We start from the raw sequence: 144179 nt of genomic DNA on the forward strand, positions 1-144179 counted from the left end.
TAAGTTATATTTATTTAAAGTAATTAAATAAAATTTATTTTTTTTCATAGACAGGAACGTTGCTGTCATCAAAATATTAAGTAAATTTTACTATCTACTATTATGAAATAAATAAATAGATTTTTTTTTTCTATTTTAAAATAGCTCTATGAAGTTATATTACTCAATATAATTACAGTTGAGGTCAAAAGTTTACATACCCCTTTCAGAATCTGCAAAATGTTTATTATTTTACCAAAATAAGAGGGATCATACAAAATGCATGTTATTGTTTATTTAGTGCTGACCTGAATAAGATATTTCACATAAAAGATGTTTACATATAGTCCACAAGAGAAAATAATAGTTGAATTTATAAAAATGACCCCGTTCAAAAGTTTACATCCCCTTGATTCTTAATACTGTGTTGTTACCCGAATGATCCACAGCTGTGTTTTTTTGTTTACTGAACAAATTCTTTGTTGGAAAGGGTTCAAATACACAAAAAATGCAGGAAAACCAAAGAATTTGTGGGAGCTGAAGGATTTTTCTGAAGAACAGCAGGCAGTTTAACTGTTCAGGATGAACAAGGGACTCTTGAACAACTATCAGTAAACAAAAAACACAGCTGTGGATCATTCGGGTAACAACACAGTATTAAGAATCAAGGAGATGTAAACTTTTGAACGGAGTCATTTTTATAAATTCAACTATTATTTTCTCTTGTGGACTATATGTAAACATCTTTTATGTGAAATATCTTATTCAGGTCAGCACTAAATAAACAATAACATGCATTTTATATGAGCCCTCTTATTTTGGTAAAATAATAAACATTTTGCAGATTCTGAAAGGGGGATGTAAACTTTTGACCTCAACTGTATGTAAATGTTGCCAATTTCCTTTTGATAAATGTTACCAAATAAATGTATTCATTTTCTCTATGCATTTAACATACGTTTATCACAAATCACACAACTAAAATACAATACAATTAAACAGTTTATTTTGTCAACATTAAACAACAATGAATCAGTCAAGTCCATGTGACTTGGTAAAATCTGGAAACAAGTTTTAAAAGGTGCCTTCAGTATTGTTTGAATCTCTAGACGAATGTGTGTGAAGTGCACCCCAACCTTTAAATGTCCTTAAACAAGGACAATCTGAGTACAAGCAGGGTTCTGACTGGCCTTGACTGGTGTGTAGATGTTTCAATCTATAATGCGTTAAGAGCTCTAAATGTTTTTATGTGCTGAACTTGCAATTTTTGCATGGCCATTTCATAACATAAGGAGGCCTACTGTTTCTTGTTGATGACACCAGTGTTGAAACCCGTCAATCTGTCCTCCTCCCTAAACCTCAACTGTCCACTGTATTGGCTCATCCTAAAAGTAAGATCACCCTGTAAATGAACAGGCACAATTTGTGAAAATAAAAAGATCTAAAACATTTAGCCACAATATTACATTATGCAGTGAAGAATAGGGAAAAATAACAACAGCAATAATATAACATGCAAATCTATGTATAGATTTCTACTTGCCTGAATGAGAGCATTAGACCAATCACTCCTTCTACATAGCCCTCAATTTACACTCCACTGGCTCATCCTGTAGCACATCCTGGGCCTGATATGTGATACCACCACTCACTGCTGTACTGTTCTGCTTCCTGTTGATAGGAACATATGTTTATAAGACTTTGTTTTTTTTTAACTAACAATTTACAGATGAACTTAAACTTGTCTGAGTAATAGAAATGACTTAACTGACAACACTGGGCTCGCAGGAGAGGCGTTCCATTTGGTAAAAACAATATGTACCAGGAAAATATGAAATGTAGCTTCATGAATGTGGCAACTTTACCCCAGGAAGCACCCCCACAGGTGTCATGTGATTTTTACAGAAAATATTAAACGCATCTGATACAGAGTGGGAAATCAACGGGAGCCTGGGCGAAAATGTCACCTCTGTTGGAGAGGGGAGTATAAGTTCAACAGGTGTAATTTTAACATTGTGGAAATTCTGCTCCCCTCTGGTAAACCCATCCTACTGAAGTCCAATGCTTCTGAGGACACAGCCCTAATAAGATGTGTCAGCAGCATAAATGTAGTGTGTCTGTCAGAAAATAATTGAGTAGGCACATACTGAATTCATGTGGCATTGTATTAAACTCTGGAATGAACTCATCAATCTTTATCTCTTTAAGCAACATGGCAGCTGTTTTTTTTTTTTTTTTTTTTACAGCAGCTGACCTCAAAGCAATTGTTACTGTTATCTCTACTGTAGGTTGATTAGTGAAAAAAAATCTGAAGAAAAACATCATAATGCTTTTTGTGCCCTAATGTGCTGGAAAATAGTGATGAGTTTAGAAAAAAATTTGAGGTTTCTTTACATCCTTGTCTTTTTATGAGTTAATCATCACTGATGTGACTAATAATTTGGTTTATTTCTGTTTTTTTTTTTTTTTAAGTAATGAAACATTGTCATGTAACTAAAATACAGCTTTCAAAAATGTGGGAGTAGGCCATCTACAGGCCTATTGTTAGACTGCAAACATTTAATTGCCTTGTATCTTAGACAATGTATTGAAATATATATTGTGTGATGAATGCTGTATAAAGCCTACTTTCATGAAAAAAAATTATATGTTATATGTGATTAAATATTAGTGTTTTTAACAACATTCATACGCAAGTGCAAAGGGAAGAGTAATACAGTACTTTACTAAGAAACACTGCATGAACTATTAAGAAATGTCAACAGCACAAACGTCTTGGGTGTGAAGTTCAGGCAGCAGGACATTCATGTCTATGTGAAATGAACACTTTTGCTTTTGCAACTGCAGCTTTATTCCTAACGCTGTCAAAGCCTCACCACTTTCCAAGTTGAATGGATCTGCCATTTTTTTATTTTTTTTTTGCATCCTTTATCCAAACTAATTCAATTTCTGTTTATTAATTTAAGTTTAGACAACGGCTATGGTAATCAGTGGAGCGTTCAAACTCAACTGTGTGATGCGCGTGCATGCGAAGGGGAGTATGTTTTGTCCGGGAGTCAGATTTCAGTATAACCTCCCACAACTTAGAAATAGTTTTCTAATGCATTTGTCCAATATAGTGTCACATTAGAAGAAAATACAAGCTTTGTATTTGTAGAGGAACCCGGCCTGTAGATAGTGCCTGACATACAGGAGGAGAAGCTTAGTATATCTCTGGCACTGAAGAAGTCACAGCATGAACACCAGAGCTTTATTCACTTCAATACCTGTGTCCATTTTCTCTTCCGCTAAGATATCAAAGTGCTGTTTTTTATGCACGTATTGTATTTATGAACATTTTGCTGTGGTGTTTGTGCACATTTTGTGATCGAAGTTGAGCAAAGATGCCTTTTCAAACAGTATTGCTAGAGTAGTTTTACTTTTTCTTCACTTGTGTTAGAGCTCAGGAATGTGGGAAAACCTGAATCAGATGTCCTAGAATACCCCTATAATTATCATAATGATTGTTCATGTACACTGAATAGTATTTTTATGAGCTCTCCAGCCAATTTAGATTGTTAATCATTCTGTTTCGTGTAATGGTGTTGCTCATGGAGATGACTTGACTTGTTAGACTTGATTATGGCACTTATAACATGTGGGTATTTTGAATATGGATTTCTATATGGGTCAATTATATTTAAACAAAAGCATTTGATTATTTTTATGACATCATTATGGTATGGATTGTAAAGGTTTTAGTATTTCTGAATTTAAGCTAACTGGATTTATTTTGTAATTCTTTCTGTTTTGATATTTCAATACTGATTCGGAAGACATCCTTATCCAGAGTGACTTACATTCATCTTATTTTATAAAACTGAGCACTTGAGGGTTAAGGGCGTTAATCAGGGGCCCAGCAGTGGCAGATTGGCAGTGCTGGGATTTGAACTCATGACCTTCTGATCAGAAGTCTTCAACCACTGAGCTACCACTGGAAAAGAGTTGAACTAGACCTCTACCTGTAAGCGTATTAGTTTCTCTGTAATCCTTTTTAGTATATTTTTTTGTCTATTTGTTTCTGTGTTTATTGCATATAAACAAGTTCGATGTTTAAACAAATTTGATGCGTTAACCAGATTTGATGTTAGCCACGAGTGAATAATTTGTCGGCCATGCTAGGTTAGCCAGCTGGTGGGACATCAGCAGGATAGCCAAGTGTGATTCATTTTAAAATATTCTTTACTTATTTCATCTAGTTTGGTTATAGCTGGGTAATCAAAGCTGTGTAAGCTGTTAGCTCCAATCTTTTCTTTTTTTTGCCTTCATGCTGTTTCAGGAGAGTTTAACTGTGAACTTGACCTCTAAGCTAAATCATGGATGCCGGTGGCATAATGCATTCCTGGATGTGACTGGATGCCAGAAATCTCTCTTGTGAAACGTGCTCTTCTCCATGTAGGACATCACATCGGCCATCTCTTTTATTTCTTATTATTGTGAGGAATTTCTTAGCTAGCACGTTTTCGCGAGTCTTCGCTGCATTAGCCAGTCAGCCATCTTGAGGAGTGAACACCAGTGCCATCTTAGCTATACATGTTCAGAGCAGAGAACTTTGGTTTAAATAGGACCAATTGATTAAAAAACATTTTTCTTTTTTTTATAGAGCTCAATACAACTACTACTCAGACTATTATATTTTATATCATCTTAAATGACCTTAAATGGTTCATTGCCTATACATAGTTTGAGCACCTGAGACATACAATGAATGTTTTCAAATCCTGAAGGTTCTAGTGCACAAATTGTGTCACGTTTGAAGGGTGTACTGTAACATGGTACTGTTATGGACTACTGTACTAAAGAATTTTATATTTGGTGAAAGAAATTGGTCCATCACCCTGTCCATTTTACTTATTCTAACTGAGTTAATTAATTGAACTACTGCAGAACCTAGTAGCCCCTCCATCTGTGTCAAGAAGTTAGAGCTAATCATAGTGCATAAGAAGAGACCACAGCTGCACACCTACTTTATATAGGCTAATATTAAAATGTTCTTGAAGGTGGGACCACCCTTTTATTTATGATGTGTCTCTATAGATTGGGGAAAACCTCTCAAAATCTGTGATTTAATTTCACATAGGCTGGCTGTATAGCTATAGCATTTTGGATAATTGTAACTGGTTCTTCACTGAAATTCTAGTTGGCTTACTGAAATTTTAAAAGCACTTGTAAAACACAGAATTATAAACATCTCTTTACTGTCAAATATTTTCTACAGCCAGTTGTGTTCAATTTTGTGATGTTCTGTTTTGTGTGATGTGTTTAGCTGCTGGATTCATTTGATATGTAATGTTAGGTATGATTCAGTGCATTCTGTGACAGCCGTTTTTTTAAAGAATAGATTGGCAACTTTCCTAAAATGTATGTTTTTTTAATCTGCAACATGCCCTTCCCCCTCTGCTGGATAAACCAGGTTCGAGGCTGTCAGTGAAAGTGATTCAGAAGCCATCAGACTCCATTTTGTGACGAGGAGAAAATACAAACTATTCAAGATTAAAAACACAGTGAGTATCTAAATCTAAAGCTATAAGCACACTGAAGTGACACTAGATGCAGAAGAGTTTTGTGGGTTTGTACTGAAGTTTTAATGTACACAGGTTGGTTTATGGCTTGATACTGTGACTATTTCCTGTAAGTGAACTCTGTGCTGATACAGGGTTTGATTTAACACACCGATGTTGGAGAGAAGTAAACGTGTGTCCTGCTGTAATCTGGAGAAGGAGACAAGACCTCCAACATGAGTGTGTCTGGAAAACAGGAATTAAAGAAAGACGAGAGGTGAGTTACTTTTCCATTTACCAGCAATAAATACACACCGTCTCATGGGAACAGATCTGTATCTCTAAACACTCACTAGTTAACAGAGGAACTAAACTTTGCTTTAAGATGTTTAATAAGATGTGAATATATCACTGATCTGATGTAAGAACAGTTTAGAGAAATCATTCACTGTATGAGGTATGAGGCGAGTCTCCTGTTTGAATAAGTGTGCAGACTGTAGCTGAATTAAAAAGATGGAGATATTGGTGTTTAATGATGAACACATTGTTTAACAGTGTTTTTAATATAATTATTAATAAATTATTAATCATTGTTTAACAGTTTAATTATAAATATAATTATTCCCTCCATCATTCTAAAACACTAGACTGTGCAGTGTTGCAGGTCTCGGACTGGCAGTGAGGAAAACTGCTTTAAAATTTCAGTTCAGCCTGCAGTCCCTGAGCTGGAGGGTCTGTGGTGCTACAGAAGAACATTTACACGTTGGAAATTAATGACTATATAACTATTTTATTCATTCATTCATTCATTCATTCATTTATTTCTAAATATGTTTGTGTTAGTTAGGAAATCCTGAAATGAGTGTATTGTGTTAAGAGAAGAGTGTTAAAGGTTCACTAAATGATTTTTACATCACCTAGAAATTTGCAGAATATGAGTTAAAAAAAAAGTTAAAAAAAAAAAACAATGGTCATGGCCTCAGCGTAAAAGTGTAAAAAAAAAAACTGTTTGGAAATCTGCCTTCCAGGTTAGAGGTTTTTGGCTGGGCCTCGTGTCAGTCATCATATAGACACTCCTAAATGTCCCTTCACTTCAACAAATCCAGTAGATAGGTTTTCATCACTCAGAGAGTCGAATAGAGAAGTGCTTTGGATTAACCACCTTGATATTGTAATGGTAGATAATGTTAGCTATGCTAACAATTCTAATAGCAATAGGTTTACCTGACAAATCACTGAGAACTCGTTACAAATAAGTGGTGGTGCATTAAGAGGACTCTTGACCATCCTCATAAATCACTATGAGAGGAATTTTGCTTATTTCTAGTATTATAACTTGGCATTCATGCTGCTTTTGGCTGTGTGAACAAAAGCTAAATGCTAAAATACTAATAAAAGCCACCTGGAGACACAAAGACATGAAGCTGTGAAGCTCACAAATGTAATAAGCAGAGTACCTGTGTAACATGATTAGATAATAATTCATTCAGCCATCCTGTATATAAACTAGCCTATAGCCATGCTAGTCACTGTTGTTAACAGTTAGTGAAAGTGGTTTAGCTATGAAAGAGAACCACAGATGTGCTCCAGCATTGTCCAGCATTGAGGCGTCGAGTGGAACAAAGTCGAAAAAGAAAAAGAAAAACGAGCGAGTCAGAGGAAGATTTTCACTTTATCACCTACTTCTGTATTAGAGCTGTGTGCTGGGTAAATTATAAAGCATAATTAATTAAAGTCAGTTGTTGTATAGAGAGAGAGCTCCATAGATCAGTTCCTTATTATTCTGCAGTGTCTTACATTTATGCTATGTATTATTATTCTTACTACTAATCTAGCCATGGGGGTCACAGTCCAGTGACTTCTGTGCCGGTCCCAAGCCCAGATAAATAGAGAGAGTTGCGTCAGGCAGGGCGTAAAACATTGCCAAATTTAATCATGCGAATCGTCAGTACTCTGAATTCCATACCGGATCGGTCGAGGCCCGGGTTAACAACGACCGCCATCGGTACCGGTGACCTACAGGGCTTCGGTGGAAATTGGGCTACTGTTGGTCGAAGAAGTAGAGGAGGGAGGAGAGTGAGTAGACAGAGAGAGAAGAGGAAAGGTAAGAGTGTAGGACTGAGAATAGGAACTCTGAATGTTGGTACTATGACAGGGAAAGGTAGAGAGCTGGCTGATATGATGGAGAGAAGGAAGGTGGATATACTGTGTATACAAGAGACCAGGTGGAAGGGTAGCAAGGCTCGTAGTATAGGAGCAGGATTCAAACTGTTTTATTATGGTGTGGATAGTAAGAGAAATGGGGTAGGTGTGTTCTTGAAGGAGGAGTTTGGGAGGAATGTTCTGGAGGTGAAGAGAGTGTCAGACAGGGTGATGAGTCTGAAGTTAGAGATTGAAGGGGTGATGTTGAATGTTGTTAGTGGTTATGCCCCACAGGTAGGTTGTGAGTCAGAGGAGAAAGATGACTTTGTAGGATGACTTTGATGGTCTGTAAGAAGAAGAGGTCAAAGATAGAGATAGAGAAGAAAACTAAGTGGTGGAAGCTGGAAAAGGAGGCATGTTGTGAGGACTTTAGACAGAAGTTGAGGCAGGCTCTGGGTGGTCAGGTGCTGCCAGATGACTGGGAAACTACAGCAGAAGTGATCAGGGTGACAGGAAGAAAGGTGCTGGGTGTGTCATCTGGAAGGAGGAAAGAAGATAAGGAGACTTGGTGGGAAGTTCAGGATAGTATCCAGAGGAAGAGGTCAGCCAAGAAGAAGTGGGACATGGACAGGACTGAAGAGAGTAGACAGGAATACTAGGAGTTACAGCGCAGAGTGAAGAGGGAGGTGTCTAAGGCCAAGCAGGAGGCATATGATGAGTTGTACACTAGGTTAGACACTAGAGAAGGACAGACGGACTTGTACAGGTTAGCTAGGCAGAGGGATCAAGATTCGAAGGATGTGCAGCAAGTTAGAGTTATTAAGGATAGAGATGGAAGGGTGCTCACAAGTGAATGGAGTGGACAGAGGAGATGGAAGGAGTACTTTGAAGAGCTGATGAATGAGGAAAATGGGAGGGAAAAAAGAGTAGAAGGGGTGACCTCTGTGGAACAGAAAGTAGTCAGGAAGGCTTTGAAGTGGATGAAAAGTGGGAAGGCAGTTGGTCCTGACGACATCCCGGAGAAGTAGTGTATTAGTGCCGATCTTTAAGAATAAGGGTGACATGCAGAGTTGCAGCAACTATAGGGGGATAAAGTTGATGAGCCATACAATGAAGCTATGGGAAAGAGGAGTGGAAGCTAGGTTAAGGAAAGTAGTGGAAATTTGTGAGCAGCAGTATGGCTTCATGCCCAGAAAGAGCACAACAGATGCAATTTTTGCTCTGCGAATTTTGATGGAGAAGTATAGGGATGGTCAGAGGGAGTTGGACTGTGTGTTTGTAGACTTGGAGAAAGCATATGACAGGGTGCCAAGAGAAGAGCTGTGGTACTGTATGAAGAAGTCGGGAGTAGCAGAGAAGTATGTGAGAGTGGGGCAGGACATGTATGAGAGGAGTAAGACAGTGGTGAGGTGTGCTGTAGGTCAGACAGAGGAGTTCAAAGTGGAGGTTGGACTGCATCAGGGATCGGCTCTGAGCCCCTTTCTGTTTGCTATGGTGATGGACCAGTTATCAGAGGAGGTCAGACAGGAGTCTACTTGCACAATGATGTTTGCGGATGACATTGTGATCTGTAGTGAGAGCAGGGAGCAGGTGGAGGAGAGACAAGAGTCAGAACTAGAGGCAGCAGAGCTGAAGATGTTGAGGTTCTCTTTGGGAGTGACAAGGTTGGACAGGATTAGGAACGAGTACATCAGAGGGACAGCTCATGTTGGACGTTTGGGGGACAAAGTTAGGGAGGCCAGATTAAGATGGTTTGGACATGTTCAGAAGAGGGAGAGTGAGTATACTGGTAGGAGAATGTTGGACATGGAGCTGCCAGGCAGGAGGCAAAGAAGAAGGCCAAAGAGGTATATTAAAAATGTTCTTAACTTACCTCATGCACCTTTATCTTTAACTTTGTATTTATTAGTGTGTGTTGTTCAGCTATGAATACATATAGTCCATATTACAGGATGTGTTTTGTTTGTTCGCAGACCACAAAAGAAGAAATCAAACATCATCAGGAATCAGTTGGAGTCTATATTAATGGTATGTGTGTGACTTATGATATTTTATCAATGTGCAGCAGCATTATGGGTAATCAGACAGTTGTAAATATGGTAATAGGCAGAGTTTTTTCTTTTCATAAAATAAAAGCATCTCTCACTGTGCAATATTATAATATTTAGATCTGTTTCTGTGTGTTTCTAACCAGGAGCTGGAACACAAAGTCATCACTCTGATAAAGAATGAGCTGAAGAGATATAAGAAGCTCCTGAGTCCAGATTACCCAGCATGCACTGAGACGGAGGTGGAGGATGAGGAGGATCTATACAGTGTCAGAGAGGGAGCGCTGAAGATCACACTGCACGTCCTGAAGAACATGAACCACACAGATCTCGCTAACACACTGCACAACAGTAAGAGCTCTGAATCATGACTTTATTCCATCAGGTTTACTTTAGAGAGAGGAAATTGTTTTAGATATTAACACTTTTAGTTTTAAGTTTGATTTTAGTATCATGTACATCTGGTGCTTTTCTGTTCTGTTCGTGGTCCAGCTTGTGGTTACTCTGTACAATGGTCCTGTTCCTTCAATAATATTTAGTACATGAATCAGGAATGAACAGCAGCATTTGAAAGAATTTTACATTTTATATTGTGTTCAGTGATTTTGCATTAAAACATGTTATTACTTTGTTTATTAGAGTCTGTGGCCTCTGTGTATCAGCCAAGGTTGAAATTCAACCTGAGAGAGAAGTTTAAAAGAATTAACGAAAGAATCTCACAGCATGGAAGCTCAGCACTTCTGAATGAGATCTACACAGAGCTCTACATCACAGAGAGTTGGAGTGGAGACGTCAATAATGAACATGAGGTGAGACAGATTGAGACAGTGTCCTGGAGATCATCAACACAGGACACATCCATCAAATGTAATGACCTCTTTAAAGACAAGTCCATCAGAACTGTGCTGACTAAAGGAGTTGCTGGAATTGGAAAAACAGTCTCTGTGCAGAAGTTCATTCTGGACTGGGCAGAAGGAAAAGCAAATCAGGACGTCTTCTTCATGTTTCCATTTCCCTTTAGAGAGCTGAATCTGATGAAGCAGCAAAACCTCAGTCTGATGAATCTTCTTCATCACTTTTTCCCAGAAATGAGAAAACTAAGATTAATAGACTGCGACTCCTACAAAGTGGTGTTGATCTTTGATGGTCTGGATGAGTGTCGACTTCCTCTAAATTTCCAGAGCAATAAGAGATTGTGTGATGTGACAGAGTCAGCCTCAGTGGATGTGCTGCTGACAAACCTCATCAAGGGGAATCTGCTTCCCTCTGCCCTCCTCTGGATAACCTCTCGACCAGGAGCAGCCAATCAGATCCCTCCTGAGTGTGTAGACCAGGTAACAGTGGTACGAGGCTTCAGTGATCCTCAGAAAGAGGAGTACTTCAGGAAGATGATCAGTGATCGGAGCCTGGTCAGTAAAATCATCACACACGTGAAGTCTTCAACAAGCCTCTACATCATGTGCCACGTCCCAGTCTTCTGCTGGATTTCAGCCACTGTTCTAGAGAGAATTTTGGGTGAAGCAGAGAGTGGAGAGATCCCAACGACTCTGACTCAAATGTTCACACACTTCTTGATCTTTCAGATCAAACACAAGGACCAAAAGTACCATCAGAAATGTGACCCTGATCCTCAGCAGACCAGAGAGAGTATCCTGGCACTGGGAAAACTGGCTTTCCAACAGCTGGAGAAAGGAAACCTGATCTTCTATGAGGAAGATCTGAGAGAGTGTGGCATTGATGTCAGAGAAGTGTCAGTGTACTCAGGAATGTGTACCCAAATCTTCAGAGAGGAGTTTGGGCTTCACCTGGGGAAGATGTTCAGCTTTGTACATCTGAGCGTTCAGGAGTTTCTGGCTGCTTTATACACATTTCTCTACTTCATCAGCAGAAATGTAACAGAACAACAAAGGACTGATCTGTCTGATCTTTTCACAAAGTCAAACATGTTTGATTTCCTCAGGAGTGCAGTGGACAAGGCCTTACAGAGTGAGAATGGACACCTGGACCTGTTCCTCCGCTTCCTTCTGGGTCTCTCACTGGAGTCCAATCAGACTCACTTACGAGGCTTAATGCCACAGACAGGAAGCAGCTCTCACAGCAAACAGGAAACAGTCAAGTACATCAAGGAGAAGATCAGGAAGAATCCATCTCCAGAGAAATCCATCAATCTATTCCATTGTCTGAATGAACTGAATGATCATTCTCTAGTGCAGGAAGTACAAAATTACCTGAACAGAGGAGGTTACAGACGTCTGAGTGGAATCAAAAAATCTCCTGCTCAGTGGTCAGCTCTGGTGTTTGTGTTACTGAACTCAGAACAGGAGCTGGATGAGTTTAATTTGAGGAAATATGACCCATCAGTTGAATGTCTTCAGAGGCTGCTGCCAGTGGTCAAAGCCTCCAGAAAAGCTGTGTGAGTATTTTTATTTATAAATTTATTACTGCATCTTTTGTTATTTTAATGTAACACCGACCTGCACTGTTTGGATTAATGCTTGTTAACAGTTACTCTAATCATCTTTAAACATCCTATGGTAGTGTTACAGAAGATTGTTTCACCTCTTCTTATATCACAAAATCTTATATCTTGATTTATAAAGTTTAGTCTAAAATGGATGAAAAAAGTATCTATACAAAATAACTTTTTGCATTCCTGATTTTTTTTTTATCTTTTCTCTTTTCTACTTATATGAAAGTTGAAGTATGACATTGAACAGAACTTTCCAAATAAAAACAAGAAAAACATAACACTGTCAAAATGGGAACAAGACATCAATAAAAAATTTAAAAAGTTAATATTAAAACACTGTTTTCTTTTAATTTCAGGGGTGCAATTAATGTTACCACCTCCTTTTTTAGGTACCAGTTCCTTAACTTTTATTTGGGCTAATTTCAGCTGAGTTTCACTCTGTCACACTCCTCCATGCTTGTTTTTGTTTTTGTTACAGCACACTGCTAGTAGCTCCTAGTGCCAACCTTAGTGACATAAATCAGCTGCTGAAAAGTAGCTTTTGTGACATTTGGCAATTGGTAATATAGGGGATATAGGAAAATATCTATCAATAGACATTATTCATTATTCTATTTCATTGTTCTATGATATGTATGTATGTTCACACATACCTTGTTCGGTTTGCACCGATCAAACTTTTAATTTAATACTTTAATCTTTTTAATTTGGATCTGTTTAGACGTATGTGAACACTGGACCTGTACTTAGGTCCACACCAAACAACAATCAGAGGTCTCAAGGTGACAGATTTGTAACTGTAAGAGCACAAAGAAAAACACACAACTGTTTTACTGTCTCTGTGAAATTCAACATATAACTCACTGTAAAGTACTAGTACGACTAGTACTGGCATGTTATTAACTGGTAGTGTACAGTTCTATAATTCTTTATTTTCTATAATAAAATGTACTATATCTGCAGTATTGGTTGTAGAAACATGTGTGAACACGTGAACACGTGTGTTATGTACATGACCTAATGGTCTTATGATAAATTGTCACTGAGAGATTGTGGAGTGCAGAAAGACGTCCCTGCTCCTGTAACTGTGCTGATGTGGCGTCCTGTCCTCTGATTTCTGTGTGTGAGAGAAACACACTGACATTTCTGTTACATGTTCAACTTTAGATGCATTATGGCTGTGTTTGTGTGTTGGAGATCAGTGTTCTGATATTTCATCATTTCTCTTCCAGGCTGTGGAAGTGTAATCTGACAGAGGAAAGCTGTAGAGTTCTGTCCTCAGTTCTCAGCTCAAACTCCTCCAGTCTGAGAGAACTGGACCTGAGTGACAATAAACTGCAGGATTCAGGAGTGAAGCTGCTCTCTGCTGGACTGGAGAATCCACACTGTACACTCGAAATACTGAGGTACACACGCACACACACACACACACATATTAAACTAGAGATACTAGTCTAGCAGCATCACTTTATCACTAAATATTACATGCAGAAATGATTTGTGTGTGTGAGAGAGAGACAGATATACAAGTATATATTCATTCTTTCTTTCTCTCTGACGCACACACGTGTCATTTTAACTGATTTTTTTTGTATCTGTAAATTTTAGGTCTTACATTTATAGATGTTTAAATGTTTCTAAAAAATAACTGAAATGTATTTATGAGAATCAGATTTACTTTCTAGATTAATCATATGAATAAATAAAAACTGTGAAACTATGAAAAATTCGGGCCTGTTGCAAAAGGAAAACATGTTTCATTCACAAATTATAACACATTTATTTATTTACTTACTTCCTTATTAATTTATTTATTTTAATTATATAACTTGATTCAACTTATTGCTGAACCAAACATCCTGTGGAACTTTCTGGAAAGCTTTCTTTCTAATCTAATTTGACTGATGTAATAACACGGGACCACCAGAAGGACGGAACACAGACACAGTGAGGCAGGAGTATGGGGAACATGCTTTTTATTTTATAAGTTGGTGCAGCAAGTAAGTGGGGGTGAAGGTGGAGGTGGCTGGTGAAGTGAGGTGAGGGCGTGGTCGTCCCAGAGCCAAGTGTGGGGAGCAGGCGGCAGCAGCATGGCGGCAGGATATAGACAGCATGGCGGTTGCTCTCACATGGGGCAGAGGTCACTGGGCAGAGGTTTGCTCTCTTCTTCCTCGCTGACGTCGGCCTCTATTTGAGATAGAGAAGCAGAGATTAGTGCACTGCATAGCCTCCCCTAATCTATCTTGAGAGTGGCCTTTTATACTCCTCTGTCTTCTGCTGGAGGTTAGATTGCAGCTGCTTTACTCATTAGTTGCCGGCCAAGTCGAGTTTCCTCGCTCTGCCTTGCAGCCACGTGTGCTCAGGCTGTCCAAAATGATGGGGGTGTTGAACCGGCGCTGTCCGTTCAACACCCTGCCGGCAGTCATGTGAGGAGCGCTGCGCTTCTTTTGCGCGTGGGTTGCCGGCCCATCGTCACAGTACCCCCACTCAGCTCCGAGCCTACTGCTGGCATGTGATGGGCCCAGAGGGAGAATCAACAGGAGAGCCCATCCACATTACTTTGAGTGGATTACTTTGCTGAGCCCCTGCTCGGTGTTGCACAGTGAAATTAAAGTCCTGCAAGGAGAGGAACTAACGTGTTGCCCTGGAATTGGTGTCTTTGGCCTTGGCCATCCACTGTTGGAGTACATGGTCAGTGACCAGGGTCAAGGGTCGGCCAGCCAGCTAGTATCTTAACTCTTCCACATCCCATTTGATGGCCAGGCCCTCCTTCTCAATGGCAGCACACTTCTCGTTAGCATGCTCCTCTCCTTCAAAGGTTCGTGACAGCACCTCTCTCAGTTCCATCTCCGACGTATCTGTGTGTCCCATGAAAGGGAGTTTGAAGTCGGGATTTCTCAGGACGGGAGAGCTTGTCAGGGCCTGTTTCAGCATCTTCAAGGTTTCTTAGATTTCCCGACTCCAGGGCACCTGGTCCGGCTGGCCTTTTCTAGTAAGCTCTGAGAGGGGAGACGCAATCGAGGAGAAGTTGGGCACAAAACAGCAATAATACCTGGCCAACCCCAGAAAGCACATACCTCTTTCTTTGTGGCTGGGTGTGGGTAGTCCCTGACAGCCTCCACCTTTTTCTTTTGCAGTTTCAGAAGACTCCTGCTGATGAGGTACCCCAGGTTCTGTGCCTCTGTGAATCCCAGATAGCATTTCTTAGGGTTGGCAGTCAGCTCGGATTTCCGAAGCTCACCCAGGACCTCCCTGAGATGGTGAAGGTGGTCGGACCAGGTGGAGGAGTGGATCACCTCATCATTGATATAATCGGCTGCGTATTGATGGTGGGGCCGCAGGACGATGTCCATTAGTCGTTGAAATGCAGCAGGAGCCCCATGCAGGCCAAAAGGGAGAACCCGATATTGACAGTGGCCGCCGGAGGTGGAGAATGCCATCTTCGGTTTAGCCTCTGGGCTAAGGGCCACCTGCCAGTACCCCTTTGTCAGATTGAGGGTAGAGATGAACCGGGTCCTCGCCAAACGCTCCACCAGGTTGTCAACCATAGGAAGGGGGTAGCTGTCAAATTCCAAAACCTGTTTGAGCTGCCTGAAGTCATTACATATCCAGATGCTTCCGTTGGGCTTGGGCACCACAACTATGGGGCTTGACCAGGGGCTGATGGACTCCTCGATGGCACCATCTCTAAGCATCCGGCTGACTTGCTCCTTGATTGCCTTACGGTGGGCCTCAGGGATGCAGTAGGGCTGCTGTCTGACCACAGCTCCCGGTGGGGTTTTAATGTTGTAGTCCAGCAGCTCTGACATCTCCTGGCTTTGGTCCGGGGTGAGCTCCTCTCCTCAGTGGACCAAGGTACACTCCGAAAGATCTGTAGAAAGACTCGCAAACGCAGACACCTCAAGGACAGGTTCAGTCCATTTTGTCATCAAATTGATATGATAAAGTTGGGTGTCGGCGCACTTACCTGGTTGCTGCAGGCAGTAGTTGACGGTGCTCACCTTTTCAAGGACTGTATAGGGGCCTTGCCAGTGAGCCAGAAATTTACAGGAGGCATTGGGAAGGAGGAGGAGGACCTGGTCTCCGGGCCATAATTCGCAGGGTTGGGCTGGTCTGTTGTAGGTTCTCCTCTGTTCTTGCTGAGCAGCCTCCATGTGCTCCCAGATGATGGGCGTCTCTCTGTTGAGCCGCTCTTGCATATCTTGGATGTGATTGATGAGGGAACGGTAGGGGGAGGGCTGCTCTTCTCATGCCTCCCGGGCCACGTCCAGCAGTCCTCGAGGTCTCCGTCCAAAGAGAAGTTCAAAGGGGTTGAACCCAGTGGAAGCCCGGGGTGTCTCTCGGACAGTGAAGAGGACGTAGAGGAGGAGAAGGTCCGAGTTCCTCCCCTCTTTGTCTACCACCCTCCTCCTCTTCAACGTTTGGTTGAACCCTTCCATCTGTCTGGGAGGTGGTAGACGGTCATCCTCAGGTGCTTCACCTGTAACAGCCGACACAGATCCACCATTAGTTTTACATAAAGGACGTAACTTGGTCGGTGAGGATGTCCTTGGGAATTCCAACCTGACTGAAGAGGAGGAGGAGCTCATGGGCGATGTTCCGGGAGGTGGTCTTCCAAAGTGGGACTGCTTCAGGGTATCAAGTGGCATAGTGCATGATGACAAGAATGTGGTTGTGGCCCTGGGCAGACTTCAGCAGTGGCCCCATGAGGCCAATGCCTATACTCTCGAAGGGAACACCGATAGTGGGTAGAGGAATGAGGGGTGCAGGAGCAGGCCTATAGGGGGTAGTTCTTTGACACTGGGGGCACTGCTGGCAGAACGCATAGACCTCAGGTGCATGAGGGCATAGTTTGGCTGCATGGAACCAGCAGCAGCTTGCAGGGCTGCCCTTGATGCCCTGTCTTGTAGTACATGAGGCCCCCCGTGTACCAGGAAGTGGGTTGCTGGGAGTCACTGCTCGGGATTCTGGGAGACTCTCTCAATGACCTGCACCTGGCTCCAACAGCGCTTCAGTCAGTCTTCCTCCTTCTGCTCCTGGCTGAAATTCCCCTCCCAGGTGACCTGGGAAAACACAGAGGTGACAGGGGTAGTGGTGATGGCGGTCTCATCTGCTGAGGTTGCCCTGGCATCTCCCTCGCTCTGGACCATGCAGGCCCCCTGGGCCCCCGGCCATGTTGTTCATCCCAGGAACATCCCTGGAACAAAGGCACGGGGAGTTCTGGCATGAGGCCCACAAGCAGCGGCCATTCCCTGGCTTTGTGTCTCATGCTGACTCAGGCCGCTAGTACCTCACGCAAGTCCCCATGCACACAGGTGACTGTCAGGGAGCCAGTGGTCTTGGGGGCGGACAGGAGGGAAGGCCGGGCCAAGGTGACGGTGCTCCCTGAGTCTAGGAGGGCCAAGACTGGCCTGCTGTTGACCCTGATGGGGATGGTCGGGAGGCTGGGAGGGGTGACTCTATGGAGCACACATCCTTGTCAGCACGTCGAGTGGTGGCGGGGTCCGGCGCGGTAGGCTTGGACTCGTCACTGATGGTTCCGTAGGCAGAGCGATTTTGGCTGGATCTCCCCTCCTCTTGGGAGTGCTGGTCGAAGGCATCTCTTCAGCGGAGGCCGGGAGAACTCTCTTCACTCGCCCCTGCCAATATCCAGGGTGGCTATCGCTCGCTCCTGTGTCTCCAGCATCTCTTGGAGATTGTGGGCACCCATCAGACCTACGACTTTCAGCTCTTGGGGGGCAAAGCCCTCAGGAACTGGTCCATGGCCACCTTCTCAATGACCTCGGCAGCAGAGAGGATCTCTGGCTGTAATTCCAGCAGTGGAACTCTGCCGCTACACTGGTTGGAGAGAGGCTGCAGCGTAGGAGGATCTCCTTCTTCACCAGGTCATACTGGGTAGCCTTATCAGGGGAAAGTGTGTGGTAGGCCAGCTGGACCTCCCCTATGAGGAAAGGAGTAAGGGAGTGGACCCAGTCCTCCTTGGGCCAGTTTTCATGCTGGGCAACTCACTCAAACGTGATTAGGTATGCCTCTATCTTTGCTGGTGAGCTTGGTAAGGAGGCACTGGGCCTCTCGGCAGGGGTTGGAGAGGGGGATTGCAGTGTCGGGCAGCCCTTTCCTCAGTTCCAGCAGCTCTTAGGTGGCAAACGGGAGGCCTCAGCCCAGCTCCTGGGTCACTGCCTCCTGCTGTAAATGGATTTGCAGGAACTGTTGGAATACATGGTCCATCTTGATGCCGGGGTCTTTGTTCATGCCCGCATTCTTCACCACTGTAACAACACGGGAACACAGAGAGCATGAGGCAGGAGGAAGGGGAACAAGCTCTTTATTTTATAAGTTGGTGCAGCAAGTAAGTGGGGGTGAAGGTGAAGGTGGCTGGTGAAGTGAGGTGAGGGCGTGGTCATCCCCGAGACGAGCGCAGGGAGCAGGCAGCAGCAGCATGGCAGCAAGACATAAAGAGCACGGCGGTTGCTCTCAAACAGGGCAGAGGTCACCGGGCAGAGGTTTGCCCTCATCTTCCTCGCTGACGTCGGCCTCTATGTGAGAGAAAGAAACAGAGATTAGTGCACTGCATAGCCTCCCCTAATCTATCTTGAGAGTGGCCTTTTATACTTGTCTTCTGCTGGAGGGTAGATTGCAGCCGCCGCACTCATTACTTGCCAGCCAAGTTGAGTTTCCTCGCTCCGTCTCGCAGTCACGTGTGCTCAGGCTGTCCAAAATGATGGGGGTGCTGAATCAGCTCTGTCTGTTCAGCACCCTGCCGGTGGTCATGTGAGGAGCGCTGCGCTTCTTTTGCGCGTGGGTTGCCGGCCCGCCATCACACTGAGTAAAAAAGCTAAATATGTTTCAGAACAGCAACTTCTTTCCCAAATCAAGAAACTGTTATTTACTATTGACAACAACAGCAACCTAATAATTTTTGATCAGATTTACTTTAGCTTTTGTGTTTGTTACATTCCAGAAGGATCAGAAAAGTTGACTGGACACACTATCAGAATATGTTATAAAGCTGGACATGGTACCAGTTAGATGAGGACAGATAACATCAGAGAAATTGGCCTATTGACTTCACTGTAAAGTACAACAAGTATTGGCATGTTAGCAGTGGCGGCTGGTGGTGATTAGATGGGATCAATATCTCAATAATTAAACCCTTAGGGTTGAACAATACATTTTATATATATATATATATATATATATATATATATATATATATATTGTACACTATGACTAGTATTGGCCTGTAAATGCGTTGATGTGGTGTCAGGCCCTCTGATTTCTGTGTGTGAGAGAAACACACAGACATTTCTGTTACATGTTAAATTTTAGTTGTATTATGGCTGTGTTTGTGTATTTGAGATCAGTGTTCTGATATTTCATCATTTCTCTTTCAGCCTGTGGAAGTGTAATCTGACAGAGGAAAGCTGTAGAGTTCTCTCCTCGGTTCTCAGCTCAAACTCCTCCAGTCTGAGAGAACTGGACCTGAGTCACAATAAACTGCAGGATTCAGGAGTGAAGCTGCTCTCTGCTGGACTGGAGAATCCACATTGTACACTGGAGAAACTGAGGTACATAAATGATTGTGTGTTTTTTATGTAGCTGTAAATTTTAGGATATGCTTTAAATGTTTGTAAGAAACTGAGATGTATTTGTGAAAATCAGATTTACTTTCTAGATTCTATATCATGAATAAATAAAAACTGTACTTATTACTTATTATAGCTAATTGTAATTATAGCTGTTTAGATCTTGTGTCTCTACCTCTATCCATCTCTTTCCCTTTCTCCCTGTCTCTGTCTCTTCTGTCCTCTCCTCCTCTCTTCTGTATGGTTCTGTCAGATAGCAAAAAATGAAGTGAGATTAAACACACTGTAATGAAGCAGTAAAGGACAGTGTTTAAATGTGTAAATGATCTCCAGCAGAACTTTCCCCAGAGCTGCTGAACACACTGTATGAAAAACTCTCTGCTAGAAAAAAAGAGACGTGTTTGTTCAGAGTGGCCTCTCTGTTATTATCTTGTTTCAGAAAGTTAAATAAATCGTTTCATATGAGCTGAGACACATGGATCTGTCCAAGAGCAGTCCAAGTTTATACACAGGCTGTTCATTTTATATTTTTATCCTGACATTAGAACCTTGTTTTCAGGTAGACAATTTATTTCCCAACTGATGGAAACACCTCATTTCACAATCAGATAAATAAATCAAACACTTCATCGTTTCTCTTCCAGGCTGTGTGAGTGTAATCTGACAGAGGAAAGCTGTAGAGTTCTGTCCTCAGTTCTCAGCTCAACCTCCTCCAGTCTGAGAGAACTGGACCTGAGTGACAATAAACTGCAGGATTCAGGAGTGAAGCTGCTCTCTGCTGGCCTGGAGACTCCACACTGTACACTGGAGATACTGAGGTACACACACACACACACACACACAGATTATCACTTTACCACCAAATGTTACATACAGAAATGATTGTGTGTTTTATGTAGCTATACATTTTAAAATATGATTTAAATGTTTGTAAGAAACTGAAATGTGTTTGTGAGGATCAGATTTACTTTCTAGATTAATCATATATCATGAATAAATAAAAATTATATTTATGAATTGTAATTATAGCTGTTTAGATCTTGTGTCTCTGCTAGAGGTGTAACACAATGCTATTATCTCTATCTGTTTAGTGCTCAAAATATTTGCAACTGTTTTCTTATTCAGGTTTAAACAGGAAGTGGGTGTGGTCTGTACCAAAGGGTTTTTCTTGTGAACCCTATCACTATGCACTGAAAAACAGTGAAAAAATCATTGCTGTTGAAAAAGAAAACATTTTTCATTCACAATTATAACACATTTATTTATTCATTCATTATTTATTTATTTATTAGCATTTGTTAATTATATAACTTTATTCAACTCCTGAACCAGATGTCCTGTGGAATTTTCTGGAAAGCTTTCTATTTCTTATCTAATGTTACTGAGTAAAAAAGCTAACTATGTTTTAAAACAACATTTTTCCCAAATCAAGAAACTGTTATTTACTGTTGACAACAACAGCCACCTAATAATATTTTATCAAAGTTACTTCAGCTTCTGTGTTTGTTACATTCCAGAAGGATCAGAAAAGTTCACTGGACACGCTATCAGAATTTGTTATCTCACACACAGAGAAATTTAATAAACATCCGGTTTTCACCTGTGGTAATTTATTATACTTGTAGTGATTTGACATATTTTCATAGTTGTGTGTGGGAGATGGAGAGTAAATGTACTGTATATAAAGATTTTGTGTAGTTCATGTTTTCAATGCTAAAACTGAGTGTGTTATGTGTGAGAAGGTTTTCTTTCTTGCAGGATGAGTTACTGCCGTATTACAGATGAAGGTTGTGCTGCTCTGGCTTCAGCTCTGAGGTCAAACTCCTCATCACACCTGAGAGAACTGAATCTGTACTATAATAATCCAGGAGAATCAGGAGTGAAGCTGCTCTCTGATCTACTGAAGGATCCACACTGTAAACTGGAGACATTACTGTTAGTTACTGACTTACTGCCTCTTTACTGTACTGTATTGTATGATATGAAATTATAAACATGCTGCTTCATGGATGATTAGGAATAAAGTAGGAACAGACAAATATCTTCTGTTTAATGCTTAAATAATATTCACTGTATGCTGCATAATATTGTCACTTTTACTGTGTGTTTGTATGTGATGGTGCTTATGCTGATGTTTGTTTACACTGATGCTCTTCTCTGTCTTTCAGAATTAAGTATTATAAACTCACCAGTACTGGCGTATGACAGAAGTCTCACCTCAAAGCTCTTTTCCAGGATAAAGCAGTTTTGGTGAAGCGTTAGAACCCGTCCCACATTTCCAGCAGTTTGGGAGCTGAATCATTCATATTCACATGTAGAAGTTCCATAACAATAACCGTGACTGATCACATCCTTTTATCCACTCAGCTACAAGTTACTTCAGGCTTTAATAACATATTTTACAATCCAAAGTCAAATCCTTCAGCATCTACACACAACACAGAGATATCATCACATCATCACACTGATTACACAAATACACATCCATGTGTTGTAGCTGTTTATAGCTTATTTTTAGCTTCATCAACATTTGTGTCTCCACTGATCACTGATTCACAGTTGTGATATTGATTTAAATTTTTTTTCCCTCTAAAAATGATTTTCAGACCTCTGTTCTTTGTTGTTAATCTGTTTTTAATGGTAACCATGGTAAGAGCTCTGTTTCTTTAGTTGTTGTTATGGTGATAAATTGACCTCACTTCTATCTGACCAGTTCCTTGGGTCCAGACCAGCAGGGTTCTTTTCCCAGACTTGAATAGTTTTTGCTGAACGATAAGTAGATATTTTCTGGTGAAAAGTACAGAATGGTTCCAGTGGTACCTTATTTCAGTTAAAAAAAATACACATTATCTGATTCAACATGAAAATATGTCTTGAGTTCAAAACGTCAGCTCACAATACTTACCATGACCTCACTTCCTGTACACATAACTACAATGAACACCTGAAGCTGAAGAATGTAGAAGCAGCTGAAATGTTATGATATCAGATTGTACTGATTTTTTCATCACAGAGAGTCTCATGAAGAACAGAAGCGTGAAATAAATCTCTGCCTTCCTTCCTGCTAATAATCATTATGATGATGTAAAGAGATTAATAATGTTCTTCTCTGGTGATCAGTTCATACCATGCCAGGATTCATTATTCTGTAATCTCACACCAGCTAATTACAGTAAACACGTATTTGAGTGTAAGTACGCTCTTGTGATAAAATAAGTGAAAGAGCTGAACTAGAAAGTAACATCTCTCACTGCATCTAGGTTTGACTATTTAAGATATTTAAAACTGTAACTGAAAAGCTTGCAAGTACATGCACTGTATGTATTCCTGTCATTTAATACAGTTTTGTATATATGCTGTATACACTCACTATCCACTTTATTAGGAACACTTGTACACAGTCATGCAGTATATTGGCAATTTATAACATCAAATATACAATATATAAGAAAATAAGCAAAAAATAAAGGTGTTTTTAATTTATTTATCCTCATGAGATGTTTACTGTGGGACAACAAGCCTCATTTCTGTTTATTAACATTGATAAGTTTATAAGTGAGAAATTCTCACTTTTATGAAAATGAATAGTGAAAATAAAAATAAAACTGCCTTTCAATTCATTCAAAATAATTTAAAGCATATAAATCAGCATAACCATATAAACTGATAGATTTCAAAAAGCTTAGTGAAGATGATGGCCTTGCTCATGATGAAAAACTGTTCTGAGGTTTTTATTTCTCATCCTGAAGAAGGAGCTGATCATCATTCATGCTGGACAGGTAGAACATACTGAAACTCCTGAGCTCCACACCTCAGTGTACTTTTAGCTAGTTACAGCCATGGTGAACAAAATTTCTTTCTCTGCTCTTCCTCAGTTTAACTCCAGATGGAGTCCAATGTCCTGCAATGTGATGATAAATACGTGTCTGATGGGAAGAACTGAACATTTCCTGGCCCTCTGATGAGGTGAGACACTCTTTCTCCTCTCACATGTTCAATATTTCAGCAGTAATGTTCTGAAGCATATCATCAGGTGGATGAAGTGTGTATGTGTGTGTTTGCAGTAATCCACATAAGCCAGCTGTTCCAACATCTGTCGCAGTGATACGATGCAGAAGGACGAGCTGATGGGAATTATCCAGGGGAAATGTCAGGAGTGTTTGCTACACGTGACTGAATCTGAGCGACACTATTCCTATTTCTTCTGGTTAATTATGGATCGCTTCTGTACTTGAAATGGAATAAGTGCTGGAGTTCGTTATGCTGTAAATAAACAAATCATCTTCTCAATTCAATAAACTTAAGTATCTGATTACAATAGCACTCAACCTTTTACTGCTCCATTCTGCTAGTGACTAAATCATACTTTGCTGAACAAGCTGCTCTGTTGTGTTGACTAATGAAGTAAAATTGGCCAAACTAATGAGAACTTGTTCAGCCAAAACTACCTCAGAACTCTCATTAGCATAGATAAGAAACATACTATGATCAGATGAAGCTAAAATTGAGTTCACTTTCACCGAGTTCACAAAAAAGAAAAGTGCTGTGGAAGCGGGGGCGTGGTCGAGCACCAGTTTGTGAATGGAGGGCGGAGCCGGAGAAGGTGAGCGGTAAGGAACGCACACCTGTGGGGAATTCTACTAACGAGTGCAGAAGGAGAGAGAGAGAGAGAGAGAGAGAGAGAGAGAGAGAGAGAGAGAGAGAGAGAGAGAGAGAGAGAGAGAGAGAGAATGAATTAACCAGCACAGAGCCGTGTGTGTAAATAAAATAGACCTCTGAAAGCGACAGTGAAACTGGAGAATAAAACCCCTGAGTCGTTCCTAATCCTGCTTCCTGCTTCCTCATTTCCGCCCAAACCCGTAAGGTTTGCTACAGTTAATAAACAGAAAATGAGGCTCAGTGTCCCACAGTAAACACTATGGAGTCTCAGGAGGATAAATAAATTAAAATTATATATATATATATATATATATATATATATATATATATATATATATATATATATATATATATATTTTTCTTTTTTTGCATATTTGCTTATATATTGTATATTTCATGTTACAAATTACCAATATACTGCATGACTGTGTGTACAGGTGTTCCTAATAAAGTGGACAGTGAGTGTATACAACATTTATACTAAACTGTATTAAATGACAGGAATGCATACAGTGCATGTACTTAAAGCTTTTCAGTTACAGTTTTTAAAAAATCTAAACATCCTAAACAGTCAAACTTTGACGAAGTGATAGACGTTGCTTACTTACACTCAAATACGTGTTTACTGTAATTAGCTGGTGTGAGATTACAGAATAATGAATCCTGGCATGGTGTGAACTGATCACCAGAGAAGAACATTATTAATCTCTTTACATCATCATAATGATTATTAGCAGGAAGGAAGGCAGAGTTTTATTTCACGCTTCTGTTCTTCATGAGACTCTCTGTGATGAAAAAATCAGTACAATCTGATATCATAACATTTCAGCTGCTTCTACATTCTTCAGCTTCAGTTGTTCATTGTAGTCATGTGTACAGGAAGTGATGTCATGCTCAGTTATGTGAGCTTACATTTTGAACTCAAAACATATTTTCATGTAGAATCAGATAATGTGTATGTTTTTGTACTGAAATAAGGTACCAGTGCTGGAACTGTTCTGTACTTTTTCACCAGAAAATATCTAGGTATTGTTCAGCAAAAACTATTCAAGTCTGGGAAAAGAACCCTGCTGGTCTGGACCCAAGGAACCAGTCAGATAGAAGTGAGGTCAATTTATCACTATAACAACAAATCAAGCAACCACCTGTTACCATGGTTACCATTAATCACAGATTAGCAAACAAAGAACAGAGGTCTGAAAATCATTTTAAGAGGAAAAAATATATATCAATATCACAACTGTGAATCAATCATCAGTGGAGAAACAAATGTCAGATAGAAATAAGGAGCTAAAAATAAGCTATAAACAGCTACAACACATGGATGTGTATTTGTGTAATCAGTGTGATGATGTGATGATATCTCTGTGTTGTGTGTAGATGCTGAAGGATTTGACTTTGGATTGTAAAATATGTTATTAAAGCCTGAAGTAACTTGTAGCTGAGTGGATAAAAGGATGTGATCAGTCACGGTTATTGTTATGGAACTTCTACATGTGAATATGAATGATTCAGCTCGCAAACTGCTGGAAATGTGGGACGGGTTCTAACGCTTCACCAAAACTGCTTTATCCTGGAAAAGAGCTTTGAGGTGAGACTCCTGTCATACGCCAGTCCTGGTGAGTTTATCATACTTTATGCTTAAAGAGAGAGAAGAGCATCAGTGTAAACAAACAAGATCAGTATAAACACACACACACACACACACACACACACACACAAACTGTCAATGTTATATAGTACACAGTGAATATTATTCAAAATCATACAGTACAGTAAAGAGACATTAGGTCAGTAACTCACTGTAGTTTCTTCAGGTTACAGTGTGGATCCTTCAGTAGATCAGTGAGCAGCTTCACTCCTGATTCTCCTGGATTATTATAGTACAGATTCAGTTCTCTCAGGTGTGATGAGGAGTTTGACCTCAGAGCTGAAGCCAGAGCAGCACAACCTTCATCTGTAATACGGCAGTAACTCATCCTGCAAGAAAGAAAACCTTCTCACACTTAACACACTCAGTTTTAGCATTGAAAACATGAACTACACAAAATCTTTATATACAGTACATTTACTCTCCATCTCACACACAAACCAATGGAAATATATCTGATCACTACTATTACAGTTACTACAAAAACTAGATATTGCTGCATTTAATAAAATTGTGTATGTGCGTGTGTGTATTAAAACTCTGTGCCCCCTCTCTCTCTCTCTTTCTGTGTGTGTGTGTGTGTGTGTGTGTGTGTGTGCCACAGTGTCTCCAGTGTACAGTCTGGATTCTCCAGTCCAGCAGAGAGCAGCTTCATTCCTGAATCCTGCAGTTTATTGTGACTCAGGTCCAGTTCTCTCAGACTGGAGGAGTTTGAGCTGAGAACTGAGGACAGAACTCTACAGCTTTCCTCTGTCAGATTACACTCACACAGCCTGGAAGAGAAATAATGAAAAATCAGAACACTGATCTCAAACAGTGCATTTTATTACAGATAATAAAGGATTATAGAACTGTACACTACGAGTTAATAACATGCCAATACTAGTTGTACTTTACAGTTAGTTATACAGTGAGTTACAATGAGTGTTGAATTTCACAAAGATGGTAAAAGAGTTGGTGTGTTGTTCTCTTTGCTCATACAGTGACAAATCAGTCACCACGAGACCTCCGATTTTACAAAGACACTGGATCAGGTGTTTGGTGTGGACCCGAGTACAGGTGGAGTCACATACGTCCAAACTGATCCAAACTAAAGAGAAAGTTTGATCTGTCCAAACCAAACAAATTTAGGTGTGAAAGCATCCTTATTCTCTCTCATGTGTCCCTCAGTGCAGACAGGGCTGTATGATATGGTGATACATATTGTAGGATGAGAAAATAGAATAATGAATAATGTCTACTGAAAGATCTTTCCTGTATCCTCTGTATCAGCAATGCCGTAAAAGCCAGTTCATGGCAGCTGATTTAATTCACCAAGGTTAGGGATAGGAGCTACTAGTGGTGTGCTGTTACAAAAATAAGGCTCCTGAGTGGCACAACAGAAAAGCTTTCATCCTATTTTCCAGAAATCGTGAGTTCAAATCCCAACGATGCCACAGCCATCATTGGTCTGGAGTCCCAGTGAGCAAGTGAGTCCATTCTCTCAGGGAGGGAGGGGTGGCATACTCTCTCTCCCCTATCAATCACAGTGATACTAACTGATCATGGGCGTCTGTGAGCATGAGCAGTTTGAAAAGATGCAGTTGGCGTAAGACTGAACTGTAGGGTGGGAATCAGCCATAACTAAATTAGGGAGAAAATTGAAAAAAAACAAAAAACAAGGAGGAGCATGACAGAGTGAAACTCAGCACAACACTGTGTCACACAGAACAAAAGATACGGAACTTGTACCTAAAAGGCAGAGTATTTTAATATTTACTTTTTATCATTTGTATTCATATTGTTATGTTTTTTTGTGTTCTCATTTGTAATAGTTCTGAAATAATCCATATCATGAAGATTTTTGCCCAGTCCTCAGTGCAGCCATAATGTGTTAGTGTAAAAAGTGTTTATTTGAAGATGATTAGAGTAACTTCTAACAAGCTTTAATCCAAACAGTGCCGTTCAGTGTTACATTAACATAACAAATCATGCAATAATACATTTATAAATAAAAATACTCACTCAGCTGTTCTGGAGGCTTTGACCACTGGCAGCAGCTTCAGAAGACTACAAACAACACAAATACAGCAAGAGCACTGACACGGCTCTCCTTCAACTCGGCCCAGAGGCCTTATATAACATGATACTCTGATGGCTGATGTTGATTTTAGTGGATTTGATTCCTGATCGTCTTTCTAAAACCTCATTCCTGATCCCAAAACAGTGACAGAGGCTGTAGGAATAACATGAACATATGGGCAAACTAGTAAGAATTTATTTTTCTCTATATCGCTGTATATAGTTTTGTTAGTTTGTGCGTTTGTGTGTCTATTTTCCCTTCTGTCTGTTTTCATGCTCTCTCTCTCTCTCTCACACACACACACACACACACACACACACACACACAGAGGCAGCGTCACACACGGGGGTGGGAGGGGTGTAGAGTAGAATAGAACGGTGGGCGGACGCTGGAATTTGCCGGCGTGTTTGTGATTGGTCCTTCTGCCACAACGGTCTCAGCCAATCAGAGAGCGGCTGTGTTGCTCTATCACGGAGAGAGGAGCGCTTGTTATTTCGGAGTTGTTCTTAAACCGGATCTGAGCAGCAAAATGAGTGGTCGCGGAGATTAAGACAGAAATCCATCACTGGAAAGCTGCTGAATTATAAAACTAGGATTCAAATAAGCAAGACCTTCATATGATGTAAACTAATGTTTTTAGCTGCCATTTTCCCTCCCGACAATAAATGCGGAATGAAATGAAACAAGCTTTGCGCTGGCTTTATCTGGGGCAATAACAGGGAAGTAACGAACCGGGAGCTTTTCTACAAACCTACAGCTTCTGCTGGACTTGGGGCCATCGACATAGCGCTTCAATTAAAGGATCCTTCTGTACTAAGCAATGACAACTTTTTAAACTTTGTTTTATTAAACGCATCAAATCCAATTAACCTCTTCTTAAAATAATGAGGATTTTGTAAAGTTGTGGGGCGCATGCGCAGTTCTACCTGCAGGTGGAGTCGATTTGGAAGCTGAGGGGAAAAGCATATTGTTTGTTCTAGTGTTTAATTGCTTAATTGGTTAATTGGTCAGTTTACATTAATCAACCGTGTAACAGTCATATTAAATGAGTTAGCGTTACACAGTGACAGTGGATGTGGTGGGATTATAATCAAATTGCTGGATTGTGTTGATGGAAATTAGCAGTTTAACATTTACTAGAATCCGTGTATCCTCCGTTCATTCCATATGGGAGAAAAATCAGAAAAAAATGAAAATCTTAAAGCTCTGTTTTAACCAAGAAACTACTTTACCTCGCCAACATTAGCGAAGGTGACCGGCAGGGGCGCAAAGACGCGGGGAAGACAAACACGTTCATGAGGAGCCTTAAAAAAAAGATTAAAAATATTAAAGGCATCTTTAGTAGGACATTATTGTTTTTGTTCACATTTTAGTTTTGAGAAGGAAGAATGAGAAAATGTAAATGTAAGCGCGTTGTGAAGCTCGAGCGAGAGGTGACGGTCCTCTGTGCTTTTTAATGTCACTAGGATTGTAATATTTCTGTTCTTTATTAGGACTGTGATTGGGACACAGCCCACATTTCTGAGCGTGATACCTGAAGACAGCCAGGATTCTCCACAAGCACTGCATCTGGAGGCTTTGCACAGAGCAATTACTCTAGAAGGAGCCATAGTGATGGATGATCCTGAAAATCTTCCACATGCCATGTGCCGCTTTTTGGGCTGATATATGCACTAAATTTGGAGTATCCTCCACAACTAAAGAACACCTTTGATTTTATGCAAAGAGTGTTTCTTTCCCTTGGACATAAATCCCTGAAACCAAAACTACAGTCACTTAAAAACCTTCTGCTGATGGAAGTCAATGCTGTGTGAGATTGTGTTAAGCTTGTGGTTGAACAAAAGTCAGGATTCTTGGGTGTTGTGTTTGAAACAGTCACTCGTCAGTCGTAATTAGTCTGCATTTGGATTATATTGTAAAAGAAAGATTGTTTTTAGTTGCACTGCACATTTGAGTTGTGCAAAGAATTGTTAATGTTACACTGAAGAATAATGTTTGGCATTTAGGAATGTCTGAATGGCAGTGTTTGGTACATTGTAGTGCCTGAAGAAAACTGAAGAAAAATAAACAATGTTTTGCCGGAGTTTATTGTTGCTTTTTGTCTTAAATTAATTTTTGAAGTTCAGCTTACTTGAAAATTTTAAAGCAATCGGTTTCCTCACTTTTTCTAGGTAAAGTCAACTTATTACATTTTACAGTGAAATTGCTCACACTCAGCTGAGATATGGCAAAAAAACCCACAAAAATCTAGAGCTGAATATAAACATAAATGAAAAGACAATAATGTATGGAATATTTGGAGGAAAAAAATAGCCAAAAATATAAAAGATTTTTATTGGCTTATAATGTGTATTGTTAAGTATAAAATGTGGAAAACAAGGTGCAATGATCAGTAAGCAATGCCATCTCCCAGCTGAGACGCTTTTTAAACTAATCTTAAATGAACTAAAAAGACAAAGGACAATGGAGCGAAGATCTTAAAATAAATCTCCATGGTCTTTATTAAAAATATGATCTCTGTCCATATTTAAGGGAAATAACTATGTAGGTATAATAACATGATTGGACTATGCTGTAAATAGTTATTTTTGTATATTTAAAAGTTTGTAATGTTGAAGAATTACTGTAACAAATTGAGAGCTTTTTAAAGTTTGATTTAAAAATGCAAGACAGGCGTTTTAATTTTATTTATTTATTCATTCGTTCACTCGTTTATTTCATTATATAGAGTTTTTAACAATGGACTTTTTGTCACAAACCAGTTGTTACAGATATCCGGATATAAAAGTAAATCTAAACCTTTTTTTAACATTTCCATGTCAAGTGCTGAGAGGCCTGAAGATATGTTCTTAATAAAGGATACAAAATAAATTAAAAATACTACTACTACTACTAATAATAATAATACTAATAATAATAATAATAGTAGTAGTAGTAGTAAAGAGTAGAGAAGAGCCGTGTGTTGGAGTTGTTATGGCAGAATAATCCAGTGCACAGTAATAAGGCTGATGAGCTCTGTGTCTGTGGGAAGGACACGAGGCCTACCGGCTGTTTGAGGCGGCGCTGCGTGTTGTGCTGGATGGAGCTTGACTGCCCTCGTGTGGCCAAACCCAGGAACTGCAATTTCCGCACAATCACTGTTCTGTTATTAATGTGTTTATAAATCTCTTATAAATGCTCTCTTTCATTTATTTCCTAATTCAGCTGCATTCAGTCCTCCTTGTTCTTTAGCTTTAAATCAAACTTCCATTTTCATCACCTCTCTGTTATTTCCCCAAATAAAGCGCACATTTTGTTTAATCGCTGATATTTTTATCATCAGGTGGAAAAACGGTGATTCTATTATCCAAGGTTTTATTTTAAAGGTCTTTATTACATACACCCCTTACTCATACATACAGGCCACTTTATTAGGAACACCCCTTACTCATACATACAGGCCACTTTATTAGGAACACCCCTTACTCATACATACAGGCCACTTTATTAGGAACACCCCTTACTCATACATACAGGCCACTTTATTAGGAACACCCCTTACTCATACACACACACCACTTTATTAGGAACACCCCTTACTCATACGTACAGGCCACTTTATTAGGAACACCCCTTACTCACACATACAGGCCACTTTATTAGGAACACCCCTTACTCATACGTACAGGCCACTTTATTAGGAACACCCCTTACTCACGCATACAGGCCACTTTATTAGGAACACCCCTTACTCACGCATACAGGCCACTTTATTAGGAACACCCCTTACTCACACACACAGGCCACTTTATTAGGAACACCCCTTACTCATACGTACAGGCCACTTTATTAGGAACACCCCTTACTCATACGTACAGGCCACTTTATTAGGAACACCCCTTACTCATACGTACAGGCCACTTTATTAGGAACACCCCTTACTCACACATACAAGCCACTTTATTAGGAACACCCCTTACTCACACATACAGGCCACTTTATTAGGAACACCCCTTACTCATACGTACAGGCCACTTTATTAGGAACACCCCTTACTCACACATACAGGCCACTTTATTAGGAACACCCCTTACTCATACGTACAGGCCACTTTATTAGGAACACCCCTTACTCACACATACAGGCCACTTTATTAGGAACACCCCTTACTCATACGTACAGGCCACTTTATTAGGAACACCCCTTACTCACGCATACAGGCCACTTTATTAGGAACACCCCTTACTCACGCATACAGGCCACTTTATTAGGAACACCCCTTACTCACACACACAGGCCACTTTATTAGGAACACCCCTTACTCATACGTACAGGCCACTTTATTAGGAACACCCCTTACTCATACGTACAGGCCACTTTATTAGGAACACCCCTTACTCATACGTACAGGCCACTTTATTAGGAACACCCCTTACTCACACATACAAGCCACTTTATTAGGAACACCCCTTACTCACACATACAGGCCACTTTATTAGGAACACCCCTTACTCATACGTACAGGCCACTTTATTAGGAACACCCCTTACTCAACTTCCATATAATCAAAAGTACAAATTAATATCAGTGGATGTTTAACTGATTCTTTTGAAATACACAGAGGTGTAAAACATGGCTGTGCTTTAAGTCCAGCACTTTATATTATCACAGTTATTTACACAGGATAAAAAACCAAGCCAAGAATACAAGGAGTATCTAGACTTATAAACACCTCCGGAAAACACTTAATAACAGAATAATGATTGTGGGAAATTGCAGTTATTATACTAGTCACTGTTATTAACACTATACTCCATGCTATAAGTTAAACAGAGGTTTTGTGTAGTTAGTGAAGTGGGTTGTGCTGGATGGATCTTGGTTACTCTCGTGTGGCCACATTTCCAAACTTGACTCTCTGCATTTGCAGTAAATAACTTGGTTCAAATAATGAAATGATTTAATAAATTAAATATATGAATGCGTGCTGGTCTTTATTTGGGGTTTAATCAGAATAATTTCATTGATGACGGCTGTATGATAGTTACTTTTGAACATGAGGTTTAATGTGATTGGTTCATTCTGAACACAGCCACACCCTCAATTACGCAACCAGGTTATTGTAACATTTTTTATTTTTCCTATTTTTCCCTGAAATGTTTCTGATCGTTTTTCACTTAATTTTTATACGCTGTAATTTCTCATGTTTTTACATCCCAAAATCCTGCCATTTTAACATGGGTGTGTAGACTTTTCATATCCATTGTAAGTAGCTTTAAATATGAGTTTCTCAGGTGGCTGTACATCCGAGGATCTTTTCATATGGTTGTGTATATGTACTTACTGAACTGTGGCCATGTCAAGTATGTGTTCTTGTTATAAAAACATGTTTATCTTGATTTTCTCGATGGGAAACGTCAGATGTTAGATGGAGAACTTGTGCATTTTCCTGTAGATGGCAGTAAAGATTCTGAAATTTAATTCAATGCTTTTCAAACCTCTCAAACGATATTTCCACACAACTCATAACACACTGAGCTCATTTGTGCTCTTTTTTCCCTTTTCGTTTCTCTTTTTTTCTGCTTGAAAATAAAATCATTATGTACTGGTAGAATTTTATTTATGAATTAATTTATTTAATACTATAATTAAGAAACTTGTTAAAAAGCCATGTAGACAGTGCTGATTTTAATACCTCTTAGCAGGAGCCTGTTTTTCTCCTCATGTGTAAAGTTGTAAGTCATGTGATGGATTGTGGTTTATGAGATTTATGAAGTGCTGTAAAAGGGTTTACTAAAGTGCTTTAGAAATAAAAATAAAAACTTATTAGTTACTGTGAAAAATATTGTGAAACGCGAGTGAAAACAAACGAGAAAAGAAAATTCTGCATCAACAGCATGAATCCATGGTCCCAACCTGCTGGGTCAGCAGTCCAGCCTGGTGGAGGTGGTGTAATGGTGTGGGGAATGTTTTCTCAGCACACACCGGGCTCCTTTGTACCAATCAAACTTTTGAATTCCACAGGCCAGCTGAGTTTTAGATAATAACTCAGTCTAAAATCCACTATGCCCAAAGCAGGAAGAAAAGATGGAGAGAATGGGACAAAAACTAACATCCCTTTTTCATTTCAGATTTACAAATACAATGAAGTGGGCGGGTCATGACAGTGAAATAACCAATGAGCGCGATACCTTTTTTTCATTAAATCCTTACATACATGTACATAATAACACACTTTACACAGGGAACTCCACCATCCAGACCACAATCCTGGCAGCCAGGAGCCGAGGACCCGATGATACACAGTACACAGATTCACACACACTCACACACACACACACACAATAACACAGATTTACACACACACTCACTCACACACACCCTCACACACACACACACTCAATAACACAGATTCACACACACACACACACACACACTCAATAACACAGATTCACACACACACTCACTCACACACACCCTCACACACACACACACTCAATAACACAGATTCACACACACACACACACACTCAATAACACAGATTCACACACACACTCACTCACACACACCCTCACACACACACACACTCAGTAACACAGATTCACACACACACACACACACTCAATAACAAAGATTCACACACACACTCACTCACACACTCACACACACACACTCAATAACACAGATTTACACACACAGACTACAACATCGCTTATTCTATAGTACATGTGAAATGAACCTCTAAAATCCATGGATTGTTATTCAGTTATTCACTTTAAAACATATCATTCAGTAACTCATTTGAATTATTCAGTAATTATGGTTAAACTAAACTTTTTACAGAATTAAGGAACATTTTACCCAAATAATAATGACTTTAAGAAATGTCTAAATATTTCTGTAATTACACAGCAGTGCAGTATCAGACTTTATAACATAAAGACCTTGTGTATGTAAATGTCAGATTAATTATAAATAGTGCAGCAGTGAAATATTAAATTAAGTGAGGAGGCGGAAAAAATGACAAAAAAACATCAGCATTTGCTACATGACTTCTATAACTACATGGCCACAGATCAATGTGTTATTTATACCTTTCAGCCTTTTGCAATAGTTTTAAATCTGGATGAAACAATGTTCATTACAAATACTCTTCATTAGACTCTAAGAGGTGAAAAAGTTATTTAAAGTTATTTCCAGTTGTAAAACCAAATAATTAAGACTGAATACAATCTACCAACATGTCTATAGAAATGACAGTATGACCTCACGAACTTTAAAGAATCATATACTTTTTTTGGTTGTGTTTAGATAAATCGCTCAGAGGGGGTTGACCAAACTGTTAAACTCGGTTATTTACAAATCATCCAAGCACCCGCTTCATTTCTCATTTTGGACTATTATGACTAAGTAGTGTTAAATTTGTAAACAAATTACAGATCCATCTTTGAAATCTGATTGGTTTATAACTTTTGACGTTTAATTCAGATGTGAAAAGAATGAATATCTAGCGCGTGAGCACAGAGAGATGTGCGAGTGCACAGGACACCGTTTAAGTGAGAGGAGAGACACGGTTTAAGTGCGCGCGCTCTTCTCTGCTCGAGAGCAGCGTGTATCTGCAAAGGCAATCCGCGTATTATATTAATGTGCTTTCGCACAACAAGAATGTGCTCTCGACATTTGTCATTAAAATAACGCCATACAAATTCACACTGTTGCTTGATTAAGAGCAACACTTTACATAAAAAGAGCGCGCATAAGAAATAATGGAACTCCATGTTGACAGGAATAAAAGGCGGCAAACAGGACACAGGCTAATGTGCGCATGTCACAAAGTCATTCCGACTGAAAGCGCCGGCACATGTAAACACGTCTCATGTAATCTGTCCACCGAATCTTTCAATCGGAATGATTTTAATCGGAATGACAACAAAGTGTACATGTTGTTATGTCCAGAGCCGTAGGTTTTGTTGCTGTGCCAAGCTATGCTTTGTTTCTCTCTCTCTCTCTCTCTCTCTCTCTCTCTCTCCCTGCAGAAGCAGTATCACCACCTGACGCTGTTCATTAGAGCTCTGCTGTGATTGGGGGATGGCGGAGGAGAGAGAGGATTTACACTCCAGCTGCGCACAGAGCAGTGTTGCTGGTGGCAGCTGAGGACTCCTCTTCACCTCCAGACCTGTTGTTGTGAAACTTTAGTTTGGTGATTTGGTGTATCTTTATCTCAGTTGTGTTGAGACCATTGAAGCAGAACTTCTGCCCTTGTCTCATTGTTTACATCTATGATTGAGACTTCCTAGAGAGAAGTGAGTGTTAATTTGAGTTGCCTAATGTAAATATTGAACTTTATTATTTAATGTCTTTTGGTTGGGTTATGCCTCTATGTTTATCAGAGAAAAGGTACTCTTTAATTTTAATTTGCATTTGGAAAATGTAGTTTTTGGATGTTTTAATTATGATAATCTGAAAAACGACGTTTTTGTTATTAATCTACTTTTGTGCTATTCAACACAGTACTAACAGAAAGGCAATCAGAACTGTCCTTTTGTGTTCTAGCTTCAAAATCTTTGAGTAATGTAAAGGTCATGCATGTCTGTGATTGTAAAAAAAATCTTTTCTTTTCTTTTATCCTTTGTTACCCTGGCTTTATAACGTCTGTTGTATTGTTCTGTAACTGTCGTTTAAAACATAATAAGCAAGATAGGGAGATAGTACCTGATCCCATTCAATCTTGGCTTTCTTTGCCACAACAACTGTGCTTTACAAACACACAGTTACAGCAGCCGAAGAAAAGCTAACACAAGAAGTACGAGGACCAAGAACTAAGGCAAACACTGCCCACCACAATGGTGACTTCAAATGAAATAAATATCAATATCTAAACCTCTATTAATTCTCAATAAGAGCTTCTCTAGACGTCTGACAGAACTAAAGTCAGTCTGGTTAGTAATGAGTGAAGCTGGTGATGCTGTTTTGTGGAGTTGTTTGATCATCCTCTGCTGAGATCTTCAGAGATTTAATGCATCTGACTTGCAGTTGAATTTACCAAATGCTCAATCATCAGTTATTTGATCATTTAATTTGATCATTCATCTCGTGTTTTGATCATTCATCTCCTCAGTGTTCACTGAGGATTTTGCTGTGTCAGTTGTACATCCAAACAGAGTTTTTGTACCTGTAAATGGTTTTTTTTTTATTATTTTATTTTATATACATACAATCATGAAAAAAGTTTTGCAATTTTTTATTTATTATTATTCCACAAGTGTCTGTACTTTATGTCTGAGGCTAAGTGCAGCATAAGTGGCTCAGTGGGAAGTGCTGTCCCCTCACAGCAAGATCACTGGTTCGAGTCCCAGCTGAGCCAGAAAGTTTTTCCTTCACAATCTAAAGATGTGTGAATTACAGATGCTTAATTGTCTAAAGGTGTAACTGTGTGTTTTACAGCCTATCGATGGATCCGTGGCAGAGTTGTTTTTTTTTTTTTTTTGGCTTTTTTTTCTACCTCAGTTTTGGGGTTTCTGGTTAAAGACTGCTCTCTATATGGTTTACTGAAGGCGGAGATTGGGTAGCACTATTAAAAGTTGTTCTGGCCCAGTTCAGGGCTGGTTATAAAGCAAGGCAAGGCAAGTTTATTTATATAGCACATTTCATACACAATGGTAATTCAAAGTGCTTTACATAAAAGGAAGTAAAATAATCATAAAAAAATAATCATAACAATAAAATAAGGAATTTAAAAACTTTTAAAATGATTTAAAAATTGATTTAAAATGAATTTAAAACAGTTAAAAATAGAACATGATTATACATAAAAATAAGTTACTATTTGGCTGAGATTTGGGCCAGTTATGGCTAATGTGTGGCTCATGCCTGTAGTCCAGATCTGGGCCGAACAAGGGCCGTAACTCTTTACTGCATGTGGGCTGAGCGTAACTGGTTGTTTGGCCCAGAGCTGAGCCAGACGACAATTGCTATGTGGGTTACGGCTTCAGACACAGTTGTTCTAAAGATGAAAAATTAGCTGGTCAAAAACTTAATTTGAGCTTGATTTTGGTAAAAAGCTCATGCAAAATCTAACATAATGACACATACAAGTATATAGTCATATATAAATGCACATGATCAACTTGACAATTTGTTTTATGTACAGCCTATATATTTATACATATGCATATTTATATATTTCTCCATTGTTTTTAATTTGATTATCTTTTGCACTGCCTCATAAGATTGTAGTTCTTACCTACATTACACAGTCTTGTACCTTTATCTTTCTGGCTGGTTTTCAAAACATTTTTGCTTCAATTTAAAGGTTATAGTGTTGTGATTCACCGCGTAGCTGGTTGGCTTGGGTCATAGCTTATGACGTTTTGACAAAGATGGATCGCCTAACACCCCAAATCGTATTTAGTGATCTCATTCAGTAGTCTTTCTCCCCACCAATCCTGTCATGAGCCAGTGATGCATAATTAGACTTTAAAGAAGATACTGAACAAACCAAACACTTTCATACTTTGATGCTACTTAAATGAGACAACAGACTATTTTATTTGTTCATCTTTATTATTTTTTGATTAGTTATCACACAATCATTTAACTCATTGTTAACCACATATTACCCCTTTAACTATAGTACCACATATAGATAAACCAATATACGAATATAGACATCATCAATCTACAACTTTGTTCGTTTTCTTGCTTGATGTTGATTTTCACAGACTTTTCCCCAACATTTTGACACTTTTCAATTATGGAATGTTTCACAATTAAACAGCAGTATGACATGCACCAGATCTGAAAATAAAATAACATTCCCACAATCCCATTTGCCAGTTTTAAAAAGCTGAATATAGTAAGGTCAGCCTCTTGACTGAGTCCAGACACAGACCTCTATGTGATTATATGAGCAAAAAAAAGAAGAAAAATTAAAATCTTTCTGGTGATTTTATAACTCATCAGTCGTCATTTTCATCTCTGTCATGATTAAAAACTGAAGTTAAGAACTCGAAATTTCCACAGTCTCCAGATTTCATTGGCGGTGGCTCTTCCTCTGTGAGCAGATCATCTCCTTCTGTGATTTTTTTCTGAAGAAGAATTTCATTTTTAATCCTCTCGAGTTCAACAATGCGTTCTTCAAATCCAGGACGTTTCTCCGCCTTCTGCGTTTTGATCAAGATTTCAAGGTATTCTGCAGTGGAGAGAGAGCTGGCCTTCAGTGCAATTTTATTCAGTTGATTCAAGCAATCAGAGGACATTTTGATTAGCTTCCTCAGTTTGGCCTGAATTGAAGTTAAGTCCTTTTCAAGGACATCAATCAAATCCTGTGTTTGCAAAATTCTTCCGTGTGCCTTCATGAAGTTTTCTTTCAGCTCGTTAATGGTTTTTTTCTCTATTTTCTTTTCATATGTCCACTTTGCCTTTTCCTTTAAATGAAAAGTGTGAGAGCAGGAGTTAGGGCAGACAACACAGCATCCAGATTCATCCATCACAGCGCAAGTCTTCACAGAATCTTCTGCAGGGAGGAAGCAGGTGGAGTGGCATGTGAATAAGCATAAGTTGCAATTCAGGGCAAAACTATCTATGGGGTGTCTTCTTGGTATTATCACCTCAACTTCTTGCTCAAAATCCTCACTTTGTTTTATGCTATTTCTCTCATTTTTCAAACGTTCCTTAATTGTGTTAATTTCTCTCAGTTTAGTGAGGCCAGCAGTGATTTGAGGGGTCAGATCTGCCATGGCTTTTTCGAGGCGCTCTCGTTCTTCCAGGACTTTTTTGGTTAGTGTCAGATCTTTATTTTCAGATTTGCCCAGTGCCTTGAAAAAGGCCTTCATCTGTTTGAAAGTCGATGTCCAGACAATGTTGTACAGTTTATTACCATTGGCTTCACCATCTTCATCTGAATCACTGTCAGAGGTTGTAGGCTCTTTTATGGTCTTGTCTGCATACACAGCTGTGTTGTTGAACTTGAAATGCATGGGCTCTCCCTTTGTATTTTTCTGACAGGGCAGATCTGCTGCTTTGATGGCTTCCAGGACTGGGATTTGTTCACTGTCTGCAAATGTCACCATAATCATGATGTTCTCTCCGATGTCTTTGCCAAAAATGGACAGAATTGAGTCAAAGATGTACCTCTGATTGGCACTCAGGCGAGCCAGAGAGGCCTGAACGACGAAGCAGACGGCATCAATGTGATCGATTCCCAAAGGGCTACAAAGAAAGCTTTTCAGCTGCTTTGTAATCAGTTTATCATATTCGATTCCTCTTGTATCACCAAAGCCGGGTGTATCTATGATTGTGAGCGGGTAGGGAATTTTAAAGCCAGGCTGACTGTACAGCTCATAAGATGAGACGATAGATGTCTGACTCTCGGCCTGTGTGCGATGAGTCTCTTCGTGGATTAGTTTGAAGCGATACGCTTCCTCCCACTTTACGCCCAGTATGTAGTTGGCCATCACATTGATGAGCATGGTTTTTCCTGCACCTGTCGCTCCTACAAGAAGAATGACTTTGTTTTTCACATCCTCCACCTGTTTTCCAAAGACATACTGATCAAACTCTACATTCTCTTTCATTTTTTTGCGTAGTGTCAGTTTATAAATTGAAGGATTCCGCTTCTGTATGCGTGAAGATTGAACCAGGAACAATCCACTTCCAGCCTCGTCTGAGGATTTGCTCTTTGAACATGCAGAAAACACAGTTTCAGGGCTGGGGAGACTCACTCCATCACTTCCACAGTTTGCAAAAATTCTGGCTGTGTAGACTGTGTTTGCTTTCAGTCCCTGAAAAGTGTAATCCCTGCTTGCAGATTTCACAGATGTCCATGGCTTTTCGGTTTCCTGATCCTTTGGTCGTTCTCTGAATTCCAACACGTATCCAGTGACCATAATATCTTCGCCCACAGATTTAGGGACATCCCAAGTTAATGTTGCAGACTCAGATTCTACTCTTTTGACTGTGGGTGCTCCTGGAGGAGCACATGGAAGGGTCTTGAAGAACTGAGTTTTGTCACTTGCCAGACTCACACCTGGACGACACACTGCCTTACAGGTAAAACAGTATTCTTTATGCGGCTGTAGCTGCTTGACAGTGACCTGATCAGAAATTCCGTCAGTATACACCTCTGTCCATTCAGAGCTCTCTGCAGACTTGTATGAAATACAGTACGAGGTCACACAACTAACGCCGTGGTCAGGAGGCGTGATCTGCAGATGTATGCAGTCATGCGCGGCGCACAAGAAATTGGGCATTGGGGGTTTTGAGGGAAGCTCGTCCTCTGAGCTGATGAGTTTTGCTCGTTCATAAACACGAATTGAAGAGGCAGTGCTGAGTTCATCTGGGATCGATACAATGCAGAATTCAATGTTCTTTCTTCCTTTATTGGCTTCTTTGAAATCTACGAAGGCCTGTATGTTTTCCCTGTTCTGTGCAGTTACATCTTCCAAAGAAAACCATTCTTTTGCCCTTTCTGTAGAGCTTTGGTCATAGCTTGGCTGTTCCCCTTTGTCACTTGTTTGTTGTTTAAGGTAATTCTTTAAGTCTGAAAGGTAGAGTTCCTTTTCATTTAAGGAGGAGAGTGCAAAGGCTACCACATAGTCATTAGATGCTTTCAAGACAATCTTGTCCAGGTCATTGCTGGTTGAAAGAACAGGGATGTCTTTCATGATGTCGAGGTAAGATCCAACCACAGTGATCTCCCGCTCTCGCTCATTTAGGTACTTATTTATCAGAACACCCTGAAATGGGGACATTTCTTTTCTGTTCAGAAAATCTGAAAGCTCCTGTTCTTCTTTTCCTCCACCCCTTATAGATGGAAGAAGCCTGCAGAGATATTTCTGAAAAATGACTTTGTACTCTGAGCAGAGGTCCTTAAAGTTTTTGAGCTTGGCTTTGATTTCAGGGAACTGGATGGCGACATTGTCCCTCATCAGATCTTGACACCGAATGTCACAATCATCCAGTCCATCCATGATCCGTTGTGCTCGTCGTACCAGGCTAACGCTGATCTCCCTGACCAACTGAGCAGCTGCTGAATCAAGTTTTTTCAGAGGATAAAGCCACACGGTCATGGGCACAGCATTCTCTCCTTTTCCCCCCAACAGTTTCGGCAGCTCTGAGTACACCTTGATGGCGTCTACGTAAGTAACTGGATTATTTTCCAGAGCAAAATCTCCATGGAAAGTGCAGCTGAACTTGTCTATTTTGTCTTTGTCCAGTTCTTTCATGGTCAAAGATGCCTGGCCCTCAATTGATATTGTAGGAATCTTTTTGATTGTTGCGTGGAGGTCGCCATGTATGTCTTGATGGCTTTCACTGGATGAAACCTCACGATCAAAGATAAAGAATGCCTGAGCTCCATACAGTAGAGCCGTAACAACATGTGTGGCCGAACCCTCTTTAAATACATGGCTGTGCTTTACGTTCCCTACTCCAAGATGCTCCATAGTTAACTGCTCAAAACGCGTGGTTGTCCGATACTGTAAAGTGACTCGAGACTGATTTTTGGACTTCTTCTTGTCATGTAAATAGTCAGCTGAGCCTTTCACACTGACTAATCCACATAGAAAGCTGGCTTCAAGAGATGCAGAGACATTCAAAGCTTCTGCTTTGTCTTCACTTGAATCTGAAGCAATGATTTTGAAGTCAGTGTTTGGCTGTGTATGTACATTAATATTCTTCTGTAGCATATCAGAGTCCCAGAGAGTTATTCCTTAAAAGAAAGTATATAATTGCCTGTTATAGTAAGCCAAGAACTATGGAAACATGCTATGAACATGTACTGTAAATGCGATTTTATTTCACTTTGAGTGCATTTTTGGCTTTTGTTTTAGTAATAGCTTCAAGAGTATTCATCCATTCTCTGTTTTAGGTCTATCTGGATAGTTTTATTTCATATCTATATTAGCATATTGTGATTTTAATACCTGGAATGAGAGAATCCTTTCTGCAATCATACAGCATTCCCAGCTGAAACGGTCGGCCAAGACAAGCCAGGTCAATGGTCTCCGAGTGAGGCATGTTTCTGATGAAGCTGGTTGTAGTCTCTGTTCTGAAATATGGCTTCCCTTTCTAGAACATAAATTATATGTGTGTAAATATGAATTTGTTTAATGAGTAACACTTTTACAATTGAACTCTTCTCTGAGTCTGTTTAAAATGATACCAAAATAGAAATGGAAAAACAACAAATAAAATCCCACATGCCCACATTTTCAAAATAAGAACAAGCAATTTCTAAAAGAAAACACACTTGGATTTCAGAAGATTTGTTTTTTAATTAGTGGGTGAATATTTGTTGTTGTTTTTATAGCAGTGCAACAAGGAAAAAGCACAGGTAGGCTCTTATCTGACAGCAATACAGCTTAACACATCATAAAAGAAAATACAATGCTTTAAATGAAATGCATCCAGATGACTGCTAAAGATCTTAAGGATGAATCATTTTAATTTGTAATTAGGAGTTACAGAAGCATACGGAAGATAAGAATACACAACTTGTCATCCTTCTGCAACAAGGAAATCAAATTAAGAATGCTGTATAATGCAGTCCAGCAAATTACTGCATTCACCACTAGTAATCGCATGTGATGATTAAACATACTGCATTAAAATATCTTGCATTAATAACAGTTTTAATGCTCCTTATGTACTGTTATATTAGGTCGTTGCACATTAGGTGTTGGTTTGTGACGTCAGTTTTTATTTGCTTGGATTCTTTTCTTTTCTTCTTGTTCTCTAGCTCTGTTGTTCTCATCTATTTTTCTTTTTTCTTCTGCTTTCATTTTAAAATCTTCCAGTTCTCTCAGTTTCTTCTCATTTTCTTTTCTCTCTACTTCTTCTTTTTTTTTAATTCGATCCAGTTCTTCCTGGATTCTTTTTTTCTCCTCTTCGGATTGTTGATATTGTGACCAATATGAACCCATTTTCAGAGTCTCTCTTCGATGGAAATAGATATTTCGAGTTTTCAGATATGTGATGTCAGAAGAGAGAGAAAGAGAAAGAGAATACTGTTAAATTATTTTGAAAAGTTCACAAAGTGATTTTTTTTTCCAACAAAGAATCAGTTTGTGATTTTGTTAAAGGTGCATGATGATGAAAGATGATTACAGTTAATAAGGTTAAAAATGCCCATGCAGTGAATATCACAAATAAGCAGACTGAAGTATGTAAAAGCTGATAGAACACTGATGAGAATACTGCTTCGGAATAAATGATATTTCCCCAGACAAGTAACTTTTTTATTTAGACAAGTGAATTGGTCATTCAGGGCATGCTAGAGCAAGTATTAAGGACAAGGCTTAAGGTCGAGCCCTGATTTTGTGTCCTAATTAGAGGATGATGAACACAAGAGCTGTTGTGCTGTGCTGCTTATATTTATCATGCAGTTAAAGCACCCCTTTCTGTTGTCTGTGCTTGAGAGTTGGAAACAAGGACTGATATGACATTTTCATTCCCCACTTCACAGACGCTGAGCGAAAGGTGAGTTTTATAATGACACAACAGCAGCAGCTCATTCTGTGTGACATACAAAGTGTTTACATGTCCTGTTTACATGTCCTGTCGATCGGATTACAAGAGGAATAAACCACTCCTTACAATATGACTGAATTTTTAATTGGATTTGGCAATTCATTCCGATTGACTTGGTTACATGTGACTTTTTTAATTCCGATTGTGCTACTAGTCTGATTACAATTGGATTATTAGAGTCCATGTATCCACAGCTACTGATTGAAATCATCTCATCACTGGTGGAGCAAATCCAAATTAACTGCTAATCCTTGAGCCAGAAAAGTCTCGCTTCATCCCTATTCAGTCAAACCAGAACAAGCTAATATTCTGGATGCTATAGACAGTTTCATCGGACGCATGCGTCTGGCCTGAAGTTAACTTCCGGTCTGTGTTTGTTTATCGGTCTGGCTAGTGGCTAATAATATAACAATTTATATTATGTTTAATTTATATGTATATTTTAGCTTATAATAATTGCAATGAAATAATCGACTCTACAGGGACTCTGTTGTTATTGATTCTTTGTGGAAGTCTACCGGAAGTTAAGTTTGAGCCACAAAGCGTTTGTCTGTGTTGTTGCCGTTGAAACAATCTGTACTTCAGGATAACTAGAAAGTTGCAGGTAGGTGAATTTTATCACGGTTGGAGATAAAGTCTGCAAGAAAGTAGATCTCGGGGTCCAGAATTGAGCACCTCTGATATATATGCTTTCACATTGAATGGTTTTTTTGTTTGTTTGTTTGTTTTTTTCCAGTGTGTGAGATTTTTTCCAGCCGTCCAATAAGATAAGATATGCTCCAAATGATCACACTGGGTATTGAAGCACGATTATGCTCCTTGCAAATGGGCTGATCTCTGTTTTCAGACATTTCCATTACGCTTGTGTTTCTCTTTTTGTAATCTCCCAAGATAGCCATGGTTTTAAGGGCTCTAGACTGTCCTATAGCTAAAGCAAAAGGGCCCGTTTCATTAATGGTTAAATAAATGTGTCAACAACAGACACAGCATTGAGTTCCCTCGAAAGGGAATGTCTAGGTGTTCTGTATGCAAGCTTGGTTCCCAAAGAAAGGAATGAGATGCTACACCTTGTTGCCCTCTCTAAGGCATCCCGTTGCTTCTCCATTCAGAAAAAACAAACCTGATGTAAAACAGTCACCCTTTTATGTGAAAGGACACTCCATGTGCTGTCATCTGACTGCTGTCTGCCAATAGGTTTGGTGTGATTTTACAATATTCAGACACCAGGTGCCATGGGACACATCGCCCATAGCGTCAGCAACTGACAGAGTGTCTCATTCCCTTCTCAGGGAACTGGGTTTACATTCCTAACCCTTAGATGTTTCCCATGGTTATGCAACACTCAGTACTCAAAAGCCATATCTTTGTATCTTTATAACAGTCAAGGGGATTTCCCATGACAGTACTGTTCAGTGTATTTGTCAATTATGTCTTATAATGTGTTGTTTTAAGTAAAGACAATGTCCCTGTTTTGGTCTCTTTCGATATAAAAGTATGCTACTTACTCACTCATAAAGACTGTCCTTGCTGCCATCTAATGGTGTAATAATGTAACTTCACTAAAGTTGAAATCACAATCACTAATAGACCATTTTCTCAATATCAGATACGGCATATTATTTATTAGGGCTGTCAAATCGATTAATAGCAAATCGATTAATCATCCAAAATAAAAGTCTGTGTTTACATAATGTGTGTGTACTGTGTATATTTATATATATGCATTAATATACACACATACATGCATATATACAGTACTGTGCAAAAGTCTTAGGCACGTCGGTATTTTCACCCCAATAAATGGTTTTAAGTCAGTTATTTACATCATTTACAGTAGTGTGTCAGTAGGAAATATCAGTTTACATTTCCAAACATTGCTTTTGCCATTATTTTTAATAATCCAGTGAGATTTCTGTATGTACAAGAAGTGTGACAATAGATCACATAGGTGCTCCACACGGAGATCTGGTCTCACCATCATTCAGTCATGTCTATTATTACATGAAGAAACAGAACAAACTGACACTGACTAAATCCAGAAGAACTGTGGCAATATCTCCAAGACGCTAGAAGAAACTTACCTGCAAACCTCCCTGAAAAACTAAGTGTATCCAGTACAGGCATCTACAACCATGCTCCTGGAGAGCTACCGTCCAGCAGACTGCAGCCCCAACCCTGAAGCCCCAAACCGTCACCTATCACTTAAATGTAGCAAACTTGTCTGCTAATAAATAAATTGCATTACTATTATAACTTTTAAAACTTCATTAAAAATAGACAATAAATGGCTTTAACTGGGTAAGAATAAACATAAAACGAAGCGGACAATGAAATAAATTTATTATAGGCCTAATATAATTATTTGAACTTCATTCAGTTGCTGTGACAAAAACAAGCAATATAATATTGGCAACTCAAAAATCTCTTTTTAATATTAATAATCTGACATTGCTATAATCACACAGGTTTGTTTGCGCATCAACTCATGGCTACTGGAAACACATTGGTTCTTTCCACAAAATGATCTCGTGGCCACAACATATTTTCAAGTTCTTGCACAAGTTAAGCACCATATAAACATGGAAAGAATCACAAATTGATAATTAATCATAATTACCTGATACTGAAGGTCTCAGGCTGAAAGTGAAGTGCCTGAGAACAAACAGAAAAAATCTTGATTTACAAAATGTTATTTTCTTTATTTGTATTTCTGTTACATAAACAACAATGTGAATAAATCACCATATTTTAAGGCATTAATAACCAAAATGTTTAACTATATACAATATATTAATAAAGGGTGCTTGACTTGACACAAGCAAACTGTATAATAAACCAGTAAATATGCTTTGAACGCCATCTGGGTGGGTAAAGTGGCTGGTGTTCTGCAATAAAAGTAATACTAATGGGCACATGGTCAGAAATAGCAATAGCATGAATAGCTGGGTCAGTGATTTTGATATTATAGAACAGATTGTCAGAAAGTAATCTATATGGGAATAGGACTTGTGATGTGGGGAATAATATGAATATTCATTCCTGTTAGGATTCTTAAGTCTCCAAATAGCTATCAGCCCATAGTCTGACATGTAACTTTTAATAAATGATGATGAATGATTTATTTTGCATGTTGCATTTGTTGAGCGGTCTATTTTCGGGTCCAAAACTGTGTTAAAACCTCCGCCTATGATAACATTTGAATTGGGGAACGTGAGTATCTCTGAAAATAATCAGTGAAAAAATGATGGCCTGTCCCAATTTAGTCCATATATGTTTACTAAAGTAATATTGTCTTTTCCTATAGTTCCGTTGATAATAATATAGCGACCTTCACTATCTGTTAATGTTGACTCATGAGAAAATGGAGTGTTGCGTCTGATTAAGATGGATATTCCTCTTTTTCTGGAGGAAAAGTAGAATGAAAAGTCAGGCCAATCCATTTAGCTGCTAGTTTCCGAGATTCTGCTTCTGGTAAATGGGTTTCTTGTAAGAAACAAATGTCTGTATTTAAAATATGCAAGTGATTTAAAATCTTTGTTCTTTTTGCCGGAGAACTGATTCCTCTTATATTCCATCAAATTATTTTGATGGCTAGAGCCATATAGTTGATGTTACAGAACCTGATAAAAAGAAAAACGATGTCTGCCGATTGCCTATAATAATGACTATATAAGTGATGTAAAAGGGTAGTAAAGCAGAAGACATAACTCTGTGAGACATACCAATGAAGGAAATAAAAAGTAAGACTACTGAATACAAAAAAAAGACAACTGAATACAATGACATTTTGAAAATATGAATAGTCAGTAGAGTATTAGGTCAAAAAAAAAAAGTGTTCACCAGACAAATAGGGTTAGGGAGGGAGGACATATGCTTTGAGGGATCGATAGAGTTTTACACCAAGGCATTTGTTATTTATTTGTTTGTTTGTTTGTTTGTTTGTTCGTTTGTTCATTCCCTTGCTTGACTCCAAGCTTAGATGAGCCAAGGAGTGATTTGAGAATCTCTGTACAATTGGCCATTTCTGTATAGTTTATCCAGCACAAGTGAAGCACGGCTCCCGGCTTGCCGATGCTGCTTGAGAACAGGATTCAGTTTTTTCCGGCGCTCCATTATTTCGCGAGGAAACTGGTCGTTTATCCCGAAAGCGGTGCCTTTTAACTCTCTTCCTCTGCTCTTGACCAGTTCTTTTTGCTTGTAGTGTACAAACTTTGCGATTCTAGGACGCGGTCTAGCTTTCAGATAGGACGATGCACATGATGGAAGGTAATATTGTTTACCATATCAGCAGGTAGTTTCAGTTCATTGCGCATGAAGTATTTAATTGTAGATTCTGGCTTATTAGAGTCATTTTCAGGAATACCCGAGAATATGAGATTATCTCTCACTCTCCTTGACTGAATATCCAAAATCGTTTCCTTCATTTGTAGATTTTCTTTTTTCATTATTAATTTGTGAGGAGATTGATTGCACTTTGAACTTTATGAAACTTGGGGAAAACATGTGTCAGATGACTCTTACCAAGCATGCAAAGCTTCCTGGATATCAGACCATTGGTGGCGCTATAACAGTTAAAAAGTCTTTAAAAACACAATATTTCTGTTGTAAATGACCTTAAATTACCAAAAAAAAAAAAAAAAAAGGTTCATATATTCACACATACACTAGCTCTTCATATCGTATAATAGATCTCCTCATTCTGAACAACTTTGCTGGGACCAATGCTGTCAATCAAACTGTTCATTAAATATTTGAGATTATTTAAAAAACCTACTTTTGTGAACTAGTCCTTGGTTTTAACCTCAAAACCAATAAAATCACTGCAGTACAAGTCAGTTGTAGTTCTTGTGTTCATCAGGTTCAGCAGGTGTTCATCACTAACGCTCAATCAGCACTTAATTAATCACATAATTATCTCATTAACTTCAGCACTGATTCAGTGTCACTCTAACACTCTGTGGTGTGGACACATTATAAGTGTTCATTTAAACCGAGCATTTTGCTGTGGGGTTTAAAGGGTTAAAGATGTAAGATGAAGGGAAAAAAAACAGCATGAAACGTAATTTAACAGTAATAAACTAATTAATTTACGGCAACAAACTGTAGAAAAACAGTAGCATGCTGGCAACCAGAGCTGCCAGTAGATTAGCGTTAATATACTGTAAAACATAACAGTCAGATTTACCAAACAAAACAAGTTAATTTCACTAAAATATTAGTGAATGTTCATAGAGAAAAAATTATGCAAAATCATTAACTGCTAAGGAGAGTAAATATTAACCTGAACTGTATTAATGCACAAGAGAGGTGTGTTAGTTTACTTTAGTGTTGTGGCTCATCATTGTGCTGGAGAGTAGAGCCTGTGCTTCAGTCAGTGATGAGCCACAAACACTGATGTTCTGCTGCTTTATTTAAAAGCAGTAACTGTGGAGTTGCTGATGCAGTGACAGTCTCTTTACTAAGTGTTTTACTACATAAATGTGTGCTGTTGCTGGTTAATGACGAGCTACAAAGATTCGAGTAAAAGTCATGTTTTGGTTGCTTTATTATTACACTTTAAGTGTTTGCGGTTTTATATTAAGAAATATCTCTTCTTAGTGGACTCAAATGAAATACGTTCACTGTACTAACACCATATAAACACTAGTTTTTTTTAACTCGAATGGTTTAAAGCAATCGGTTTCCAAAATGAAATGAGTTACCACATGGTATAATAACAGTAACATACTGTAAAAATGAAGAGCTGTAAATTAACAGTACAACGCTGGCAACCACAGCTGCCAGTAAGTTACTGTTATTTTACAGCGCAGGTCTTTACAGTGTAGGCTGTAATATTTCATTCTGTTTCAGCTAGTAATTAATAGGACTACGCCATATAAACACTAGCAGTTCTTCATTTCATTTGCATAGTTTTAAAATGCAAATGAAACGAAACATTGAAAATAAAAAAAATAATATATATCTATATATCTATTTCGAATAATCCCGGGTTTCTAGGATCATGTTTGTTTACGCATTAAACTCGTGGCCACGAGAAAAATAAGTTGTTCCCTCAAACATAAGAAGTCGTGGCCACGAGAAAAATAAGTTGTTCCCTCAAACATAAGAAGTCGTGGCCACGAGAAAAATAAGTTGTTCCCTCAAACATAAGAAGTCGTGGCCACGAGAAAAGGATGTCGTTGCTTCGACAAAATGAACTCGTGACCACGACATACACTATATTACCAAAAGTATTCGGTCACCCATCCAAATGATCAGAATCAGGTGTCCTAATCACTTGGCCTGGCCACAGGTGTATAAAATCAAGCACTTAGGCATGCAGACTGTTTTTACAAACATTTGTGAAAGAATCGGCCGCTCTCAGGAGCTCAGTGAATTCCAGCGTGGAACTGTCATAGGATGCCACCTGTGCAACAAATCCAGTCGTGAAATTTCCTCGCTCCTAAATATTCCACAGTCAACTGTCAGCTTTATCATAACAAAATGGAAGAGTTTGGGAACAACAGCAACTCAGCCACGAAGTGGTAGGCCACGTAAACTGACAGAGAGGAGTCAGCGGATGCTGAAGCGCATAGTGCAAAGAGGTCGTCGACTTTCTTCACAGTCAATTGCTACAGAGCTCCAAACTTCATGTGACCTTCAGATTAGCCCAAGTACAGTACGCAGAGAGCTTCATGGAATGGGTTTCCATGGCCGAGCAGCTGCATCCAAGCCACACATCATCAAGTGCAATGCAAAGCGTCGGATGCAGTGGTGTAAAGCACGCCGCCACTGGACTCTAGAGCAGTGGAGACGCGTTCTCTGGAGTGATGAATCACGCTTTTCCATCTGGCAATCTGATGGATGAGTCTGGGTTTGGAGGTTGCCAGGAGAACGGTACATTTCGGACTGCATTGTGCCGAGTGTGAAATTTGGTGGAGGAGGAATTATGGTGTGGGGTTGTTTTTCAGGGGTTGGGCTTGGCCCCTTAGTTCCAGTGAAAGGAACTTTGAATGCTTCAGGATACCAAAACATTTTGGACAATTCCATCCTCCCAACGTTGTGGGAACAGTTTGGAGCGGGCCCCTTCCTCTTCCAACATGACTGTGCACCAGTGCACAAAGCAAGGTCCATAAAGACATGGATGACAGAGTCTGGTGTGGATGAACTTGACTGGCCTGCACAGAGTCCTGACCTGAACCCGATAGAACACCTTTGGGATGAATTAGAGCGGAGACTGAGAGCCAGGCCTTCTCGACCAACATCAGTGTGTGACCTCACCAATGCGCTTTTGGAAGAATGGTCAAAAATTCCTATAAACACACTCCTCAACCTTGTGGAGAGCCTTCCCAGAAGAGTTGAAGCTGTAATAGCTGCAAAAGGTGGACCGACATCATATTGAACCCTATGGGTTAGGAATGGGATGGCACTTAAGTTCATATGTGAGTCAAGGCAGGTGACCGAATACTTTTGGTAATATAGTGTATTATCACGTTCCCACGAGTTAATGCTGTGGCCACGACAAAACTACCGAACATGTCCCTTCCCAGTCACCGTAGAAGTCTGGACATTCGTACAGCGCAAACGTCCTAAGCATGTAAACTGTTGTTTGTTTCATGTCGGGAATTTACCCAGTTTATTAAAAAACTACATGCATTAGCGTACATCAGAAGAACATGGGCGAACATCGGACGGATGAGATCCTCAACATATGTATTACAAATGACAAAGTGCTCATTTTAAATCTGAATAAAGATTTATGCTTTGTATACATATATACCTTCATTTGCCATGTACAGTTTATTCACTGTTTATGTGATTTTGTTATAGTGTTTTATTCATACAGTAGGATAACTGCAAATATTTCGATGATTTCATGAACAGCATTCATTTCGGAGCGAGTAATGATTTAAACTTTGGTTAAATTAATAATTAGGCTAATTCTACAGTTATACACAACATTTCACTACTATGGAAACTGTACTGCTAAAAGGACATTCTCTTTATGCACGCACACGCATGCATCTTTAGATTTGAACAAAAACAGCAACAAAATAATAATAATAATAAATAATGAGCTGGTAGGCACGATATTTTTCAAATAACTTTAACAGCTGAATAAAGTTAAATATACACAATCAATTAGTTGTGTAGCCTACAGTAAACATGATCTCCCAAATGCAGCGCTAGTGCAATAAACTGTTTACAAAGCACATCAAATAATGATCCGCTTTACACTCATGCAGTCGTGTGTAAACACAGTTTTCAATGTCCCTATTACCATATTTACCTATTACCATGATTTATATTTTATTGTGGAGGTTTTCTTACAATCACATTACATGCCGTTAATAATTTATCAGACACTGATGATAATTATGTTAATTCTATTTGTAAAATGAAGCGTACTGTAATAATCTATAAGCATATTTAACAATCGCTCCAAGACAAATAATTGCAAAGTGTTTATAAGCGATTTTGCTCTGGCCTGTAGATACAGTGTGTTGTTCCATGCGCCATCTGGTGGATATTCTGTGAAGCACAAGACATTTATTTCAATTCTAAACAACGAGCTCACAGGATTCAGCGGCATTCCGCGGGAGGAAAGAAATCTGTAAAATAAGAAATAAGAAAGAAATCTGTAAAATAACAGGAAAAGTACTGGCAGCTCATGACCGGGACATTATCCATTCATTTTTACGGTCATTTCCATTAACTCTAAAACACAACATAATGTAAGTAAAACACTTGTTTAAATAAATAAATAAATAAATAAATAAATAAATAAATCAGAAAATTCGTTCCTAATTAATAAAGTATGTGCCCTATTATTAAGGATGCTTTAGAGGGAGGGGTGGGGTTCCTTTCCGAAGTTAATTTCCGGATGCAGAACACACTCACAAAGCAATTATTTACCATACAGGCAAAAACTTATATACAATTTGTTATACATTTGTATTTATTACTCTTGCATCTTCATCATAAAAATTGTATATGACTGTTCATTAGTGGTTACTTGGTAGTTATTTTTCTAACTGGAATTAGTAGATAATTAATAGTAATTCTTCAGGGGACATGACAGAATTGAATAGTTATTTATTAGTTATTGATTACCTAACTGTTATTTAACAGAATCATAAAATGCTGTAACATACTGATTGGTTAACATGCATTCCTTAGTAATTAATAACAGTGACTTCCGTGTTATTAATTTTACAGGATTTCCTTATTAGTTATGGATTAAGTAAGAAACAGTGTTCTAAAGTGTTACCCGTATGTTTTACTGAAAGTCTCCAATAGCAGCGAAGAACAAACTGATTTTGCGAGAATTAACAGCAGAGCAAACTTAGGGTAGTTGACTCGTTAGGTGAATCTTGTCTAATCCGAGACCGTCCGATTACCTTCTGTAAGAAAAAATGCTTATTACTTTAAAAAAAAGTTCAAATTCTAATTTCGGCAAAAACATTTGTAGAGTCAGAACAATTTGTATGATTTGTAATAACACCCGAATGCAAAATGATGCAGATTTATATAAGGCAGAAACTCCTGTCTGCATTATAAATATTCAATACTGTTGGGATATTATTGTATTTTATGTATTGTTAAAAGTACAGCAGCCTTATTGTTTACTCTTCAGATGGAGATCTGTCCCAGGCTGCCTTATTTACACCAGCTTCTCTGCTATATGAGCCGTTTGACATCAGCGCTGTAATCTTCCTGCATCGTGAGCGCACAGCCCGGTGCCAAACTCTGCAGTTTAACTATGAGCTTTTTTTTTTACTGTCTTTTACTTTTCGAGGGCGCAGGGAACACCAAGGAACACAGCATCATCGTTTACACATTAACGCCAGAAATAAGAGGAAAAATATGGCGCAATCTGTGTATGATGTCTAAATTCTAATGTGACAAAAAAGCCTAACTGTGTTTCGGTTAACATTATGGTTTGTAAACAATGTAGTTACATTGGAGCTCTACATTTTCAGTTTTAAAACTGTAATTCTTACCTTGGATACACTGACGGCAAACGCCTCCTCCCGAAAGTGACAGCAAAGCGGTGAGTGAGTAACGGCGCCGGCGCGATCCAGGGTGTGCCGCGTGGGGGAGGGGAATTGCTGAATGAAATCTCGCGGGATCCATCCTGCAAGCAGATCGAGGCAGGGCTGCATCTCGCGGTAGTTTGATGTCATACGCTGAGACGCGAAGTGCCGAAGCATCTCGAACATTATCCCAGTAAAGAGGATGAGGTAGAATATAGTGTCTGTCAAATGAAAATTGAAAATATGTACACAGAGATTGCTAAAGGGGCTTTCATACGTTCTAGAGCAAAATGGATCGAGAAGGGTGAAAGAAACACTAATTCCTTTTTTGCTCTAGAGAAAAGAAATCGTAAAAAAAACATCTCTCTCTGCTCTAAAGATTAATGGTGATTTATGTACAGATCCAGGAATGATCTCAACTTTTGTATACAATTTTTACAAAGAACTGTATACTTCTCCGTTTTCTCAAGAAAAATGTGATTCTTTTCTTTTGTGTGTCTGTGATAAAGTTTCAGGTGTTAATGAGGTGTTAATAAATTACTATGTGACTCTGACCTTTCTATTACTGAAATGGAAGTGGCACTGAAATCTATGAAAAGGGGAAAATCTCCAGGTACTGATGGCCTGTTTGTTGAATTTGATTTACATTTTTGGGATCTCTTAAAGCAGCCTTTATATTGTTTGTTTAAAGAATGTATTCACAAAGGAGAGATGACACCCACAATGAAGCAGGGACTAATTTCTTTGATCCCCAAATCAGATAAAGATCCACTTTTAATTGAAAACTGAAGAGCAATATCATTGTTAAATGTTGATTATAAACTACTTACTTTAATATTTGCAACTCGTTTAAAATCTGGTCTTAATAGTATAATTGGCGAAACGCAAAATGGGTTTATGAAGAATAGACACATTAGTTCCAATATAAGACTTGTACTTGATCTCATTGACTATTCAGAGAATATTGATTCAGATTCTATTATAATGTTTTTGGATTTTTATAAAGCACTTGATTCATTAGAGCACCAATTTTTGTTTAAATCTTTTAGTGTTTTTGGTTTCAGAAATAAATGTATTAACATGGTGAGAATGCTTTATAATGATATTAATTCTTCAGTTTTGGTTAGCTTGCAAACTACTAAACGTTTTAATTGTGACAGAGGAGTGCGTCAGTGTTGTCCCATTTCTCCATTTCTTTTTCTTTTGGCTGTTGAATTGTTATCACTTGATATTTTACAAAATCCTACTTTGAAAGGTATTTCTGTATTTGGTTAAGAATTTAAAATATCTCAGCTTGCTGACGATACTACCTTATTTCTTGAAGATCAAAGCCAAATTCCTTTAAGTATTTATATTATTCAATCTTTCTCTGAAGCCTCAGGCTTATATATAAATTTATCAAAGTGTGAATTATTTTGTCTCTATGATACCCAACAATCATCAATACATCATATACCTGTTAAAGACTGTGTCAAGTACCTGGGGATTTTCCTTACTAAAGATAGATTGGCTCGTCAACATCTCAATTTTTCTCCTAAAATAAAGAAAACTCAAATAATCTTTAATTCTTGGCTTCAACGAGATCTATCCATCTATGGCAGAGTTCTTATATCTAAAGCAGAGGGGTTGTCCCGTTGTGTTTACCCTGCTTTATCTTTATTTATTAGGGACAAAATTGCTGATGATATAAATAAAATGTTACTGAATTTTATTTGGAAGAATAAGTCCCATAAATTAGGAAATCTGTTTGGTCTAACAGGCGTTCTGAGGGTGGATTGGAAGTTTTAGATTTCAAAGAATTAATTAGTTCATTTAGAATTGGTTGGTTAAAAAGATGGCTCTGTAGTAATAATTCGATTTGGTACTATATCCCCAATACTATACTTCGTAGATTAGGTGGTCTAGATTTTCTTTTAAAATGCGATTTCACCCCTTCTAAATTGACGATTTCTCTCTCTAATTTTCACCAACAAGCTTTACTTGCTTGGAAACTGTGTTATGTGCACAACTTTTCTCCCCACAAAGAAATTCTTTGTTTATTGACAAGTGGTATGACAGAGGTATTGTCTTTGTTGTGGATTTATTTAAAGATGATGGTACTACACTGGAGTATGAAGAATTTATGACTTTGTATAGTCTTCCTCTGCCAGCTAGATCTTTCAATTCTGTCATCAAAAGTTTGTCTGCAAGTTATGTGCATTTATTTAAAACATACCTTTGCTTTAATGAGAGGAAAACAGTTATGCCCAAACTTTTATTGGATGAAGTTTGTCTTTTTGCTAAAAAATGTAACAGTACATATATAAAGAGAATGTTACATTATTCAGTATATACCTCCCCTAGATGTAAATTTTTCTGGACCAATTTTTTTTGACAGTATTCACTGGAAGAAAGCATGGTTACTCCCTGAGAAATTCTGCATTTCTAATAAAATTAGAGAGGTACATTTTAAGATTTTGCATAATGTTTATCCAACGAACTCTCAAATTGCTTCCTTTTTTGATCTCTCTAACTTATGTGTATTCTGCAAAGTTGAAGAAGAAACTTTACTTCATTTATTCTATCACTGTAATCATGTTAAATCTCTTTGGGAGAACTTAAGTTGTTATTTATTTACTTTTATAAAATGTGATTTAAAATTTTCACTGAAACATATATTTCTGTATTTTTCTGGTAGTGACCATGCTATCGATCTTGTTAATTTTTTTTGTTTTGCATTGTAAATTTTTCATTCATAAAACCAAATTTGTCAATATGTTACCTAGATTTGATGTCTTTCTTGCAGAGATTTTGCTTATTGTTAAATCTCTTAAGCGCATTAATAACAGTAAGAATAACAAGTTTTTTAAAGGCTTATAAAAATATTTTTCTTACTGATTGATTGTCATTGTTTTTTTTGTTTTGTTTTTTGTTTTGTTTTCCCCTTTGTTATTGTATGTCAATGCAGTGCTGTTTTGTGTTGTTTTCTTTTGTCTTGCAATAAAAATTTTTTTTAAAAAAAGCATCTCGAACAAGCCTGAGGTGGTGGGGGATGGGATCTCGCGAGAAAGTTGTCAGCACAATTAAAGTGGCTGTTTTTTTTGTTTGTTTGTTTTGCTAAATGTCAGTGGAAAATTTGATACAAATGCATGAGTGTTGGAATTTTTAGGTTTTGATTAAATTAAGTGTCAAATAATCGACAACAAAAATAATTTTAAAGACACATATGTGCAGTATATATCCATGTAATCACCCTATATGGGATTAATTATGTTTGCACTTGTATATTTGATAAAACAAATAGGGTCCCTTGTGTAGCCCATTGTGAGCCCATGCACACATTTCCCTTTAATTACCCAACTAGGAACCACATGGGGAGCTCGTCTGGGTTCACCCATGTGGGTCTTAGCTGGGTCACCCAAGTGGGCCCCAGATAAGATGCCCATTTTGAGCCCATGCCCACTCTGTACCCCTGTAGCCCATTTGTATCCCATGTGGGTCCCACATTAACGTGTTTGCTGGGAACATTCGTAATGTGTTTACCAGACAATACACACACTCCTACCTACACACACTCGTTGAATCCTACTACATAAGAAGTCCTGCAACCACAAAATCAGTCCTCCATCAAGGGAGAAATCTACAGATAGTCTTTTGACCAGAACAGATGACAAAATATTATTAAAAGCTGAAGAAAAGTCAGCAAAAAGGATTTTCACATGATTTTTGGAACCCTCAAGATGCAAGTAAACAATATGCAACAATGTTCAAATGGCATCATCTACTCCCTTGTTTGACTGGTAACCAAATTGAAAAGGGTCCAATAAGTGCTGTGTTTTTTCCACTATGTACCTTTTAACAATCTTTTCACAGCATTTAAACACCAGAGAGGTTAATGCAATTGGTCGATAATCACCAAGCTCTAATGTTTTGTTTACTTTAGGAACAGGTATTATGGTTGAAGTTTTCCATATAGTTGGCACAACATGCTGGTCGAGACTTTTGAAACAACTGAGTGAAGACTGTGGATAATTGCTCAGCACAGGTTTTTAACACACGGGCGCAAATATCATCAGGCCCAGGACTCTTGTATATATTATAGTTTTGTACAATTTTCTTGACATCAGCCTCTGCAATAGGAAAATTGCTAGTCGATGTCATGAAAGTTCCTTCATTTATATCACTTCCTTCGTTATTTCCCTCAAATTGTTTCTTCCCTTTACTCGTATGTGGGACACTGATCATTGTTCTAATTCCTTCCCAGGCCTGTCTAGAATTTCTCTGTGACATTTTAGTTTAAATTTTTTGTTTAAATAGGGCCTTCTCTACAATAATTTGCCTTTTGATTTCTCTTTGAGTATCCCTTTTAGCTAGGAGATCATTATTATAATAAGCTACCTTCTTCTAATAGAATAGTTGTTTTAAGTTTCTTTCTTGAGAGAATGGATATTGCTGTTGTACCATGGCGCAGTACGTTTTTCTCTAACCTTTTTTTAATTTGAGGGGGCAACAGCTTCTAATGTATTAGAGAGGATAGTGCCCATATTAATAACCTTTATTTAACCAGGTAAGTCAATTGAGAACCAGTTCTCATTTACAATGACAACCTGGCCAAGAGGCAACATAAAAAGCAGGTACAACAATAAAGACATTATACAATTAACACAATTATAAACAGTGACATAAAAACAAACAGATAACTAAAAACAAGTACAATGATCCTGTACTATTGACTGAATTAAATTTTTAAAGGAAGTAAGCGAAATGAATGAACTAAGCTTTAAGGTCTGCTGCAGATGATTCCAGTCATCGGCAGCAGAAAACTGAAAAGAGGAACGACCAAAAGAGGTACGGACTTTAGGTATGCAGAAATTAATAAAACTACTAGAGCGCAAATTATGACTTGTATTATGAATATTAAGAAGTCACTGTAAATATAGCAGAGTTTTCCCAATAAGAGTTTTGTAAATAAACAAAAACCAGTGAATTTGTCTACGAGAATGAAGAGAAGGCCAGTTCAATAAAGAATACAAGTGACAATGGTGAGTGTTAAATGAAGCGGATTGCAGCGTGGTAAATAACATCCAGTTTATGAAGGAGAGTTTTTGAAGCAAACCTATAAACTACATCACCATAATCCAGAATTGGGAGCACTGTCATTTTAACCAGAAGCTGTTTTGAAGAATGCGTAAAAGAAGATTTGTTACGATAAAGAAAACCAATACGAGTTTTAACCTTTGTGAGCAGTACATTTATGTGAGTTTCAAATGACAGTTTGCTATCGAGCCAGATACCAAGATATTTATAGCATTCAACATAATCGATCTCAGAGCCATCCAATGTAAAAATTTTAGGCGGATACTCAACATGTGGAAGATTTCTGTTAAAGACCACACATTTTGTTTTATTTGTATTTAAAACTAAATGAAGACTAGAGAAAGCATGTTGGATGCGAGTAAAACTGGCCCGCAATAAAAATAGTGCAGTAGTCAGGGAAGAATTAAATGTATAAATGTATGTGTCATCAGCGTATAAATGTACATGAGAATCACGTGCATCAAGAATAATGTCATTAACATAAATATTAAAAAGTATAGGCCCCAATATGCTTCCTTGTGGGACCCCTTTGAATAGGGGCAAGGGATCTGACAGAAGCCCCTCCACCCTTACTGATTGTAAACGACCAGAACAATAACTCTTGAACCAGGCCAGACAGCTCTCAGAGAGTCCTATTCCTCTTAGCCTATCCATCAATATTTCATGGTCCACAGAGTCGAAAGCCTTTGCCAGATCAACGAATGCAGCTACACAGTACTCCTTCTTGTCAATGGCACAGATAATGTCATTGAGAACCTTCAGTGTAGCAGTAATACAGCTATGCCCAGATCTGAAGCCAGACTGAACCTGATTAAGGACATTATAAGTCTCCAAATGGTGCATAAGCTGCTTGTTGACCAATTTCTCTAATATTTTAGAGAGACAGGCCAAAACGGAAATGGGTCTATAACAATTTAAATCTGATTAAAAAGTGGGGTTACAGCAGCAGATTTCCAGTCCCTCGGGAAGACACCAGTTTGGAGAGAAAGATTAAAAATGCAAGCGATGGGCGCTGCGATAATATAAGCTGCTTTCTTTAAAAATAATGGGTCTAATTCATCCAATTCAGCAGACTTACAAGTATCCAGGTTGAGCAATTCCTCGAGTACCTCTGTCTCCTGTATTGACTGAAAAGAGAAGGAGGGGGGACCTAAGGCAGGTGAATGAATAACAGATGCCAAGTTGACAGGAGAACAACTAGATGTACCAGAACTATTCTCGTAGGCACAACCAGCATTGACAAAATGTCTATTGAATTGATCCACCATTCTGGATTTATCTGTGATAACAACACCATCATATTTAATTACAGTAGGCAAACTGAAAGAAATGTTTTGATTTTCCATTTTTTTGATGGTATTCCAAAATTTTCGGGGATCAGGACCATTAACAGTCAAATGATGTTTAAAATAACTCAATTTTGCCTGTCTAATAGACTGAGTACATTTATTTCTCATAGCCCTATATGATTGCCAGTCAGATATATTATTAGATGTCTTTGCTCTACGTCCATAAAGTGTGTTTTTGGCGAATAAGCTCAGACAAATTTGGACTGAACCAAGGGCTAAGACGGTTTTTTACTCTAATCTTTTTAAGAGGGGCATGTTTGTTCAAAACAGTTCTGAACAAGAATTTAAAATATGCCCAAGCCTCTTCGACTTCAGGAATAAGCCCAATTCTGTACCAGTCCATATCAGCCAGGTCATACAAGAAAGCCTGTTCATTTAAATTTTTCAAAAAACGTTTGAAAACGAGCACAGGAGGGTTTCTTAAGGTGGTGCCCTTGCGAACACAGACAATATTACAGTGATCACTAAAGCTTTGACAGAACACACCAGATGTATACCTCTCTGGCCTATTAGTGAGGATAATATCAATTAATGTACCAGATTCCATAGTCTTGGTGTTATATCTTGTAGGAGCCTGCACAATCTGGGCCAAGTTTAAAGCATCCAGTTGCAATTGTAAGGATGATGGAGGCTCAAACATATCCCAATTCAAATCCCCTAACAAAATAAACTCAGAGGAGATGTAAGGAGCAATTGTTTCACTTAAAACAGTCAAAGCACATGCAGGAGCAGAAGGCGGTCTATAACAACCAGCTACAGTGATAAAAAAGGTTTTGGATAAAGTGATTTTTAAAAGTATTAACTCAAACTGTTTAGCAACAGATTTTGAGGTAATTACAGAGCACTGTAAATTATCCTTACAATAGACAACAACCCCCCCACCTTTAGAAATTCTATCTTGACGAAAAATATTGTAACCAGGAATGGAGACAGCAGAATTGGGAATAGATTTCTTAAGCCATGATTCAGAGATGACAAAAATATCAGGATTTGCAGTGTGAACATATGCGGTGAGCTCAGCAACTTTAGGGAGAAGACTACGTATGTTCAAATGCATTAGTCCAAGACTTTTACGATTACAAAAACAGTCAAAAGTTAAAGAATGTATAGATTTGTTTACCAAATTATCAGAAAATGAACAATCAAGTGGCCCGGGATTTGAATGAATATTCCCTGACATCAACTACAAAAGAATAATAAGACATCTCTGTCTAAAAAATTTGATGGTAAAGTCCTTATTAACAGTCTTACTAGGATGAGGAGGCACGGAAAAATTGTCATGTAGGGCCATGATGCTGATTATACGAACCATATTGCTAGTCATTTCGTCTAGTTCATGTGTATTTATGGGTACACAGAGCAGTTGAGGTAAATCAGGCAGGTTATTTGTGAACCTGTCTTTGGTGGCTGGAACAATAGTACTGCCCGGACGATAACGCAGAGCCATTTAGTTAATATTAGTAATACGCAGCATGCACGATGCAAGGTAGTGGTCAGTTACAGGTACAATACCTATAATCAGTAAGATCAATTCCATGTGATATAATTAAATCTAGTGTATGATTAAAATGATGAGTGGGCCCAGTGATGTTTTTCTTGACTCCAAAAGAGTTTATCAAGTCTGTAAACGCAAGTCTTAACGCATCATTTGTATTATCAACATGAATGTTAAAGTCTTCGACAATTAGCGCTTTATCAACATTAACCAATAGGTCTGAGAGGAAATCTGCAAATTCTTTTAGGAAATCTGTATATGGCCCTGGCGGTTGTCGGAACTCAGAGTCCCCTTCTGAGTGGACACATCAATGGGTGGACTGTAACATCTGCCAATTACCTATATCTCCCTTATTGTACTCACTCAAGAATTAGCCTTAATGAAGAATCGCCAGTCGTTGGATGAGAAGGAACAAACTTCTTTATTGCAAAAATAGTACAACACGTTCCAATGAGCTCAAGGAAGGTGAGTTACCCAGACACTTCTGTTTTCTGAGACTCTGCATCCTGTTTTGGGATGTCTCCTGACCCCTGGCCTAGTTAGTAAACTATTATATAGAAGCCCTCGCTTCCTCTATTCGCTTTATTTTGTACTTTTTATACCGACTTGACAACGCGTAGATTTATTTTCTGCTACATGAGAGTTTTGCTTTACTCTCATTTTGTTGTTTTATGGCTGCAGCTATTATATGATTAAAATGCATCTTTGCTTGTTTATATTTCCTGCTTATACTTCCTAGATTATGCGTGGTCTGTATGGCCACCTATGTTTGATTAACTTGTACCAAGAGATAACGCTTCTAACATATCTTGCCCTAAAGCTAGCTTTAATGCTCATTTATACTCCCTTGGTTTTAATTTTAATTTTATTCTCTGTTTAACTGTCTGCTCTTGCACTTGTCCACCCGCCCACTTCTTCTCCCTTCCACGCACCGTGTACCAGACCCCTATTTCTGATAAGAGTACACAAACCATAAACTCCTTATGTCCCCTAATATAGTCAAAGCTGGCTACTAAGCTGCCCATAAGCTAATTAAGTGAATTTTTTTATCATTTTTCTCGACACGGTCTATACACAGTAGACAGAGCAAGAGATAGGAGAGATTTCTTTTGCATATCTAACAGTGTAACATTAAGCAGAAGTATTTCCAATGAGTTAAACCTGTATCCTGTTTTCTGAGTAACACTGAGAATATCACTATATATTACTGCAACACCGCCTCCACGACCAATCCGACGGGGCTCATGCTTATAACAGTAGCTTGGTGGAGTAGACTTATTTAAACCAATATAGTCATTTGGCTTGAGCCAGGTTTCAGTCAAGCAGAGTACATCAAAACTATTCTCTGTGAGCATTTCATTTACAATAACTGCTTTGGGTGCAAATGATCTAATGTTTAGGAGCCCAAGCTTTAAAAATTGTTTTTGTTCATTTATTTAACATTTTTCCGGTTTAATCACGATCAGATTTTTTCTAGATCCTGCATTAAATTTATATTTTGATCTCACTATTCGGGGAACAGACACAGTCTCTACAGATTGGACAACACAAGTACTTTTATCAGTTAAGTGGGTGGAACAAAAGTCACCATAGCAGTTATTTGAGATTTGACTTACTAGTCATATGGAGCGTAGTGTCCTGGAGATGTTGTCTGACAGGAGTTCCACACCGACTCTGCTGGGGTGCAGGCCATCAGCACTATAAAGCCTAGGTCTCTCCCAGAAAAAACTCCAACTATTAACAAAGAGCAGTTTCTGTTCTTTACACCATGACAATAACCATGCATTTAAAGCAAAAAGTCTACTGAACCTTTCATGTCCACATCGATACGTGGGAAGTGGTCCTGACACAAAGATCGTCGTCGCGGGCGATGTGCTGCGGACCATCTCGATCAGGCTCCTGAAGCGAAGCGGTTGCAGGTGGAGATCTCGAAGACAGGAGGCGGTGAAGGGGGAGAGGTCCTCGCCCCGGGCCTGGCTCACGTCTTCCCCTGCTGGTGCACCCAGGATCCATGGTGTCCCGGTGCCGGAGTGGAGGAGATCTGGGAAGAAACACCCGGAGTAGAGGTGGTGGGAGTGTTAGTATCGCACTGTATACTTACCCCAGACTTGTGAGCGTCAGCTTCAAAGTATAGTTCAGAAGGATGCACCGTCCAAATACAGTTTCAGCCTTGAGAAAAAGAATGGGTAGAGGCAGTTAATTGTGGCCTTGTGCTCTGAAGATGGGCAGGTGTTGCTAGATCCTGTTGATATCTGAAGGAGAGCAATTAATTTTTATCAGAACCTTTACAGAAGTAAGTTTAAGTTGGAGAGCAAAGAAGAGAATGCTTTTTTGCCTCCCTACCACAGTTGTCTGAATTCAATTCAATTTTATTTGTATAGTGCTTTTAACAGTCGACATGGTCACAAAGCAGCTTTACAGAAAAAAAAAACAGATTCAAAAATTATATTGTAAATATGTGAATTTATCCTAATGAGCAAGACAGAGGCAACGGTGGCAAGGAAAAACTCCCTGAGACCATATGGGGAAGAAACCTTGAGAGGAACCAGGCTCAACAGGGAACCCATCCTCATCTGGGTGCAACGGATAGTGCAATTATAAATAAATGCCTTCTATTATTGTGTACTATACGGACAAATAGTGCAAATGTGCAACCAGTAAAATCAACACAGTTTTCACAAGATGTCCGGTTGGTTAAAATCTATCCAGTGTCCATTGATGGAGTCCTGAGTATGAAGGTGCTTGTGGCAACTGCAACCCCAAAGCCACCACAGGAATCGCAGTCCCAAGCCATTGCAGTACAGCTCCCCATATGAGATCCCCAAACCATCTCCACAGCCCCCAGGTGGAAACATCCCCAGCAATCCATACAGTTCTTCAGGTGGTCCATATGGGGCCACCCCCAGCAGCAGCGAGTGAACTCGACTGATGAGAACTCCAACCAGAAGTAGGGCATCAGAATGGGTCAGGCAGGTCCGGAGAGCAGAAGGGGTCAGGATCACTGGCATCTCAGAAGTAGCATGTGTAGCTCGACAGAGAGATGGAGAGAGAGGGAGCGATTGTTAGGTGAGCTTTTGTCCTCTAATGGTTAAGGACAATGTACTTTGCATGCAGAGTGCAAGCAGGGACTCCGGCAGAAACTAGCTATGACAGCATAACTAAAACGGAGAGCCAGAAGCTAACACAGACATGAGGGCTCCTGGGACATAAGGCAGCCAGCCACTCCACCGTCAACAAACCTGAGTGAACGCGTGAGAGTTCATCACAACACTCTGTGCCTGTGAACCCTCCAGACCTGCCCCTGTACCTAAGAAAAACCTATTCACAAAAGGCTTGACTAAACAAATATTATTTCAGCCTAGACTTAAACACTGAGACTGTGTCTGAGCCCCGAACACTAAGTGGAAGGCTGCTCCATAACTGTGGGGCTTTGTAAGAGAAAGCTCTACCCCCAGCTGTAGCCCGCACTATTCGAGGTACCAACAAATATCAGTGTGCAATATTTTAATGTGCAATACCGTCACACTACTGGCAAGCTACACTATTCTCAACCAACCTGTACTTATGTGTACACACCCCTCTCCTTTTTTGTTTTGTGTTAGGATTTTTGCTTTAGCACTATTTAAGCCATTTATGTACAGTGTATTTAGTTTAGTTTAGTAATTCTGCTTGTATTATAGTGTTTTTGTATATATAGAGTCTATTTGATTTTGCTACCTCATATTAGAATAGTTTTTAATCTATCTTGTTCTTGTGTGCATACTCTTTCTGTACTGTACCCCTGCTGTTGCTAAATGCAATTTCCCCACTGCGGGACAAATAAAGGAATATCTTACTCTTACTCTTACTTACTCTTAAATAGCCTGCACCTTTTGATCTAAGTAGGTGTGGCGGATCATAAAAAACCAAAAGTTCGCTCGGGTACTGTGGCACGAGACCGTTTAGTGCTTTATAGGTCAATAGCAGTATTTTATAATCAATACGAAATTTGATTGGGAGCCAATGAAGTGTGGATAAGATAGGGGTGATGTGGTCATATCTTCTGGTTCTAATGAGTACTCTAGCTGCAGCATTCTAGACTAACTGTAGCTTGTTTATGCTCCTACTGGAACATCCAGACAGTAAGGCATTACAATAATCCAACCTAGAGGTAACAAAAGCATGAACTAATTTTTCTGCTTCGTGTAGTGACAATATATTTCTTATTTTAGCAATATTTCTGAGATGAAAGAAAGTGATCCTAGTGATATTATCTTCATGAGCTTCAAAAGAAAGACTAGAGTCAATATTCACACCAAGGTCTTTTACTGCTGCACATGATGAAACAGAAAGACCATCCAGAGTCATTATGTAATCAGAAAGCTTACTTCTAGCTGTGGTCCTAGTACAAGTACTTCTGTCTTGTCAGAATTAAGTAAGAGAAAGTTAATAAACATCCAGTTTCTAATGTCTTTTACACATTCCTCAATTTAATTAAGCTGGTGTCTGTTATCTGGCTTTGCTGAAACATACAACTGTGTGTCATCAGCGTAACAGTGGAAGCTAATACCATGCTTACAGATAATTTTACCCAGAGGTAGCATATATAGAGAAAAGAGCAGTGGGCCTAAAACAGAGCCTTGCGGGACACCAAGCTTTACCTTAGTATGAGAAGAGAAGTCTCCATTTACGTTTATAAACTGATAACAATCAGTCAAATAAGACCTGAGCCAGGAAAGGGCCGTCCCCTTAATGCCTACTGCATTTTCTAGTCTATCGAGGAGAATAGCATGATCAATAGTATCAAAAGCTGCACTAAGGTCAAGCAGCACAAGCAAGGAGACACAACCCTGATCAGAGGCCAGTAGTAAGTCATTTACAATTTTAACCAGTGCTGTCTTTGTGCTATGATGAGGCCTAAATCCTGACTGATACATTTCATGAATGTTATTCCTATGTAAGTGTGAGCATAGCTGCTGTGCTACAACCTTTTCTAGGACCTTGGAGATAAAGGGGAAGTTTGATATTGGTCTATAGTTAGACAGCTGACAGGGGTCATATATATATATACATATATATATATATATATATATATATATATATATATAAGTATCTTACTATTAAAAATCAATAATAATTTCTAAGATTTAATATAAACATAATTAACACACCTTAGGATAATCAGGAATGAAAAATGATTTGAATTCTAACCTGAAGAACACAGTTTCCTTGAGCTCACGCACAACTCAGTTCAACAAGAGCTGATTAAACAATGACCAGACATTATACATTTAATAATAAAATTAGTTTTAAAACCAAATATTTATTGTAAAATCATTACATTTGAACCTCCCTTACCATTTGTGGAGCACTTTTCACTCCAGAGTGAGTCAGAATGAGTAGGGCCAAGATCTTCAGCATACTCTTTTTCATACCCCACCAAGAGCTCCTGTCCCGGGTTAATGGGTTGACAGCAACAATATAGAATCCCATCTCGATACTGAAACGCCACAAGATTCTGCTCTTCATCATTACGTGCACAATTCCCGTACACAGAGAATGAGTCAAAGTGGCAGAAAAGAAAAGAATAATCTCAGAAATGGGAGTCAGAGTTAGAGAAAGCAGTAGGGAAATATCAGTGACAGGAGAAAGACAAAGTTTTTCCAACAAATCAAGACCCATAAAATCAATGACTAAGCAAAGGACCAAATAACCAAAGTATTCCTCACCTCATCCAATTAGCATACATTTCTCTCTTAGCATCTCTGTATTCCTATATATGTATATCTGCAAAAATGTACATTTTATACATTAAATGAAACTATGCCTTCAAATCAAAGGAGATATGTATATACAGTTCAAGAGCTTCAGTTCAGGTTCACATCAAACATCAGAATGGGGAAAAATATGTAATCTCAGTGACTTTGACCACGGGCTCAAACCAAGAGTAAACATTCAGAGCTATTCACTGTTTAAACAATCAATCTAACAGAGCACACCTGGGCAATAGGAAACACCTGTCAGTCACATGTTCCAGTATGTCATCACTTGAAAAATGGGTGGGTTCAAACAAAAGGTGCCTTGTTTTAAGTTGTTTCACACATCTACATGTAAATATCAGGAAATGAAAGCTGAAATTCTGATCTATCATCTCATATTCATTTTCTGATCTCAAAACCAAATGTCTTCAGCATACAGCAAAAACAAAAGAACTGGCCTTGCCGTTCCAATACTTTCGGAGGGGACCATATAGGGTTAGGGATAGAAATAAACTATTCTTGTACTTATGCCATTTGTTTATGACAAATTTAGAAAAACTCACCACCCAGGAGTATCCACTGTTAATGGCTTCCTCTCTGTCTACTGGTTCTCAGTCTGGCTCAGTCAGGGACTCCCATGGGAACAAGAGTATCAGGGATGAAGAGTGCCGGATCATGAACCTCACACTTGTTGAAGAAAAAGGATTTACAAACCTCACAGTCTGGAAGGAAAGAATTTTTAATAAATAAAATAACAAAAGAAATGCAAGATGAGTCTTTATTTTCACAAAACATTAAAGTATTTTCATATTTACATGCTGCTTTTAAGCCTAACTTGCTGTGCCTCATGCTTATTTTCACTCTATGAGAGACAAATATGGTAGCATTTTAACATTGCGATGTGATGCGATGCCTAGTTCCATTTGAAAATCATTTGTTTGAATTTCAAGCAATATTTTATTACTCATGCCTACAATTCACTCCCCAATAACCTCCAGAGAATCTCCTCCTTCTTTCACAGGCAGAGTTATACAATGGGAAAGCAGCACAATCGGTTGGAATACAGATAGCTGTGGGTTTGCATTTGTTGCCTAGTCATGTTGTTGAAGTGGTGAAGTGCCAGAAGTACAATAAGTAGTGTTTAGGGTGGAATAATCAATGACACTGAGCTCCAGGATTGACTCTAGTGTGCACTAAGATCTTACAGAGGTAGTCTTTGTCAGCTTCTTCCTCTTTAATGGAGATAACATCAGGCGTGTTGTTGAGGTCGTCTCTATGGTTGTAGATGCTCAGCTTCTGCTGAACTCAATATAACAGGTATAAAAAGATGATGATGATTATTATTATTGTTATTATTATTAGGAAATAGTAAACAACAATATGTACGTATTCATGTAAACAGTATGCTTTGGGTCATTGTCCATCTGCACTGTGAAGCATTTGGCTGAATGTGAGCAGATAATGTTGCCCTATACACTTCAGAGTTCATCCTGCTGCTTCAGATCATGAGCAGTTCCTTCTCTTCCCCATACTCTTCTCTTCCCATCATTCTGCTACAAGCTGATCTATTTACACAGATGAAGTCTTCTCTTGATAACACCTACCACCTACCTAACTTCATCTGTTCAACTGTTGTGAAGGGGTTTTCCTTCACCAGGAAAAGAATACTTCTGTCATCCTCCACAGTTGTTCTCTGTGGTGTTCTTTCGTGTTCTTGAGCTCACCAGTGTGTTCTCTCTTTTTAAGAATGTACCAAATAGTTGATTTGGCTACACTTAATGCTTTTGCTATCTCTATGACGGGTTTGTTTTGATTTTTCAGCCTCCTGATGGCTTGCTTCATTGGCAGAGACCACTCTTTGGATTTCATTTTAAGAGTTAATAGCAACAGATCCCAAATGCAAATGTCACCCTCAATCAATGCTAGACATTTTATCTGCTCACCTGTGAAATAAGTGAAATAATGAGGGAACAACACACACACACACACACACACACACACACCTGTCCATAGAACATGAGCAGCCAACTGTCCAGTTAGTTTTGGCCTCTTAAAAAAAAAAAAAAGTACTGTAATGCCTACACCAGTCACCTGTTTTGGATGTAAATACCCTCAGGTTAAAGCTATTATTAATCCTATTATTATTATTATTATTATTATTATTATTATTATTATTATTATTATTATTAATGTCCAAATATTTATGGACTGGACACACCTTTGCACAATACTGTATGCTATTATATGAAATATTAAGCATACAATAAACCTGGTCAGAAAGTATGATTTAGAACAAGTTAAAGTTATTTTAAAGTTATTTAAATGCTTCTAAAACATAAACAAATAAAACAGCTCCCAGAAGCCGAACTGTAAATCACTCCACTGCGGATACAGAGTGCACTACATAGGGGCCACACGTCATTACATCATACCCTATGAAGTGCACTTAAACAGGGAGCACAGAGGCGTTTACAACCCGGACACTAACCGTTAGCCGAGCAGCTTCAGTGTAACTTACCTCAGGTCTTACAGCAGGACGAGAGTTTTAAAACCTCAAATACTGACACAAGACAGACTTTTTATTTATAACTCTACCGAATCTGTAATCTGTAAAACTCTGTAAGGAATGTTTTAGTGTGAAAATGACTAGTCCAGGCTGATAATTCATTCGTTTAGGTGAAGAAACAGCAGCTTCTTTACCGTCTTCAAGGTGATGGCGGTTCTGGTGCATTACTGCCATCAAGTGGCCGTGTGTGTGTTTGTGTGTGTGTGTGTGTGTGTGTGTGTGTGTGTGTGTGAGTGTGAGAAAGAGAGAGAGAATGAATGAATGAATGAATGTGTGTGTGTGTGTCTGTGTGTGAGAGACCTTTTTTGACTTTTTACAGTCCTTTATTTGAACAAGTCACATTATACATGGTACAATTAGCGTGACTCAATAAATAAATAAATAAATATTAAAAACATTTCAATAAATTAGGGTAAGTGTAACAGTGAAAAAATAGAATTATGAGGGTTAATTGAGCTCAGGTGCCAAGCAGAGTTCTCCTTCTGATACAGAACATAGAGCTTTCTCACAACACCACACTGTCTCAAACATCTGCAGATCATTCATACGCTTGTAGAAATTAAAATCAATTAGAATTCTTGATTTTGTTAGTCTACAGAAGACTTTTTTCGCATCACAGTCTGTGTTTTGTGCCATTTTGTTTCTTCTGGTCAGGTAGATTGCCATTTTAGCCTGACCAAAGATAAAATTAATCATTTGGCACTTAAATCTGTGTCTCCTGACATATTTAAAACCAAGAATAAAACACTGAACAGTAAAATCAACATAAAAAGACCTTAAGATGCTCCGTAAAAACACAAACAATGACTGTAGTCTGGAGCAGTGAATAAAAGCATGAAAAACAGTTTCTCTCTGTGAACATAACAGGCAGCTCTGTAAAACATCAGGGTTTAAAATAGAAACACAAGAGTTCACAGAGATAATACCATGTAAAATCCTCCATTGGAGGTCGGCAGCTTTTTTGGTTAATGGTGGTTTGTACAGTGCCCTCCACTCTGGTTTAATATCATCATTAAAACCCAGTACACTTCTCCATGGGGTGTCTCCCCGCCCACTCAGCTTTTTCTTATTTAAAACCTTAACACAGGCCCGGTAGAGCAGCTTCCCCGACACTGATCCAAAGTCCATCTCGTCGAGGTCAGGAGCGATGTTCAGCTGGGGGAACGGTCCCTCCTCTGTAGGTTGGTGGTCTGGTAGTTCATCAATATTCTCGTGCTCCACGACATCACCAATCGCTAGAACACATTCCTCAACACTCGCCGCGCGCACACACACACACACACACACACACACACACACACACACACACACACACACACACACCGTGCCGGCGAGTCAAACTTTCATACAACTTCGTATTGTTCGGAGTCGCCATGCTTCTCCAATAAGCCACACACACACAAACACACACACGCACACACAGCTATTTTCCTTTCACACACACTCACACAATATATATATATATATATATATAATGATTCCGAGATGTTTAGGCGGAAAAAGTTAATGCCGGAAAAAATTGGCAAAACGCCAACCGCTCTCGCGCGCTCTACACGCCACACTCGCTCCACCGCCGCGCATGCGCAGTGAGAGAGAGAGAGAGTGAGAGAGAATGAATGTGTGTGTGTGAGAGAGAGAGAGAGAGTGAATGTGTGTGTGAGAGAGAGAGAGAGAGAGAGAGAGACAGTGAGAGAGAATGAATGTGTGTGAGAGAGAGAGAGAGAGAGTGAATGTGTGTGTGAGAGAGAGAGAGAGAGAGTGAATGTGTGTGTGAGAGAGAGAGAGAGAGAGAGAGAATGAATGTGTGTGAGAGAGAGAGAGAGAGTGAGAGAGAATGAATGTGTGTGTGTGAGAGAGAGAGAGAGAGAGAGAGAGAGACAGTGAGAGAGAATGAATGTGTGTGAGAGAGAGAGAGAGAGAGTGAATGTGTGTGTGTGAGAGAGAGAGAGAGAGTGAGAGAGAATGAATGTGTGTGTGAGAGAGAGTGAGAGAGAGAGAGAGAGGTTTAACAAATCTTTATTATTACAATTTACAACCGTACATCACCAAACCATATCTCAAGATAGATTTTTAAAATTCAAAAATTCAAAATCAACAAACCATCATCAACTGTACATAAAACATCATTAACACCCCAAATACCATAAAAACACATTTGCGCATTTGTGAGGCTATAATATGCAAATTCTACAGAGGTGGACAGATTTGTTGGTACCCTTACAGTTCTTTGAAACAATGATTCATTGCTCCTGAAAAGTGATTAAACCAAAAGCAATAGTCTCATATATACCTGCCTGCCCATAGTGTGTGATAGATTAAACCAATAAAATTGTGAAGAGAAATGACTTCTTGGTATTCCTAAAAAAGATTAGAAATCACTGCATTCTAATCACGTTTCAAACTAATTGTTTAACCTTAATTAGTGTCACAGGTGTCTTCAGTCTTTGTAAAAGCCAATCAGCCTATTTAAAGAGAGAAAACAGGCCACTGTGAAGGTTGGTATCATTGTGTGCACCACACTGAACATGAACCAGAGAAAGCAAAGGGGAGAGATGTCTGAGGAGATCAGAAAGAAAATTGTAGATAGCCATCTTAAAGGTAAAGGCTATAAGACCATCTCCAAGCAGTTTGATGTTCCTGTGACTACAGCTGCAAATATTATTAAAAAGTATAAACTCCATTGGATTGTAGCCAACCTCCCAGGACGTGGCCACAAGAAGAAACGCAACCCCAGGTTGATCTGAAGGATTGTGCGGCTGGTAGACAAAGAGGTAAGGAAAACTTCCAAAGCCATTCAAGCTGAACTCCAAGGTCAAGGTACATCACTAGTATCTATACCTGGAATTAAAGTTCCACTGAGATTCCTTCTTATCCTACACAGCAGTGGCTCAATAACAAGACTATATAATTGCCCCCAAAGTGGAAAACCTTGCCTAATACCCCTCAATACAGGTATTGGTGCACTTAATCCTCCACCCGCTTTGACAGTCACAAAGGCTTTAGAATACAGCAACTGAACATAAGATATAAATTGGTCACCAAACCCAAAATGCTTTAGAATGTTAAAAAGATGCATGTTGTCAACTCTATCAAATGCTTTCTCTTGGTCCAATGAGAGAATACCAAGGTTGGAATTATTAAGCTGATTAAGTTCAGTTACGTCCCTTAGTAAAAAGAGACTGTCCATGATTGATCCGTTAGGAACACAGTATGTCTGGTCGTTCTGAACCAATGAAGCTAGACAACATTTGAGCCTATTTCCTAAACACTTTGAAAGTATTTTATAGCCCAAACACAACAAAGATATTGGTGTCCAATTTTTAAGAAGTCCTAGATCCCCTTTCTTCGGAAGCAGGGACAGGATGACCTGGTGACAGCTTGTAGGGAGTGTCTTATTTTCACTGCTCTTCTTCCAGCTGAGGTAATTCTCTGAGTAGATCAGAAGCACTTTCTTATTCATCCCTCTCGGCGCTGTATAACTGTCTAAAATCCTGCCGCCAGCTTCCTTATTTCTACAGGATCAGATGTTGTAATTCGTTCAGGATACATTTGCTTTTGCTGCACACTTTTCCTTTCAAGATTAAAAAAGAATGAAGTAGGTGAATCCATGTCCTTAATTGAGCAGACTCTTGCCCTTATTCGTGCTCCCTTTATTTGCTCTTGTAGAATTGACCCAAGTTCTTTCTTCTTATTATTCAAAAGTTCATCCTGCCCTGCTCCATTATTATTTAGAGGAGCACTCTCTAAGAGTTGAGAGAATGAAGACCTCTCACTGTTGCTTTCGACATTGATGTAGCATGTGAATTATAATTTTGACAAGAATATTTTATGTTTGTGTGACGGAGCAGTACAAGTTTAAAACACAAGTCCAAGTTCTTTTAGATTCCGACTACGCCACCCTAGGAACTACACCCAGGGAAATGTTCAAAATACCTGACAATGGAGTATTAAGGCACACAGGTTCGTTCCTCCTATAGAAAAGGTAGGCAAGAAACATGGTAACAATACAAAATACAAATCTTTATTAACACACAGTATTAAAAAAAAAGCTAGACACTCTAAAATCACTGAAGTAGCAGTAAATAAAGCCACTGGCAGCACTACTTCAAATAACACAAATGGAATTCCTTATATAACTTAAGGAAAAATAAACCAAACAAAACAATCTTAAACACCAACCCATAGGGCTGAGGCACCCAACTGATGGAACAATCACCTAGCTTGGTTTTACAAGAGCGCACACACACACCTAGTTAAGAGCACAATGAGGTCATATGACTGAATACCCTACCTTTGGGTACATCCATTTCTAGAGGGTCTAGGGACTAAAGAAAGACACGACTGCACTACAGGTGACACACTCATTGCATGTATCAGTTGATATTTTCAATGAAAGACTTCCTTAAAGAACTGACTCATTACCTTCAATTTGGGGACAAACACAAACTCTGCTCAATTCAAACTTTTAGGACACCAGTTATACACAAACTCTAATGAAATCATAATTTTAGGACTCTATAGTGATACACAAATTCCACTTAATTATACTTTTAGAGCTGATGATACAGTCTTTGGCTAGACACCTTTCAAGCTAGTACAGAGATACTGGCATAACAAAGCTTGTTTTTTCCTTTAAAGGGGTCATGTCATGAGGAATCAAATTTCACTTGATCATTTGATGTGGACTGTACTACAGCCGTACTACTGCTACTATGCATTTTTCACAGTCTTGCTTACCAGGGTCTTTGCATTTCTTGATGAATCCCATCATGTGCCTTTCTACAGCTTTTACCTCTTTTTCCTCCCACTTCCGCTTTGGAGGCTTTGAAGAATCTATAACAATAACAAATAGAAAATATTTGTGCAACTAAAGTCAATATTAATTCAGCATGAAAACATTCTTCTTGAGACTGTAAGTGTAAAGATATTCTGAGAGTCTTACAGATTAGTTCAGAACCTGACAGAAAAGAGCCAACTTCCTGATGTTTATTGGTTTATTTATCTGGTTAAATTTAGGCTGTTATGGCCCACATACCACCACGGCCCACTCCCCTCGAATGGACCTTAAGCCGCTTGCCTAAAGAATACCAGAGCCATGCCTGTATCTTCTGTCATGTCCCTGGAATCAGCCCTAACTGTCCCATAACACTGCCTGAATCCCCATGTGTAACCCAGAAAAGAGCCAAACTGCCAACACCTTTACACAAAACGCACCCACAACTTATCCACAACCCCCAAAACAGCCATAACTACACCAACATTATCCCATGCTCCAAACTGAGCCTGAATGCACCCTTAGATAATATTTAATCATTGTGAAATATATTAAAACCACACGCTTTGAAAATATAGTGTTTTATTAACACTGAGGTAAAAATCCCAGCCAGATACAGGAAAATTAAAACAATGGGAAATAAGAAACCAATAACATAACAGTAAGAAAAAAACAAAAGCAAAAGTCATAATACAACAAAAACTAAGCAAAGTGTTCAATAATAAACAAGGCAAAATAAAGTAAAAGTGTAGAGTGCACAAATCAAAGAAACCAACCAAAAATATAAATGGGTAGTCGTGAATAAATTAAAACCTCAAACAAAAAAGTGTAAATGGGCATAAACAAAAGAAACCAACAAACAAATCTGGTTACAAAAGACAAACAAAATAATACATATTTACAGATGTGCAAAAAAGGTTGCAAAAATAAAACTAGAACAATGGGAAATAAGATAAACCAATAATAACAGAAGAATAAGACTACATAAAAGGAAAATAGTTACAAGAATAACAGAGATTAAAAACTAAGCAGGAAGTAGAAATGTTTCATAAACCAATAATGCACATAAACAACTAAATGTGCACAAATAAAGTAAATGAAACCAACAAGCAAAAGCTGGTTATAAAAGACAAATTAAATCTATTTACAGATGTGAAAAAATGTAAAAAAGTTGATCAAGACCGCAGTAGATCAAGACAAAATAAAAGCAACAGTCACAATATAATAGAAGTATAACAGTAATTAAAATCTAAGCAATAAAATATAAATGTTAAACAGCAAAGCAATAATGCAAACTAAAGTAAATGTGCATAAATCAAGTGAAACCAACAAACAAAAAATGGTTAGAAAAACAAATATATATTTTTACACATGTGCAAAAGCATAAATTACACAATAACAGAAAATTAGTTATTTACATGAACATTTTGCAGTGGTGCTGTTCTTTTTCTGCCACCCTCACGATCACCAGCAAAATAAAACCACCTTCGAATAACTTGCTCAACCTCCAGCTCAGTCATTTGGGCACAAACTGGGTTTCTTCTTACAGCCTCTAGAATAGGAGCATACAGATACAGAGTTAGAAAAATTACATTTAAATCAAATGTATAATAAATAAAGCATATAGTAAAATATAGTACTAAAGAACCGAGACATTCAACATTCATTAATGACATGAAAGTCATGAAAAAGTTCTACAAAGACTTGCAACAAAAGCACTTACCAATCACAACACTTTTAAGCTCCAAACTTTGCAATGGTGTTTTTCCATTTACACCTCTCCAGCTGATGGTTTTAGCAAAGTCATTTTTAATTGCCTGCTTCATTATTCTCCAGACAGTGTTCTTCAGATCCACGCCACCCAGCAATCCAAGTTCCAGTACCTGAAATGGTTTTAAGCACGCTTTTAGTCCTTGAATACTTTTGAATAAGGATTAGTAATTATACTACATACAACTTATCAAAAATTCAGAAATGAACTCTTTAGATCAGTTTGCTTTAGATTGATCACACCCAATTTAATTAGAACAGTAATTAGAAACAGATATGTAAGTGTTATCAGTAGGCATTAGGGAACTGTGCATAACCATTAGTGTTACCTACCACTTCTCGTCTCGTTTCCGGAGAGGATCGAAGATCACTTTCCAGGGAAGTTAATGATCTTAAATCTTCAATTGGAAAACGTTTTGGAGTTAAGTGGTTAGCCTCAGTGATCTCCCTCACATTGTTTTCTTTGAGATCCTGAACCATTCTTACAAGGTTTCTTTGCTGCTCCATAACAATTTCTAGTTTTTTGTTAAGACGTCATGAAGAAGTGCTGAAACATTAAAACACAGAAAATGTAAGGTTACCACACCATCCCTTGTATGACATCAGGCTTACACTAACAGTGATTATGAAATCAGAAAAACTCTTCCATGCATTGGTGCCACTGCTTGGTCTCTTTTCAGGCTGAGAATTCATTTCTTTCTCCAAAGATTCAAGCATCCTATCGACACGCCTTTTGCACAGGTTTTTTTTGCTCGCTTTGCTCACTTTGCTTCGCCCACAAGTTTTCCATTATGCACTGAAAATGAGGACTGTGAATAACTGCAGCACTTCTAGCATAAAGCAAATAAAAACCAACCACAGAAAAGCTAAAAAAAAAAAAAAAAAAAAAAAAAAAAAAGCTTTTACTTACCTTGATGTAGTAAAATTCCAACTTTGAAGTGGGAGATACTGGGCTTCCTTTCTGCCATTTACATTTGTGTATATAAAACTTACCTCATAATATTAGAAGATTTAGCATAAAAATGTGACTCTTATCCATATCTTTTTTTTTTTTTTTTTTTTTTATCAAAATGAAATAGAACATCTCTTTTCCTTATATTAATTTTAGATCCACTCAACATAGTAAATAAATATTCAACCTCAATCCAGAAAAATTGAACATGCATACATTCGAAAAAAAGATGCAAAACAGTCTCTACATCCATTCCACAAAAAACGTAAAATTCCGAGAGATCAGCTCAGGATCTCCTGAGAAACTGGTTAGTTGGATAAATTCTACGTATAATTTTAAAGTAAATTTCACTAACTTTATTTGTGACACAGAATTTGTTATTATAAATCCAAATCAATCTCCATTTGATATTCTCAAAATGGTTATTCCAGAAGTACAAACATCTAAAAAATGTATTATTAAATTGTCTATCTTTGATATCAATACCGTTTAATAAGAGCTCTTTTTTAAATGTTGATTGTTTAGATTCACTGAAGCCCTTTAAAAGCCTCACAAATCCTACAATACTGTATTCACGTGGAGGTATCGGAATACCAAATTTCTCTCAAAATTCAGTATATGTAAGTAAATATCCTTCATTATTTATCAACTGTGAGACCGTTAGAATATCATTTTTAGCCCAATTAGTATAGAAAATCGATTTGTTCACTCTGCATGAAGTCGAACACGTCTATTTTTTGTTGTAGGCTGAAGACATGGTGCACTCTGGGAAAAGTAGTCCTTTTTGTAAAGCGGATTTAACACTGTAGATGCAAATCAACTACTATTTCCAAGATGCATTGCAGACTACGTCATGGTCAGACGTACAGAGAAGGGCAGATTTCAGTTGTTACGACGTTGAGTATAAAACATTGTCTCGATATAATCTCAATTCATTGTTTGAAGGAATTGTGAATACTCGTGAAAAATTGTCAAGCATTGATTTGGCTTATTTTTCTCGCCTTTTTATTTGTTGAGACGTTCCTAATGTAATATAATTTATATTGCCCACTGTGAAATCCTGAAAACCAATTGAAATAGTTCATTTAAGTGCTATATTTTATAGTATATTTTATTAATTGATTAATTCATTTTATTATGACTTTTTACCATCCCACAAAAACGTTTTACTACTGTAACAGATCCATGAAGGTTTGTCTTTGTAACTTTTTGTTTAGTTGTAGATCTTTATTCTCGGATTGATATCAAATGATAAAGAAGCAGATTGTCAGACTGTATCTCAGTATTTGATTTGTATTTGCTCCATTTTAGTGAATAAACCATTTTACTGAATAAACCTATATGAAGTTGGTGCTTTTAAAACAATATGAAAAAGACATTTCCTCACAACCGTTCAGGTATAAACTCTTAAACATCTATTCAGTCAAAGTGTGGTTCCAACCTTGATTCAGTCTTTTGTCTTAGCAATGATGCTGCAGCCTGAAGCTTCCTTCATTCGAAACCATTTCATTATTGTTTTGTTTTTATTCTGCACATTGACACCTTGTCTGCTTTAAGTGCCCTTCAAGCTAATCTTGTCTACAGAGCCATCAAGTCTTCTTTTCTTTACAAAAACACATATTACCTCCTTACAATTCATTAGAATTCATTTGTTTCATCCCTCATTTTAAAATAATTTTTGATAAGTTTTTGCCCTGGAACAAATATTCAATCATTTTAACTACATCAAGCACATTTTCATTATTTCAATTGTTTTGGACAAAATGAACTTTTTATTGATGTATGACATACAAATGAAGCACTTCACAAGATTTCTTTGGCTGTAAAGCTGTTTCTTTACTCTTTGGCTAACCAAAACCCAACCAAAACCCACCCAGGTTTGCAGCAGACTGTTTTCTTTTTCTGGTGGACCAAACTCCAGCCAAGACTCAGCCAAAAACACTGTGCCACAATTAAACCAGAAGGGCCTAAAGTAAGCCAGATCTCGCCCAGATTCTGTTGCTATCTGGGCAGATAAGAGCAATACATCATTGGAATCTGGAAAGGGTCTACTTTTATTTGTATACACTCACAATAACAAAACGCTGTGCTTTTGTAGAGTAAAGAAAACAGACAGGGAGCGTTCTCTGTCTTCTCCGTCTCTGTCACCTCTCTTCACAGACACGTAAATAAAACCCCCTGAATCTCAGCGAATACTTGCCTCAAAGACGTGAGAAATATATGTCTAGAAAGCTTGAAATGTCTACTTTGAAATGAAACAATTCAAGTCGAAGACAACTAATCTCTTTTTATGTAATCGGTATGAAAGTAAGGAGTGGTAGGGTTTCTCCTGTCTCACCTCATTATAGCTAATGTGATCCCGCCTCGCACTGAGCGCGCTGTTCATATGGAAACGATCTGAGGTGAGCCAGGTAATTATGTACACGCCCCCGAGAAACGGCATAAAACGTCAAGCTTCATCACAGAATTTACTCACTTCTTCTGCGCGTTTGGATGATGGCACGCTACGCGGGTGAAGAAGCACTCCGGCTGGTTCTGGACAGCGACGAAGAGATTACTTTCTCCTCAGAGGAAGAATGTGACTCGGATGATGAGCGTTTGCATTTTGAAGAGCGACTGGACCCAGCGGAGGATCTCATTCCTGACGAGTAAGCCCTTTATTATTACCTTCATCATTTACAATGTTGCTCGGCTATATATATATATATATAATGATTAGCTATATGGTAATATTATTTGTGGTTGATAGTGTTAGAATATTGTTTCTTTGTTATTGGCATTCTGTTTTCTCATCAAGTAGGCATATACCAAGGTACTGTGAAAACTCAATGCTAAATAAAGAGCAAGTGTGCATTCACTATTTAACAGATGTTACAGATGTTAATTTGATTTATTTACTTTATGATAAAATGTGTGCTATGTGGTAATGTGTGTTCTTTTTTTCTATAAATTAGTACTAGTATCAGTGAACATCACAATAATGTTAATAATGTAGTTTATTTGTTTTTTTTGTTTTTTTTTATTTCAGACGTGAGAAAAACAGTGCAAAAGAACCTGTGGCAAAGAGAGCCAAAGCAGATAAGCAGCCCACTCTGTCATGGAACACCGAGACTGATGTTGACGTGGCTCCACAGGCTCTGAGATTCCTGCCCACACGGCAACCTGGACCACAGCTAGACCCAAGACCCTGTGATGCACACACTCCCATGAGTCTGTTCAAAATGTTTTTTTCTGCAACCGCTGTGTCAACTCTGTGTCGAAACACCAATGCTCAGGCTGCCAGGGCACGTGCAAAGGGCCATAAATATAAATGGACAGACGTCAGCATCAGTGAGCTGTACTGCTACATTGGGCTACTCTTCTACATGGCCATGGTGAAGTTGAGGTCCGTCAGAGACTACTGGCGGCAGGATAGTCTTTTCTCTATTCCTTTTCCTGCCACAATCATGTCAAGGGACAGATACCGCACCATTTCATGGAATCTGCACATGAGTCACCCAGATGCAGAAAAGGACAATGACCGAAAGAGGGGAACAGCTGAACACGACCGTCTTTTCAGGGTCAGACCCCTCATGGACACTATCCGGCATGCATGTAAGGCCATCTATCATCCAAGACAAAATTTGGCAGTGGATGAAAGAATGGTGGCATGCAAAGCAAACACAGGAATGACTCAGTACATGAAAGCCATACCAACCAGGTGGGGCTTCAAGTTGTTTGTTCTTGCGGACTCATCAAATGGATTGTAGGAATCGAGACTATCAAATTAAGGAAACTAACTGTCTCTACAACCACACAGAGAAACACAGAACACCTCGACCAAGAAAAGAACCGAGCCGGAGTTGGAGCTGGAGCTGAAGCTGGAACCTGAACAGAGCTGGAACAGCAAGAGAACCTGCCTCAGAAGGTCCCAAGGCTGGCAACCTCGAACTTCGCCTGAATCAAGTTTTCTCCCAGCCGTTCAGACTCCAGCCTCCCTCTCCGGCGACGATCCATAACTCCTCTAACATCCTCCAACTCCGATCCGACTAGAACCTGCTGACCGACACCAACTCCTTCCACTCATCACCCAAGCAAAGCAAGTATTGATACCTCCCAACTTCATTTAAGCTGGTGCAGTAAACCTAAAACCCTTTTTCATCGACTAATGCTGATATAGAATGATGGCTCACTCAGGTCAGGGTCTAGTAAAATGGTCATGCATATGCTTCAGAACTCAACTCTCTGGTTATTATCACTGGTTCTTCTCATGTCACATACCCACATGTATGAATGTGTATGTCTGTGTGCGTGTTGATTGTGTGTGGTAAGTTAGGATATGTGTGTAGTAGTTAGGATATGTGTGTAGTAGTTAGGATATGTGTGTAGTAGTTAGTAGTAGTAGCCTGTGTCTGTAGTAGCTTAGTACAATAAAGTCTCGTCTATGTTCAAGGTGATGTTGTTCTGTGATTTCCTGCTCACCATCTGAGTTCCTAGGGTGCCCGATCTGTAGTACCGTGCTCTATAAAGGTTGTCCTCAAGGGAAGTTATTACTGTCGACGGCCGCAACCGTAATGACTTGCCAGAGTGCATAAGACGCCTCGTCAAACCTATTTTGATAAAATTCCCTAAGATAATCAATATTACTGATTACATTAATAATCTTTACGTCATAATGAGTATAAGACACAACTAAGTCAACATCTAATGAGCTAAAAGTTCTTATATAATGGTGGAGAATACGTCAGCTTAATTTAAATGAGCTAAACTTTCCCTACAGGATATACTGTCGATTTTGCTGTGTACACGGGAAAGAACAAGGCCATGGACTGTCATATGATGCTGTGACATCTCTGTTGGACCGTAGAGTTTTGGGCTCTGGGTACCATGTATACATGGATCATTTTTACACTAGTCCCAAGCTTCTAACAGACTTGTTTGCTTTGAAGTTTGGTGCATGTGGGACTTACAGAGACAACAGGAAGGATTGCCCTCGGAATGCAGCTAACTCACTCACCAAAAAATCTGCGAGGGGCTCCATCAGGTGGATTCGAGATGGACATCTTGTGTTTGTGAAATGGATGGAGACACGAGAGGTGTCCGTCTGTTCCACCATCCATGCTGCTCATACAGGAGACACTGTGCAGAGGAGGGTGAAAACACAGAATGGATGGAGGACAAAGAGTTTTCCACGTCCTGCACCTGTGACTGCCTACAACCAGCACATGGGGGGCGTTGACCTGTCTGATCAGCCGTTACAGTACTACACCACACAGCACAAAACAATGAAGTGGTACAGAAAGCTATTTCTACACTTCTTGGACATTGCTGCCACCAATGCCTTTATTGTACACAAAGAGCTTTATGGCACCATGAGCCACAAGGAGTTTATGGAACAACTAATTGCAGAGCTCTGTGGTGTGTCACAGAAAATAACACCAAAAGGACCAGTGTTGACCATGTGCCAGTTCCAGGAGCTGAGCCAGGCCTCAGATGCCACTGCTGGTCGCCGGATCTGTGTGCTTTGCAAAGCGTGGTAAGAGGCAGGACACTCCTTGGAAATGCCAGGCATGTGATGTTCACTTGTGTGTTCAGCTGAGAAGGAACTGTTTCCTAGAGTGGCACAAAGATGTATAGCTGTTCAATTCTGTGTACTATGTGAGAGAGTAGGTTATACATAGGGTGGAAGAGTGGGCTTTTACTATATTCTAAATAAACTACAAACAAAAAATATATACATTTCTTTTGTCCTCACATTCTTTTTCATAGCACTTCCCTCTCAGCCACATTCCTGACTGAAAGGCTCATTATGCAGGTCATTATGTGGGTCTTTGTCTTCTTCTCAGGTGTCAATCACATTATTATTCATGATCATCCTCTTGCATATGCCCTTTCGAAACAAAGTGTCTTCGAAAATTTAAATCAGTATATTGTTTTCTGTGAATGAGTGAACAAGATGATTATCACATCATTTTGATGCAAAAATTCTAGGCTACAAGATTCAGTTCTCAAAAGTCTTGTGAACCAATGTGTTTTATGGCCTTATTTCAGTGACTTAAATTTGAGTTTTTCATTAACCACGCATAAACACTGTTTTCTCAAACACCATCATTTATAAACATCCTGCTCACATATTACTGTAGCCCAGTTTGTGCTGGTTACAGTGTTATCAGACTTTAGCCATTAATATGTTTAACAACATGTAGTGTGCTTTGCCAAAAGGCAGGTTTTTGTAGATTTCAAGATAAACACTATTTAACTCACCAGCTACGTTTGACATTCCATCCTCAATGCAGTGTCTTTTGGGGGTTGAAGAGGTCAGAACATCCATCTGAAAAACAAGAACAAACTAAAAGTGACACCTCATCCTCCTAATTCAATTCTATGTTTTTGTATTGAGGTCCTAGTGGTGGTTTTGTATTGGACTCCATTTTACTGAGAGGTGCTTTTAATAGCACGAAGGTTACAAGTGTTTAGATCATTTTAAAATGGAAAATTTAAAAATTTACCCTCATCCACCTCTCTTCCTTCTTTCTTTTTTCTCTGTGGGACACTCACAGAAGTCAATGTGGAACTTTCACCTATAAAAGATAACAGTAAATAATACATTTGATCTACTGTTGCAAGTTGTTACCTTTACACTATTTTCACTACCAGAAATGACCACAGTCAAACACATTTTTAAACAAATCCTACTCCAGTTAGCATTAGGAAGTATGTAACGGTAAAACTTCACTAATTTTTGGGGGGATTATTTTAAACAAGTACTGCATATATAAACACCACCAATGGAAACTGTAGTACACACTACTCACTACATGAGCACAGTGAACATAACAGCTCATAAGGTGTACTGTGTGTGTCTGTGGTTTCCCTAGAAATGTGTTTCTATTAACTGATGTTAAATGAGTGTTATTGTCCAGCTGTAAAAGACTGTACAGCCAAAAAAAAAGTCAGTGGAGTTCTCGTAACGATGGCTCCAGTGGCTAGGCCACTAACAAAGATGTATGACTACAAAATACAATTACATTGGCAATAAAACAGAGTGCAGACATACCACAGACAGAAGAGTCAAGTGTGCTGAGGTTCTTCCCCCTTAAGATCTCAGTGCCTTGCTCCATTGCAAACAGAAGCTTACTTATCTTGACCATTTGAAATGTTTTGTCAGTCTGTCTGTAAGTCACAGTGAACTCTGATGTCATGCCCCACGAACCTTGCAACTTGCTCCAGCTCTTGTTCACTAAGATCTAAGATCTGGCAGAGTGCAGGAACCTATTTTCTTAATTTAGTTGACCTAAGGAATTCAGGGATTTCTGCTTTGCTTTCTTCTGCATATTTTCACAGACAGTCACATCCACGTGTGTTTGTCAACACGCCAGGTCTTGCAAAGAGTTAGGGATTTTCAGCAGGAACACCAGCTTCTTCTCTCCTTTTAACCAACAAATCCATTGACTCCTTCATTCTCTCCATCAAGAAAACTGGAACCTTCTTGCCCCCTTTTTCCCCCTGATTTCTATGTGGGTTAATAGCTTGCTTAGCTCCTTTTCTAATGGTGACAAGGTTTCATAAATGTCCTCATTAATGACACTTGTGCTTGCTTTCTTGTAGGTCTCAAGAGTTAAGCGTGACGCTTCCCCTTCATGCCGCTTGTTGAAGATAGTGACCTGTGCCAGAACAGTCTCGTTTAATGCCTTGTATGCTCCTGTGTCAGTTGCCCTCTTGCTTCATCTTCTACCATCCTGAGATGGTTTCTCAGAGCAATCCCATTTTTGGTGAGGGGAATGTCATCTTTATTCCATCTTTTTTCTTCTATGGTTTGTTGAGCAGTGACAAACACTGATCCTCCAGTTTTTCTCCAAATGTTCAAAGAATTTTTTTGCTTTCTTCTCTGCCAGATCATTGTCGTTCATAAGAGTTTGTCCAATCAGGACCTCCACAGCCCCTTTACGACAGAATCCAATTTAGACTGCTGTTGAAGGTTTAAACCGAATAAGACACTTTGCAACATCGACAACAAACGGAAATTTTGATGGTACACACAAATCTTCAAGACTTTTGACAGTCTTGTCAGCCAAGCTCCCTCATTCTTAGTGCAATATACTGGTGCCTAGACGTCACACGACCATGTTTTGCATACACTGATTCACCATATTTACAAATCAGAGAATCAGCCCTGATGTGAAAGGACACATCGTCTTGTCGCATGTTGTTGATGATGCTCTGATATCTGACCTCCGGCTGAGGAAGCTGCTATTGGAAGCAAGGATGCAGCACAACTTTGTACTCTTCCCCTGTCTCCACAGGTCATTTTTCCTGAACATTCCAAAACAATATGAGTGAGGCAGATAATCCTTAACAGAAGCTTTATCAGAGGGCTGCTTCCATGTCACTATTTTCCTCTGCCTTGTTCCAGAGGTTTGGTATTGAAGGCATATGCCACATCTTTGACCTCTATATGCTTTCTCTCCAAATGCCTTGATATCTTTAATTGTGATTTGCCTCAGTAGAGGCAATAATGTCTCTTGTCCCATGCTCTTTTACTGTCTTCCCTTTTTGTACAACTTCTTAGGGTCACAGTTGACTTGTCTTTATTTGTTTTGTTTATCTTGTGCTGTTTATTGTGTCTTTTCACATAAGTTCTGGGGTTCTTTTGTTGTTTAATGGTGCACTTGCCTCTTTGCTGGTCTTCATCTTCACTCAAATTTGTGTCTGGGCTTTCAAGATCTTCTTCACTGGACAGTTTCTTACATGATGAACCTGTCTCTGGGCTCCAATCTTTCACATCACTGGACGATGATGCACTCAGATCTGGATTTTAATCTGGGTCCAGTCCTGTGCAGGTGGATAATTCAGATTCCGAGGAATCTCTCTCTGTCTCCTGCTGAATATCGTCCAACTATAAGTTAAAACGTCACGAAGTCCCTCCCCTTTTTATCTAATCAGAGCGCACCGTGGCGGAAAGTCCCGCCCCCCTTTCGACCGATGAGATTCTTCTTTTTTTCCAGATGTCCCGCCCCGATCCCCCTCCCTAATTTTTGTGGGTCCGTTCACGCGCATCTGTGTTCCGTGCGGGGGTCCGTTCACGCGCTTCAACCCCCTTTCTCTCTCACCCCCTCACCCCCTGGTCTGGGGCCCTGTGCAAATTATCCGGCCGGCGCATGAGGTCGGATTTCAGGCGGCTAGTGTCATGCCGTTCCGATCTTAAACTTTAGCTAATATTTAATACATCTTAGATAAATTTGGATTAAAGCTAGCTAGCAAAAATTCCCCAATTGAAAGAGTTTAGCAAAAAAAAAAAAAACCCCAGTGCTTAGCATCAGTTAGGTTAGTCTCGCTATTTATATTTAGCCGCGTTTTACCAACAAGCATACGGGGAACATTTAATGCACAATGTACAAATTATTTATTTGTTACTGCTGTGTATAAGTGATTTATTTGAAGCTAGTCAAAGTTGATGGTCATAGTGATGAACTTTTTTCCCCACGTGTTGTCGGAGGGGTCGCGACAGTCTACCCCTCCACCCTCTAAAGCGATGATATGATGCGTCAGGTGTATATGGTTGCTCGAGAACTTGTGACAGGTGTTTCGGTGGGAAAAGAACTTTAGGGTATATAAGAAACGAGACGGATTAACATTTTCCATGAAGAAATTCGGGGATCGACATGATGGCTCATGGTAAGAAAACTTGTTGAAATTATAAGGTATTTCTTTTCTCTTAAAAACATTGTTTAAATAAACACTTTATGTATTCTCAGCTTTAAAAGTTCAAGCTGAAATTCACCAGGTGCCTGAGTATCAGGGTAAGCTTTTCTATTAATTTCTCTTTTATTTTAACTCTTCTGTACTTTTTTTAAATATGTTTTTCTCTTTAATAAAGTTACAGCGGAAGAACTAGAGGGTATTAGCCTCACTCAGACGGAATCCCGAGTCGCGCGCCCCCATAAGACAGAAAGCATCTCCGGCTCGTGTCAGTTTGACCCTCAGGTCGACCGAGTTCAGCAAAAGTCTCTCGCAGAAAAATATGTCCCCGTGGAGTGGGCCGAGCAGGTGCACTTCTCTAGAATTAGCGCTGAATTCGGCTCTCTTGTTTAATCCTCTGTTAGGACCGTTGGCGATCGCTATAGAATCCATTGCTCCCGCAGTGTCTTTGTAAAAAAGACCGGCTGTGAATTGACTCCCGAGGGTATCCGGTGAAAAGTTGAGCAGAGTCTCGATCATGGCACGGTAGGGATGTGTGGCACTCGATTGTGAGATTAGAGGGTCCCCCAGAATGACGTCGCATTGACTGAATATCGTACTCAGAGGGTAATTGATGAGCCCTACCGCAGCCGCGTCGGCCAGGTCCGTGCCATCGGCGTTGGTGATTTTTACGCGGCGATGCAGCATGGTGTCATTCAGATCAAGATACTTTTCCCCATCTCCGGGGATGAAAAACTCGATGGGCCCCGTGTCCGTGATGGCAGACACGGGAGAGATTTCGGTGTATATTTTATCTTCGATCGAAAGCTGTGTCATAGGTGCAGAAAATAGATCCAGCTCGCGCAGCGTGCACTCGAGGGATTTCTGATGCAAGAGAGCCATGTTTTTTTGTTTGAATTTCCCCTACGTCGGTTAAAATATATGGGAGCTCCGGAAGGGTTTCCTCTTCGAGCGACCGATTCTGCCGACTGTTTTCTTCTTCTTACCCGTCGAACGTTTATTAGAACTCGACGAGAGGCACTCCCCCGGAGGTCGTCTCCTCACCCTTCGCGACAAAACCACGATGCCCCCTGACCCCTCTTGTTTTTTCCGATTGTCGAAGTTCGACATTTTCCCCACGACTCTACCGACCGCATCCATAGCGATACGGGTGGCGGCCGTTTTAAGATGGGGTTTGGCAATGTCGAACCCTTTTTTCAGCAGAGGAGATACAAAACGAAACAGTTTTGAGAATAGAGAGCCGATACCGCGACCGTACATTACAGGGGCTCCGTAAAATCCTCCTAAATCGCCTCCGGCCTGATTTTCGTAGTAACGGACGAATCTGTGAGGGTCTTCCATCGCTAGTACCCGAGCCATTTTATTTTTTAATTAGTTCTCCGACACCCTCAAACGTAGCTTCGTCCTCTCACGCCTGAGATTGAATGACGGTCGCGTTAAAGGATGGATTTTATATAGATTCATACACCGTATGTTTTCGGTCTAAAGTGAAGCGTCACGATGACCTTCCCGTAAGTGAATTCAACCTCTTGGTTCTGATCCGTTTTTATCTTTATGTTCTCGATGTGGCGCTTGCTCGCGGGTAAATAATACGGCAGATCGAAGCGTAAGGTTACCACATCCCAGTACGCTCCGCGCACGTCGACCACCCTCATCAGCGGAGCATAAGCGTCGCCTATCAACTGAGGGCGAACCGCATCGCAGTAACAGAACATGTGATAAAATCCAGCTCGTAGATCAGGGGGGTAATCGGCCAGCTTCCTGTCGAATTCTATCCATTCTCCCGGTCTCACACCCATAATGTAAGCGAGCGGTGGGTAAAACCGCACACGAGTCTGACCGCCCGCTTGGAAATCGAATTTCCTCAGATAATTGTTGTAGGACAGGTAAATATCGGAGTTGATTTTTCTAAACAAAGCCTCCATCTCCGTTTTGAACTGTCCCAAGTTAGCAAAAACACCCGTTGGGAATTTGTGACGATGCACCTTGCTCTTCGTCTCCGGGGTTTCTGGTTTAAACTTATATTCATAGTATGCTCGTTCTTCGGGTACGGTATACCACGTGTGAGGATAGGAAATCTCCGTCAAGGCGACCTCCCATTCCCCTTCCAGATCGATATGCTGAGCCAGATCCACGCGGTAACTGGAGATTTTGTTATCTTTAAAAACATCGAGGCTGGCGTTGGATGGTAGGGTGATGTAAAAACCCACGTGTTTCTGCCCGTACATGACTGGGAAATGATGAACCCTCATTCAAAACGTCGTCCGTTTTTTATATATATTTTTAAATCGCTCTCTCTGATCCAGCTGTTGAATTTCTCAGGCCAGTTTTTCCACCATACAAAGACCTGATTTTCGCCCCTGACCGTACGCCTCTTCAGAATCTCCTCCACGTGGTAGACTTTGCCCCCCGGCCGTTTTTACTTTTTGCAACTCGGCCTCATAGAAGGTGCCTTGGACCGGTTCTCCGTCGTAATCTTTCAGTCTGTACACCGGAGGGTCGCGAGGGAGGCGTTCGGCCACCGAAAAAAGCTCGTCTGTAAAACTCTGTTCGTATTTTTTATCAAATGCCCCTCTTAATTTCGATATCCTGACAAGATCCCCCGTCTCAAAACCCATCTTCAATCTAGCCTTCCGGAGTGGCGGCTTACCGTACAGGTTCTGAAACACTCGATCGAAGTTCTCGAAGCTCACCTGAGCCGGCGCCATTTTAATGCTGCTGTGAAAACTGTTATTGTAGCTTTTCACCAAGTCCTGCAGCACGTCGAGGTATCGCAAGGTATTGTTAGCTGTGAAATATCTCCACATTCGACCTTTTAAAGTACGATTAAATCTTTCGACCACCGAAGCTTTGAGTTCGCTGTATGTGGAAAAATGCACGATGCCATGTTTTTTCATCAAACCTTCAAAAGCTTTGTTAAAAAATTCTTTTCCGGCGTCGGTCTGTAACTTTACAGGTGTCTGGCTTTCAGAGAAAACGGATTCTAGAGCCTTTACCACCTCCGCGGATGTTTTTCTTTTGAGAGTTCTAACGTAAGCTTTCTTGGAAAATACGTCTATGACCGTTATTAATAAATAATTGTACCCGTTGTTATAATCCGATAAAGCCTGCATATCGCACAGGTCGGCTTGAAATTGGTTCAAGGGACGCGGGGCAAAAACTCTATTTCTAGTAAAATGTATTCTGGCCGGTTTGTGTAGAGTATAAGCATCCTGCTCCGATAAAAAATCTTTTACCCTTTCCACAGACGGCGGCTTCCCCTTTTCATCTCGCACGGCCCTTCGCAGTCTTTCTACCCCTCCGAAGCTACCGGGGTCGGACGCATCGTAATACGCTTTTTTCATCGCACGCTTCTCAGACATGGCTGAACCGAAATGAGAGAAAAAGGCGAGGATTGAGATTCAAATTCTTTTTTATACACACAGAGAGAGGCGAGATTCTTTATTCAGACTCTTGTAGTAAAGTGGGTTTATGGTTCAGCTACCCACTAGATGGCAGTAGTAGCTAGTTGTAAGGGGATTTTCATGTTTGCAGGGAGTGAGGAGCGAGCAGGTGTATGCGTCAGAAAAAAAGCAATAACGTTGTTAGCTTGGGCAACTTATTTTCATGTCTTCAGGTATTGTTAATAAAGACATAAGATACAGAACTGATGGCTCCGCGTTACTACAACTTTTTTTTTTTTTTTTTTTTTTTGTACACACAGAGAAAGTCATGATTTTTTATTCAGACTTTTTATTCAACTTTTTTTTTTTTTTTGTACACACAGAGAAAGGCATGATTCTTTATTCAGACTTTTTATTCAACTTTTTTTTTTTTTTTTATACACACAAACACACAAACGTTATTAATGTTTTATCATAAACAAAGTTTGAACCAAGATGGCCCAGAGTACCGCATAGTAGCTGCAAAAACACACTGAATAATCGAATATATAATAGTATAGAATAAAATATAAGAGGTACCAGCAAAAAAACATACTCAATAATTGAATATATAATAGTATAGAATAAAATATAAGAGGTAGCAGCAAAAAAAAACATACTGAATAATCGAATATATAATAGTATAGAATAAAATATAAGAGGTAGCTGCAAAAAACACACTGAATAAATGCATATATGACGGCATGGAATAAAATCAAGTTAACAGGAATAGTTGCAGTCCATGACCAGCTTTATGAAACGCTCTATTCTCTCCTCGTCAGGTTTGATTTCATCGTACATTCGGTAGATGCACTCGTAGATCGGTCCTCCTGATCTATACCCCAGCAAAAGAATCTCTGCTGCAGGCCCGATTATGTCGCCCTCGCACGTCTCGTAAAACATGTAGCTCTCCATATATTTCTCAAGGGCTTGGACGAACAGTGAGTTCCACAGCATCCGCATCACACCGTGAAAGCAGGTCTGATATATGATATAAATTGAAAATATCAGGCTAGAAATTCAGACTATTAATTTAAAACCGGACAGTTCTATAACTAACCCTGTAGATGATAATATGATAATATTAGATAAACAACTACAACGCTTTAGTCCCCTTGAAGAGACTGAACTAATTTCACTAATTTCATCATCAAAATCATCAACCTGTATGCTAGATCCTTTACCTACTTGTTTCCTCAAACAGATAATTCCTGAAACAATCAAACCTCTTTTAAAGATAATCAGTTCTTCCCTTAGCATTGGCTATGTACCTAAATCTTTTAAATTAGCAGTTATCAAGCCCCTGATTAAAAAACCTGACCTCAATCCCTGTCAACTGTCCAACTACAGGCCAATATCAAACCTCCCCTTTATTTCCAAGGTCCTTGAAAAGGTTGTAGCACAGCAGCTATGCTCATACTTACATAGGAATAACATTCATGAAATGTATCAGTCAGGATTTAGGCCTCATCATAGCACAGAGACAGCACTGGTAAAAGTTGTAAATGACTTACTACTGGCCTCTGATCAGGGTTGTGTCTCCTTGCTGGTGCTGCTTGACCTTAGTGCAGCTTTTGATACCATTGATCATGCTATTCTCCTCAATAGACTAGAAAATGTAGTAGGCATTAAGGGAACAGCCCTTTCCTGGCTCAGGTCTTATTTGACTGATCGTTTTCAGTTTGTAAACGTAAATGGTGACTTCTCTTCTCATGCTAAGGTAAAGTTTGGTGTTCTGCAAGGCTCTGTTTTAGGCCCACTGCTCTTTTCTTTATATAGGCTACCTCTGGGCAAAATTATTCGTAAGCATGGTATTAGCTTCCACTGTTACGCTGATGACACACAGTTGTATGTTTCAGCAAAGCCAGATAACAGACACCAGCTTAATTAAGTTGAGGAATGTGTAAAAGACATTAGAAACTGGATGCTTATTAACTTTCTCTTACTTAATTCTGACAAGACAGAAGTACTTGTACTAGGACCACATGCAGCTAGAAGTAAGCTTTCTGATTACATAATAACTCTGGATGACCTTTCTGTTTCATCATGTGCAGCAGTAAAAGACCTTGGTGTGATTATCGACTCTAGTCTTTCTTTTGAAGCTCATGTAGATAATATAACTAGGATTGCTTTCTTTCATCTCAGAAATATTGCTAAAATAAGAAATATATTGTCACTACACGATGCAGAAAAATTAGTTCATGCTTTTGTTACCTCTAGGTTGGATTATTGTAATGCCTTACTGTCTGGATGTTCCAGTAGATGCATAAACAAGCTCCAGTTAGTCCAGAATGCAGCAGCGAGAGTCCTTACTAGAACCAGAAGATATGACCACATCACCCCTATCTTATCCACACTGCATTGGCTCCCAATCAAATTTCGTATTGATTATAAAATACTACTATTGACCTATAAAGCACTAAATGGTCTCGCGCCACAGTACCTGAGCGAACTTTTGGTCTTTTATGATCCGTCACGCCTACTCAGATCAAAAGATGCAGGCTATTTGTTGGTACCTCGAATAATGCGGGCTACAGCTGGGGGTAGAGCTTTCTCATACAAAGCCCCACAGTTATGGAACAGCCTTCCACTTAGTGTTCGGGGCTCAGACACAGTCTCAGTGTTTAAGTCTAGGCTGAAAACATATTTCTTTAGTCAAGCCTTTTGTGAATAGTTTTCTTAGGTACAGGGGCAGGTCTGGAGGGTTTCACAGGCATAGAGTGTTGTGGTGAAATGGGATGTTTGGATGCTGTCGCCCCCCCACTCTCACACGTTCACTCAGGTTTGTCGACGGTGGAGTGGCTGGCTGCCTTATGTCCCAGGGTGCCCTCATGTCTGTGTTAGCTTCTGGCTCTCCCTTTCAGTTATGCTGTCACAGCTAGTCTTGCCGGAGTCCCTGCTTGCACTCTGCATGCAAAGTACATCGTGCTTAACCATTAGAGGACAAAAGCTCACCTAACAATCTCTTCCTTTCTCTCCATCTCTCTCTCTCCCTCACTCTCTGTCGAGCTACACATGCTACTTCTGAGATGCCAGTGATGCCAGTGATCCTGACCCCTTCTGCTCCTCCTCGCTGCCTGACCCATCCTGATGCCCTACTTCTGGTTGGAGTTCTCATCGGTTGAGTTCGCTCGCTGCTGCTGGGGGTGGCCCCATATGGACTGCCTGAAGAACTGTTTGGATTGCTGGGGATGGTGCCACCTGGGGGCTGTGGAGATGGCTTGGGGATCACATATGGGGAGCTGTACTGTAATGGCTTGGGACTGCGATTGCTGTAGTGGCTTTGGGGCTGCAGTTGCCACGAGCAGCTTCGTACTCAGGACTCCATCAGTGGACAGTGGATAGATTTTAACCAGCCGGACCTCTTGCAAATACTGTGATGAATTTATTGGTTGCACAATTGCACTATTTGTCCATATAGTACACAATAGAAGGGATTTATTTATAATTGCACTATCCGTTGCACCCAGATGAGGATGGGTTCCCTTTTGAGCCTGGTTCCTCTCAAGGTTTCTTCCTCATATCATCTCGGGGAGTTTTTCCTTGCCACCGTCGCCACTGGCTTGCTCATTAGGGATAAATTCACAGTGATAAATTTAAATATTTACAATATATTTTTGTGAATCCATTTATTTCTGTAAAGCTGCTTTGTGACAATGTCCATTGTTAAAAGCGCTATACAAATAAAATTTAATTGAAATTGAATATGTCGTCGGGTGGGTCGAGCAAGCACGTGTGTTGTCTCTGGCTAGGATGGCTGATCTGACAACTGTTGCATTTGGCTTCGGCGTACATTCTCAGAACCTTGTTGAGTAAATGAAGCACCGCTGATTCCAGACATTTGAAAAACTCGATCCTCTTCAACCAGCGTGTGAGCGGCGCGTCAGGGTCGTCGATGAACATCGGCAACGGGTCATCCGATCCGCAGGGTGAGTTCTCATTCGAAGGAGTGTCCTGAACCTCCATCCCCGCAGGATCCTCGTCAGCGTGATCCTCGTGCCCCGAGACGACAGGTTCCTCGGAGCGAGGGGGTGAAAGCTGTTGCGAGAACTCAGGGGTCGGGGGAGGGGTCGTCGGCAAAGGAACGGCATAACTCTCCTCCGGAGATGAAGGATGGTCGGACATTCCGTCTTCTTCTTCTATAATCCTCAACACTATCCGGGTAGGCCTGATTCTCTTGAGCTTGCGTTCACAGCGGTCTTCCATATTTCTCTTTCTCTCTCTCTTTTGCTCTTCTCCTCTCTCGGGCGAGTCTGCTTTTATATCATAAAACGAAGTAGAGAACGATGTAGAACCAGCGAGCTGTACCTGAGGCTCTAGTCAACCATACAGCCATAAACTTGACTTTTCGCTCTGAAACCTCCGCGGTGCTGGGAAAAGTCTCCGGGAGAGAGGCCCTCCCGTTCCCTCTCCATTTTCCTTCATCCTTGTCAAAATTCTCAAGGACAACCTTCTTTAACACACCCCAGTCGTTAGAGGATAACGAGGCTAGACACGTCGAGACCCCCGGTCTCTCTCCACACTTCCCCTGATAAAGCTGCAATTCCCCGGTTTCGTATCTAAACACATAGCCCCATTGTCCACCCTGTCCGCAGAAACCCAGAGGCCATTCCTCGCACAACGGACCCGCCGGCGGTGCTTGAGTGCGGCGAAGATACGCGCTGGTTTTCCACGGGCCGTCTTTGTCAGAATCTTGAAAAATCGAAATAATAGTCTCACTGATAATAGAACACCCGTGATGGGCCATTAATCCTCTTTTTGCATATAACACGGATACCGTTTATGTTGCAAAAATAAATAAAAGTATTAATAAAAATCGCACGATACACGGGTAAAGGGGAAAAAAGTTCATCACTACGACCATCAACTTTGACTAGCTTCAAATAAATCACTTATACACAGCAGTAACAAATAAATAATTTGTACATTGTGCATTAAATGTTCCCCGTATGCTTGTTGGTAAAACGCGGCTAAATATAAATAGCGAGACTAACCTAACTGATGCTAAGCACTGGGTTTTTTTTTTTTTTTTTGCTAAACTCTTTCAATTGGGGAATTTTTGCTAGCTAGCTTTAATCCAAATTTATCTAAGATGTATTAAATATTAGCTAAAGTTTAAGACCGGAACGGCATGACACTAGCCGCCTGAAATCCGACCTCGTGCGCCGGCCGGATAATTTGCACGGGGCCCCAGACCAGGGGGTGAGGGGGTGAGAGAGAAAGGGGGTTGAAGCGCGTGAACGGACCCCCGCACGGAACACAGATGCGCGTGAACGGACCCACAAAAATTAGGGAGGGGGATCGGGGCGGGACATCTGGAAAAAAAGAAGAATCTCATCGGGCGAAAGGGGGGTGGGACTTCCCGCCACGGTGCGCTCTGATTGGATAAAAAAGGGGAGGGACTTCGTGACGTGGCGCACTCTGATTGGACGAAAAACTGTCAAAATGCAGTTTGATGAAAGGGGGTTAGTTTTCTCTCTCTCACCTCTCATATTTTTTTATGTCCATTTTTCCAGACACACTCATGTTGGAGGTCATGTCTCCTTCTCCAGATTACAGCAGGACACACGTTTACTTTACTCCAATATCGGTGTGTTAAATCAAACCCTGTATCAGCACAGAGTCACCTGTCACATAAACCTGTATACATTAAACCTTCAGTACAAACCCACAAACCTCTTCTGCATCTAGTGTCACTTCAGTGTGTTAATATATTATAGCTTTAGATTTAGATACTCACTGTGTTTTTACTCCTGAAATGGTTTATTTTCCCCTCCACACAAAATGGTGCTGCTGAGTTTCACCTTCACTGGTACTGTCTAACTGGTTTTTCTGGTTTATTCTGCAGAGGGAAGAGCAGTGATGCAGACAAGTGGTAAACACATCTGCGCGCACACACCCACACACACACCCACCTTGCCACAGAGACATGGTGCTGGTTTATTTTGGTTTGTTTATCAATGATGGATTGACTGCTCAAAATAAATCAATAGCACTTTTAGATTTCTATAAATACACAGGGTTGTGCTAGGAAAATATTTCAGGCTCCTTTCTCAGAGCTCTATCAGTAAGACTTCAGCCATTTCACAATATGCGTTCTCATATGATCTTGTGTCCTTGTGTACTTGTTCTATGTCATCGTCCACCGCCAAAGTTCAATTCCAATACTCAAGAACACAAGTACTGAGGACATATGAAATTACCCAGATGTGTTCTTGATATCGAAGATGCATCGGATGCAGACATGAGCGTATCGAACCCACTTGAAAACCCAGAAGTCACTGCGGCAAAACCATGGAGGATGACGGAAGCTGACCCATAACTAAGTTTTAATGTCTTTTTAACCACAATACCAACAAAAGATTGATATATATATATATATATATATATATGAGGTTTTTGAAAAATCGACTTTATCCCTCAGAAGTATTTTAATGAAACGACACTAGCTTCCATCCTGAGCTAAAGGTTAACTCGTTAGCTTAGTTTTTAGTTAACATGAGGTTGCAGTTGCAAACAACATTAAAACATGCTTAAATAACTTTTGGTTAATCAGCCATTTAGCAGTAAATCTATCAAGCAGCTGAAAAATATTACGTAGGGAGCACTGAAAAGATGATGGTCCTGACCCACTATAATAGAAATATGCTGGAACAGTCCATTGCGCAAACAGGAAGACCTCAGCACATCTCAATTCTCACAAAGATACGTTCTCTGTCCTCCTGTCTTTCTGAGTTCCTTCTTCCAAGTTAGCCTGGCAAGCCCGGCCTTCACCAGAGTGCAAGTCCATTCTTTGCATTCTTACAATTGAGAAGCAGCCTTCTTCTCCTAGGGCTGAAGGGATCTCCTCTTTCCACAGGCAGGGAGTTCACACTTCTGCAGGGGTTCACACAATATCACAAAGTGCAATACCACTGAACCAATAAACAAACATATAAACAAATCATTTAAATACATCTTCATGTAAACATCCCACATGGATATAATCTTTGGAAATTCCATCTGTAGTTTAGTTTCTTTTGCAGCATTTCTATACACCTAACATCCCCATGTTTGTTCTGCTCCACCACCATCACCTGGTATGAAGTTCACAAATTTTCGAACAAAAAGTGCTGTTAAGCCTCCAGCTCTGTATTGGCTCCTGAGGCCTGCTGCACGAAGCCGGTTTCAGTGGCTACTCAGGTAAGTTTGTGTTTAATTCGAGCAAACGCTGGTTTTTCGGTCTCAACAAGGTGGATTGTTTTTTTTTTTTTATCAGGTTTCATTGCCATGGTAACATACACTGCAGGGCAAACCTGCTCTGGGGCAAAGTGAGAAAAGTCTGACGTGTGAAAGTTAACCTTTAATGTTTGTAGTGATGCTTCACAGTTTGTGGAGAATCCTCTGGAGCTTAAACAATCAGAAGGGCACTTCGAAGAGAAAGGATTTTTAGGGACAGACACAATCCCCTGGATTTTTCCTGATGAACATCTGTATGAAAGATATTGATATTCGGCAGATGGTATAGTTTTTTCTTTTTGCGGTGGTTAATGTAGCGTCATGAAACCTGTTAACCTTCATTAACCTGATTACATTTGTTTGGTTTTGTCAACTCAAAGCTTCCTCTGCAGCCCTGAGTTTGTTCAACTCGCTTTGTGCAACAGGCACTTTTTTTTTTTTTTTTTTTTTTTTTTTTTTTTTGGTGGGTAAACCAGCAGTGACGCAACAAGTTTGCACTTTATTAGGAACACCTGCTCATTCATGCAATTATCCAATTACAAAACCAGAACACAAATAATAAAGACCTTTCTATTATCCAAGCTTTTATTTTTAGACAGGAATTGAGGGTAATGAACAATTCTATTAAGGACAATGGTAAGAAAATGTGGCCTTGTGGAGATGTTAGGATTTCTATTGGTGATGAACCGAGAACTCATCCCAGGACTTTTAGTCATTAACTGCTTTTATAAGAACCAAAACATGAGAATTATTCATGTGTAAACCCCTCAGATAGAGCTGGTAAAATGAGAATATTTTATAAATGATATGAAGTGTTAAATGATGGATATAATATTATTTTATGTGGAGATTTCAATCCCATTACACATGAAAAGGATAAATTCCCCAATACAAACACATCAATATCCAGAGAAGGGAAACTACTCCAAAAGGTTTGTGAAACACATGAAGTGAAAGAGTCTTTTAGACAGAAATTCCCTCAGGACATCGGTTTCACCGTTTCGACTCAATAATAATAAGAAGAAGAGACAGAATGTCCAGCTCTAAACCATCCGAGTAGCACATTACAGACCTGATCACTCAGTAGCCTCCGATCACTGATCTGTGAAAGTGAAGCTAATGATGGAGTCACACGGCAAGAGAAGCTTCTGGAAACTAAATCCCACACATTACTACATAAAGAAGCTATAGACCAACTGGCAAAAGAAATTCAACCAATAAAACTATTAAAAGATTTAATGAAATGTGGGAAGTTTAAAAACAAAACCCACAACAACCTTCTTAAGCCAATAGATGTAAAAGAAGCGCTAGAAGCAATAGTGCAGTTAAAGGAGGGGAAAAGTCCGGGAGCTGATGGGCTTCCAGCTGAGTTCTCCAAAGCTGCAGTTCAACACATTGCACATCTCCTAACTGACTTCTACAGCCAAGCCATAAAGGGAGGGATTTGAAATGAATCTCTGTACCAGTGTGTTATGACACTAAGATTTAGGAAAGGTGAGCCATATGAGCTGGAGAACTGGAGGCAGATAAGTCTCATGAATATCGATTATAAAATACTCACTAAAATCCTCATCAACCGCATGAATCACGCGTTAAACTAAAGAATGGAAAGAGAGCAGACTTGTGCAATTAAAGGAAGATAGATGTGGGACAATCCCGCAAAAAGAAGAGATTTTAAAGACACTAAGCAATGCCATCTCCCAGCTGAGACGCTTTTTAAACTAATCTTAAATGAACTAAAAAGACAAAGGACAATGGAGCGAAGATCTTAAAATAAATCTCCATGGTCTTTATTAAAAATATGATCTCTGTCCATATTTAAGGGAAATAACTATGTAGGTATAATAACATGATTGGGCTATGCTGTAAATAGTTATTTTTGTATATTTAAAAGTTTGTAACTTTTTAAAGTTTGATTTAAAAATGCAAGTCAGGCGTTTTAATTTTATTTATTTATTCATTCGTTCACTCGTTTATTTCATTATATAGAGTTTTTAACAATGGACTTTTTGTCACAAACCAGTTGTTACAGATATCCGGATATAAAAAGTAAATATAAACCTTTTTTTAACATTTCCATGTCAAGTGCTGAGAGGCCTGAAGATATGTTCTTAATAAAGGATACAAAATAAATTAAAAATACTACTACTACTACTACTACTAATAATAATAATAATAATAATAATAGTAGTAGTAGTAAAGAGTAGAGAAGAGGCGTGTGTTGGAGTTGTTATGGCAGAATAATCCAGTGCACAGTAATAAGGCTGATGAGCTCTGTGTCTGTGGGAAGGACACGAGGCCTACCGGCTGTTTGAGGCGGCGCTGCGTGTTGTGCTGGATGGAGCTTGACTGCCCTCGTGTGGCCAAACCCAGGAACTGCAATTTCCCCACAATCACTGTTCTGTTATTAAGCATTTTATGGCGGTGTTTATAAATCATCACTTGTAGTAGTTAACCAAATATAAATACTTATAAATACATTTATTCGATAAATTAAACCAGTCTAAGTTGAAGTTTTCGTGTTTGATTGTAAAATCTCTGTATAATAATTAGTAAAAGGGCATGTTTTGTCTTGCTCTTCCTCTTTTTTCTTCCATGATTTTCTCTCTTCTATCCAATCTGCTCCTCTATTCATTGGCTTGTGTCTCATTTTTACAGAAAGCTCTTTTGAATTTGTTTCCTAGTTCAATGGCCTGAAGTCCTCCAAGCTCTTTTAGTTTGTAGAAAAGTGTCGGTGTTGTTACTTCTCTGTTGTTCCCCAGATAAATCCCACACACATGTGATTTAGTTTTGTTAGACATGCATTGTCAGGAGGAAAAACAGTGGCTAAGAATAGGAGTTTAGAAAGAACAAAAGTCTTCATGATTTCGATTCTAGTTTTAGAATGAGATCTTTTCCAAGTCTGGGTTTGGGATTTGATTTCCTGCTCCTTTTTTCTCCCAGTTGTGTTCAGTGTATTTGGTGTTTGTAAGAGTCAGAGCCAGTCATTTGATTTCTTCTTTAATTTCTGGAGAAGTGCTGCTGTCCATCCACACTAATTCTTTGTTGGAAAGGGTTCAAATACACAAAAAATGCAGGAAAACCAAAGAATTTGTGGGAGCTGAAGGATTTTCCTGAAGAACAGCAGGCAGTTTAACTGTTCAGGACGAACAAGGGACTCTTGAACAACTATCAGTAAACAAAAAACACAGCTGTGGATCATTCGGGTAACAACACAGTATTAAGAATCAAGGAGATGTAAACTTTTGAACGGAGTCATTTTTATACGTGCATTTTATATGATCCCTCTTATTTTGGTAAAATAATAAACATTTTGCAGATTCTGAAAGGGGTATGTAAACTTTTGACCTCAATTGTATGTAAATGTTGCCAATTTCCTTTTGATAAATGTTACCAAATAAATGTATTCATTTTCTCTATGCATTTAACATACGTTTATCACAAATCACACAACTAAAATACAATACAATTAAACAGTTTATTTTGTCAACATTAAACAACAATGAATCAGTCAAGTCCATGTGACTTGGTAAAATCTGGAAACAAGTTTTTAAAGGTGCCTTCAGTATTGTTTGAATCTCTAGACGAATGTGTGTGAAGTGCACCCCAACCTTTAAATGTCCTTAAACAAGGACAATCTGAGTACAAGCAGGGTTCTGACTGGCCTTGACTGGTGTGTAGATGTTTCAATCTATAATGCGTTAAGAGCTCTAAATGTTTTTATGTGCTGAACTTGCAATTTTTGCATGGCCATTTCATAACATAGGAGGCCTACTGTTTCTTGTTGATGACACCAGTGTTGAAACCCGTCAATCTGTCCTCCTCCCTAAACCTCAACTGTCCACTGTATTGGCTCATCCTAAAAGTAAGATCACCCTGTAAATGAACAGGCACAATTTGTGAAAATAAAAAGATCTAAAACATTTAGCCACAATATTACATTATGCAGTGAAGAATAGGCAAAAATAACAACAGCAATAATATAACATGCAAATCTATGTATAGATTTCTACTTGCCTGAATGAGAGCATTAGACCAATCACTCCTTCTACATAGCCCTCAATTTACACTCCACTGGCTCATCCTGTAGCACATCCTGGGCCTGATATGTGATACCACCACTCACTGCTGTACTGTTCTGCTTCCTGTTGATAGGAACATATGTTTATAAGACTTTGTTTTTTTTAACTAACAATTTACAGATGAACTTAAACTTGTCTGAGTAATAGAAATGACTTAACTGACAACACTGGGCTTGCAGGAGAGGCGTTCCATTTGGTAAAAACAATATGTACCAGGAAAATATGAAATGTAGCTTCATGAATGTGGCAACTTTACCCCAGGAAGCACCCCCACAGGTGTCATGTGATTTTTGCAGAAAATATTAAATGCATCTGATACAGAGTGGGAAATCAACGGGAGCCTGGGCGAAAATGTCACCTCTGTTGGAGAGGGGAGTATAAGTTCAACAGGTGTAATTTTAACATTGTGGAAATTCTGCTCCCCTCTGGTAAACCCATCCTATTGAAGTCCAATGCTTCTGAGGACACAGCCCTAATAAGATGTGTTAGCAGCATAAATGTAGTGTGTCTGTCAGAAAATAATTGAGTAGGCACATACTGAATTCATGTGGCATTGTATTAAACTCTGGAATGAACTCATCAATCTTTATCTCTTTAAGCAACATGGCAGCTGTTTTTTTTTTTTTTTTTTTTTTTTTTTACAGCAGCTGACCTCAAAGCAATTGTTACTGTTATCTCTACTGTAGGTTGATTAGTGAAAAAAAATCTGAAGAAAAACATCATAATGCTTTTTGTGCCCTAATGTGCTGGAAAATAATGATGAGTTTAGAAAAAATTTTGAGGTTTCTTTACATCCTTGTCTTTTTATGAGTTAATCATCACTGATGTGACTAATAATTTGGTTTATTTCTGTTTTTTTTTTTTTTGAAGTAATGAAACATTGTCATGTAACTAAAATACAGCTTTCAAAAATGTGGGAGTAGGCCATCTACAGTCCTATTGTTAGACTGCAAACATATAATTGCCTTGTATCTTAGACAATGTATTGAAATATATATTGTGTGATGAATGCTGTATAAAGCCTACTTTCATGAAAAAAAATTATATGTTATATGTGATTAAATATTAGTGTTTTTAACAACATTCATACGCAAGTGCAAAGGGAAGAGTAATACAGTACTTTACTAAGAAACACTACATCAACTATTAAAGAAATGTCAACAGCACAAACGTCTTGGGTGTGAAGTTCAGGCAGCAGGACATTCATGTCTATGTGAAATGAACACTTTTGCTTTTGCAACTGCAGCTTTATTCCTAACGCTGTCAAAGCCTCACCACTTTCCAAGTTGAATGGATCTGCCATTTTTTTATTTTTTTTTGCATCCTTTATCCAAACTAATTCAATTTCTGTTTATTAATTTAAGTTTAGACAACGGCTATGGTAATCAGTGGAGCGTTCAAACTCAACTGTGTGATGCGCGTGCATGCGAAGGGGAGTATGTTTTGTCCGGGAGTCAGATTTCGGTATAACCTCCCACAACTTAGAAATAGTTTTCTAATGCATTTGTCCAATATAGTGTCACATTAGAAGAAAATACAAGCTTTGTATTTGTAGAGGAACCCGGCCTGTAGATAGTGCCTGACATACAGGAGGAGAAGCTTAGTATATCTCTGGCACTGAAGAAGTCACAGCATGAACACCAGAGCTTTATTCACTTCAATACCTGTGTCCATTTTCTCTTCCGCTAAGATATCAAAGTGCTGTTTTTTATGCATGTATTGTATTTATGAACATTTTGCTGTGGTGTTTGTGCACATTTTGTGATCGAAGTTGAGCAAAGATGCCTTTTCAAACAGTATTGCTAGAGTAGTTTTACTTTTTCTTCACTTGTGTTAGAGCTCAGGAATGTGGGAAAACCTGAATCAGATGTCCTAGAATACCCCTATAATTATCATAATGATTGTTCATGTACACTGAATAGTATTTTTATGAGCTCTCCAGCCAATTTAGATTGTTAATCATTCTGTTTCGTGTAATGGTGTTGCTCATGGAGATGACTTGACTTGTTAGACTTGATTATGGCACTTATAACATGTGGGTATTTTGAATATGGATTTCTATATGGGTCAATTATATTTAAACAAAAGCATTTGATTATTTTTATGACATCATTATGGTATGGATTGTAAAGGTTTTAGTATTTCTGAATTTAAGCTAACTGGATTTATTTTGTAATTCTTTCTGTTTTGATATTTCAATACTGATTCGGAAGACATCCTTATCCAGAGTGACTTACATTCATCTTATTTTATAAAACTGAGCACTTGAGGGTTAAGGGCGTTAATCAGGGGCGCAGCAGTGGCAGATTGGCAGTGCTGGGATTTGAACTCATGACCTTCTGATCAGAAGTCTTCAACCACTGAGCTACCACTGGAAAAGAGTTGAACTAGACCTCTACCTGTAAGCGTATTAGTTTCTCTCTAATCCTTTTTAGTATATTTTTTTGTCTATTTGTTTCTGTGTTTATTGCATATAAACAAGTCCGATGTTTAAACAAATTTGATGCATTAACCAGATTTGATGTTAGCCACGAGTGCATAATTTGTCGGCCATGCTAGGTTAGCCAGCTGGTGGGACATCAGCAGGATAGCCAAGTGTGATTCATTTTAAAATATTCTTTACTTATTTCATCTAGTTTGGTTATAGCTGGGTAATCAAAGCTGTGTAAGCTGTTAGCTCCAATCTTTTCTTTTTTTTGCCTTCATGCTGTTTCAGGAGAGTTTAACTGTGAACTTGACCTCTAAGCTAAATCATGGATGCCGGTGGCATAATGCATTCCTGGATGTGACTGGATGCCAGAAATCTCTCTTGTGAAACGTGCTCTTCTCCATGTAGGACATCGCATCAGCCATCTCTTTTATCTCTTATTATTGTGAGGAATTTCTTAGCTAGCACGTTTTCGCGAGTCTTCGCTGCATTAGCCAGTCAGCCATCTTGAGGAGTGAACACCAGTGCCATCTTAGCTATACATGTTCAGAGCAGAGAACTTTGGTTTAAATAGGACCAATTGATTAAAAAACATTTTTCTTTTTTTTATAGAGCTCAATACAACTACTACTCAGACTATTATATTTTATATCATCTTAAATGACCTTAAATGGTTCATTGCCTATACATAGTTTGAGCACCTGAGACATACAATGAATGTTTTCAAATCCTGAAGGTTCTAGTGCACAAATTGTGTTACGTTTGAAGGGTGTACTGTAACATGGTACTGTTATGGACTACTGTACTAAAGAATTTTATATTTGGTGAAAGAAATTGGTCCATCACCCTGTCCATTTTACTTATTCTAACTGAGTTAATTAATTGAACTACTGCAGAACCTAGTAGCCCCTCCATCTGTGTCAAGAAGTTAGAGCTAATCATAGTGCATAAGAAGAGACCACAGCTGCACACCTACTTTATATAGGCTAATATTAAAATGTTCTTGAAGGTGGGACCACCCTTTTATTTATGATGTGTCTCTATAGATTGGGGAAAACCTCTCAAAATCTGTGATTTAATTTCACATAGGCTGGCTGTATAGCTATAGCATTTTGGATAATTGTAACTGGTTCTTCACTGAAATTCTAGTTGGCTTACTGAAATTTTAAAAGCACTTGTAAAACACAGAATTATAAACATCTCTTTACTGTCAAATATTTTCTACAGCCAGTTGTGTTCAATTTTGTGATGTTCTGTTTTGTGTGATGTGTTTAGCTGCTGGATTCATTTGATATGTAATGTTAGGTATGATTCATTGCATTCTGTGACAGCCGTTTTTTTAAAGAATAGATTGGCAACTTTCCTAAAATGTATGTTTTTTTAATCTGCAACATGCCCTTCCCCCTCTGCTGGATAAACCAGGTTCGAGGCTGTCAGTGAAAGTGATTCAGAAGCCATCAGACTCCATTTTGTGACGAGGAGAAAATACAAACTATTCAAGATTAAAAACACAGTGAGTATCTAAATCTAAAGCTATAATATATAAACACACTGAACTGACACTAGATGCAGAAGAGTTTTGTGGGTTTGTACTGAAGTTTTAATGTACACAGGTTGGTTTATGGCTTGATACCGTGACTATTTCCTGTAAGTGAACTCTGTGCTGATACAGGGTTTGATTTAACACACTGATGTTGGAGAGAAGTAAACGTGTGTCCTGCTGTAATCTGGAGAAGGAGACAAGACCTCCAACATGAGTGTGTCTGGAAAACAGGACTTAAAGAAAGACGAGAGGTGAGTTACTTTTCCATTCACCAGCAATAAATACACACCGTCTCATGGGAACAGATCTGTATCTCTAAACACTCACTAGTTAACAGAGGAACTAAACTTTGCTTTAAGATGTTTAATAAGATGTGAATATATCACTGATCTGATGTAAGAACAGTTTAGAGAAATCATTCACTGTATGAGGTATGAGGCGAGTCTCCTGTTTGAATAAGTGTGCAGACTGTAGCTGAATTAAAAAGATGGAGATATTGGTGTTTAATGATGAACACATTGTTTAACAGGGTTTTTAATATAATTATTAATAAATTATTAATCATTGTTTAACAGTTTAATTATTAATATAATTATTAATAATTATATTAATAATTATATTAATAATTAATATAATTATTCCCTCCATCATTCTAAAACACTAGACTGTGCAGTGTTGCAGGTCTCGGACTGGCAGTGAGGAAAACTGCTTTAAAATTTCAGTTCAGCCTGCAGTCCCTGAGCTGGAGGGTCTGTGGTGCTACAGAAGAACATTTACACCTTGGAAATTAATGACTATATAACTATTTTATTCATTCATTCATTCATTTATTTCTAAATATGTTTGTGTTAGTTAGGAAATCCTGAAATGAGTGTATTGTGTTAAGAGAAGAGTGTTAAAGGTTCACTAAATGATTTTTACATCACCTAGAAATTTGCAGAATATGAGTTAAAAAAAAAAGTTAAAAAAAAAAAAAAAAAAAAGAAAAAAAACAATGGGCATGGCCTCAGCGTAAAAGTGTAAAAAAAAAAACTGTTTGGAAATCTTCCTTCCAGGCTAGAGGTTTTTGGCTGGGCCTCGTGTCAGTCATCATATAGACACTCCTAAATGTCCCTTCACTTCAACAAATCCAGTAGATAGATTTTCATCACTCAGAGAGTCGAATAGAGAAGTGCTTTGGATTAACCACCTTGATATTGTAATGGTAGATAACTATATAGCTATGCTAACAATTCTAATAGCAATAGGTTTACCTGACAAATCACTGAGAACTCGTTATAAATAAGTGGTGGTGCATTAAGAGGACTCTTGACCATCCTCATAAATCACTATGAGAGGAATTTTGCTTATTTCTAGTATTATAACTTGGCATTCATGCTGCTTTTGGCTGTGTGAACAAAAGCTAAATGCTAAAATACTAATAAAAGCCACCTGGAGACACAAAGACATGAAGCTGTGAAGCTCACAAATGTAATAAGCAGAGTACCTGTGTAACATGATTAGATAATAATTCATTCAGCCATCCTGTATATAAACTAGCCTATAGCCATGCTATTCACTGTTGTTAACAGTTAGTGAAAGTGGTTTAGCTATGAAAGAGAACCACAGATGTGCTCCAGCATTGTCCAGCATTGAGGCGTCGAGTGGAACAAAGTCGAAAAAGAAAAAGAAAAACGAGCGAGTCAGAGGAAGATTTTCACTTTATCACCTACTTCTGTATTAGAGCTGTGTGCTGGGTAAATTATAAAGCATAATTAATTAAAGTCAGTTGTTGTATAGAGAGAGAGCTCCATAGATCAGTTCCTTATTATTCTGCAGTGTCTTACATTTATGCTATGTATTATTATTCTTACTACTAATCTAGCCATGGGGGTCACAGTCCAGTGACTTCTGTGCCGGTCCCAAGCCCAGATAAATAGAGAGAGTTGCGTCAGGAAGGGCATCCGGCGTAAAACATTGCCAAATTTAATCATGCGAATCGTCAGTACTCTGAATTCCATACCGGATCGGTCGAGGCCCGGGTTAACAACGACCGCCATCGGTGCCGGTGACCTACTGGGCTTCGGTGGAAATTGGGCTACTGTTGGTCGAAGAAGTAGAGGAGGGAGGAGAGTGAGTAGACAGAGAGAGAAGAGGAAAGGTAAGAGTGTAGGACTGAGAATAGGAACTCTGAATGTTGGTACTATGACAGGGAAAGGTAGAGAGCTGGCTGATATGATGGAGAGAAGGAAGGTGGATATACTGTGTATACAAGAGACCAGGTGGAAGGGTAGCAAGGCTCGTAGTATAGGAGCAGGATTCAAGCTGTTTTATTATGGTGTGGATAGTAAGAGAAATGGGGTAGGTGTGTTCTTGAAGGAGGAGTTTGGGAGGAATGTTCTGGAGGTGAAGAGAGTGTCAGACAGGGTGATGAGTCTGAAGTTAGAGATTGAAGGGGTGATGTTGAATGTTGTTAGTGGTTATGCCCCACAGGTAGGTTGTGAGTCAGAGGAGAAAGATGACTTTGTAGGATGACTTTGATGGTCTGTAAGAAGAAGAGGTCAAAGATAGAGATAGAGAAGAAAACTAAGTGGTGGAAGCTGGAAAAGGAGGCATGTTGTGAGGACTTTAGACAGAAGTTGAGGCAGGCTCTGGGTGGTCAGATGATGACTGGGAAACTACTGCAGAAGTGATCAGGGTGACAGGAAGAAAGGTGCTGGGTGTGTCATTTGGAAGGAGGAAAGAAGATAAGGAGACTTGGTGGTGGAATGAGGAAGTTCAGGATAGTATCCAGAGGAAGAGGTCAGCCAAGAAGAAGTGGGACATGGACAGGACTGAAGAGAGTAGACAGGAATACAAGGAGTTACAGCGCAGAGTGAAGAGGGAGGTGTCTAAGGCCAAGCAGGAGGCATATGATGAGTTGTACACTAGGTTAGACACTAGAGAAGGACAGACGGACTTGTACAGGTTAGCTAGGCAGAGGGATCAAGATTCGAAGGATGTGCAGCAAGTTAGAGTTATTAAGGATAGAGATGGAAGGGTGCTCACAAGTGAATGGAGTGAACAGAGGAGATGGAAGGAGTACTTTGAAGAGCTGATGAATGAGGAAAATGGGAAGGAAAAAAGAGTAGAAGGGGTGACCTCTGTGGAACAGAAAGTAGATAAGATTAGAAAGGATGAAGTCAGGAAGGCTTTGAAGTGGATGAAAAGTGGGAAGGCAGTTGGTCCTGACGACATCCCGGAGAAGTAGTGTATTAGTGCCGATCTTTAAGAATAAGGGTGACATGCAGAGTTGCAGCAACTATAGGGGGATAAAGTTGATGAGCCATACAATGAAGCTATGGGAAAGAGGAGTGGAAGCTAGGTTAAGGAAAGTAGTGGAAATTTGTGAGCAGCAGTATGGCTTCATGCCCAGAAAGAGCACAACAGATGCAATTTTTGCTCTGAGAATTTTGATGGAGAAGTATAGGGATGGTCAGAGGGAGTTGGACTGTGTGTTTGTAGACTTGGAGAAAGCATATGACAGGGTGCCAAGAGAAGAGCTGTGATACTGTATGAAGAAGTCGGGAGTAGCAGAGAAGTATGTGAGAGTGGGGCAGGACATGTATGAGAGGAGTAAGACAGTGGTGAGGTGTGCTGTAGGTCAGACAGAGGAGTTCAAAGTGGAGGTTGGACTGCATCAGGGATCGGCTCTGAGCCCCTTTCTGTTTGCTATGGTGATGGACCAGTTATCAGAGGAGGTCAGACAGGAGTCTACTTGCACAATGATGTTTGCGGATGACATTGTGATCTGTAGTGAGAGCAGGGAGCAGGTGGAGGAGAGACAAGAGTCAGAACTAGAGGCAGCAGAGCTGAAGATGTTGAGGTTCTCTTTGGGAGTGACAAGGTTGGACAGGATTAGGAACGAGTACATCAGAGGGACAGCTCATGTTGGACGTTTGGGGGACAAAGTTAGGGAGGCCAGATTAAGATGGTTTGGACATGTTCAGAAGAGGGAGAGTGAGTATACTGGTAGGGTAATGTTGGACATGGAGCTGCCAGGCAGGAGGCAAAGAAGAAGGCCAAAGAGGAGGTATATTAAAAATGTTCTTAACTTACCTCATGCACCTTTATCATTAACTTTGTATTTATTAGTGTGTGTTGTGCAGCTATGAATACATATAGTCCATATTACAGGATGTGTTTTGTTTGTTCGCAGACCACAAAAGAAGAAATCAAACATCATCAGGAATCAGTTGGAGTCTATATTAATGGTATGTGTGTGACTTATGATGTTTTATCAATGTGCAGCAGCATTATGGGTAATCAGACAGTTGTAAATATGGTAATAGGCAGAGTTTTTTCTTTTCATAAAATAAAAGCATCTCTCACTGTGCAACATTATAATATTTAGATCTGTTTCTGTGTGTTTCTAACCAGGAGCTGGAACACAAAGTCATCACTCTGATAAAGAATGAGCTGAAGAGATATAAGAAGCTCCTGAGTCCAGATTACCCAGCATGCACTGAGACGGAGGTGGAGGATGAGGAGGATCTATACAGTGTCAGAGAGGGAGCGCTGAAGATCACACTGCACGTCCTGAAGAACATGAACCACACAGATCTCGCTAACACACTGCACAACAGTAAGAGCTCTAAATCATGACTTTATTCCATCAGGTTTACTTTAGAGAGAGGAAATTGTTTTAGATATTAACACTTTTAGTTTTAAGTTTGATTTTAGTATCATGTACATCTGGTGCTTTTCTGTTCTGTTCGTGGTCCAGCTTGTGGTTACTCTGTACAATGGTCCTGTTCCTTCAATAATATTTAATACATGAATCAGGAATGAACAGCAGCATTTGAAAGAATTTTACATTTTATATTGTGTTCAGTGATTTTACATTAAAACATGTTATTACTTTGTTTATTAGAGTCTGTGGCCTCTGTGTATCAGCCAAGGTTGAAATTCAACCTGAGAGAGAAGTTTAAAAGAATTAATGAAAGAATCTCACAGCATGGAAGCTCAGCACTTCTGAATGAGATCTACACAGAGCTCTACATCACAGAGAGTTGGAGTGGAGACGTCAATAATGAACATGAGGTGAGACAGATTGAGACAGTGTCCTGGAGATCATCAACACAGGACACATACATCAAATGTAATGACCTCTTTCAAGACAAGTCCATCAGAACTGTGCTGACTAAAGGAGTTGCTGGAATTGGAAAACTGTCTCTGTGCAGTTCATTCTGGACTGGGCAGAAGGAAAAGCAAATCAGGACGTCTTCTTCATGTTTCCATTTCCCTTTAGAGAGCTGAATCTGATGAAGCAGCAAAACCTCAGTCTGATGAATCTTCTTCATCACTTTTTCCCAGAAATGAGAAAACTAAGATTAATAGACTGCGACTCCTACAAAGTGGTGTTGATCTTTGATGGTCTGGATGAGTGTCGACTTCCTCTAAATTTCCAGAGCAATAAGAGATTGTGTGATGTGACAGAGTCAGCCTCAGTGGATGTGCTGCTGACAAACCTCATCAAGGGGAATCTGCTTCCCTCTGCCCTCCTCTGGATAACCTCTCGACCAGGAGCAGCCAATCAGATCCCTCCTGAGTGTGTAGACCAGGTAACAGTGGTACGAGGCTTCAGTGATCCTCAGAAAGAGGAGTACTTCAGGAAGAAGATCAGTGATCGGAGCCTGGTCAGTAAAATCATCACACACGTGAAGTCTTCAACAAGCCTCTACATCATGTGCCACGTCCCAGTCTTCTGCTGGATTTCAGCCACTGTTCTAGAGAGAATTTTGGGTGAAGCAGAGAGTGGAGAGATCCCCAAGACTCTGACTCAAATGTTCACACACTTCTTGATCTTTCAGATCAAACACAAGGACCAAAAGTACCATCAGAAATGTGACCCTGATCCTCAGCAGACCAGAGAGAGTATCCTGGCACTGGGAAAACTGGCTTTCCAACAGCTGGAGAAAGGAAACCTGATCTTCTATGAGGAAGATCTGAGAGAGTGTGGCATTGATGTCAGAGAAGTGTCAGTGTACTCAGGAATGTGTACCCAAATCTTCAGAGAGGAGTTTGGGCTTCACCTGGGGAAGATGTTCAGCTTTGTACATCTGAGTGTTCAGGAGTTTCTGGCTGCTTTATACACATTTCTCTACTTCATCAGCAGAAATGTAACAGAACAACAAAGGACTGATCTGTCTGATCTTTTCACAAAGTCAAACATGTTTGATTTACTCAGGCTTGCAGTGGACAAGGCCTTACAGAGTGAGAATGGACACCTGGACCTGTTCCTCCGCTTCCTTCTGGGTCTCTCACTGGAGTCCAATCAGACTCACTTACGAGGCTTAATGCCACAGACAGGAAGCAGCTCTCACAGCAAACAGGAAACAGTCAAGTACATCAAGGAGAAGATCAGGAAGAATCCATCTCCAGAGAAATCCATCAATCTATTCCACTGTCTGAATGAACTGAATGATCATTCTCTAGTGCAGGAAGTACAAAATTACCTGAACAGAGGAGGTTACAGACGTCTGAGTGGAATCAAAAAATCTCCTGCTCAGTGGTCAGCTCTGGTGTTTGTGTTACTGAACTCAGAACAGGAGCTGGATGAGTTTAATTTGAGGAAATATGACCCATCAGTTGAATGTCTTCAGAGGCTGCTGCCAGTGGTCAAAGCCTCCAGAAAAGCTGTGTGAGTATTTTTATTTATAAATTTATTACTGCATCTTTTGTTATTTTAATGTAACACCGACCTGCACTGTTTGGATTAATGCTTGTTAACAGTTACTCTAATCATCTTTAAACATCCTATGGTAGTGTTACAGAAGATTGTTTCACCTCTTCTTATATCACAAAATCTTATATCTTGATTTATAAAGTTTTGTCTAAAATGGATGAAAAAAGTATCTATACAAAATAACTTTTTGCATTCCTGATTTTTTTTTATCTTTTCTCTTTTCTACTTATATGAAAGTTGAAGTATGACATTGAACAGAACTTTCCAAATAAAAACAAGAAAAACATAACACTGTCAAAATGGGAACAAGACATCAATAAAAAATTTAAAAAGTAAATATTAAAACACTGTTTTCTTTTAATTTCAGGGGTGCAATTAATGTTACCACCTCCTTTTTTAGGTACCAGTTCCTTAACTTTTATTTGGGCTAATTTCAGCTGAGTTTCACTCTGTCACACTCCTCCATGCTTGTTTTTGTTTTTGTTACAGCACACTGCTAGTAGCTCCTAGTGCCAACCTTAGTGACATAAATCAGCTGCTGAAAAGTAGCTTTTGTGACATTTGGCAATTGGTAATATAGGGGATATAGGAAAATATCTATCAATAGACATTATTCATTATTCTATTTCATTGTTCTATGATATGTATCACAATATTGCACAGCCCTATCTGCACTGAGGGACAGAAGTGAAAGAGAATAAGGACGCTTTCACACATACCTTGTTCGGTTTGCACTGATCAAACTTTTAATTTAATGCTTTAATCTTTTTAATTTGGATCTGTTTAGACGTATGTGAACACTGGACCTGTACTTAGGTCCACACCAAACAACAATCAGAGGTCTCAAGGTGACAGATTTGTAACTGTAAGAGCACAAAGAAAAACACACAACTGTTTTACTGTCTCTGTGAAATTCAACATATAACTCACTGTAAAGTACTAGTACGACTAGTACTGGCATGTTATTAACTGGTAGTGTACAGTTCTATAATTCTTTATTTTCTATAATAAAATGTACTATATCTGTAGTATTGGTTGTAGAAACATGTGTGAACACGTGAACACGTGTGTTATGTTCATGACCTAATGGTCTTATGATAAATTGTCACTGAGAGATTGTGGAGTGCAGAAAGACGTCCCTGCTCCTGTAACTGTGCTGATGTGGTGTCCTGTCCTCTGATTTCTGTGTGTGAGAGAAACACACTGACATTTCTGTTACATGTTCAACTTTAGATGCATTATGGCTGTGTTTGTGTGTTGGAGATCAGTGTTCTGATATTTCATCATTTCTCTTCCAGCCTGTGGAAGTGTAATCTGACAGAGGAAAGCTGTAGAGTTCTGTCCTCAGTTCTCAGCTCAAACTCCTCCAGTCTGAGAGAACTGGACCTGAGTGACAATAAACTGCAGGATTCAGGAGTGATGCTGCTCTCTGCTGGACTGGAGAATCCACACTGTACACTCGAAATACTGAGGTACACACGCACACACACACATATTAAACTAGAGATACTAGTCTAGCAGCATCACTTTATCACTAAATATTACATGCAGAAATGATTTGTGTGTGTGTGAGAGAGAGACAGATATACAAGTATATATTCATTCTTTCTTTCTCTCTGACGCACACACGTGTCATTTTAACTGATTTTTTTTGTATCTGTAAATTTTAGGTCTTACATTTATAGATGTTTAAATGTTTCTAAAAAATAACTGAAATGTATTTATGAGAATCAGATTTACTTTCTAGATTAATCATATGAATAAATAAAAACTGTGAAACTATGAAAAATTCGGGCCTGCTGCAAAAGGAAAACATGTTTCATTCACAAATTATAACACATTTATTTATTTACTTACTTCCTTATTAATTTATTTATTTTAATTATATAACTTGATTCAACTTATTGCTGAACCAAACATCCTGTGGAACTTTCTGGAAAGCTTTCTTTCTTCTATCTAATTTGACTGATGTAACAACACGGGACCACCAGAAGGACGGAACACAGACACCATGAGGCAGGAGTATGGTGAACATGCTTTTTATTTTATAAGTTGGTGCAGCAAGTAAGTGGGGGTGAAGGTGGAGGTGGCTGGTGAAGTGAGGTGAGGGCGTGGTCGTCCCAGAGCCAAGTGTGGGGAGCAGGCGGCAGCAGCATGGCGGCAGGATATAGACAGCATGGCGGTTGCTCTCACATGGGGCAGAGGTCACTGGGCAGAGGTTTGCTCTCTTCTTCCTCGCTGACGTTGGCCTCTATTTGAGATAGAGAAGCAGAGATTAGTGCACTGCATAGCCTCCCCTAATGTATCTTGAGAGTGGCCTTTTATACTCCTCTATACGCCATCACACTGAATAAAAAAGCTAAATATGTTTCAGAACAGCAACTTCTTTCCCAAATCAAGAAACTGTTATTTACTATTGACAACAACAGCAACCTAATAATTTTTGATCAGATTTACTTTAGCTTTTGTGTTTGTTACATTCCAGAAAGATCAGAAAAGTTGACTGGACACACTATCAGAATCTGTTATAAAGCTGGACATGGTACCAGTTACATGAGGACAGATAACATCAGAGAAATTGGCCTATTGACCTCACTGTAAAGTACAACAAGTATTGGCATGTTAGCAGTGGCGGCTGGTGGTGATTAGATGGGATCAATATCTCAATAATTAAACTATTAGGGTTGAACAATACATTATTTATATATATATATATATATATATATATATATATATATTGTACACTATGACTAGTATTAGCCTGTAAATGCGTTGATGTGGTGTCAGGCCCTCTGATTTCTGTGTGTGAGAGAAACACACAGACATTTCTGTTACATGTTAAATTTTAGTTGTATTATGGCTGTGTTTGTGTATTTGAGATCAGTGTTCTTATATTTCATCATTTCTCTTTCAGCCTGTGGAAGTGTAATCTGACAGAGGAAAGCTGTAGAGTTCTCTCCTCGGTTCTCAGCTCAAACTCCTCCAGTCTGAGAGAACTGGACCTGAGTGACAATAAACTGCAGGATTCAGGAGTGAAGCTGCTCTCTGCTGGACTGGAGAATCCACATTGTACACTGGAGAAACTGAGGTACATAAATGATTGTGTGTTTTTTATGTAGCTGTAAATTTTAGGATATGCTTTAAATGTTTGTAAGAAACTGAGATGTATTTGTGAAAATCAGATTTACTTTCTAGATTCTATATCATGAATAAATAAAAACTGTACTTATTACTTGTAATTATAGCTGTTTAGATCTTGTGTCTCTACCTCTATCCATCTCTTTCCCTTTCTCCCTGTCTCTGTCTCTTCTGTCCTCTCCTCCTCTCTTCTGTATGGTTCTGTCAGATAGCAAAAAATGAAGTGAGATTAAACACACTGTAATGAAGCAGTACAGGACAGTGTTTAAATGTGTAAATGATCTCCAGCAGAACTTTCCCCAGAGCTGCTGAACACACTGTATGAAAAACTCTCTGCTAGAAAAAAAGAGACGTGTTTGTTCAGAGTGGCCTCTCTGTTATTATCTTGTTTCAGAAAGTTAAATAAATCGTTTCCTATGAGCTGAGACACATGGATTTGTCCAAGAGCAGTCCAAGTTTATACACAGGCTGTTCATTTTATATTTTTATCCTGAAATTAGAACCTTGTTTTCAGGTAGACAATTTATTTCCCAACTGATGGAAACACCTCATTTCACAATCAGATAAATAAATCAAACACTTCATCGTTTCTCTTCCAGGCTGTGTGAGTGTAATCTGACAGAGGAAAGCTGTAGAGTTCTGTCCTCAGTTCTCAACTCAACCTCCTCCAGTCTGAGAGAACTGGACCTGAGTGACAATAAACTGCAGGATTCAGGAGTGAAGCTGCTCTCTGCTGGACTGGAGACTCCACACTGTACACTGGAGATACTGAGGTACACACACACACACACACACAGATTATCACTTTACCACCAAATGTTACATACAGAAATGATTGTGTGTTTTATGTAGCTATACATTTTAAAATATGATTTAAATGTTTGTAAGAAACTGAAATGTGTTTGTGAGGATCAGATTTACTTTCTAGATTAATTTTATATCATGAATAAATAAAAATTATATTTATGAATTGTAATTATAGCTGTTTAGATCTTGTGTCTCTGCTAGAGGTGTAACACAATGCTATTATCTCTATCTGTTTAGTGCTCAAAATATTTGCAACTGTTTTCTTATTCAGGTTTAAACAGGAAGTGGGTGTGGTCTGTACCAAAGGGTTTTTTATGTGAACCCTAAAACAGTGAAAAAATCATTGCTGTTGAAAAAGAAAACATTTTTCATTCACAATTATAACATATTTATTTACTCATTCATTATTTATTCATTTATTTATTTATTAGCATTTGTTAATTATATAACTTTATTCAACTCCTGAACCAGATGTCCTGTGGAATTTTCTGGAAAGCTTTCTATTTCTTATCTAATGTGACTGAGTAAAAAAGCTAACTATGTTTTAAAACAACATTTTTCCCAAATCAAGAAACTGTTATTTACTGTTGACAACAACAGCCACCTAATAATATTTTATCAAAGTTACTTCAGCTTCTGTGTTTGTTACATTCCAGAAGGATCAGAAAAGTTCACTGGACACGCTATCAGAATTTGTTATCTCACACACAGAGAAATTTAATAAACATCCGGTTTTCACCTGTGGTAATTTATTATACTTGTAGTGATTTGACATATTTTCATAGTTGTGTGTGGGAGATGGAGAGTAAATGTACTGTATATAAAGATTTTGTGTAGTTCATGTTTTCAATGCTAAAACTGAGTGTGTTATGTGTGAGAAGGTTTTCTTTCTTGCAGGATGAGTTACTGCCGTATTACAGATGAAGGTTGTGCTGCTCTGGCTTCAGCTCTGAGGTCAAACTCCTCATCACACCTGAGAGAACTGAATCTGTACTATAATAATCCAGGAGAATCAGGAGTGAAGCTGCTCTCTGATCTACTGAAGGATCCACACTGTAAACTGGAGACATTACAGTTAGTTACTGACTTACTGCCTCTTTACTGTACTGTATTGTATGATATGAAATTATAAACATGCTGCTTCATGGATGATTAGGAATAAAGTAGGAACAGACAAATATCTTCTGTTTAATGCTTAAATAATATTCACTGTATGCTGCATAATATTGTCACTTTTACTGTGTGTTTGTATGTGATGGTGCTTATGCTGATGTTTGTTTACACTGATGCTCTTCTCTGTCTTTCAGAATTAAGTATTATAAACTCACCAGTACTGGCGTATGACGGAAGTCTCACCTCAAAGCTCTTTTCCAGGATAAAGCAGTTTTGGTGAAGCGTTAGAACCCGTCCCACATTTCCAGCAGTTTGCGAGCTGAATCATTCATATTCACATGTAGAAGTTCCATAACAATAACCGTGACTGATCACATCCTTTTATCCACTCAGCTACAAGTTACTTCAGGCTTTAATAACATATTTTACAATCCAAAGTCAAATCCTTCAGCGTCTACACACAACACAGAGATATCATCACATCATCACACTGATTACACAAATACACATCCATGTGTTGTAGCTGTTTATAGCTTATTTTTAGCTTTATCAACATTTGTGTCTCCACTGATCACTGATTCACAGTTGTGATATTGATTTAAATTTTTTTTCCCTCTAAAAATGATTTTCAGACCTCTGTTCTTTGTTGTTAATCTGTTTTTAATGGTAACCATGGTAAGAGCTCTGTTTCTTTAGTTGTTGTTATGGTGATAAATTGACCTCACTTCTATCTGACTGGTTCCTTGGGTCCAGACCAGCAGGGTTCTTTTCCCAGACTTGAATAGTTTTTGCTGAATGATAAGTAGATATTTTCTGGTGAAAAGTACAGAATGGTTCCAGTGGTACCTTATTTCAGTTAAAAAAAAAATACACATTATCTGATTCAACATGAAAATATGTCTTGAGTTCAAAACGTCAGCTCACAATACTTACCATGACCTCACTACCTGTACACATAACTACAATGAACACCTGAAGCTGAAGAATGTAGAAGCAGCTGAAATGTTATGATATCAGATTGTACTGATTTTTTCATCACAGAGAGTCTCATGAAGAACAGAAGCGTGAAATAAATCTCTGCCTTCCTTCCTGCTAATAATCATTATGATGATGTAAAGAGATTAATAATGTTCTTCTCTGGTGATCAGCTCATACCATGCCAGGATTCATTATTCTGTAATCTCACACCAGCTAATTACAGTAAACATGTATTTGAGTGTAAGTAAGCTCTTGTGATAAAATAAGTGAAAGAGCTGAACTAGAAAGTAACATCTCTCACTGCATCTAGGTTTGACTATTTAAGATATTTAAAACTGTAACTGAAAAGCTTGCAAGTACATGCACTGTATGTATTCCTGTCATTTAATACAGTTTTGTATATATGCTGTATACACTCACTATCCACTTTATTAGGAACACTTGTACACAGTCATGCAGTATATTGACAATTTATAACATCAAATATACAATATATAAGAAAATAAGCAAAAAATAAAGGTGTTTTTAATTTATTTATCCTCATGAGATGTTTAGTGTGGGACAACAAGCCTCATTTCTGTTTATTAACATTGACAAGTTTATAAGTGAGAAATTCTCACTTTTATGAAAATGAATAGTGAAAATAAAAATAAAACTGCCTTTCAATTCATTCAAAATAATTTAAAGCATATAAATCAGCATAACCATATAAACTGATAGATTTCAAAAAGCTTAGTGAAGATGATGGCCTTGCTCATGATGAAAAACTGTTCTGAGGTTTTTATTTCTCATCCTGAAGAAGGAGCTGATCATCATTCATGCTGGACAGGTAGAACATACTGAAACTCCTGAGCTCCACACCTCAGTGTACTTTTAGCTAGTTACAGCCATGGTGAACAAAATTTCTTTCTCTGCTCTTCCTCAGTTTAACTCCAGATGGAGTCCAATGTCCTGCAATGTGATGATAAATACGTGTCTGATGGGAAGAACTGAACATTTCCTGGCCCTTTGATGAGGTGAGACACTCTTTCTCCTCTCACATGTTCAATATTTCAGCAGTAATGTTCTGAAGCATATCATCAGGTGGATGAAGTGTGTATGTGTGTGTTTGCAGTAATCCACATAAGCCAGCTGTTCCAACATCTGTCGCAGTGATACGATGCAGAAGGACGAGCTGATGGGAATTATCCAGGGGAAATGTCAGGAGTGTTTGCTACACGTGACTGAATCTGAGCGACACTATTCCTATTTCTTCTGGTTAATTATGGATCGCTTCTGTACTTGAAATGGAATAAGTGCTGGAGTTCGTTATGCTGTAAATAAACAAATCATCTTCTCAATTCAATAAACTTAAGTATCTGATTACAATAGCACTCAACCTTTTACTGCTCCATTCTGCTAGTGACTAAATCATACTTTGCTGAACAAGCTGCTCTGTTGTGTTGACTAATGAAGTAAAATTGGCCAAACTAATGAGAACTTGTTCAGCCAAAACTACCTCAGAACTCTCATTAGCATAGATAAGAAACATACTATGATCAGATGAAGCTAAAATTGAGTTCACTTTCACCGAGTTCACAAAAAAGAAAAGTGCTGTGGAAGCGGGGGCGTGGTCGAGCACCAGTTTGTGAATGGAGGGCGGAGCCGGAGAAGGTGAGCGGTAAGGAACGCACACCTGTGGGGAATTCTACTAACGAGTGCAGAAGGAGAGAGAGAGAGAGAGAGAGAGAGAGAGAATGAATTAACCAGCACAGAGCCGTGTGTGTAAATAAAATAGACCTCTGAAAGCGACAGTGAAACTGGAGAATAAAACCCCTGAGTCGTTCCTAATCCTGCTTCCTGCTTCCTCATTTCCGCCCAAACCCGTAAGGTTTGCTACAGTTAATAAACAGAAAATGAGGCTCAGTGTCCCACAGTAAACACTATGGAGTCTCAGGAGGATAAATAAATTAAAATTATATATATATATATATATATATATATATATATATATATATATATATATATATATATATATATATATATATTTTTTTTTTTTTTCTTTTTTTGCGTATTTGCTTATATATTGTATATTTCATGTTACAAATTACCAATATACTGCATGACTGTGTGTACAGGTGTTCCTAATAAAGTGGACAGTGAGTGTATACAACATTTATACTAAACTATAATAAATGACGGGAATGCATACAGTGCATGTACTTAAAGCTTTTCAGTTACAGTTTTTAAAAAATCTAAACATCCTAAACAGTCAAACTTTGACGAAGTGATAGACGTTGCTTACTTACACTCAAATACGTGTTTACTGTAATTAGCTGGTGTGAGATTACAGAATAATGAATCCTGGCATGGTGTGAACTGATCACCAGAGAAGAACATTATTAATCTCTTTACATCATCATAATGATTATTAGCAGGAAGGAAGGCAGAGTTTTATTTCACGCTTCTGTTCTTCATGAGACTCTCTGTGATGAAAAAATCAGTACAATCTGATATCATAACATTTCAGCTGCTTCTACATTCTTCAGCTTCAGTTGTTCATTGTAGTCATGTGTACAGGAAGTGATGTCATGCTCAGTTATGTGAGCTTACATTTTGAACTCAAAACATATTTTCATGTAGAATCAGATAATGTGTATGTTTTTGTACTGAAATAAGGTACCAGTGCTGGAACTGTTCTGTACTTTTTCACCAGAAAATATCTAGGTATTGTTCAGCAAAAACTATTCAAGTCTGGGAAAAGAACCCTGCTGGTCTGGACCCAAGGAACCAGTCAGATAGAAGTGAGGTCAATTTATCACTATAACAACAAATCAAGCAACCACCTGTTACCATGGTTACCATTAATCACAGATTAGCAAACAAAGAACAGAGGTCTGAAAATCATTTTAAGAGGAAAAAATATATATCAATATCACAACTGTGAATCAATCATCAGTGGAGAAACAAATGTCAGATAGAAATAAGGAGCTAAAAATAAGCTATAAACAGCTACAACACATGGATGTGTATTTGTGTAATCAGTGTGATGATGTGATGATATCTCTGTGTTGTGTGTAGATGCTGAAGGATTTGACTTTGGATTGTAAAATATGTTATTATAGCCTGAAGTAACTTGTAGCTGAGTGGATAAAAGGATGTGATCAGTCACGGTTATTGTTATGGAACTTCTACATGTGAATATGAATGATTCAGCTCGCAAACTGCTGGAAATGTGGGACGGGTTCTAACGCTTCACCAAAACTGCTTTATCCTGGAAAAGAGCTTTGAGCTGAGACTCCTGTCATACGCCAGTCCTGGTGAGTTTATCATACTTTATGCTTAAAGAGAGAGAAGAGCATCAGTGTAAACAAACAAGATCAGTATAAACACACACACACACACACACACACACACACACAAACTGTCAATGTTATATAGTACACAGTGAATATTATTCAAAATCATACAGTACAGTAAAGAGACATTAGGTCAGTAACTCACTGTAGTTTCTTCAGGTTACAGTGTGGATCCTTCAGTAGATCAGAGAGCAGCTTCACTCCTGATTCTCCTGGATTATTATAGTACAGATTCAGTTCTCTCAGGTGTGATGAGGAGTTTGACCTCAGAGCTGAAGCCAGAGCAGCACAACCTTCATCTGTAATACGGCAGTAACTCATCCTGCAAGAAAGAAAACCTTCTCACACATAACACACTCAGTTTTAGCATTGAAAACATGAACTACACAAAATCTTTATATACAGTACATTTACTCTCCATCTCACACACAAACCAATGGAAATATATCTGATCACTACTATTACAGTTACTACAAAAACTAGATATTGCTGCATTTAATAAAATTGTGTATGTGCGTGTGTGTATTAAAACTCTGTGCCCCCTCTCTCTCTCTCTTTCTGTGTGTGTGTGTGTGTGTGTGTGTGTGTGTGCCACAGTGTCTCCAGTGTACAGTCTGGATTCTCCAGTCCAGCAGAGAGCAGCTTCATTCCTGAATCCTGCAGTTTATTGTGACTCAGGTCCAGTTCTCTCAGACTGGAGGAGTTTGAGCTGAGAACTGAGGACAGAACTCTACAGCTTTCCTCTGTCAGATTACACTCACACAGCCTGGAAGAGAAATAATGAAAAATCAGAACACTGATCTCAAACAGTGCATTTTATTACAGATAATAAAGGATTATAGAACTGTACACTACGAGTTAATAACATGCCAATACTAGTTGTACTTTACAGTTAGTTATACAGTGAGTTACAATGAGTGTTGAATTTCACAAAGATGGTAAAAGAGTTGGTGTGTTGTTCTCTTTGCTCATACAGTGACAAATCAGTCACCACGAGACCTCCGATTTTACAAAGACACTGGATCAGGTGTTTGGTGTGGACCCGAGTACAGGTGGAGTCACATACGTCCAAACTGATCCAAACTAAAGAGAAAGTTTGATCTGTCCAAACCAAACAAATTTAGGTGTGAAAGCATCCTTATTCTCTCTCATGTGTCCCTCAGTGCAGACAGGGCTGTATGATATGGTGATATAGTGATACATATTGTAGGATGAGAAAATAGAATAATGAATAATGTCTACTGAAAGATCTTTCCTGTATCCTCTGTATCAGCAATGCCGTAAAAGCCAGTTCTTGGCAGCTGATTTAATTCACCAAGGTTAGGGATAGGAGCTACTAGTGGTGTGCTGTTACAAAAATAAGGCTCCTGAGTGGCACAACAGAAAAGCTTTCATCCTATTTTCCAGAAATCGTGAGTTCAAATCCCAACGATGCCACAGCCATCATTGGTCTGGAGTCCCAGTGAGCAAGTGAGTCCATTCTCTCAGGGAGGGAGGGGTGGCATACTCTCTCTCCCCTATCAATCACAGTGATACTAACTGATCATGGGCGTCTGTGAGCATGAGCAGTTTGAAAAGATGCAGTTGGCGTAAGACTGAACTGTAGGGTGGGAATCAGCCATAACTAAATTAGGGAGAAAATTGAAAAAAAACAAAAAACAAGGAGGAGCATGACAGAGTGAAACTCAGCACAACACTGTGTCACACAGAACAAAAGATACGGAACTTTTACCTAAAAGGCAGAGTATTTTAATATTTACTTTTTATCATTTGTATTCATATTGTTATGTTTTTTTGTGTTCTCATTTGTAATAGTTCTGAAATAATCCATATCATGAAGATTTTTGCCCAGTCCTCAGTGCAGCCATAATGTGTTAGTGTAAAAAGTGTTTATTTGAAGATGATTAGAGTAACTTCTAACAAGCTTTAATCCAAACAGTGCCGTTCAGTGTTACATTAACATAACAAATCATGCAATAATACATTTATAAATAAAAATACTCACTCAGCTGTTCTGGAGGCTTTGACCACTGGCAGCAGCTTCAGAAGACTACAAACAACACAAATACAGCAAGAGCACTGACACGGCTCTCCTTCAACTCGGCCCAGAGGCCTTATATAACATGATACTCTGATGGCTGATGATGATTTTAGTGGATTTGATTCCTGATCGTCTTTCTAAAACCTCATTCCTGATCCCAAAACAGTGACAGAGGCTGTAGGAATAACATGAACATATGGGCAAACTAGTAAGAATTTATTTTTCTCTATATCGCTGTATATAGTTTTGTTAGTTTGTGCGTTTGTGTGTCTATTTTCCCTTCTGTCTGTTTTCATGCTCTCTCTCTCTCTCTCTCTCTCTCTCTCTCACACACACACACACACACACACACACACACACACAGAGGCAGCGTCACACACGGGGGTGGGAGGGGTGTAGAGTAGAATAGAACGGTGGGCGGACGCTGGAATTTGCCGGCGTGTTTGTGATTGGTCCTTCTGCCACAACGGTCTCAGCCAATCAGAGAGCGGCTGTGTTGCTCTATCACGGAGAGAGGAGCGCTTGTTATTTCGGAGTTGTTCTTAAACCGGATCTGAGCAGCAAAATGAGTGGTCGCGGAGATTAAGACAGAAATCCATCACTGGAAAGCTGCTGAATTATAAAACTAGGATTCAAATAAGCAAGACCTTCATATGATGTAAACTAATGTTTTTAGCTGCCATTTTCCCTCCCGACAATAAATGCGGAATGAAATGAAACAAGCTTTGCGCTGGCTTTATCTGGGGCAATAACAGGGAAGTAACGAACCGGGAGCTTTTCTACAAACCTACAGCTTCTGCTGGACTTGGGGCCATCGACATAGCGCTTCAATTAAAGGATCCTTCTGTACTAAGCAATGACAACTTTTTAAACTTTGTTTTATTAAACGCATCAAATCCAATTAACCTCTTCTTAAAATAATGAGGATTTTGTAAAGTTGTGGGGCGCATGCGCAGTTCTACCTGCAGGTGGAGTCGATTTGGAAGCTGAGGGGAAAAGCATATTGTTTGTTCTAGTGTTTAATTGCTTAATTGGTTAATTGGTCAGTTTACATTAATCAACCGTGTAACAGTCATATTAAATGAGTTAGCGTTACACAGTGACAGTGGATGTGGTGGGATTATAATCAAATTGCTGGATTGTGTTGATGGAAATTAGCAGTTTAACATTTACTAGAATCCGTGTATCCTCCGTTCATTCCATATGGGAGAAAAATCAGAAAAAAAAGAAAATCTTAAAGCTCTGTTTTAACCAAGAAACTACTTTACCTCGCCAACATTAGCGAAGGTGACCGGCAGGGGCGCAAAGACGCGGGGAAGACAAACACGTTCATGAGGAGCCTTAAAAAAAAGATTAAAAATATTAAAGGCATCTTTAGTAGGACATTATTGTTTTTGTTCACATTTTAGTTTTGAGAAGGAAGAATGAGAAAATGTAAATGTAAGCGCGTTGTGAAGCTCGAGCGAGAGGTGACGGTCCTCTGTGCTTTTTAATGTAACTAGGATTGTAATATTTCTGTTCTTTATTAGGACTGTGATTGGGACACAGCCCACATTTCTGAGCGTGATGCCTGAAGACAGCCAGGATTCTCCACAAGCACTGCATCTGGAGGCTTTGCACAGAGCAATTACTCTAGAAGGAGCCATAGTGATGGATGATCCTGAAAATCTTCCACATGCCATGTGCCGCTTTTTGGGCTGATATATGCACTAAATTTGGAGTATCCTCTACAACTAAAGAACACCTTTGATTTTATGCAAAGAGTGTTTCTTTCCCTTGGACATAAATCCCTGAAACCAAAACTACAGTCACTTAAAAACCTTCTGCTGATGGAAGTCAATGCTGTGTGAGATTGTGTTAAGCTTGTGGTTGTACAAAAGTCAGATTCTTGGGTGTTGTGTTTGAAACAGTCACTCGTCAGTCGTAATTAGTCTGCATTTGGATTATATTGTAAAAGAAAGATTGTTTTTAGTTGCACTGCACATTTGAGTTGTGCAAAGAATTGTTAATGTTACACTGAAGAATAATGTTTGGCATTTAGGAATGTCTGAATGGCAGTGTTTGGTACATTGTAGTGCCTGAAGAAAACTGAAGAAAAATAAATAATGTTTTGCCGGAGTTTATTGTTGCTTTTTGTCTTAAATTAATTTTTGAAGTTCAGCTTACTTGAAAATTTTAAAGCAATCGGTTTCCTCACTTTTTCTAGGTAAAGTCAACTTATTACATTTTACAGTGAAATTGCTCACACTCAGCTGAGATATGGCAAAAACCCCACAAAAATCTAGAGCTGAATATAAACATAAATGAAAAGACAATAATGTAGGGAATATTTGAAAAAAAAAAATAGCCAAAAATATAAAAGATTTTTATTGGCTTATAATGTGTATTGTTAAGTATAAAATGTGGAAAACAAGGTGCAATGATCAGTAAGCAATGCCATCTCCCAGCTGAGACGCTTTTTAAACTAATCTTAAATCAACTAAAAAGACAAAGGACAATGGAGCGAAGATCTTAAAATAAATCTCCATGGTCTTTATTAAAAATATGATCTCTGTCCATATTTAAGGGAAATAACTACGTAGATATAATAACATGATTGGACTATGCTGTAAATAGTTATTTTTGTATATTTAAAAGTTTGTAATGTTGAAGAATTACTGTAACAAATTGTGAGCTTTTTAAAGTTTGATTTAAAAATGCAAGACAGGCGTTTTAATTTTATTTATTTATTCATTCTTTCACTCGTTTATTTCATTATATAGAGTTTTGGACTTTTTGTCACAAACCAGTTGTTACAGATATCCGGATATAAAAAGTAAATCTAAACCTTTTTTTAACATTTCCATGTCAAGTGCTGAGAGGCCTGAAGATATGTTCTTAAAAAAGGATAAAAAATAAATTAAAAATACTACTACTACTACTACTACTACTAATAATAATAATAATAATAATAATAATAATAGTAGTAGTAGTAAAGAGTAGAGAAGAGGCGTGTGTTGGAGTTGTTATGGCAGAATAATCCAGTGCACAGTAATAAGGCTGATGAGCTCTGTGTCTGTGGGAAGGACACGAGGCCTACCGGCTGTTTGAGGCGGCGCTGCGTGTTGTGCTGGATGGAGCTTGACTGCCCTCGTGTGGCCAAACCCAGGAACTGCAATTTCCCACAATCACTGTTCTGTTATTAAGCATTTTATGGCGGTGTTTATAAATCTCTTATAAATGCTTTCTTTCATTTATTTCCTAATTCAGCTGCATTCAGTCCTCCTTGTTCTTTAGCTTTAAATCAAACTTCTCTCTTCATCACCTCTCTGTTATTTCCCCAAATAAAGCGCACATTTTGTTTAATCGCTGATATTTTTATCATCAGGTGGAAAAACGGTGATTCTATTATCCAAGGTTTTATTTTAAAGGTCTTTATTACATACATCCCTTACTCATACATACAGGCCACTTTATTAGGAACACCCCTTACTCATACATACAGGCCACTTTATTAGGAACACCCCTTACTCATACATACAGGCCACTTTATTAGGAACACCCCTTACTCATACATACAGGCCACTTTATTAGGAACACCCCTTACTCACGCATACAGGCCACTTTATTAGGAACACCCCTTACTCATACATACAGGCCACTTTATTAGGAACACCCCTTACTCACGCATACAGGCCACTTTATTAGGAACACCCCTTACTCATACATACAGGCCACTTTATTAGGAACACCCCTTACTCACGCATACAGGCCACTTTATTAGGAACACCCCTTACTCACACGTACAGGCCACTTTATTAGGAACACCCCTTACTCATACGTACAGGACACTTTATTAGGAACACCCCTTACTCATACACACAGGCCACTTTATTAGGAACACCCCTTACTCATACGTACAGGACACTTTATTAGGAACACCCCTTACTCATACGTACAGGACACTTTATTAGGAACACCCCTTACTCATACGTACAGGCCACTTTTTTCCCTAGTTGTGGAGATTCTCGAGTGAAATAGCTGAGGCCACGTACGGAACATATGAAGCTCCACTGAAGCAGTGATGAGACTGAACATGACTTTTGTTGCTCATGATTGAATAAGGCAGTTTTATTAGGAACCGTAAACATTAGAGAAGGAAATATTGAATGTGAAGTGTAGTAGTGCTAGTGCTTGTGAATAGACTCTCAGTTTAGATAGTGACCCTGAACAAAACTAAACATGCAGTGCTTTATTAGGGTGCTGATGAAGTTGGAGTTGAACTAGTAAGAAAGCTATTATAGAGAGGCCTCATTAGACTCCCGAGGATGTTCAATCAGAAGCTGCTCCAAACTCCCCTGATTCCAGTCATCAGCTGCAATGAAGCAAAGCGGCCTGCACGAGCTGAGGCGGGGGTTGTAGAGAAAGCAGATAAAACACTGCCATGTGTTAGATAAGGGCTGGGAAACTGGGCTTTACACACAGGGTTTAGAGGACACAGCTTTGGAGTTAGTCTGATTACAGGTTGCAATGATCAAGTTGCTGAAAATAATTATAATAATTATGAGAAATAATACAGAAAGACTAGAGTATAGAATGCAGGTTGGTGAATAATATAAATCTAAAGGGTTTTGTGTGCAGCGCTGTGTGTTGTTGTGGATGTTGTGGATGGATCCTGACTGCCATCGTGTGGCCAGGTTTAGGAAGTGCACGTTCCCAGAGCCACTGCTGTTTAAAGCCGCAGCTTATAGTGCTGCTTCACCGTGTATTTTCAAACCGCGGCTGCAAAGAAAAGCTCTTTATTATTTATGTTCTGGTTTTGTAACTGGACTCTTTCCACGTTTCAATTTCAGATTTAATTTCTCTGATCACCACTGACCTTTATCTCAACTTCTCATTTCTTGTAGAAGAACTTTAGCATCGTGGATTTATTTAAAGCAGCTGTTTGTAGACCTTCATTATATATAGAGCTGCTAGTAAATCTGCTCTTTCACTAATACACACTTTGTAAAACTGACTGTAAGCCATCAGGTCCCGGGCTTTTCCCATCATTCAGCTGTGACTCTGCTGGAATTATTTCATCAGTGTTAATTGGGTTACCTAGTGGTGTTAAATTAGGCTCTTTTCTGCTGACACGTGATTGGCTAATTGGATAATGACGTGAATGAGCAGGAGTTCAGGTGTTCCTAATAAAGTGGCCGGTGAGTGTAGTGTACAGCATGTTAATAGCAGTAAAACGCTGTTACTGTGGAGTGGATCCGTATTGAACTTGTCTCTGAAATTTAATTCAATGCTTTTTTGGGTTGCACACGGTATTAATATGATATTCCTAATAAAGTGGCCGATTACCTTTTTTGGAAGAATAATTTTTATGTACATCCTCTGGGCAAAATGGAAATGGGACAAAAACTAACATCCCTTTCTCATTTCAGATTTACATATATCTTTTTTTTGTAAATATTTTATTTCAGCATGCTAGTTTAAAACCATGTTACATATCAATCTATGTAAAGTGAATATTGTTGTTAGAGGAGCTGAGGTAAGCTCAGGCTGGAACAATCAGTTCTATAATGTACAGGGTTTTAAAAGGAGTCATTTAGCCCCAAACAGAACATAAAGTGGTGATGCGGCCTCCTCCCCAGCCCTGCAACAATACACAGAGGCACACAGGCTTTCTCATTCTCTCTTTCACCCACACTGATAGACCAACAAAACCTCATGAACTGAAGTGAGCGGATCATAACAGTGAAATAACCAATGAGCGTGATGCCTTTTTATTAAATCCTTACATACAGTTCACAGATTCACACACACACACACACTCAATAACACAGATTTACACACACATACTATAACATCTCTTATTCTATAGTACATGTGAAATGAACCTCTAAAATCCATGGATTGTTATTCAGTTATTCACTTTAAAACATATCATTCAGTAACTAATTTGAATTATTCAGTAATTATGGTTAAACTAAACTTTTTACAGAATTAAGGAACATTTTACCCAAATAATAATGACTTTAAGAAATTTCTAAATATTTCTGTAATTACACAGCAGTGCAGTATCAGACTTTATAACATAAAGGCTTGTGTATGTAAATGTCAGATTAATTATAAATAGTGCAGCAGTGAAATATTAAATGAAGTGAGGAGGCGGAAAAAATGACAAAAACGTCAGCATTTGCTACATGACTTCTATAACTACATGGACACAGATCAGTGTGTTATTTATACCTTTCAGCCTTTTGAAATAGTTTCATCGATATTTAAAACTATGTTCATTACAAATACTCTTCATTATACTCTGAGAGGTGAAAAAGTTGTTTAAAGTTATTTCCAGTTGTAAAAACAAATAATTAAGACTGAATACAATCTACCAACATGTCTATAGAAATGACAAGTAGTATTAGTATTAGACTAATATTTGCCTGCCTTACGCTACTGGCAAAATATTTTGGGATATTTGGTGTAGATTCATGAAATATAATCTCAGTTATGTCCATTTCATTTTCAGTGACCTGGAAGAATACATGGTTACATCTTATGATGAAGCAACAGACACTGTAGAGAGATTTACCGGTTTGAATACTGGGGAAACTGCCTCTTGATTACATGACAGAAATGACTCAACGGATAGGGATTTTTGAGTTACTGTTACACAGTGTTACATACATGTCCAGAATATTTTCCAAAATAATTTTATTTAAATTTTAGAACTGTGCCAGCAGGAAAAACAAAACGAGGCAAGCAGAGAGTAACTGTACATCTTTCAAAATTAAACTGAGTCAAATAAATGAAGTTAGCAACAACACATTTAGCTACCATAATGTTAGCATGATTACATGATTACTTTGTTTTGCTTGAATTCTGCTAAAACACAGACAGTAAGCAATACAATCCCATGCAACAAAATACTACAGAGCATACATACCATAACAAATATATTAAATTCTAGTTTTATGCCAGAATTGTCCTTTAAAAAACACATTAGCAAACAAGGAACAAAAGTTTAACAAAAAATTGGGAAAATGGATTAAATCACAACTATAAATCAATCATCTGTGGAGAAAAAAAATTCACTGTCATGTTGAATGAAACTGAATGAAGCCATGTTGAGCAGAAACAGACATTGTGTGTAGATGCTGAAGGATTTGACTTTGGATTGTAAAATATGTTATTAAAGCCTGAAGTAACTTGTAGCTGAGTGGATAAAAGGATGTGATCAGTCACGGTTATTGTTATGGAACTTCTACATGTGAATATGAATGATTCAGCTCCCAAACTGCTGGAAATGTGGGACGGGTTCTAACGCTTCACTAAAACTGCTTTATCCTGGAAAAGAGCTTTGAGGTGAGACTCCTGTCATACGCCAGTCCTGGTGAGTTAATGATCCTCAATACTGAAAGACAGAGAAGAGCATCAGTGTAAACAAACATCTTCAGCATAAACACACACACACACACACACACAAACACACACACAAACACACACACAATAAAACTGACAATATTATACAGTACACAGTGAATATTATTCAATATCATACAGTACAGTAAAGAGACAGTAAATCAGTAACTCACTGTAGTTTCTTCAGGTTACAGTGTGGATCCTTCAGTAGATCAGAGAGCAGCTTCACTCCTGATTCTCCTGGATTATTACAGTACAGATTCAGTTCTCTCAGGTGTGATGAGGAGTTTGACCTCAGAGCTGAAGCCAGAGCAGCACAACCTTCATCTGTAATACTGCAGTAAGTCATCCTGCAAGAAAGAAAACACACTGAGTATCTAAATCTAAAGCTATAATATATAAACACAGCGAGTATCTAAATCTAAAGCTATAATATATAAACACAGCGAGTATCTAAATCTAAAGCTATAATATATAAACACAGCGAGTATCTAAATCTAAAGCTATAATATATAAACACACCGAGTAAAAAGTTTTAGCATTGAAAACATGAACTACACAAAATCTTCATATACAGTACATTTATTCTCCATCTTACACACACAGCAATGAAAATGTATCAGGTCACTATGCAACTCCGTTAAAATATAGTGTGTACATGTTCATGCATATACAGTTTTGTTAAAAATATAGTTCATATACGCACTTGGAAACACACTCGTTCACATAACACAGTTTGTAAGTAAGGTTTAGTTCATGAAGTTGGTGGGGATAAAAACTTTTGTTTCATTCGTTTTAATATAATTTCATTGAGTTGTTTAAAAAGATAGTGGAAAAGTACAAACCTTGTGAGAGTGGATAAAGGGGGGTTGCCTAGCAACGTGCATGATTCTGATTGGTTATTTGGATAGGGGTTAATCAGCAAGGATAACGGGAAAAGAAAAAAGGGGGGAAAAATAGGATGTGAGTAACTAATGAACTGTGACTAAGTTAAAACTTGTTAAAACAATAATCTAAACATGAGAACTTACTAGTTATGAACTGATTAGAAGGAGGGAGCTGCTGTTTCTACATGAAGTTTGCACACAGTGTATTACCTAGCTGACTAGTCTAGTTAGCTAGTGGAACTGCAGCCTGTTGTTTGGCTCACACAGCTACACACTAGTGGTTGCTGTTCGCCTGTTTTCCCCTGGGAGTCGCTGAGGAGAACCAGATAGCCCTCTGAGCTACCGGGTAACACTCAGGGTTCCTCTGGCACCGCTGGAGCGACACGGAGCGATGCAGGTGCTAACTTCAGAAACGTTGAGCACGTAAAAGCCCAGAAAGAAGTAAAGACCAGGTACCTTTGCAGTCAGTAGAGTCATTGCTCTTCTTAGAGTGAAGAGGCCATTTCAGTTTGGGCCACACCGCACCCCAGCCACCTCACAGCCCTGCAGCTTTTGTATTGTTTATGCATTTTCAATTTGCCAGTCTGAGTGAGAGTGTGGGCTAAGGATAGCGCGCTTGAGTAAATAATTAACTGTTAGCCGGTACGACATATTGGCTGCTTGGTTTGTTATTAAGTTAATATGATTCAGGATTACTGTATGAGAAAGTGACTATTTTATACAGTTGAGGTATTTTAATTTATTTTGTCTTCATTTAGCAGGTAAACATTTTGGTTGGTGAATATTCATTGAATTTGTTGTATTTTATATACAGGCACAAGTATAAACAGCAAAACGAGGCATTTACTTCTTGCAGTAAGTAGTCCCTCACTGACACTGAAATACAGCTACAAGTAGGAGTCCAAGAGATCATATTCCTTCATCTACCATAATCTAGGAAACAACAAAGTCACTTACGAACCTGAAGCAACAGGGAGAAAAAAGGGCTACAACTAAAATTAAAATTACCACAGATGAAAACTGGATGTTATTGAATTTTTTAAATCTCTCTCCCTCCCTCCCTGTGTGTGTGTGATATCAGGTTCTGATAGCGTGTTCAGTGAACTTTTCTGATCTTTCTAGAATGTAAAACACAAAAGCTAAAGTAAATCTTATCTTATCAAATATTATTAGGTGGCTGTTGTTGTCAACAGTAAATAATAGTTTCTTGATTTGGAAAAGACTTTGTTGTTTTGAAACACAGTTAGCTTTTTTACTCAGTCACATTAGATAGAAGATTGAAAGCTTTCCATAAAGTTCCACAGGACGTCTGGTTCAGGAGTTGAATAAAGATGTATTAAAATAATAAAACAAACCAACCAAACAAACGAATGAATGAATTACTTATTAATATAGAATTAATCTAGAAAGTAAATCTGATTCTCAAATTTCAGTTTCTTACAAATATTTAAATCATATTCTAAAATTTGCAGCTACATAAAAACACACAAAATCATTTCTGCATGTAATAAAGTGATAATCTGACCTGTGTGCATGTGAGTGTGTGTGTGTACCTCAGTTTCTCCAGTGTACAGTGTGGAGTCTCCAGTCCAGCAGAGAGCAGCTTCACTCCTGAATCCTGCAGTTTATTGACACTCAGGTCCAGTTCTCTCAGACTGGAGGAGTTTGAGCTGAGAACTGAGGACAGTACTCTACAGCTTTCCTCTGTCAGATTACACTCACACAGCCTGGAAGAGAAACGATGAAGTGTTTGATTTATTTATCTGATTGTGAAATGAGGTGTTTCCATCAGTTGGGAAATAAATTGTCTACCTGAAAACAAGGTTCTAATGTCAGGATAAAAATATAAAATGAACAGCCTGTGTATAAACTTGGACTGCTCTTGGACAAATCCATGTGTCTCAGCTCATAGGAAACGATTTATTTAACTTTCTGAAACAAGATAATAACAGAGAGGCCACTCTGAACAAACACGTGTCTTTATTTCTAGCAGAGAGTTTTTCATACAGTGTGTTCAGCAGCTCTGGGGAAAGTTCTGCTGGAGAACATTTACACATTTACACACTGTCCTTTACTGCTTCATTACAGTGTGTTCAGTGTGTAGATCAGTGTACATTGTGCACACATTTACTTTCCATTACAAACATTTTCTGGAATATTTTTGCTCCCATAGAACAATAGAAACAGGTCTATAAAATAGTAACAGCTCCATGAGGTCAGAGAAATTGGCTTATTGACCTCACTGTAAAGTACGACTAGTGCTGGCATGTTATTAAAGTAAATGTGTGTGTAATGTACACTGATCTACACACTGTAGAAATAAATGTACTTTGTTCTGATGTGAGAAGTGATGTAGATATTTCACCATTAACACAAAGCTGAATTTCACAGAGACAGTAAAACAGTTGCTGTTCATTGTTCATTGGACCTTAATCTTATAACTTTCACGCACACAGATACGCATCACATAACACCCCATGTAAACATGCACACGGACAAAGCAAAATGAATTTATTCATAAACTGTGTGTGTAGGAGCATTTACACAGGAAATCTTTAATGTGTAAATTAAAAATGTAATGTTGTGGAACATCTACAAGATGTTGAGAGAAGAGATTGAGGAGGTGTTGGATCAGAGTTAAATGGGCTTGGCCACGCAGCACAAGAGCTCGCTCTTTATGTATGTGCAGAGCTGCTTTATCTGGTCTTTATTCTGAGCCTCAACCCAGTGCTTTCAATTATACACCAATTTAATGAAACTTTTGTGACACTCCGTTTCATATTAATGGCATTAATTAAAGAAATATTAAATAGGAAACAAATAATTTAAAAAGCAAGACAACACAAATTCCTAAATTAATACAAAAAATCCAAGTCATTCAGTTAAGATAAAAGAAATGAGTCTGTATAAAGGAGGACAGGCCGGTCTGTCTGTGTATAGCCGTAAGCCGACACGGTGCAAATGCTTCAGCTGACACAACATTTAGAGCACACTGTTAGAGAGATTTAGATATTTAGATACCAGTATGATTTTTCTGGAGGATGAAAGCTGGTTTATAAATCACTTCTGTTTGTCACGACATCTTCTTTAAATGCTGTTCAACACTTTAGAGCCAGCACTAATTTAACCAACACAACAACCTTGTGCCATTCCTGTGCATGTCCAAGTTTAAACCTGAGTGCAGCTTTCGATACTGTAGACCATGATATTCTTCTACACAGACTTGAACATTGGGTAGGTCTCTCAAGGCAATATGATATTTCATTTGGAGTTCCATAAGGATCTATTTTAGGACCCTTGCTTTTCTCCTTCTACATGTTACCTCTTGGTAGACTCATTCAAAAGCATGAAATCAGTTTTCATAGTTAAGCAGATGACACACAACTTTATATATCAGTGTCACTGAGTAATCAAGAGCCAATTAACAAGTTGATTACATGCTTGAATGAAATATCTGACTGTGGGTTACAGAACTTTCTGCAGTTAAACCAGGATAAATTGGAGACATTAATTGTAGGAGATAAACAGAAAAGAGAATACTTTTTGAAAAATGAGCTGGTTACAGATCAGAAATCTGGGTGTAATAGTTGACTCTGATCTCATCTTTGTTCCTCACATCAATAATATCTCTAAAGTCGCATTTAATCATTTGAGGAACATTACAAACGTTCTTCCATTTTTTATCTAAAGAAGATGCAGGAAAAACTCATCTGTGCATTCACTCTATTTAACTACTATTATCTACTATTTATCCATTACAGTTAGTACAAAAAGCAGCTGTTAGGCTTCTAACACAAACTAAAGAAAGACCATATTACTCCTATTGTGTGGGAACTGCACTGGTTACCTGTGACATCCAGAATTGATTTTAAAGTCCTCCATTAGTTTTAAAACTCTTATTGGCATTGCACCTGTGTATTTAGCAGAATGTCTGATGGATTTCACCCCAAATCATTTTTTTAACATCAACAACTGCTGGCTTCCTTAAGGTGAATTTTAATAAGAACAAGCTTGGTGAAACTGCTTTTAATGTCGCTGCTCCCAGGATGTGGAACTCACTCCCAGCGTATATCCATCAGACACCTTCACTAAACATATTTAAAAAGCAGCTTAAACACATTTTTTACCTTGCCTTTTAATTAGTTCTCTTGATTATATGCTTAAAACCACTATTTATCTATCTATTTTAATGATCTACTCAATACTTTGTTTGATTACATGTTTTTATTTCTTAATGACTTTTTAGGTTTTAATATTTTATTTTCAGGTTGTGTAGCATTATTATTAGGAATCGACATTTATTAACATACTTTGTTGTGTGTGTGTGTGTGTATACCTCAGTATCTCCAGTTTACAGTGTGGATTCTCCAGTCCAGCAGAGAGCAGCTTCACTCCCGAATCCTGTAGTTTATTGTTACTCAGGTTCAGTTCTCTCAGACTGGAGGAGTTTGAGCTGAGAACTGAGGACAGAACTCTACAGCTTTCCTCTGTCAGATTACACTCACACAGCCTGGAAGAGAAATAATGAAAAATCAGAACACTGATCTCAAACACACGTTCAAGTTTCTACAACCAACACTGCAGATATAGTGCATTTTATTACAGTAAACTACAGAATTATAGAACTGTACACTACCAGTTTATAACATGCAGGGCAGCTTGTGTCAGCGTACTAGCAGGGTTAAGCCCTCTGTCTTTCACAGATAGAAATGAAACTAAACAAATGAAAACAAAAAAAGGATTGTTTTTATGCCGGATACCCTTCCCGTCCCAACCCTCCCCAATTTTATCTGGGCTTGGGACCGGCACTGAGAGTGCATTGTTGCACGCAACCCCAGTGACACTAGTCCTCCAGGGACCTTCAGAAATGCGACCACATTAAAACAGGAAAAATACTACTTGTATGAACACACAGACACACACAGGCACATACTGTTTAGAAAATGAAGAGCTACAAGTGTTAAAAGTTTTATAGGAGACTTTCTAGGGCACTGATTGCCTTACGCCGGTGATTAATGTTAACCTCATTAACATCATTAATTCAAGCTGTTGAGAGGTCCATGTAGAGTACATCTATAAAGGACAGAGTCCATTGCTTCTGCAGAGTGGAGTGTTGAAGATGGGGATGTTTGTTTTTCCATTTGAATTTAGACATAACAGAATGTAATTTTTTCCAGAAGTGGGGTGGGGAATGGAGAGGGACCACGGAGCTAATGAAATTTGTTCTGGGAAGAATGTTCATTTTTATGATGGAAACTGAGGAGAAATGGGGGAGGCTAGTTCATCTATCTAGAGAGTCCTGCACCTTGGTAAAAGCTAAGGAGTAATTAATTTTAGTAATCTGACTGAGAGAGGGGAAAATTAAAAAAAATAAATTAAGTACTTGAAGTGTGGAACAATGGGAATAGTGGCTGGAATAAATGGTGCTATGGCAGGTTCATTTTATGGTAAAAGATTTTGAGCAGTTAAAACTTTCCTGAAGGACTCACCATAAGAATAACCATTCCAACCTGCTGAAACCTTTCATAGCACCGAGTGCTGCTACAGGAGCATTAATATGTGCTGCAGCATTCATTATGTGAAGAAGACATTGTCTAGATTTAATAAAACCTGTCTGATCACAGTTTTCTAATGTTGCCATATGGTGCTGAAGGTGACGGGTGAGTAGTTTGGTGTAAATTTTAAGGACAGAATTCAGAAGACTGAGAGGTCAGTCACTGGCACGATGAACTGGAACTTTTTCAAGATTAAGGAAATTAGGGCTTTATTAATGCCTCTTAAAAACAACCTTTTCACTGGAGTTCATGAAGAATTGACACCTATTTGATCCCAGAAGGTGACATAAAATTCCAGAGGATTCCATGTGATTTACCTCTTTGCATATTGAGGGCAGACTCTTTCAATTCCTCCAAGGGAACAGGGTTATCCAAATCCCTTGAGTCCAAGCTAGAGAGCTGAGGGAGGTTTTACTTGCTTACAATATTGTCACATCTATCCTGATCTAGTACTATTGTTGTGCTCTCGTCTGTAACGTTAGTTTATCAGTGTCCATGGAGGCATGAAGAGAAGCACACAACAAAGATAATCCGTTGCAGGAACTTTACTTAGTAAAGCATAACTTTACAACAGCGGGGTTTATGCTCTTGCCCAGTGCTGATGGGTTTGACTACAACCATCCACACCAGAGCCTGCGAGCATACTGACGCTAAACATAAACCAACAGTGAACTAGTCCTATAACACCACCCCCTTTCTTTTTTTTTTTTAGCTTGGCAGAGTCCCTTCTGCACTACTGAGGGTGAATAGTTAACTTTTCTTCTCTTTTTTTATTTTTATTTTTATTCCATATAACGACTTGGGGCCCAAACAAGTCACCCCCTTTTTGTCTTTGTCCCCTCTTTTCCACAGGGATCTGGATCACTGTTAGAATCCATTGTGAGAAGGGTCTGAGGCTCTTTTGACAAAGAGTTGTCGGAGGGTGAAGGATTTAAGTTCCTGGGCTGTTTTTGGAACCAACGAGCTTTCCTCAGTGTCAGTGTATTTCCGTCACAGCTGCTGCATCCAGGTAGGGATGTGATCACTTACATAGGGTTGTAAACGATCATGATGCAGTACTCTCTCACTTCGTCTGTCTTTCACTCGGTAGAGCACTGGTCCAAGGCATTCTGTGACAATGAATGGCCCCTGCGATGGAGCTTGAAGTTTTGGACTGTACCCCTTTTTCCTGCTACTGAACCTCACTAAAACAAGAGAGAGGACTTCTCCCTGGTTCGTAAGTCATAGACCTTCTTCTGGCAAATCTGAGCAGACTGTAAGTTCTGATGTGCTACTTGATGAGCACGCTGCAGGTTAGCTTGTAGTTCATAAACAAACTCAGGTGTTTCTCTAGCTTCCCTGGCAACTTCAGTTGTCCTTAGCCAGATGTTATGTGGCTGGAAAACTTCTCACCCCAGCATCAGCTGATTTGGTGTGAAACCTGTCACTGAATGCACAGAGCTCCTGTACGCCGTAGTGAGTAGGGGAAGATGTTCATCCCAATTCCTCTGACTTCAATCCACGTAACACTGTATCATCTGCAATAACGTTCTATTGAATTTTTACACTTGCCCGTTTGAAGGTGGATGGTATGGTGTGGTCCGGGTCTTGGTGACTTGTAACAGGTGACAAATGTCATTGAACAGTGAGCTCTTAAAGTTCCGTCCCTGGTCAGTGTGAATTTCAAGGGGAACTCCAAAGTGAGAAACAAAGTCAAACAAGCTCTTTGCAGTTGTCTCAGCTCCTTGCTCGGGAATAGGAAATGCCTCTAACCAGCAGGTAAACTGATTGATTATGACGAGAATGTAACGGTTGCCTGTCTTAGATTCTGGAAATGGTCCTAGGACATCAAGATGGAGTCGGTCCATAGGTGCTCCGGCCTGGTAGTTCTGGAGCTTGGCCCTTCCCATTGGACTGGTGATCATACAGGAACTACACTGTGGGCACTTCTTGACAAAACAGCATACATCATTTCCCATATTGTACCAGTGGTAATGACTGCAGAGGCGCATGAGTGTCTTTTCCTCCCCTGCATGACCTGCTTGTGCTGGATTATGACAGGCTTGGAGAACCTCATTCTTCAGGTAAGCAGGAACAAGTAAGCGCAGAGGTGACATACCTCCAGTGACATTATCCCAACGGTAGTAGAGGATCCCATCTTTCATCTCCACTTGAGACCAACACAGCCAGTACCTGCGAACTGCTGGGCTCAGTATCATGATTTCTTCCTTAGCAAGCAAAGAACCACCAGACATCCATTTATGGAGAATTGAAAGGTCTGGGTCAGTTAACTGTTCTTCCTTGAGAGTTTTGAGGCCCAGTGGTTGCAGCCAGTTTGTGGAAGGGTTGTCAGCACCTACTTCATTCACATGACTGGAGGTGTTAGTGCAAATACTCTCATTCTGACAGTATAGACATTAACAGAGTGTGTGCGTCTTACCGCCAAGGGGATAACATCATTGACATCTTCCTCGAATCTGGCCCATTGATGGTGCAGCTTTCAACAGAAAGGACAGCCCTTGCACAGCAAGCTATCCAGCACTTTTTCTGCTTGATAACAGTCACAAGGTCCCTCATCCAGTGCCCTTCGGGACAGTGCATCAGCGTTGGCATGGTGTGTGCCCGCCCTATGCTCGATGACAAAGTTGTACTGGCTAAGTTCTTCCAGCCACCTAGCAAATTGGCCTTCTGGTCTCTTAAACCTGTAAAGCCACATTAGACTGCTGTGATCTGTCCTCAGTATGAAGTTAGACCCCAGCAAATAGTGGCGGAACTGTCTTGTAAATCTAACAACAGCTAGGAGTTCTTTATGTGTGTCACAGTACCGCTGGTGTGCTGGTGTGAGGAGACAGCTGGCAAATGAGATAACCCTCTCTTCCCACTGTAACTGTGAGAGCACTGCTCCAATGCTCTGGTTGGATGCATCAGTGTCCAAGACAAACTGTCCTGATGTAATTGGGAACACCAAGATGGGTGCAGTCGTGAGACTCCTTTTAAGATGTTTGAAAGCCTTTTGCTGATCCCCTTCCCAGGAGAAGTCCCCTTTTTGAGTAGCATTGTCAAGGGTGCAGTTATTTCAGCAAATCTGGCAACAAATCTCCTTTAATAATTGCAAACACCCAGGAAAGACTGGAGTTCTTGGACACTGATTGGGGTCTTCCAGCCCCTAACGTCATTAATGAGGGAAAGATTGGTCTTAATTCCTTCGCCGCTCACAATGTGACCCAGAAACAGAACTTTGTCCTTTAGCAACTGGCATTTTGAGGGCTTTAGCTTGAGTCCATAATTCTGCAACCTATGAAAAACCTCTGCAAGGCATTCAATACACTGCTCCACATCTTCACCAAAGATGATTATATCATCCAGGTATATCAGCAAAGTGTCCCACTGCAACCCTCATAGAACCAACTCCATGGCCCTCTGGAATGTGCTGGGGGCATTACACAACCTGAATGGCATTCTGCAGTACTCATATAATCCATACCTTGTCACAAAAGCAGTCTTGGATCTGTCTTTTTTATTCATTTCAATCTGCCAGTATCCTGAATGAAGGTCAAGTGTCGAGAATGTCTTCGCGCCACCCAGCACATCCAGACATTCCTCTATTTTTGGAAGGGGATACGCATCCTTAATGGTAAAATCATTAAGCTGGAGATAATCTACGCACCAGCGGACCCCGCCATCTTTCTTCCTTACGAGGACAAAAGGAGATGTCCATTCAGAGCTTGAGGGGACCACAATACCCGCTTCAAGCATTTTTTTAGATGTGTTTCCTCCTCATTCCAGAACCCTAAAGGTGTACGTCGTACTGGCTGTCGAACAGGCTTAGCCATTTCTGTATCAATGCTGTACTGCAGAGCAGAGAACTTCCCCAGATCATCATCAGTTGCTGCAAAAAGTTCTTGGTGTTCACTCAGTAGAGCTATTAACATCTCTTTCTGATGTTCCGTGAGCATTTCGCTTGCAGAAGTGAACAACTGTCTGAGGTGCTCTGGAAGGTCAAGAGCATTTAGTGACGACACCCTTCTTACATGGTGCTCATCCAGAGGATCACTGTTAGGGTCTTGTGGCACTGAGTCCACACCTTTTGCATAAAACTGAGCCTCGACTGGAACTGTACAGGCTCTCTCTCCCTCCTCTTGAGCATCAGGATATACTTCGATGAGCACCCCCAAACAGACTCCACTTGATAAGGGTCTACTGGAAGCTGTGATGTTGCATAACCTGATCAGAATCCTCTGTTCCATGTTAATCATGATACTGCCTGAAGACACTCCATCAGCCAGGCTAACAGGCTCTAGAACAGCAGGGAGTTCTGGTTTTGGGTTGTCTACCACACCCCAAACTAAACATTCACACTCTGGAGGCACAGTGAAATCACTCTCTAACATCACCCTCGAAATGGTGTAGTCTGGCCCCTTGCCTTCAGATATATAGGCTGGGATGAGTTCTGAGGCCATGAAAACTTTGCCAGAGGCATGAATGGTGAAATCAGCAGCTTTTAAGAAATCTAAACCCAGGAGCAGGGCATCACGAATCACAAACTGTCCACTCCAACACTTTTGTGCCAATTCTGAATTCCACTTTTACTCCGCCTGTTGCTGACATCTCCCTTCCCATTCCTGCATTTCAGAGACACGCCTTTTTCAGTCCTGCAGGAGATTTAACAGGTAATTTGCTGTATGTCTCTTCAGACATGATTGCGGCCTCAGCACCCGTGTCTATAACTGCATTAACTGGTATGCCACCAACTGTCAGCAAGATCATTAAACTGGGCCCTCGACTCTCAGCTCTGCTTACATGTACAATGGATGGACTCTGCTCTGCATGCTCGGAGCGATTTTAACTTGGGGGCTCCATTTTGGTCACAGTAATTGCAGGGGGACTTGTAGATGGACTGAGGGACCGTGAGCAATTTCTTTTGTAATGCCCCTCCTCCCCACACTGAAAACATGGCCCACTAGCAGCTCTGGTGGGGCTGTTATTCTGCTGTCTACATCTGTTTGACTTGAAAGAAGTCTGAGCTGCTTGCCCCTATTCTGACTGGACTGCCATACTGGAATTTGTCTGGTAGGTGGGTCTTACCGTTGAAGGGAGAGCAACAGAAGAGGGAAGAAGAAGATGGTCTGTGGCTAGTTGGAGCTTATCAACTTTATCCATGAGTGCTTGTAACTGGTGGTGGGTAACGTAGCCCTGTGACTGCACTCTTCGTGACTGCAAGGCCTGTGGCTCCTCATCAGAGTCCATGTCTAGATCAACCCAGGATACTCGACGTGTCCTCCCCCTCTGTTGGGGGACACTCTTGCCCAAGTGTCGCTTTGAAGTTGTGTTTGTAGGATGAAACCAGCCGCTGTGCCTCATCTAGTGATACAGGGTCACGGTTCACAGCTTCGTATGCCACTTTCTGGTTGCGCAGCCCTTTGAGAAAAGCATCAGCAGCAATTTGCTCCCTGAGCTCAATGTCAACTCCAGGATAAGCCAAAATGACTAGCCTG

At 39.1% G+C, this 144179-nt stretch overlaps 2 protein-coding genes and 1 long non-coding RNA gene across 7 annotated transcripts; 1 reads left to right on the forward strand and 2 right to left on the reverse strand.

Annotated features, from left to right (window-relative positions):
- Positions 1-25039: 25039 nt before the first annotated feature.
- Positions 25040-28407, reverse strand: LOC128321732 (uncharacterized). Its single transcript, XR_008305283.1, has 3 exons — positions 28080-28407; positions 26228-26848; positions 25040-26064 (listed from the first exon to the last, which is right to left on the reverse strand). It is a non-coding gene; the product is annotated as an uncharacterized LOC128321732 (long non-coding RNA).
- A 10277-nt stretch (positions 28408-38684) lies between these two features.
- LOC117599787 (uncharacterized) lies at positions 38685-97303 on the reverse strand. 5 transcript variants are annotated; one of them, XM_053242222.1, is made up of 5 exons: positions 97220-97290; positions 54627-54880; positions 47261-47295; positions 43038-43182; positions 38685-42823 (listed from the first exon to the last, which is right to left on the reverse strand). In XM_053242222.1, the coding sequence occupies exons 4-5, from the start codon at positions 43129-43131 to the stop codon at positions 39072-39074; spliced, it is 3846 nt and encodes a 1281-aa protein (XP_053098197.1). In that variant the 5' UTR covers positions 43132-43182; positions 47261-47295; positions 54627-54880; positions 97220-97290; the 3' UTR covers positions 38685-39071. The 5 variants fall into 5 exon arrangements, 2 of the variants coding, with proteins under 2 accessions (XP_053098197.1, XP_053098196.1); XM_053242221.1 differs by lacking the exon at positions 97220-97290 and adding an exon at positions 64196-64501; XR_008305271.1 differs by lacking the exons at positions 38685-42823; positions 43038-43182; positions 47261-47295; positions 54627-54880 and adding exons at positions 83980-84295; positions 84623-84689; positions 84868-84939 and having other exon boundaries at positions 97220-97303.
- LOC117599751 (piggyBac transposable element-derived protein 4-like) lies at positions 80752-82383 on the forward strand. Its single transcript, XM_053242223.1, has 4 exons — positions 80752-80959; positions 80999-81027; positions 81408-82079; positions 82179-82383. The coding sequence occupies exons 1-4, from the start codon at positions 80873-80875 to the stop codon at positions 82375-82377; spliced, it is 987 nt and encodes a 328-aa protein (XP_053098198.1). The 5' UTR covers positions 80752-80872; the 3' UTR covers positions 82378-82383.
- Positions 97304-144179: the final 46876 nt, after the last annotated feature.

This window comes from Pangasianodon hypophthalmus, chromosome 19 (genome assembly GCF_027358585.1).
Source record: "Pangasianodon hypophthalmus isolate fPanHyp1 chromosome 19, fPanHyp1.pri, whole genome shotgun sequence".
In the NCBI taxonomy this organism is placed as follows: Eukaryota; Metazoa; Chordata; class Actinopteri; order Siluriformes; family Pangasiidae; genus Pangasianodon; species Pangasianodon hypophthalmus.

Coding starts and splice junctions, on each gene's coding strand:
- LOC117599751 (XM_053242223.1), top strand. CDS start 80,873: ATGATGGCACGCTACGCGGGTGAAGAAGCACTCCGGCTGGTTCTGGAC. Junction 80,960..80,998: donor TCTCCTCAGAGGAAGAATGT/GACTCGGATGAT, acceptor GAAGAGCGACTG/GACCCAGCGGAGGATCTCAT. Junction 81,028..81,407: donor GAGGATCTCATTCCTGACGA/GTAAGCCCTTTA, acceptor TTTTTATTTCAG/ACGTGAGAAAAACAGTGCAA.
- LOC117599787 (XM_053242222.1), bottom strand. CDS start 43,131: ATGCCTCACTCGGAGACCATTGACCTGGCTTGTCTTGGCCGACCGTTT. Junction 42,824..43,037: donor AAAGGATTCTCTCATTCCAG/GTATTAAAATCA, acceptor CTTTCTTTTAAG/GAATAACTCTCTGGGACTCT.